General features: G+C 44.6%; 1 protein-coding gene across 1 annotated transcript; it reads left to right on the top strand.

Annotated features, from left to right (window-relative positions):
* Positions 1-77,393: 77,393 nt before the first annotated feature.
* cabp7a (calcium binding protein 7a) lies at positions 77,394-137,548 on the top strand. Its single transcript, XM_018740509.1, has 5 exons — positions 77,394-78,076; positions 111,548-111,691; positions 112,285-112,397; positions 130,255-130,405; positions 137,421-137,548. The coding sequence occupies exons 1-5, from the start codon at positions 77,968-77,970 to the stop codon at positions 137,546-137,548; spliced, it is 645 nt and encodes a 214-aa protein (XP_018596025.1). The 5' UTR covers positions 77,394-77,967.
* Positions 137,549-144,179: the final 6,631 nt, after the last annotated feature.

The following is a 144,179-nucleotide window of genomic DNA, read 5'->3' as shown; positions in this document are numbered from 1 at the left end:
CGTGTCGGCCCGGAGGTGTGGGCGTGGCAGAAGATGATAACCAAGTACCATGATGGACAAGATGTTCCATGCTGAGCTGGGGATTCAAGATACCATAAAGCAACAATATCATTATTACTTGTTAACTGGCTTAGAATTGTTACTAAATCTAGAATGCCCAGGAGGGGTGGGCAACCACTGGCCCTTGGACCCCCAGAGGTTTTTTCCTCCCTCAACTTTCAATTGGGAGTTTTTGTTCCTTTCCTCCATGGCCAGTAGGCATTCTTATAGCTCTACAAAAGTACTATATTATGGTAGTCATTAGTCAACTGTCTTCTTTGTTTCTTATCTGATGTATTTGTTTTTCTTGCCTTATGCCTGTGTTAAAGCGCTGTGTCACTGCGTGAGAAGAACACTCTGTAAAAATTAATTGAATGTATGAAAGGTCAATATACACATCTTCCTTTTTTATATTTATTAACTTAGCAGAAACTTTCATCCAAAGTGACTTTAAGTGAACTCTCTGTAGCATTATCAGCCCACACACCTAATTCACCAAGGTGACTTACACTACTAGATACACTACTTATAATAGGTCACTCATCCATACATCAGTGCAACACTCTCTCTCTGTCACTCACATACTATGGGTGACTTTTAGAGTCACTGATCCACCTGAACAACATGTCTTTGGACTGTAGGAAGAAACCCATGCATACATCAGGAGAACATACAAACTCCACACAGACTGAGTGGGGATCCAACCCACATCCTCTCATATCACCAATGCACTGTGAAACTGCAGTGCTACTGGCTGTGCCACCATGCCACCCCTTTTTATAAGCTAGATTTCAGTTTTGTACAAAGAAGAAATTCACCGAGCCACCTGAACAGTGGATGCCAGTGATGATTCCTCGAAAAAGTTATGAATACTTTGCAGTTATACAATTAAAGGCATATGTAAGCTGTGAAAAATGCCTTACGAACAGACAAAGAAAATAAGAAAAAATATTAAAGCCCTTTTGAATTTTTTTCTATTTTTTCTTGCTGAAACCATCAGTTTAGCATCGAGATGTATTGTAAAATTTTCAGATATGAATTCCGTGATATGGAACATGGACGGACACACACACACACACACACACACACACACACACACACACACACACATACACACACAAACACTGGCTGAAACTGCTTATCCCAAGCGGGGTTGCGGCAAACCGGAGCCAAACCTGGAAACATAGGGCACAAAGCTGGAGGGGGAGGGGACACACCCAAGATGGGATGCCAGTCGGAACATGGACAGTAAAGCAAATTAATAAAAGTTCCTTTCAGAGTATAGAGCAAGTTGAGCAGGAAGGAAACACATACAAATGTTCTAGGATATACAGCAGGGGAATGTTCCACAAAATACGAATTACAGCAAAACAACTTATGAAATGGTTTCTATAATTAATGCAAAAAGTTTAGTCACAGGGTAATGTGCTGTAAAGCAATACCAATGCAGGCAACATCCATACACACAAGAAGTAAACAAAATAAAGTCTGAAACACACTCTGATAAATCCATCTTATTTTTGCATCACTATGTTAAATAATTAGTTTGTAACTGTCATGGAATGGGTGATCTGCATGTGATGCATATGTATATCTGTTGCAATTTTACACAAATATCCAAAACTTTGATTATAGTGCTTTTAAAGTCCTTATTGTGCTTTAGTTATTGCTTGTTTTCTGTTAGACAGTTACTAAATAATACAACTCGTTAAAGCTCCCTGAAATGTAAATGTCATTTTGATTAAATTCTGTACTAAATGTCAAAATTGAGATCTGACCCATTAGTCAGAGTAATGTGATATTCTTCTGACATGACAGAATGAATGGTTGAATTCAACAGAAGAGTTTCAGTCTGCCGTCTCTTACACTCGCTATTCTAACAGCACAAGTTATTTTGATAGTAGTTCAGAAGACAATTTCAGTAAGCAGATACTTTAAAACTTATAATGGCAAAAGAAATAGTTAAAAACTAACACTATTAAACTTCCTCTGTGGGAAAAAAAAATCACTTTAAGGTGATATGCAAATGCCTCAGTGAATGTTACCAGCTGAGTTTCAAGGCTCTGAATATTCATGAATGTCTTTTAAATTCATGCTTGTTTGGGCAGACGTTCTGACAACGAAGCATTGCATTTCCCAATTTGATGATTAAACAGCTAAAACTTCAAAACAAAAACATGGCATGTGTTATACAAATAATCATGGAAATTAAACTTCAAAAAAACATGCTGAAAAGTTGAGTTCCCCTTGGCTACAGTGATTTCTTGGAATGGTGTTTAGAGATGATCCATCTTCATCAGCTGGTAATTCACCATTTGCAAGCTCTGTGCTTTTGGTCAGACACCATGCAGCTTTACAATTTAGTGTGAATTGGCCCACAGAGAAAAAGAAAAGTGTATCTACATAAAACAAGAGAGACAGACACATTTCTCTGAAACTCTGTCTAAGCACCATTCTGTAAATGTATTCTATATGGACTTAACTGTTTTCTATGAGACAGCTTAAGTTTTCTCACACTAAGACAATTACTTAAGATTTGCTTTTTTGTTTAAATTGAAAATATTTGGGATGTAGGTCTAGAGTGAGGGGGATGTGGTGGTGCGGTGGGTTTGGCCGGTACCCACAGTGTGGCGGGTCCGGGGTTTGAATCCTGCTTTGGGTATCTTGTGATGGACTGGCCTCCCGTCCTGGGTATATCACCTCCCCCTTAAGCTCAGCACCTGTGTTTCCAGGATAGACTCGCTGTGACCCCACTCGGGACAAGTGGTTGCTGATGTTGGTCTTTAGTGTCTCACTGACACCCTGCAGCTATTAATCAAAAATACCACAGCAATTTCCTTTAAAAGGTTTCTGTAGCAAAGAGAAACTTTCAAAATACCGCAAATTACTGTAATAATTTAATTATATAACAACACCCTCAGCCATGGTTTTTGTGTTTGCAAAGTGAAGCACTTGTGCCAGTTAATTAGTTAATTCTAAAACTGTGATTTTCTTTAAAGGGACCCCTCTTTTGGCCCTTAGCTATGGCACTACATCTCACTCCTTGTCCAAAAAAATTATATCAGATATAGCACTTGATAATGGCAATATTATGTAATTTTAAAGGATGTTAAAGTAATAATTTCAGGTGAATTACACAATAAAGGTAGATTTTTTTTCAAATTAGACATTTGTTATATACTGTGTGACTTGCTGTGATTTTTATACCTGCGACCCTTAAACCAACAAACAACAATGATTTTAGCTATTAGCCAAAAAAGGTTGGACTCTCCACACAGAGGTTGAAAATTTTGGATTGTTTGTAATACGCTTCAAGGTACCTATGTTATTGTATAATTTCTTGTTTACATGTTATTTCTGATACGTTGTTGTCACCATTTTAGAATTATTTCAGCTATTATTAATAAAACTTGTTGGACCTGAGTGTATTATTTTCATAGTTTCATTCCACTCGATGACGGACTCAAGTGCAGAGTTCTTCAAAGTGATGTTTATTATAGCAGACAGAGGTAATCCAAAAGAGGAGTTGGGGACAGGTGAAGGTCAGGCGATCAACAAACAGAATATACAGGGCAAGGCGAGAATCGCGGTCAAAGAATAAACAAGCAAAGGTCGAGGCAGGAAGGAGTTACAGGTAACACAGTCAGGTGTGCAAGAGAAGTCGCTGAACAAGGTTCCGCATTGTCTCCTCCTCGGCGTCCCTTTTTATCTTCTGTTCCATCAGGGAACAGCAGGTGTCGTCGACGTGCTGGTTGATGGAGACGTGACAGTACCCCCCACCGGGCGGCTCTGGACGGGAGTTTAGCCTTTTAGTGGTTTCAAGGTACTCGAGGTTTCGGTGATCCGTAAGGACAAGAAATGAGTGGACAGCCCCTTCCAACCAATGTCGTCACTCCTCGAGCCTGAGTTTGATGGCAAGGAGCTCCAGGTTCCCAATATCATAATTACATTCTGCCGAGGTCATCTTTCGGGAGAAGAAGGCACAGGGGTATAGCTTTGGCGGGTCCCTTTGCCTCTGGGACAGCATGGCTCCCACGCCAACCGAGGAGGCATCGACCTCCACCACGAAGGGTAAAGGAGGGTCTGGTTGTCTAAACACCGGGACAGATATGAACTGGGTCTTTAGCTCCTGAAACGCCCTCTCCGCTTCCTCTCCCCATGGGAGCTGACATTCCTTACTAGCAGTGAGTGCAGTAAGAGGAAACCTTGGATAAAATGATGGTAATTGGCGAAGCCAAGGAAGCATTGGAGCGCTCTTACTGTGGTTGGCCTGGGACAGGATGTCACCGCACAGACCTTCCGGGGGTCCATGGAGATCCCTTTCCGGCTCAAAATGTACCCCAGGAAGGAGATCTGGCGCTGGTGGAATTCACATTTCTCCCCTTGGACATATAGCTGGTGCTATAAGCGGTGCTTTAATACTGCACGTACTTGCCGGATGTGTTTGTCTTGGGTCCGGGAATAGATCAGGATATCGTCTAGGTATACAATAGCACAATCATTAATGAAATCCCCCAGCAAGTGGTTCAGAAATGCTTGGAAGACCGAGGGGGCGTTTATTAGGCCAAATGGAATAACCCGATACTCATAATGACCTAGAGTGGTGGAAAACACCGTCTTCCACTCATCCCCCTCGTGGATCCTGATCAAGTTGTACGTGCTTCGAAGGTCTAACTTGGTGAACCAGGTAGCACCTTGAATGCCTTCCAAGGCAGCCGTAATTAAGGGCAATGGATGGAAATATTTGACTGTGATTGCGTTTAACCCCCGATAGTCGATACACCGTACCGATTCCCCACCCCTCCTGGGCATTCTAGAAAATAACAATTTGTAAGCCAGTGTTTAACAAGTAATTATAATGTTGGTAGATGGCATCTTCGATCCCCGACTCGGCGTAGAACGTCTCAATCGTCACGGCAGATGGACATCATCCTCTGTCAGGATGGGATTCGTCTGTCACCACTGGCCAGCCTCCTCAGGTATTATGTAGCGAGGAAGTTCTCAACGAGAAGATAGGACAGAGTTAGTAATTTGTTACTTAAGTAAATTTAAAATGCATTTTTGTAAGGGTGATAAAATAAGTAACCAAGGCAGGTTGAATTACATTACGATGTGGAATGCCTGAGTGAACATATAAGTCTTAAGTTGGGATTTGAAAACAGAAACAGACGGGGCATTTCTGACAGTAACTGGTAGACTATTCCACAGTTTAGGTGCTCTATAACTAAAGGCGTGACCTCCTACTGAAGTCTTATTGATCACAGGTACTTTAAGGTAACCTTCATCTAATGAACGGAGATATCGTCCTGGGATATAAAAATGAATCATCTCACAAAGGTAAGCCGGAGCAATGCCATGTATTGCCTTATAGGTCAAGAGTAGGATTTTATAATCAACTCTATAAGAGACCGGGAGCCAATGAAAGGATTTAAGTAGCGGTGTTATATGGTCGTACTTCCTAGTTCTATTAACAATTCTCGCAGCAGCATTTTGTACCAACTGTAGCCTGAATACAGTCTGGTACAGACAACCCGACAATAAAGTATTACAGTAATCCAGCCTACTGGAAACAAAAGCATGAACCAGTTTCTCAGAATCCTGTCTGTAAAGGAATTGACGCATTTTAGCTATGCTTCTTAATTGAAGAAAGCACGACTTAGTCAAAGCATTTACATGCGATACAGATGACAGCTTTCCATCAAGCAGGACACCAAAATCCTTGACAGAATCGGTATGCTTGAAGGTAATACCATTTGTTGTAAAGATTGACGTGATTATGTTGAGAGTTTTAGCATCACGAAGGGGTGCGGTGGCGCAGTGGGTTGGACCGCAGTCCTACTCTCCGGTGGGTCTGGGGTTCAAGTCCCGTTTGGGGTGCCTTGCGACGGACTGGCGTCCCGTCCTGGGTGCGTCCCCTTCCCCCTCTGGCCTTACGCCCTGTGTTGCCGGGTAGGCTCCGGTTCCCTGTGACCCCGTAAGGGACAAGCGGTTCTGAAAATGTGTGTGTGTGTGTGTGTGTTTTAGCATCACCACCCACCACAAGTACCTCTGTTTTACTGTCATTTAGAGATAAAAAAATTATTACTCATCCATAATTTAATACTGGTAAAACAATTAGTTAACGACACCACATGTGATGGATCATCAGGCTTGAACGATACATAAAGCTGTGTGTCATCAGCATTAACATTGTGCTTGTGAATAATATCACCCAGTGGTAACATGTAAGTGAGAAGAGGAATGGACCCAACACGGAGCCCTGCAGGACACCATACTGAACCGTAGTAGAGATGGTCGGGGTTCTGTCGTCGGATTTCAATACAAATTATTCACGGTTAGCTAAATACGATTCAAACCACTTCAGAGCAGTACTTCTTAGTCCAACCAGGTTTCCAAGTCTACTCAGTAGGATACTATGGTCTACAGTATCAAATGCAGCACTCAAGTCCAGTAACATAAGAATAGAGATCTGACCAGCATCAGAAGAAATGAGAATATCATTAACAACACGTGTAAGTGCCGTTTCAGTGCTGTGACCAGTGCGGAAACCAGACTGAAATTTTTCAAACATATTATGGTGATTAAGATATTTTACAATTTGGGACGCTACGATTTTTTCTAGAATTTTGGATAAAAACGGTAGATTGGAGATCGGTCTATAATTAGATGGATTATTACAGTCCAGATCCGATTTCTTTAGTAGGGGTCTAATGATGATTTTAAGAGCTTTTGGAACACAGCCATTTAGTAACGACGTATTAATAATATTAACAATAGGTTCTGCAAGCACGGAAACTGCAGCTTTCAGTGATTTAGTGGGGATTGGGTCTAAAGGACAGGTAGTACTTTTCACAGAGCGAATTAGCACGGTAATTTCTTCTACAGTTATTACATCAAAGTTACTGAGATAGTGCGGACAACTAATATCATCATCAGAAGTGCTTATGTTTGCTAAAACTGAACTAGAAGGCACTATGGATTTGCGGATGTTCATTAATTTATTATTGAAAAATGACAAATTCATCATTAGTAATGGTAGCAGAAATACATTGTTTATCTTTATGTTTACCAGTTAAGTAAGTGATGGTATTAAACAGGAAGCGAGGGTTCTTGTGATTTTCATCAATTAACTTTGCGTAGTATTCGGATCTGGTATGAAAAAGTGCCTTTTTATATTTTTTTAGACAATTGGACCAGGCTACCTAATAAACGTTTAGTTTAGTTGAATACCATTTACGCTCTAATTTACGACATTCTAACTTTATTGCACAAGTTGATTCGTTGAACCATGGCGAGTTTCTTACATTTCGAATAAGTTTAGTTTTTGGTGGAGCAGCAGAATCTAGGGCGAATTTTACCACCGAATTATAATCTAGAGCCATCTGATCAATATCTACACTCGTTCCAAAATCCGAGCTACTAATATGATTAATAATTTTAGCAGTAGTAGTATCATCAATATGCCGCACGATTTTGGTCTTACTATTGTTCGACGGCACGGGCAGCTATAGATCAGAGGTTACCAAATGATGATCAGAAATAGCCTTGTTTAAAGGAATAATGTTTACATGATGAACATCTACGCCGTAGGTTATGACGAAATCAAGCGTATGTTTACGGGAATGAGTAGGACTGGTAATAACTTGGATAAAACCGATGGCGTTTAAGAGAGACAGAAAACTATTAGCGAGAGTATCCGACGAGACGTCTACATGAATATTGAAATCACCCATCAGGATTATTTTATCATGGTTAATGACTAAATCGGTTATGAAGTTGCTAAATTCCTCGAGAAAAGAGGAGTACGGTCCCGGTGGACAGTAGATAAGAAATATAAATATATTGGGGTTTGACGTGAAATCTAGCTGCAGAACTTCAAACGACGCAAAATTATCACGATTTCTCTGTGTTATTTGTAATCTATTATTAAAAAGAACGGTGATGTGACAGTAATTAAATTTATGCACTTTTAAGTAGCTCATATATTATTTTGAACTATCAAATGTTGACTATGTTGATACTCTGTTGCTCCATTTCATGTTCATTGTTGTCATGTCCCTCGCAGCCAGCACATTGGCGACACCTGTTGTTTCCTAATGGAAACAAGTAGAAAGAGGGATGCCGAGGAAGCCTGGATGTGAAACGTCGTTTTTTCACCCTTGTTTCCTCTCCGGTAGTGTTACAGTGAACCTTTCCCAATATCAACCTTTGCCTTTGCCTTTGTATTTCCTGACCACGCTCTTTGTCTAGTCCTCTGTACTACGTTTGCTGATCGCCTGACCTACGCCTGTCCCATGACTTTGTTTTTTGGATTACGTTTTGGTTATATTAAACATCTTTTCAAGAAACTCTGCACTTGAGTCCGACCTTGTTAAAGTGAAACAATGACAGAAGGTTCTGCCCCTAACCAGGACTCAGCAGAGTACATGCAAATGCGCACGGCATGCTCTTAGGAGCGCACGACCAGTCGCTGAAGCGCCTAGAAGAAACAATGGATTGACTGATACAGGCTCTACAAGCTGGGGGAATCATCCAAACCACCGCAGAGACGGCACTCGCGGCCCCCGCTGAACACGCCCCCCCCGCAACACCAGAAGCAGCCGATCCCGCTACGTTGATCGCCATTCCAGAGCAAGCAGTATGATGGCAACCCCGACCAATGTCAAGACTTCTTGATGCAATGTGAGTTGGTTTTCGAAAGCTCTCCTTGCATGTATCAGACTGACGAAGCGAAGATTGCCTTCGTACTGTCATTGCTGGTTGGTCCGGCCCGGTTTTGGGCTGCAACAGGGTGGCACACGCGTCAGAAAACCACCTACGCCATTTTTCGAGAAAAAGTTTGAGGTGATCTTTGATCACCCTCACGCGGAGCGCACTGTGGGTAACCATCTCATGTGCCTCAGCCAGGGGAATAGGACCGTGGCTGAGTACGCTCTTGAGTTCAGTCCCCTCGCGGCCAAGAGCGGGTGGAACTCCACTGCCCTCCTCACCTGTTTTTGCAAAGGGCTGAACCCCCGGATACAAGATGAGCTCACCTACAGGGGTGAGGATTGGGACTTCGACCGGTGGAGACCGCCATCACCATAGACAACCTTGACAGGACTCGACAGTCCCAGGGAGGCCAGACCATCCACCCTGTGTCCAGGTCTGAGGAGGAACCCAAGCCCATGCAGGTGGGGCCAAGTCAACTCGGAGCTGAGGAACAGAGAAGGCGCGTGGTGGAGAACCTGTGCCTCTATTGCGGGTCCCGGGAGCACCTCCGTGCTGCCTGCCCAGTTCGACCACCTCAAGGGAACTCCAAGGACACAAAGGTCAGTCCTGGGGAGCACCAGGGACAATTGAGAATACCCGTGGGTACTGCCTGGGAGGGACATTGCTTACAGGCAAGTGCCCTAATCGATTCGGGAGCAGCAGGCTGTTTTATGGACTGGGGCTTTGCCAGAGCACACAGTGTCCCTCTTAAGACATGTGAGATCACCCTGAGAGTGAAAGCACTTGATGGTCAGCCCTTGGAGTCCGGGGTAGTGGATACTTGAACCATCCCTCTCTTACTTGAAACAGGGGCCTGTCACCACGAGTAACTGACCTTCTTTTTGAGCCGAGCTCCAGACACCCCGATTATTCTAGGTTACCCATGGTTGACACACCACGATCCAGTCTTCAGATGGTGTACCAATGAACTGGTCTCATGGAGAGAATCCTGTTGCTCATCTTGCCTCACACTTCCTTGTCGGGCTACTTTGGTGGAAGGGGTAGAGGGTCTTCCCCAGCCGGAGATACCCCCTGACTACTAGGACCTGCAAGAGGTCTTCACTAAAGCCTGTGCAGGTGAACTACCACCGCACCAGCCCTGGGACTGCGCCATCAACCTCTTGCCAGGTACTACACCACCTCGGGGTCGGGTATATCCTCTGTCATTACCTGAACAACAGGCTATGCAGGAGTACATCAAGGAGGCCCTCGCGTCAGGCCTTATTCGGCCTTCTACTTCTCCTGCGGCGGCTGGGTTTTTCTTTATCAGTAAGAAAGACGGGGGACTAAGGCCGTGCATTGACTATCGGGAGGTTAAATGCTATAACGGTCAAATATCCACATCCGTTGCCATTGATCACTTCTGCCTTGGAAGGCATTCATGGTTCAACCTGGTTCACAAAATTAGACCTACGCAGTGCATATAACTTGATCCGGGTCCGTGAGGGAGATGAGTAGAAGAGGGCCTTCTCCACTCACTAGGCCATTATGAGTACCGGGTCATGCCATTTGGCCCAGTCAATGCTCCCTCAGTTTTCCAGGCATCTCTGAACCACATGTTGGGGGACTTCATTAACCGCTGTGTTATCGTCTATCTAGACAATATCCTGATTTACTCCTGGACCCAAGAGCAACGTATCCAGCAGGTACAGTCGGTCCTCTGGCGACTCTTACAGCACCGTCTGTATGTCAAGGGAGAAAAATGTGAATTCCACCAACGCCAGATCTCATTCCTGGGTTACATCCTGAGCTGGGAAGTAGTCTCCATGGACCCCAGGAAGGTCAGTGCGGTGACATCCTGGCCCCGACCCACCATGGCAAGAGAACTCCAACGCTTCCTTGGCTTCGCCAACTTTTACCATCGGTTTATCATAAATTTCAGCACTGTGGCCGCTCCCCTTACTGCATTAACCTCCAGCAAGGAACGGCGACTCCCTTGGGGGGAGGACGCAGAGAGGGCCTTCCAAGAATTAAAGACCCGGTTCACCTCTGCTCCAGTGCTGAAACAGCCTGATCCCTCTGTGCCATTCATGGTGGAGGTTGAGCCCTTCTCAGTAGGTGTGGGAGCTGTCTTGTCCCAGAGGCAAGGAGATCCGCCGAAGCTATACCCCTTTTCCAGAACCGGCCGAATGTAATTATGACATTGGAAATAGGGAACTCCTTGCCATTAAACTCGCGCTAGAAGAGTGGCGCCATTGGTTGGAAGGCGCTGTCCATCCCTTTTTAGTACTTACTGATCACAGAAACCTTGAATACCTTGAAACAGCTAAGAGGTTGAATTCCCGGAAGGCCCGTTGGGCGCCTGTTCTTTACCAGATTCAACTTTACTGTGTCCTATTGGCCAGATTCCAAGAATATGAAGGCCGATGCCCTATCCCGGATTCACGACCCAGAACTGACGCCCACCAATCCAGAGGGGATCTTACCCAAGGGATGTGTGGTGAGTCTGGTCCAATGGCAACTTCTCCAAGACCTACAAGAAGCCCAGGCTAGCGAGCCTGAACCTCCTGGGAAACCTGCAGGACAAGTTTATGTGCCCAGTTCCTTCCACGCGGCAGTGATGAAATGGACATGAGGCCCCGGAAGCAGGGCATCCCGGCATCTGGCGCACCCCTTCTCTGTTATAGGGACGATTCTGGTGGCCTTCGGTGTCCGATGATGTCTGGGACTTCGTCCAGGCCTGTGCTACCTGCACTCAGACCCGAACCCTGCCCGAGAAGGCAGCAGGTCTTCTGGAACCCCTGCCTACACCGACCAGACCCTGGACCCATGTTGTCCTTGACTTCCTAGTTGACCTGCCGGCCTCTGAGGGTAAGATGGTGATACTCTCTGTTATAGATCGCTTCTCCAAAGCCTGCAGACTGATGCCTCTTCCCGAAGTTGCCCACTGCTTTTGAGGTCACTGAGATCCTCTTCGAGCTGTACAGACTTCTCGAAGATATTGTTTCAGATTGGGGTCCCCAGTTCACCTCCCGAGTATGGAAGGCCCTTTGGAGGCGGCTCGGAGTAACAGTTAGTCTTACCTCTGGGTACCACCCGCAGGCCAACGGCCAAGTTGAATGCCTGCACCAGGATATAGCGAGGTATATCCGAGCCTACTGCTCCCAGCGGCCACACCAATGGGCTTGCTACCTGGCGTGGGCAGAGCAAAGTATGCCCACAACTCCGCACAGCATCCGTCCACCGGTATCTCACCCTTCCAATGTGTTTTAGGTTACCAGCCTGTTCTGTTCCCTAAAGAAACTCCATAGAGTCCCGTTCCGGCTGTGGAAACGTGGCACAGTGAGAGCGCCTGAGTGTGGAGGACGGTCTGCAACCACCTGCTCTGCAGTACAGAACGATAAAAACGTCAAGCCGACCGACACCGGCGTACCCTTTCTTTCGTACCAGGGCAAAGAGTATGGCTCTCCACCCGAGATTTTAACCTGAAGATACCGTCAAAGAAACTCTGGCCTTGTTACATAGGCCCCTTCAAAATAGTACGCCGAGTAACACCAGTTACTTACCGCCTTCAGTTGCCGCCTGACCTCCGAGTACACCCCACGTTCCATGTCTCCCTCCTGAAACCGGTAGGAGTGTCCCTACACCAGCCGCCGGGAAACACCTCACAAGCCCCTCCGTTGCCTCTAGATGGTGACAGAACCTACAAAGTCCGGGCCCTAGTGGACTCTCGCCGACGGAGGGGTCGGTTGAAATATCTGGTAGATTGGGAGGGGTACAGCCCAGAGGAACGCTCGTGGGTGGCTGCCTCGAATGTTCTTGACCCTGATCGAATCGTCGTCTTTCACAGGGACCATCCAGAGCGTCTGGTCCCGCGCCCCCGTGGGGCACCCTGTTTCTAGGCCCAGGGTGTCCGGGGCCGCCCGTCGGGGGGCGGGGGTACTGTCATGTCCCTCGCAGTCAGCACATTGGCGACACCTGCCATTTCCTAATAGAAACAAGTATAAAGAGGGACGCTGAGGAAGCCTAGATGCGGAACCTCGTTTTGCCACCCTTGTTTCCTCTCCGGTAGTGTTACAGTGAACCTTTCCTGATAGCGACCTTTGTCTTTGTATTTCCTGACCACGCACTTTGTCTAGCCCGCTGTACTACATTTGCTGATCGCCTGATCTATGCCTGTCCCACAACTTTGTTTTTTGGATTACGTTTTGGCTTTATTAAACATCTTTTCAAGAAATTCTGCACTTGAGTCCATCCTCGCTAAAGCAAAACCATGAGAATTGTCTTTGTTAAAAATGTAAAGATTTCATCCTGAAATGTCCTGCTATTAGGGCTGTCGCTTAGAGAGGTAAATGGTGGTAACGATTGTAGGGGCCACATGTGGAGAGGATCCTCAAGAGAAATATTTAATTATATTGCTGTGCTTTCCTACAAGGGGGCCCCAGCCCCTCGTCCCGGTCAGGAAGGTTTTCCAATTTGTAAAGTCAATTGTGAAAAGTTCACCAATTTATAGAATTAAACAGCTGTGATTTCCTTCAAGGGGGACTACCCTGGTCCTGGAGTTTTCATAGTCACATAAATCAGTTTGTCAAAGTTTTCATGTCTACCCAAGTTTATTTTATTTGGGGTTGCTGGGGCGGTCAGCAATATTTTTTCAAGGGACCAGAATTCCCCTGCTTGTCATCACTAGAAGTTGAGCCTGGCCTTGGTCACCTCTTTTCACTTTTTAAGAGAAGAATGTAGTTTGCAGGTTCTAACTTTTTTTATCAACTTTACTGATATGACCCTGCTGTTATTGGAATTTACTGTATGAATATAACTGGAACATAACTAAGTGAGTAGTACTATTCCCAGTTCTCAGAGGCTGTAGAGTCAATCCAAGGACTATTCCATTTGCACTCCTTTGTGGAAAATTAGTACTTTTCGTTTCAACTGCACCTCCTACAAAAGAAAAGGCCTCTTTCAGCATGTGTGGAAAAACCTGTGTGGTTAATTTCAGGCCAAGCGCTGAAGTGAGAATGCCATTAAAAATGATTGTACTGTATGGGACAAGCGGTTCAGAAAATGTGTGTGTGTGTACCTCACCCTTTAAAAGTGTGAAAGCAGTGGAGCTCTGGGAAGTGTATCAATGAATCCGTTTCAATGAATTTGTGTCTCATTTCAACAGAGAAGCGTTTAACCCACAATGTACCCTGCCTAAAACCAAACCTGCCAATTCACCTTCTCTTTAATATTGATTTTTATTGCCTTAAGTGTTGAGCAGTTCATTTTGGTACAAGGAGGAGATGGATGAAAGGAGAGCTCTGTTTCGTTCCCAAGAGGCAAATTAATGTAGCAGGGCACATTATTCTTGCCGCATAAAAATAATATCTATTCAGCCCCACTACACCATCTGACTGAAAGCAGTGACCATTATGGACTGTTGCTTCCATTCTTGGCCAAAGTAAGATTGCAGCCACATTTTGATCTGAAAAATTGCAGGATTGCATAATTACCCCAACAATTGCTCCATAGACAAGAAGATAAGGAACAGAAAGGAACAATGGAGATACAATTTGGTAATGCTGACCGTAGTCACAGTGCTGCATTTTACTGATAGTCATTGTCAGCTCTTGCTCCTTATCCACAGTTCCTGATGCTTGTATTTTGCTAGATGAGCTGGTACTCTAGCTGACTCTCAGCATGCTTGACATCATTGCAGTCCAGGAGCACTAATACTATTTCCAAAGAATCCATCTATCAGTTTTCACTAACTGTTTATCCACTAAATACTTTATGGATTAAAACTCTTTGCCCATAGGGTAGGGCATATAACCAGGGGGGTCATTCTGATCACTGGACTGAAGAATCTATATGATGTGAATGGCTAATGTGTAGTGTGCACTTTGTTAAAGGAATAGATATTGCCATAAATACTGAAAGCAATGCTGTTTTCCCATCCAAAGCCCTTGTTAGATGGAAACAGAGGTAAGGAGGTTGTCTCCAAAGTCTGCCATTTAACCCTACTTAATCAAATTCTCTCTTAAGTGGTCCTTAGAGATGTCCATCTCTAAATGATCTTGACTCTTTATAGCAGTGCTGTTATGTATTGTTTCCACCAGGCCTAATGTGTACTAAGTTAGATAAGACTTTCTGACAAGTATGGTGATTTATTCTCAGACCAGAGGCAGTGTCTATTAGGCAGTTGATGTCAGGGGAAATAACCATACAACCTGCTTGCATTCATTGTTTAGGTGGATCGGATAGTTAAAATAACATGACCAATGCAAAGAAAATCCTGTCTATATTCACAGTGTTATTCTGTTATCATAATGATGCCCTGTAAACAATAACAAATATCAGTGTAGATTAGATTAAAGCACATTTTTTTTAAATGACCACATTGCTTTATGGTGACATTGACACTTAATTATAGAATTTTATTTATAAAATTGTCCATGCAAATGCTTAAAAGGTACGTGGGACTCCCAGCCCCTCAGCACTTCTCAGCCACAATAATAAATGAATATAAAGAGGACTTCTTACCACAGAGGAGCAGCTCCACCTGAGTGGCTGTCATGACCTAACCTGTACCCCAACTGGCAGCTGGCTCCGATTAAGCACTTGGCTTCAATCGGAGCACTCAGCTACAAAAGACACTCCTCAGCCCCTTCTCAGATGTGGAATCTCATTGTTACAACTGGCCCCTCTGTGCTCATAGCACTCACCACAGTCCGTGTCCTGTTCTCCTTCATCCCCGACTCCTGTTCTCCTTCGTCCCCAGCTCCTGTTCTTTGTTCCCTGGCTCCTGACCATTTGTTTCGATTCTCGACTTCGTCCATGGATCTTCACTTTCACCCTGATTGCCTAACCATTCGCCCGTCCCCAACAACGAGAACAAGTCTATCCCCTTGGCCTTGAATGAACAGTCCTGCACTTGAGTCCTGCCTTCCCCGTGTTCTCTGCTCCACATGACAGTGGGTCAATCAATTCATCACCTGAGCAATTTAAGCAGAAGGTACCGATGCCATCTGAATGATTTTAACAACTTGTGTCACTTTGTGTTGTACTCCATCACTGGAGATCTGCAGCGCTGATTTGCATTTTATGCATTTACAGCATGTTGCTTCTCACAGAGACTAATGGTTAATGGAACTCTTGTATAAAGCATCGTGGTTATCTTTATCAATTCTGAAAAAAATGCTCACTGAGTCAACATGTTAGTAGGGTGAAAAATCCAAATTCACATTAAATATGTTACAGCTAAATAATTTATATTTCTTTGCCACATCTACAGCTAGTGTTTTATCCCCAAAACTCCCATGAATATTCATCAGAACCATTTCAAATTTGCCTCTTCTTACAAATCCCAAGGGAGTCCTATCTAGTTGAAAGATTTCCACTTGGGAAGGCATCACCAGGGGCAAAAAGGGCTCCTGAATATATTTTCTATATTTATTGTATTTTTTTTACTAGCAATCTAAATTGAGTACCCAAAACATTACCATGTAAACAAAACCATATACAAAAGAGCTTTTTACATAAGGAAAAGAAATTCTTAATTCTGTTTTGAAAAACAAAGACAGAGCTCAAGTTTTTTGAGAAGAATTGGAATCCCAGGTGTAACTATAGAAACATGACGCCGGTGCTTCTCCTCGCAGACTTGTTAGTTTAGTGTATATTATTTTGTTTGTGGAGGGGGTGCAGTGGCGCAGTGGGTTGGACCACAGTCCTGCTTTCCGGTGGGTCTGGGGTTCGAGTCCCGCTTGGGGTGCCTTGCGATGGACTGGCGTTCCGTCCTGGGTATGTCCCCTCCCCCTCCGGCCTTACGCCCTGTGTGTCACCGGGTAGGCTCCGGTTCCCCGTGACCCCGTATGGGACAAGCGGTTCTGAAAATGTGTGTGTGTGTATTTTGTTTGTGTCACTATCCCTCTATGACTGCGACCCACCTGGGACCACTCAGAAGACGCGAGCTCGTAAAGGGGGCTGCAGGGCTGGCGTACAGGTGAGAGCGAAACGCTGCGGGCTACAACCTCCAATGCCCAGCATTTTCCTGCCCAACGTTCAGTCTCTGGACAACAAACTGGACGATCACAGAGGGCGACTTAAATTCTGAAGAGACTTATGGAACTGCTGTGTATTCTGCTTTACAGAGACTTGGCTCACCGCCAGCACACCGGACCACGCGGTCCAGCCTGAGGGCTTCTCAATTTACCGCACAGATCGGACTGGTTCACCAGGGAAAAAGAGAGGAGGGGGCATATGCTTTCTTATTAACGATGCATGGTGTATGAATGTGGCAGCGATTGCACAGAACTGCACTCCAGACCTTGAATACCTACTGATCAAATGCCTACTGTTCTACCTGCCAACGGAGATCTTGGCTGTGCTCATGGCCAGAGTTTACATCCCACCCCAAGGGAACACACACAGTGCTCCGAACAAACCGTACCACGTCGTCACTAAGTACGAGAACAAGCACCCAGATGGACTGTTCATTATCTCTGGGGACTTTAACCAAGCTGATTTCAGGAATGTGTACCCAAAGTACCATCAGCACATCTCCTGCCCCACCAGAGGCTCAAACACCCTCGATCACTGCTACACTTCACACAAAGGTGCGTACAGCTCCCTGCTGCATCCACACCTTGGGCAGTCAGATCACGCCTCGATTCTGCTGCTCCCGGTCTACAAGCAGAAACTGAAGCGAGAGGAGCCTGTGACACATACTGTGCAGCGCTGGACACCAGAATTGGAGAAAAGGCTCCAGGACTGCTTCGACTCCGAGGACTGGGACATGTTCAGAAACTCATCCTCCAATCTGGACAAGTATGCCACAGTGGTCAAAGACTTCATTGGGTACTGTGTAAATGTCTGCATACCACAAAAAACAGTCCTCTCATTTCCCAACCAAAAACCATAGATAACCGCCGAAATCTGAAATAAGATTTGCGTCCACACTTGCGTGTTTCAGTCCGGAGACACGGACGCGTGCAAGAAGAACAAGTACGAGCTTCGCGAAGCCATCGCCAGCGCGAAATGGGAATACAGCAGGAAGGTGGAATCAGAGTTTAACTGCACTCAGGATGCACATAGGCTGTGGCAGGAAATCCAAACATTAACAGATTATAAACCACAGACACGGACATTGACAGGTGCCACTCCGTCTCTCCCTGACGAACTGAACGCGTTTTATGGCCACTTCGGGTTTGAGAATGAAGACCCCCCTGGTATGACTCCCCACAGCGCTGCATGATAACGCCAGTTTCACCGTCTCTGTAGCACAGGTGAGAAAAACCTTTAGCTGTGTCAACATCCGCAAAGCTGCTGGTCTGGATGGAATTTCAGGGTGAGTTTTAAAAACATGCAGTGAACAACTGGCTGCTGTGTTCATGGACATACGTATTTAACACCTCCTTAAAAAGCTCAACCGTACCCATCTGTTTCAAAAAGAACACCATTATCCCCGTTCCTAAGAAAAACAAAGTGAGCTGCCTTAATGACTATCGCCCAGTGGCACTGACCCCCATTGCAATGAAATGCTTTGAGAGGCTGGTGCTGGGACATATTAAGGACACCATCCCAAACACTTTGGATCCACTGCAGTTTGCCTACCGCCACAACAAATCCACTGAAGACACAATATCACGCACACACTTCACACCATTCTGTCTCACCTGGATAATAAAAACTGCTATGCAAGGCTATTATTTGTGGACTATAACTCGGCATTTAACACTGTCATCCCAACCAATGTTTTACTGTTTTTGTTAGTTTGCCCCGTCTTTAGTTATACTCTGACAATCAGTTTTACCAGGGAAGAACTGCTGAACATTCGGCAGTACACACCACCCGACATTTTACCGGTTTTCGACTATTCTGACGTTTTGCTGTACATTGTAGTTGGAGGTGCAGCGGCGCTGCTCAAGCGCTCCAAGACGCGCAAGCGTGGAAAGCGAGCGGGCGCGCTAGTCAAGCTCCGAAAGCGCGGCTTTAGAACAGCCCTGCCTAGTATCCATCTGGCAAACCGCCGCTCCTTACCCAACAAAATGGACGAACTTTTCCTCCTGTCCCAAAAAACAGGGACTTCTTAAACTCTGCTGCTCTGTGTTTCACAGAAACCTGGCTGAATGAAGCCATCCTGGAGAGCGCACTACATCTGCCGGGCTTCCAGCTGTTCAGAGCGGATTGCGACGCGGAATCAGCGGGGAAATCATGTGGCGGTAGGACATGCTTCTACATCAACGAAAGGCGGTGTACAAATGTAACAGCGTTGAAGAAGATGTGCTGTCCCGACCTAGAAGCGCTCTTCATCAACTGTAAGCCTTTCTACTCGCTGCGGGAGTTTTCCTCGTTCATTCTCGTAAGTGCTTACATTCCACCGCAAGCGTGTGTGAACGCAGCGCTGCAACAGCTGGGCGACCAGATCACAGACACAGAGCAACAACACCCGGACTCTGTTATAATCATTCTCGGGGACTTTAATAAAGCAAATCTCTCCCGTGAGCTGCCAAAATATAGACAACACGTTACATGTCCCACCAGAGACGGTAATACACTGGACCACTGTTACACCACAATAAAGGATGCATATCACTCTGTCCCATGGGCAGCTTTGGGGCTCTCTGATCACTGTCTGGTTCATCTTATACCGACCTACAGGCAGAAACTGAAATCAGCTAAACCTGTAATAAGGACTGTTAAAAGATGGACTGAGGAAGCAGAGCAGGACTTACAAGCCTGCTTCGAGTGCACCGATTGGAGTGTTTTTGAGGCTGCTGCTAGCGATCTAGATGAGCTCACAGACTCTGTAACATCATATGTCAGTTTCTGTGAGGATATGTGCATCCCTACCAGGACTCGTTTAACATACAACAACGACAAACTGTGGTTCACTGCAAAATTCAGACAGCTCCGTCAGGCCAAAGAAGACGCCTACAAGAATGGGGACAGAGACTTGTATAAACAAGCCAAAAACACACTGGCAAAGGAGATCAGAGTGGCTAAGAGAAACTACTCTGAAAAGCTGAAGAAACAGTTTTCAGCCAACGACCTAGAATCAGTGTGGAAAGGCCTGAAAGACATCACCAATTACAAGACACCATCCCCCGGCACCGTGTCAACTCAACAACTGGCCGGCGATTTGAATGAGTTTTATTGCAGGTTTGAAAAACCCTGCCTCACACCCCACACCCATTCAGACCCTCTCCCCACGCATCAATTAACACCTCCAGTAACCCCCACCTTCCTCCCTCCTGCACCTTTGATCTGTGAAGAGGAGATGTGTCGGGTCTTCCGCAAACAGAAGACAAGGAAAGCACCAGGCCCAGACGGTGTCTCACCGGCCTGCCTAAAAACCTGTGCTGACCAGCTGACCCCAATCTTCACAAAGATCTTCAACAGATCACTGGAGATGTGCGAAGTTCCTTCCTGCTTCAAACGCTCCACCATCATCCCCATTCCGAAGAAACCCAAAATCACAGGACTTAATGACTACAGACCTGTCGCCTTAACGTCTGTGGTCATGAAGTCACTTGAAAGACTGGTGTTGGCCTACCTGAAGGACATCACTGGACCCTTGCTGGACCCCCTGCAGTTTGCTTACCGAGCAAACAGGTCTGTGGATGATGCAGTCAACATGGGACTGCACTACATCCTGCAACATCTGGACAAACCAGAGACTTCTGCGAGAATTCTGTTCGTGGATTTCAGCTCAGCCTTCAACACCATCATCCCATACCTCCTCCTGTCCAAATTAACCCAACTCTCTGTGCCCACCTCCATCTGTCGGTGGATCACCAACTTCCTGACGGACAGGCAGCAGCTAGTGAGGCTAGGAAAATTCTCATCCAATACTCGCACGATCAGTACTGGAGCCCCCCAGGGATGTGTGCTCTCCCCACTGCTCTTCTCCCTGTATACCAACGACTGCACCGCAAAAGACCCCTCTGTCAAGCTCCTGAAGTTCGCAGATGACACCACACTCATCGGCCTCATCCAGGGTGGTGACGAGTCTGCTTACAGACAGGAGGTCCAAGAACTGGCTGTCTGGTGCAGTCATCACAACCTGGAGCTGAACACACTCAAAACAGTGGAGATGATTGTAGACTTTAGGAGAAACACCTCAGTACTATCCTTACTCACCATCATGAACAGCACTGTGGCAACAGTGGAGTCATTCAGGTTCCTAGGCACCACCATCTCACAGGACCTGAAGTGGGAGCCCCACATAGACTCCATTGTGAAGAAGGCCCAGCAGAGGTTGTACTTCCTTCGCCAGCTGAGGAAGTTCAACCTGCCACAGGAGCTACTGCTGCAATTCTACTCCGCAGTCATCCAGTCTGTCCTCTGCACCTCTATAACTGTCTGGTTCGGCTCAGCTACGAAATCAGACATCAGAAGACTACAGCAGATAGTTCGGACTGCTGGAAGAATCATCGGCACATCCCCCCTCAGCTCTCAGAGAACTGCACTCGTCCAGAGTCAGTAAAAGGGCTAGCAAAATCATTCTAGACCCCTCACATCCAGGCCACTTCCTCTTCGAACCTTTGCCATCTGGCTGGCGCTACAAGCACTGAGTACCAGGACAGCCAGGCACAAGAAAAGTTTCTTTCCTCAGGCCACCTACCTCATGAACAGCTGAATCCCCCCCCCCCCCCAGAGAATAAACCAGTGCAATACACAACGCTATTTATATTTATATTTATATTTAGAACTATTTATCATATCATATCTCTTACTCACACTCCCTTGCATTTGTATCTAGTGACTATTTTTGTATATTGGATACTTTATATTTTTCTATATATATTTTTTTTTTATTTTTTTTTATCACTTATTCACATACTCTATCTTCCCATCTGTCTTGTCACTGTCATTCTGTCTGTGCTGTGGAAGTTCCTGTTACCAAGACAAATTCCTTGTATGTGTGAACATACTTGGCAATAAAGCTCATTCTGATTCTGATATAGTTGATGCCCCATCAGTTACATTCACACACTCTGGTGGAATCATAGAAAAAACTTTCTGAGCTCTGCTGGACTGTGAAGGGTTACCTCAAATAGTCTTCAACTTAACTGATGTGCAGCGTAATCTTTAAAAGGGGGGAAGCAAGGGCTGAACTGCTTTTAAGGAATACACAGTGTAACATACTGTCATTCTACAATCGATTTGGTATTGGAATAGCAATGTGTTTAGATGCTTTGAGTAAGAGAGGGAATTCATTTCAATATGTCCAAATAAGTCCATTATAATACATACAAATTACAAGCGCTAGATATTTTGGTCAGAGTTACTTTATCAGTATTACAGTTATTGTTTTTAAAAAAAGGAAAAGCAAAATCATTTCATGGAAAGTGTTGATGGAGCACTGCAGGCCAGCTACAGGCATTCATCCATTTCTACTGGAAAGCATTATGGAGAAGTGATATACATACAGTATAGTGCCACCCAAGTGAGTTCTCTTCGACAGCTACAGTCACACTTTAAAGCTGAGAGAACTTAAAATTTTTGTGATCACCCATGCAGTGATGGGACAACCACCTGAGGAAGTTAGACAAAGTCAGTGATTTTACTATACAGTCATTCTTGTGGTTAATAGAGAATGCAGAAAATGGAAATAATCGTTAAACACATCCCTGACTACTCAAGTATTTCCGTTTATACAATGATGTAATTTAAGAAACAAAACTTGTTTAATCAATTCTGGAGATGACTGGACACTTTAACTTTTGAATAAATTAAATACCCAAAAAAATTCTGTCTCTGAACTTGGAAAAGACATGTCATATTGCCTGAAGGAAATGAGGTAGATAAGAGTTTACCGTTATCAGTTTTTGGCTTCAAGAGTTTAAATTTACCTCAGTAGAAGGGACTAAGAAGCATACATTTTATTCTTTATTCTTTTTATATTAAATATTTTATGCTCCTTAATGTGGGGGCGCGGTGGTGCAGTGGGTTGGACCAGGTCCTCCTCTCTCGTGGTTCTGGGGTTTGAGTCCCGCTTGGGGTGCCTTGCAGTGGACTGGCGTCCTGTCCTGGGTGTGTCCCCTCCCCCTTCGGCCTTACGCCCTGAGTTGCTGGGTAGGCTCTGGTTCCCTGTGACCCTGTATGGGACAAGCAGTTCTGAAAGTGTGTGTGTGTGTGTGTGTGTGTGTGTGTGTGTGTGTGTGTGTGTGCGCGCGTGCATGCTCCTTAATGTGAACTATCTGTCAAGGATACTGTGTTCAGGATATGTATCCTGAAGTTGAGGAATACTGGGAAAGGAGGACAATTTCTTTCCCCTGAAGGTACAGAAATGTTTCAACAGACTTGCTCTCAGGGAGCAGAAACAACACTTTCCTTACTACAACTAAGTCCAGCACTTATTATGTGCAGTATATGTACATCTGTCCTTCTTCCCCCCAGTTCTCCTAGGCTCAAGCAGGCTTGTGGTGAACTATACCAGGAGACTAGAAAGTTCTCTCCACTTGCATTGTTTAAACCACTGATCCACTAGCTGAGGATCACAGAGGAGTTTCCATATGACCAGTCGGTCTAATAAGCTTTGATCCTTCAGATGGTTATATTTGGCCTCTTTCAACCTTCAGGGTTTTTTATTTGTATTTTTTATACTTGAGCAGATCTCTCTCTATCACTGTTGTTAGTTACACGAGGCTCTAATTTATGTGTATCATAAGCGCTTTGAAAGTAGTGTATCTAACAGTGTAAGTCACCTTGGTGAATAAGGTGTGTGGGCCAGTAACACTACATAGTATCCACTGTAAGTCGCTTTGGAGAAAAGTGTCTGCTAAGTGAATAAACGTAAAACGTAAATGAAAGAGGCTGCTGGGCAGGATACTATATATAAAAATAAAATTATTCTAAAACTAATTGTAAAAATAGGATTCTTATTGCAATTCTAATGAAAATCGAAATGTTTATATATAGGACTTAAGAATTTCTCCTTCATTTCATTATTTTAAATCACATTTTCTATTTGATTTTTTTCTGTTGTGCAGTGAAAGTGGCCTTATTTCAACATCCAGCCATTAGTCGGCAATAAAACATACTTAAAAGGACTCGCAACAAGAGTGTTGGATCGGATTAATTTATATTCCCATTTATATTTATTAATTTAGGCACAAGACCTTTCAAAGACATTCTACTGTGATTATACAGTAGTTACATTTATTAATTTACATTTACATTTACATTTATTCATTCAGTAGCTGCTTTTCTCCCAGGTGATGTACATCTCAGAGAACAATACAAAAAGTACATTTCACCAGCAGAAAGAGAGATTTGGGTGCAGACGTGATTCTAGAGGAGAATCAAGTTGTCAAATTCCAACGTATGAACCAATGTAGATTAAATTTACATGGCCATGGTGAACTGCAGCAGCGATTCCCCATCATAATATAATGCACATACTGTATATTCTAATTCAACTCACTTCCACAGTGTTTACAGCTTGTCTGTGCTCAGTAACAAGATGAGAAATTGTTGTGCAAATTTAGAGTAATGGTAAACTGGTAGCAGCCATATTTAATAGGAATTATGGACAGCATACATTTTTATTTTCAGATATAAATTTGTCCATTTTAATGAGCTTGAAGTTAATAAATATGTTAAAATAAATAAATCGAAGTAAATCTGTATTATCAAGCTTCTATTTGTTTAGTAGATAATAAAGAAAGCTGAAAGTGGCTGGAAGCTGATGACTACAGCACATGCTTCTGCAATGTCAATAGTTAGATTTGAATACAGTGCTGTGGAGATGATGGATTGGTTGTTTTTCAGGCAGTTTAAAATGTTTTAATTTTATTATAGCTTAGTAAATACAACACAACATGTAAAGTAAAGAAAAAAAAATAAAGTGCCCCACAGTGTCACAGAATATGTTTCTGGGATAGGCTCTGGAACACCAAAACCTTGCAGAGGACAAGCAGATGGGTGTGTTACAGCATATTTTTAGCCTGTTTAAGCTTTTTCTCTAGTTTTTAATAGAACCACATGTGACTAAATGGAAGGAAATTTGTATTATGTAGCTGTGATTGTGTGTTTGTAGCAGAAATTACTTTGACTCCAGTTGTGTTTATTGAAAAGTCTGTGTTATTGATTAACACACCAGTTTATTCATTTATTTCACAGAGTGCCATTTTGTGGCACTCTAGCAAACTTGCTGATATACCATGAAACGTTTTGTTTGGCACATTTGGTGAGAAAACAGCCCATATGCTAACCACCACTGAGGAAGAAAACAACATCAGTGTACATCTCTCATGATGTAAGGGAAGCTCTACAGCCATGAATTATGCTTTAGATCATTAGTTGAAATTATACTTAAGAAGTTAAAATAAACCAAAAGGGAAACTCACCTGCCATGAATTTCATCATGGCAAACATGCAATGCAATCTCAAAATTGACTTGAAATGACTCCTAACTCATGGGGGCGCGGTGGCGCAGTGGGTTGGAGCGGGTCCTGCTCTCTAGTGGGTCTAGGGTTCAAGTCCCACTTGGGGTGCCTTGCAATGGACTGGTGTCCCATCCTGGGTGTGTCCTCTCCCCCTCCGGCCTTACGCCCTGTGTTGCCGGGTTGGCTCCGGTTCCCTGCGACCCCGTATGGGACAAGCGGTTCAGAAAATGTGTGTGTGTGTGACTCGTAACATTAACGTCAGGTTCTGTTTTCACAAAGCAGTCCTGAATGTAGGATGCATTCCAGCCACCGAATTCTAAATCAGGTGAAATCAAGTTGTATGTACACCTTAATACCTCATAATTGTATCACAGTGCCTTCTGCAATGCTACAATGAGAGGCAGGATGATAAATAGCAAGTGAACCATAAGGAACCTGGTTTATTGATATCTAAAGGCATCCCACCCATTAGATGGAAAACAGAAATTACTGATAGAAACATTTTTTCTTCTTCAACCACAGCCATAGACATTACATGACAATAGGCATTCGCCCTTAAATTGGAGATAGATGGAAAGGGGAAGGTGAAAATGAACATCAGTACGCCCCTAGGCTGGCACCATGCATGTAACAGCTGTTCTGGAGCCTCCAACAAATGGGCAATTTCTTGGTTTTATCTTCCCAGCCTGTTAATGGAAGTCTGTTTTGATTACTGTCAACTCCTGATGGATGCTCAGGTGGAACCCAAACCAGGCGCTACCCATTAAGATCAGGTGGACTCTATGTGCTAACAAAGTGAAAATAAAGCTCTATATAAATATAATGTGAAAACAGATTCATCCCCATGATACATTCCTCAATTCATTTTCAATGACTGTTGTTGCTGCAGTATACCAGAGCCTATTACAGCAAATGTGGAATACGTTGGGGTTCACAGTGTGACCGCAGACCCTCATGCATGCGCGCGCTCACACACACACACACACAGTAAGAGCCATTTACAGTCACACTTGGTTGCATTTCAATAACTACATGTTGATGGAAAGTGATGAAAAACCAGATTACCTGGAAGATAGTCAGATGAAATCCGCATTGAGAGATTTGGGGCTGTATTCAAACATCCTGATGGTGTGAAGCCACAACACAGATGGCAGTGCATGAGGAAGGTGAGGTAATTACACACACACACACACACACACACACACACACACACACATTTTCAGAACCGCTTGTCCCATACGGGGTCGCGGGGAACCGGAGCCTACCCGGTAACACAAGGCGTAAGGCCAGAGGGGGAGGGGACACATCCAGGACGGGACGCCAGTCCATCGCAAGGCACCCCAAGCGGGACTCGAACCCCAGACCCACTGGAGAGCAGGACTGTGGTCCAACCCACTGCGCCACCGCACCCCCTGGAGGTAATTACAGATTTGATTAATTAATTAGAATTCATAAACATGCTCAGTCACTTCTGTCTAGCATAAAATTCATAATGAAACATATGCAATGAACCCATACAAACTGTATACAAGTGTGCAGCCAGCTGATTTAAAAAAGTCCCAAGTCTTTTCCTCAGCAATTTCCTGCTCAAACTGCACTGAGCACTCTGTCACACTCCCCAGAGGTGGAACCGATCCTGAGACCAGGACTTCCAGACATACTTGCACTAGGGCACAAATAAAAGGAGCACCACCAGAAGGATAAGCTGCAGAACCAGTAGGTATACTTACAGTGCTATAATAAGTTTTTCATTATGGTAGCCATTAGTTGACCGTCTTCTTTGTTTGTATCTGTTTTTCTTGCCTTATGTGTGTGTTAAAACGCTCTGTGTCACTGCGTGAGAAGAGCACACAATAAAAAATAAAATAAATAAATAAATAAATAAAAACCTCTTCAAAACAGTATGCTTCTTCACGGTCCTTAAAGGTCTTACCCTAGCGCTTGTATACCACCTGTTATCCCATCTCCCCCCAGCTCTGTTCTGCCCCCGAAAGTGTCTTTCTTTTTACTTTGATCATTTATGCCCACACTTCTCCAGATTCACAAGTCACCTGATTTGCAGAAGAACACTAACAAACTCAGCTACTGTGCGCCACCTGTCTAAGACTTCAGAGTGGTTTGTGACAGAAAGTTCTGCCTTCAAAATGGACCCAACAGAGTTTGAAAAGATGCAATCCACAGTCGAAGACAACGGATGCTCTTTGAGAGTCATGAGTAAACCCTCCGAGAGCTTTCAGAATCCATGGTTGAGATGGAAGAGGGGGTGCCCTCGAGCAAGTGATCGAACATTCCCAAATTCAAGCCACCGCCACACTGACTGTGTTATTACCCAGTTAAGCCTGTATGGTATAACAGTTCCCTGAAAAAATGCAAGGGCTTCCTGGTTCAGTGTGAACTTTTGTTCTCCTCTATACCTCATCTGTACCAGTCCTTTCACCTACGTCATTTCACTCTTCACAGGTGTTGTACTAGAATGGACCACTGCAGCATGGGAACAGCTGAACATTTCAAGCCTGTCCAATGAGCAATTATAAAACCATTTTTAGCAGTATTCCACTTATCCATTAGCTGGACAAGCCGCAGATGACTGTTAAATGTCTATTAAGCAGGCGAACTGAACTGTCACTCAATGTGTCCTGCAGTTGTGCACAGTGGTACCCCTCAGCTGGTGCAACCATTTAGGATGAGATTTGATGCTGAGACATAAGATGCACATGCTTTGGTGGACTCTGGGGCTGCAGGGAAATTTGTGGATTCACACTTTCTAAAGGCATTCCAACTCGGAAAGGTAAGATTAGGTGTTGTTTTAGCGCACCGGATGGCCAACGGCTTGGTTTGGGTGTTGTTGACATGAGGGCATAGTTTATTACGGTGTGTGTTGTAAGGAACAGCTATTGATCTCATTAAATTGACAACACCATGTAATATTAGGTTTCCACTGGTTGGCAATGCATGATCCAATGTTCTCGCTGAATTCTGGGGATCTTACCTCTTGGTCCCCTGTTAACATTCCCTCTGAATATCAGTACTTATCAACTCCACCAGCAATTCTGCTGGCCTCACATAAATCAGAATGTAGCTACTACTTTCATTGCTACTTGTCAGTTTTGTGCAACACCCAAGATTCCCCAGAAAAGGCCTACTGTCCTCCGGTACCCGCATGTCCCTGGTCCTATGTTTCCTTAGAATTTGTCATGGACTTTCCCTGTTTGCATGATTCACATGATTTTGCAACTATTCTGGTGGCAGTGGATAGGTTTTCTAAAATTATTTGTCTCATCCTGCTCAAAGGCCTCCAAACAGCACTAGAAACTGCTGAGCTGATTTTTAACCACATGCTCTCTTTGTATGGGCTCCCAGAGGGTTTTATTTCCAACTGGGGCCCCCAGTCCACCTCCCATGTCTGGAATGCTTTCTGGTCTTGACTAATGGACCCTTTCCACTTGCCACCAGCACAAAGACACTGCGGAACCTCTTCAAAGAGTACACTTAGTCACAAATAAACTTTGCTACTGGACTCCACCTGACTAAAGCTTCAGAGTGGTTTATGACACACTCCAGTGTGTTTCCCCCTTTTCTAATAAAGGAGCAGAAATCGATAGAACCAAACTAAATTCCTCAGGTATATAGGCTCACGTTTAATCCAATTAGCTCTGTCTCACCACAGTGATGAGGGCCTCGTCAGCTATAGAGCAGACAATAACAAAAAAAAGTTTTAATAAAAACACTAGTGCTGAGATGATGCCTAATAGGTATACTTATAGCTCTATAATAAGTTCTTCATTATGGTAGTTGACTGACTGTTTGTATCAATTTTTCTTGCTGTATGCCTGTGTTAAAGCGTTCTGTGTCACTGTGTGAGAAGAGCGCTCTATAAAAATAAAAAAATAAATAATATGGCAGCCCTCCAATTTTTTGCAGAATTCCATGTTTAATGTATTAGTTATTTTTTTTATTTTTAAGCAAGCTTAATGTTCTTAGATATCTCAGTGCTGACATTGTGAACTTGACTATCACAAAACATATCACCATAACTCATTTGTCAATTTAATGTACTAAGAATATTTCTGGTTTAAAATTGCGTGATAATGATTTTTATGTAATATTCAACACTTATTCAACATTTTTCCCTTGTTATGTGGTCACTTTACTTCTTACACAGATATCTTGTTCATTCCCTACTACGTTTTTCACTTTGCAAAGCATGTTGATGACATGCTTCTTCCATAACAAAACCATCTACTTGGTTCTTTCAACTTCCTATCACACTATACCCTGGGTTTTTTTATTACTCGGTCTATGGTACCGTCTCATTTGTGCGCTTCTTGGAGCTCATTTGTCCACCGTGAAGAAATACTGTCGGTACTCACTGCTCCGTGTGATTCAGGAAACGGTCAGCAACCTGTCCTTACATCCTCTCTCTCCAGCGAGGGCGGGGCGATGGCAAATCCTGTTTGCGCTCTGTCCAAGGTCCGGTCATGCTGGGGCTCTGACAAACTGTAGCAAATCCCTGACACCTCCACTGCCACCACTAGGGTTGCAGCTCGGAAAACTCAGCGCAACGGTGTCTTGAACACACGCGCTCAACTCCTTCTCCTCCACTTAAGCTAATCGAAGCTAACTGACCACCGCACACTCAGTGGCTATTTTGCTCACGTAGCTTAGTGAAGTATACGAGTGAGAATGAACCCAAACACGGCTTGCTCTCCTTGAGTTCTTCTCTTTCCCAGAGTTACTTTCTACCCTCCTAGCCTGGTCTCTTAAATGAATAAAACCGCAGTCCTCTCCACATGTCCTGCAACCCTCTTCCCCTCACTCGACTCTTCTCACACTCTCTCTGGAACTCGCCTCCCCGGAGGATCACGAGCATTTTCCCCAATTAGCACTGATTGGATAATCTTTAAATGACACTTTCCTGTTAAATAAACACCAAAAAAACTTGCAATACGAGAACAAAAAAACATCAGCTTACAAAGCCATAATGCTCAGAGAGTCTGAGATGATTGCAGTGTCTTTCAGATCATTGTAATGTTTCCTCTCTACTAGATCCCCTGGTGGTAAACATCTGAAATGTTCTCTGAAAAGTGTTTTATCTGTCACTCAAATGCGGTGTTGCGTACTCTTAGCATACCCAACATCAAACTCGCTTTAGGAAAAAACCTTTCCTCTCCAGCATCTTCCGACACAGTCTATCCCTTCACTCAATAGGCACAGGACAATCATCAAAGTTAAACAAGGAGGGAGATAGTTGAGATGTATGTGGCATGGTTTTCTCCTTTCCCAGCCCTGTATTCATCACATCCACTGCGAATAGGTGCTCAATAAGCGTTCTGCGTTTTAATGTCACTGGCTAACAAGACAAATTCCTCAAAGTGACTGCGAGGTGACGGCAAAGGACAGTTGCTGGCTTCTCTACAACAAGCATTACCAGAAGCCCTTCCAGGAAGCACCCGGGGAGCTTTGGATTGCCAACCACTGCAGCAACGCCCCCTGGGGTCAGAGTGAAAGGCTTGCCCCTCGTGAACTAGACGGTCCCTCACCTTGCCTCAGTTATGCTGTCAGAAGCTTCCTGGAACTTCTCATATGCTCAAGTGCTTGAAATACTGATCATAAAAGGAGTGATCCAATAGAGTAACCTGGGATCTGCTATCAAGCAAAGCTTTAGCGTAAATGCCCTCAATTTGTACCAAGTGTCACATGCACCCAGCTTGCACCTGCCACGCCTGTCCCCGACTACTGCTTTTGTCTCGTGCTTTGGATTTGTTGCTCATTAAACAGAACCCCCATTTGGGTCCCACTTGCCTCTGCTCCGGCATCCCTTGTTCTGGCATGACAGAAGGTTCCGCCTCATCAAGGGACCCAGCGGTTCTGGAGCAGCTGCAGACAGCAGTCGCTGCCCAGGGCACACTGCTGGGCTCCCATGACCAGCCCCTGAAACAGCACTCTGAAACCCTATGGGAACTACTGCTGGCGCTCCAAGCAAAAGGCATTGTGGAAGCAGTAAGCGAGGAAGTCGCCTCTACCCCGCCCCCTGGAGCTCCGGTTCCTGTGTCAGCTCCCGCTCCACCGGTGCACACCGCGGACCCACGGCAGACCATGCCTGACAAGTATGACGGGAAACCAGATGCCTGCCAAGGCTTCCTGGCAGGCTATTTGCTAGCCTGCCACATATGTATCAGACTGATAATAGCAAAATTACCTACCTGCTTTCCCTGCTGACTGGTCCAGTGCTGAAATGGGCCACAGCCGTCTGGGGGAACCAGGCTCCCACCACGTATGAGCTGTTCAAACAACGCTTCAAAGCCGTGTTCGACCTTCAGTTCACAGGATGCACATGATCGGCTGATGCGGATCAAACAGTTCCATACCCTCGTGCAGCAGAGTGGGTGGAACGGGGCGGCTCTCATGACCAGCTTCAGGGATGGCTTCAATCCTCGACTCCAGGCCAAGCTAATCTACCAAGGGGAGGGCTGGACATTCGACCGGTTTGTGGAGGCCACTGTGAACATCGACAACCTGGGCCAGCAGCGGGTCCCCCAGTCCAGGAAGGCAGCCACTTTGTTTCTGGGACCTTCCAACGCGCAGGAAACAATGCAGCTGGGACAGAGTGGTTGTCCTTGGCCAAGAGGCAGTACCAGCTCCAGAGCAGACTGTGCCTGTATTGCGGAGACCCCGGACACCTCCATACCTCCTGCCCGGTTCGACCCCCACTACCGACAGGTTCCCACCAGGAACCCCAGGTCAGTGTCTGCTCTTGCCCTATCTCCCAGCTCACAGTACCCGTGGTTCTCTCCTGGGGAGGGGACCAGCTCAATGCTCGTGCGATGGTGGATTCAGGGGCTGCAGGCTGTTTCATGGACGCAGGGTTTGCACGCTCCCATGGCATACCAGTAAGGGGCTGTAACGTCACGCTACGGGTCAGCGTGCTAGACGGGGAGCCTTTGGGCTCCAGGGTAGCAGAGGCACGAACCGAACCAATCTGCTGGGGGGGGCGGTGGGTTTGCCATCAGGAAACGATTGTTTTTTTCTGATCCAGTCTCCAGACACCCCATTATCCTGGGGTTTACCTGGCTGATCTGTCACAACCTGGTGTTCACATGGAGCAAGGGTGAGTTGGTGCAGCGGGGGCTGCGATGCACTGACAGTTGTCTAGTTCTCCCTTGTTGGGCCACCTCCATTGAGAGCCCCGAGATGGCTAGGCTGGTGGTGATCCCGCAAGACTATAAAGACCTCGCGAAGGTCTTCAGCCCCTCACCAGCCCTGGGATTGTGCCATAGACCTTTTGCCAGACACCAGGTCCCCGTTCTTGGATTCTTGCTGAGTGCCGTGGGAGTGGCAATGGATCCAAAGAAGATCCAGGCCATGATGGACTGGCCCAGACCAGCAACCGTGAAAGCCCTGCAGTGGTTCCTGGGTTTCGCGAATTTCTACAGGCGCTTCATCAGGGGTTCAGAGCCATCACCTCTCCCCTCACTGCATTCACCTCAGGTAAGAGAGCCCGGCTGGCCCAGAACGATCAAGCAACATGTGCCTTCCAGGATCTCAAGGAGCGGTTCACAACCGCTTCTATCCTCTGACATCCCGACCCTGCATTGGCTTTTTTTGAGGAGGTGGATGCCTCTGTGGTAGGGGTTGGTGCAGTGCTGTTTCAGTGACAGGGGACACCCCCAAAGTTACACCCTTGAGCATACATGTCCCGTAAGCTGTCCCCAGCCGAACGCAATTATGACATAGGCAACAGGAAGTTGCTCGCTATCAAATTGGCGCTGGAGGAATGGCGCCACTGCCTTGAGGGAGAGGCACATCCATTCCTGGTGCTCATGGATCATCAAAACCTCGAGTATCTACAGGTAGCATGCAACTAAACCCTTGTCAGGCCAGGTGGGCGTTATTTTTGACCAGTTTTAGGTTTACCGTATTCTACAGGGCAGAAACACCAAAGCTGATGCCCTGTCATGCATACCTGAGAAAGACCAGCAGACAGCCCCACTAGAACCCATCCTCCCAGAGAGTTGTGTGGTCGCCCGCATGTGATGGCAGTTCCTCCAGGACCTCCAGGCTGTGCAAGAAGCAGAATCCAGACTGGCGGATAAACTGGTGGGTAAGGAGTATGTGCCTATTTGCATGCGGCTGACGCTGTTGCAATAGGCCCACAATTTCCCAGCAGCAGGACACCCTGGCATCCGCCAGACATTAGCCCTCCTCCAAGGCTGCTTCTGGTGGCCTTTGCTCTCGTCTGACGTACAGGAGTACGTGGAGGCCTGTGCCATATGTGCCCAGGCAAGAACCCCAATCTGAACCCCGCGGGCCTGCTGGAACCCCTCCCGGTTCCAACCTGGCCCTGGTCGCATGTGGCAGTGAACTTCCTGGTGGATCTGCCTCCATCTGAAGGTAACACCGTGGTCCTGACCATAATTGACCACTTTTCCAAAGCATGCCATCTGATCCCCGTATCCAGGCTCCCTACAGCGTTTGAGATGGCGGAGGCCCTGTTCCACCATGTCTTCAGGTTCTACGGTCTCCCCGAAAACATCGTTTCCGACAGGGGACCCCAGTTCTCTTTCCAGGACTGGAGGGTGTTCTGGCGTAAGTTAGGGGTGACGGTGAGTGTCACGTCGGGGTACCACCCTGAAGCAAATGGCCAGGTGGAGAGCTTACATCAGGACATCGGCTGATTCCTTAGGAGCTGTTGTTGCCACTAAGAACCTCAGTGGTCCCGGTTCCTACCCTGGGCCAAGTACGCTCATAACGCCTTATCCCATGCCTCTACGGGGGTCTCCCCCTTCCAGTGTGTTCTAGGGTATTAGCCCCCGTTGTTCTCCTGGCATTCTGGACCCAGCAAAGTAGCCGCGGTCGACACCTGGCATCGGAGCAGCAAACAGGCCTGGCGTGCCATTAGAGATTGCCAACAACAGAGCACGAAACTGATGAAACAACAGGCCAATCGGCACTGCTGCACCCTCTCCTTCCTTCCTGGCCAGAGAGTCTTGTCCGACATCAAATTGCGGCTCCCCTCCAAAACACTCAGCCCATGATACATCAACAACTTCAAGGTGCTCTGTTACAACTGCCACCGACGATGCGGATATGTCCCACGTTCCATGTCTCCCTCCTCAAGCTGTATTGCACCTCCCTCTTTCAGGCCCCACGGTTGGTCGCACCTCCTCTGGCTGTGCAGGTAGGAGATGCTCCTGCCTACTTGGTCTGGGCCCTTCTGGACTCTCAGCAGCAATGGGGGGGCTTACAGTACCTGGTGGATTGGGAGGGCTATGGTGCTGGGTACCCACTCGGGATGTTCTGGACCAAGGGTTGATCTCTGATTTTCACAGGGACCATTTGGACCAGCCTGCACTTCGGCCCCACGGCCACTCCAGGGGTGGGTGTCGAGCAGCTGGAGCTGCCGATAGGTGGGTGGTTACTATGACATGCACCCAGCCCGTATCTGCCCCTCATCAAGGTGGCAGCGTTTAAAAGGACCGGGAGTCCACACCTGATTGCAGAACCTCTCATGAGCAACCACAACCTCAGTCTCCCTTAGCGATTCCCGTCTGTTCTACGTTCTATGTTTTACGTTCTGCTCTCCTGGCTTCTGACCTTATTTTGTTTCATTGACTACGTTTCTTATCTGTGCTCGAAACCTTGAATGCACATCGCCTGACCCATGCCTGTCCCTGACTACTGCTTTTGTCTCGTGCTTTGGATTTGTTGCTCATTAAACAGAACCCGCGTTTGGGTCCCACTTGCCTTTGCTCCAGTGTCCCTTGTTCTGGCATGACACTGAGACAATAACACTGAGTCCAACTAAACCCTCTGGAAATTTAGCCTCCTTTTGTCATAGCGTGTCAACCCTTGTGGAACGTATCTTCTCCGGGGTGGCAGGCCTTTCCTTCACTGGGCCCCTGGGAAGTTTCCCGTCGGCTGCCTTAGTTTCAGTAGACGTTTAGTCACTTTTTGGAGGTTCTCTGGATTAGGACACTCTCGATGAAAGTGCCCATCTCCACCACACCTATAGTAAAAGACACCAGCCACGATACTGAGGTTTGGGAGCGCCCTCTCTTCTGCAGACATATGAGTTTCCTGTACTCTTCGGATTTAGATTCTGTGTGATCTATTGTGGTACACCATCGGAGGCAGCTACATTTACATTTACATTTATTCATTTAGCAGATGCTTTTATCCAAAGCAATGTACATATCAGCAAAAGTACAATTTATGCATTACATTAAGAGAAAGAGACATCGCTGCAGAGATGTGACTCAAGTAAACCTAGTTTGTTACCTACCACTTGCTGCACTAAGGTTCATCATTCAAGTAGGTGCATAAAACACAGAATAGACAAATCCTAATGCCCTCTGTAAGAGACGAGGCAGGAAACAAGAGATGCAGTCGCCCGTTGCCGTGGGCTTTTATTTGCCCTTAGACAGCGGAGAAGGAAGGAGACGGGAAAGGGGGACCAGGGAACAGGTAGGGAGAGGTTTCATGCTGGTCAGAGGGGCTGGGAGAGTCGGATCGGTCGGGACGTGGGCGTCGTCTCAAGGATTGGGTTCGCCTTGTTCTCTCCTCGGTCTCTTCTCCCTACTGCTGGGCACCAGGGGAAGAAATAGGGAGTGAAATCAGCCCCAGCTGTGTCTGCTTTGTCCCTGTCTCCGCCCCCTCCCCAGGCGGCCTCGGCGTACTACAGCCTCCTACCAAATTTTAATTTTTTTTTAAATATTATAAGATACACAAGTGGGGGTGCGGTGGCGCAGTGGGTTGGACCTGGTCCTGCTCTCTGGTGGGTGTGGGGTTCAAGTCCCGCTTGGGGTGCCTTGCGACGGACTGGCGTCCCGTCCTGGGTGTGTCCCCTCCCCCTCCAGCCTTACGCCCTGTGTTGCCGGGTTAGGCTCCAGCTCCCTGCGACCCTGTATGGGACAAGTGGTTCAGCCAATGTGTGTGTGTGTGTGTGTGTGTGTGTGTGTGTGTGTGTGTGTGTGTGTGTTTGTGTGAGATACACAAGCGAGCAAATACAATGCTGGAGCAGTGGCTGATTAAAGCCTTTATCTGGTGATGCTCATGAAGTTGCAGTGCATGAACATTTACATCGTACATGAGCTGGAGAGATCTTGGGTGAAGTGGGTCTGGAAAAGGTGAGTTTTCAGAACCTTCTTGAAGGTAGACAGAGTTTCCGCAGTTCTGATTGAGCGGGGAAGGTCGTTCCACCACAACTTAGCCAGAACCGAGAACCTCTGTGCTTTACGTTTCATGTGCGGGACCACCAAGCGCGCAGAAGTTGACGAGTGAAGGGGTCTAACTCTGATTGATCAAGACCTGTAAATAGCTGGGAGCAGTTCTACTGATGCATTTGTAGACAGTAACCAGGGTCTTGAATATGATTTGGGCAGCTATAGGAAGCCAGTCTCCTCCGTGAACCGCCACCTTACCGTGGTGGAGGGGTTTGAGTGCCTGAATGAGTCCAGGAGCTATGTTGTCTGGGGCTATATGCCCCTGGTAGGGTCTCCCATGGCAGACAGGTCCTGGATGACAGACGAGACAAAGCGCGGTTCAAAAACCCCTTATGAAGGAAAAATCAAGGCTTTCGTTTACCCCGCCTGGTATGGGGTCACCGGGGCCCCACCCTGGAGCCAGGCCTGGGGGGGGGGGGCTCGCATGCGAGCGCCTGGTGGCCAGGTCTATGCCCACGGGGCCTGGCCGGGCTCAGCCCGAAGCCACGACGTGGAGCCGCTCTTCGGTGGGCTCACCACCTGCCGGAGAAACCGTAAGGGGCCGGTGCATTGTGATTTGGGCGGTGGTCGGGGCCGAGTGCCCGGCCGACCCAAACCTCGGGCGCCAACTCTGGTTTTTGGGACTTGGAATGTCACCTCACTGGCGGGGAAGGAGCCTGAGCTGGTGCGGGAAGTTGAGAGATACTGTCTAGATATAGTCGGGCTCACTTCCACTCACAGCTTGGGTTCTGGAACCACTCTCCTCGATCGAGGGTGGACTCTCCACTATTCTGGCGTTGCCCAAGGTGAGAGGCGGCGGGCTGGTGTGGGCTTATTAATATCCCCCCAGTTCAGCCGCCATGTGTTGGAGTCTACCCCGGTGAATGAGAGGGTCGTCTCCCTACGCCTTCGGGTCAGGGAACGGTCTCTCACTGTCGTTTGTGCTTATGCGCCTAGTGGCAGTGTAGAGCACCCGGCCTTTTTAGAGTCCCTGGGGGGCGTGCTGGAAAGCGCTCCCACGGGGGACTCTGTCGTTCTACTGGGGGACTTTAACGCCCACGTGGGCAGCGACAGTGATACCTGGACGGGCGTGATTGGGAGGAACGGCCTCCCTGATCTGAACCCGAGCGGTGAGTTGTTATTGGATTTCTGTGCTAGTCGCGGTTTATCCATAACGAACACCATGTTCATGCATAAGGGTGTCCATCAGTGCACTTGGCACCAGGACACCCTAGGTCGGAGGTCGATGATCGACTTTGTAGTCGTTTCTTCTGACCTTCGGCCATATGTCTTGGACACTCGGGTGAAGAGAGGGGCTGAGCTGTCAACTGATCACCACCTGGTGGTGAGTTGGATTCGATGGCGGGGGAAAAAGCTGGACAGACCTGGCAGGCCCAAACGCATAGTGAGGGTCTGTTGGGAACGTTTGGCGGAGGCCCCTGTCAGAGAGGTCTTCAACTCCCACCTCCGACAGAGCTTCAACCAGGTCCCGAGGGAGGTGGGGGACATCGAGTCTGAATGGACTATGTTCCGCGCCTCCATTGTCGGGGCGGCGGTTCGGAGCTGCGGCCATAAGGTCTCCGGTGCCTGTCGCAGCGGCAATCCCCGAACACGGTGGTGGACACCGGAAGTAAGGGATGCCGTCAAGCTGAAGAAGGAGTTCTATTGGGCCTGGCTGGCTCATGGGACTCCTGAAGCAGCTGACAGGTACCGACGGGCCAAACGGAGCGCGGCTCTGGCAGTCGCCGCGGCAAAAACTCGGGCTTGGGAGGAGTTCGGTGAGGCCATGGAGGAAGACTTTCGGTCGGCCTCAAAGAGATTTTGGCAAACCGTCCGGCGACTCAGAGGGGGGAAGCGGTGTTCCACGAACACTGTTTACAGTGGAAGTGGTGCGCTGCTGACCTCAGCTGAGGATGTTCTCGGGCGGTGGAAGGAGTACTTTGAGGATCTCCTCAATCCCTCCGACACGCCTTCCGTAGAGGAAGCTGAGGCTGGGGACTTGGGGGGGGACTCGTCCATTACCCTGGCTGAAGTTGCTGAGGTAGTCAAAAAACTCCTCGGTGGCAAGGCTCCGGGGGTGGATGAGATCCGCCCCGAGTTTCTCAAGTCTCTGGATGTTGTGGGGCTGTCTTGGCTGACACGCCTCTGCAGCATCGCGTGGAGTTCAGGAACGGTGCCTCTGGACTGGCAGACCGGGGTGGTGGTCCCTCTTTTTAAGAAGGGGGACCGGAGATTGTGTTCCAACTACAGGGGGATCACACTCCTTAGCCTCCCTGGGAAAGTCTATGCCAGGGTACTGGAAAGGAGAATCCGACCGATAGTCGAACCTCGGATTCAGGAGGAGCAATGCGGTTTTTGCCCTGGCCGTGGAACACTGGACCAGCTCTATACCCTCACTAGGGTGCTGGAGGGTTCGTGGGAGTTTGCCCAACCAGTCCACATGTGTTTTGTGGACCTGGAGAAGGCATTCGACCGTGTCCCTCGTGGCATCCTGTGGGGGGTACTTCGGGATTATGGGGTTCGGGGCTCGTTGCTACGGGCTGTTCGTTCCCTGTATGACCGGAGCAGGAGCTTGGTTCGCATTGCCGGCAGTAAGTCAGACCTGTTCCCGGTGCATGTTGGACTCCGCCAGGGCTGCCCTTTGTCACCGATTCTGTTCATTATCTTTATGGACAGAATTTCTAGGCGCAGTCAGGGAACGGAGGGTGTCTGTTTTGGTGGCCGCGAGATCTTGTCTCTGCTTTTTGCGGACGATGTGGTCCTGTTGGCTTCATCAAGTCAAGACTTGCAGCGTGCACTGGGGAGGTTTGCAGCCGAGTGCGAAGCGGCGGGGATGAGAATCAGCACCTCCAAATCCGAGGCCATGGTTCTCAGTCGGAAAAAGGTGGATTGCCCCCTCCGGGTTAGGGGGGAGTTGCTCCCTCAAGTGGAGGAGTTTAAGTATCTCGGGGTCTTGTTCACGAGTGAGGGAAAAATGGAGCGGCAGGTTGACAGATGGATCGGTGCGGCGTCCGCAGTAATGCGGTCATTGTACCGGTCTGTTGTGGTGAAGAGGGAACTGAGTCGTATGGCGAAGCTCTCAATTTACCGGTCGATCTACGTTCCTACCCTCACCTATGGTCATGAACTCTGGATCATGACCGAAAGAATGAGATCGCGGATACAAGCGGCAGAAATGAGTTTCCTCCGCAGAGTGGCTGGGCGCACCCTTAGGGATAGGGTGAGGAGCTCGGTCACCCGGGAGGAGCTCGGAGTAGAGCCGCTGCTCCTCCGCATCGAAAGGAGCCAGTTGAGGTGGCTCGGGCATCTGTTCCGGATGCCTCCTGGACGCCTCCCTGGGGAGGTGTTCCGGGCTTGTCCCACTGGGAGGAGGCCTCGGGGCAGACCCAGGACACGTTGGAGAGACTATGTCTCCCGGCTGGCCTGGGAACGCCTTGGGGTTCCCCCAGAGGAACTGGAGGAGGTGTGCGGGGAGAGGGAAGTCTGGAGGACTCTGCTCGAACTGCTGCCCCCGCGACCCGGCCCCGGATAAAGCGGATGAAGATGGATGGATGGATGGATTCCATTCACAATATGCCGTGAACGTTGTTACGGATGAAGGTCTGATTACTTCTTCCTTTGCAAAGGTAGATGAGAAGAAGGCACAAGATACTTGATTAAAATATTCAGAAACTTTTTTACTTGTTTTTTGTATTGTTTTTAAACCGCTTGTTCATGTGGGGTCATGGCAAGCCGGAGCCTAACCCGGCAGCACAGGGCGCAAGGCTGGAGGGGGAGGGGACACACCCCGGATGTGACGCCAGTCCGCCGCAAGGCACCCCAAGCAGGACTTGAACCCCAGACCCGCCAGAGAGCGGGACCCGGCCAAGCCTCCTGCTTCACCGCATCCCCTCCATGTATTGTTTTCATGAACAGAAAAATTATTTAAAAAACAAATATATCATATCAGTGAATAAAATAGCAAACCACAAGATACACACAAAGATGCATACAAACAAATGGAAGTAAGAACGGTGGTGTAGCTGTCACGCAGACCTTTTGAATTACTTTCCAAAAGTAGTTATTCTCTGAAGGCTCTGGGGAAATCATCATTTTTTGAAGGGACTGTCGTTTTGGCGAGAAGCTCATTGCCATCGTATTAGCCTCATTGCCAGATCATTTTATCTGTGCACTCGCAGTGCTCAAAACCTTATCTCTCTGATGACTTCCCTGCACCACTTAGGAGGTCTGCAGTCTCAGATAGAAGAATTATGCAAGGTTCTGGGTGACAGAACTTCTACAAAAAAGTAATGTTGCAGCCATTGCAAAGGGCAACGACATGGGGGTATCCATCCACTATTAAATATGGCTTCTTCAGTATCATTCAGTCCTTTTTCCTTCTAATAAGAGGTATTTGAAATATATAGTAGAAAGACTCGCCTAAGGGAAAAACCAGTGACATCATTGTTGACATGCTGCAACAGTTTTTGTGAGGAACATGCCAGACTTTGACAAATCTAATATGAAGGCATCGATCCCTGTGCTCAGTCCCCAGAGCCTCTGTAGTTGCCTCTCTTGTACTTTTTCACCCTCCCTGTGCAGCATGAGTGGCTCACATCAAGGCATCAAGAAGAAGTGAACCAAGACATGTAGTTGAATTTCTGAAATGGAAAATGCATAACTAAATAATATATTATATATATCCCTAAATAATCACCCAAGGTCATACGCTGAAAAGATAAAGAATTAGGGAAGTACCAGACAGGGTTAAGTTGTAAGTGAAGCTGTTTGTGCAGTTATTTGGATTTTCCCACATTGGTTTGGCAACCTTTCCTACGGAGTAATGAATATAAAGTAGATTTTCACACCTTATTCTGTTTCTTTGTCATTTAGCTCGTAAGGTTCACAAGCAGCTGTGACCCTTTAGATTCAGAGCCGCTCTTGTTCTCATACAACACGACTGAATTCCCCAAACCCAAAACATTACTCCAGTCAGCAGTGAATGAAATAAAACATGTAAGCACAACCAAGCAACATCAACAACCGCTTGCCCTGAGCAGGGCCACGGTGAGCAGGAGTCTTACCCGGCAACACAGGATGTAAGGCCGAAGACGGAGGGGACACACCCAGGACAGGATGCCAGTACACCACAGGGCACCCCAAGCAGGCCTCAAAACCCAGACCCACCACCCAACAGGCACCAGCAAAGCCTGCCGAACCACGACGCCCCTGCTCATGTAAGCACAGGACTTACTTTTTCAGCTGTTTTCTGGATATAATATTATGAACATTTTGCAACCAAGTAAAGTGAATCCTTTTCACCACTAAAATATGATAAATATGGTAGCAACAGAATTCTGATGTTAAAAACCTCAGTGACACCAGGGATAGCAGATGTTATTGTGTTCCTGTTATTACACTGTCACAAAGGACAGTTCGGTTCTGTGTCCCAACACTGATTATGCTATTTCAGCTGTGATAGGACACTCACCTGTAGCCCCTACTAAATTTGTTCCCGTGTTGTATTCTGTGTATGGGGTGTAAATTCTCATTGGTGTAAAATAGTTTTGTATTAACATGGAGAGGGTTATGGCTTTGTAAGCTGATGTTCTTTTGTTCTCATATTGCAAGTTTTTTGGTGTTTATTTAACAGGAAAGTGTCATTTAAAGATTACCCAATTAGGGCTAATTGGGGAAAATGTTTGCGATCTTCCGGGGAGGGGAGTTCTGGAGAGAGTTCAAGAAGAGTTGAGTGAGAGGAAAAGGGTTGCAGAACATGTGAAGAGGACTGCGGTTTTATTAATTTAAGAGACCAGGCTAGGAGAGTAGAAAGTAATTCCAGGAAATAGAAGAACTCAAGGAGAGCAAGCCATGTTTGAGTTCGTTCTCGTTCGGATACTTCACTAAGCTTACGTGAGCGAAATAGCCACTGGGCATGCGGTGGTCAGTTAGCTTCGATTAGCTTAAGTGGAGAAGTAGGAATTGAGCGCGTGTGTTGAAGACACCATTGCACTGAGTTTTCCGAGTTGCAACTCTAGTGGTGGCAGTGGAGGTGTCAGGGATTTGCTGTGGTTTGTCAGACCCCAGCATGACGGAGGTTGCCTGGCTGTTTTCTGCCTCTGTAGCTTCTCATCCCTTCTGTGTCCCCCGCCACCTCCTCCTCCGTCTTCTCTCATTGCTGACGACTTTGTTTTGTTTTTCCCAAAGTCAAAACAATCACTGACAAGTTCTCAGCATCAACCCGCCCGGTTCACGCTGGACCTCCCTGCGAAGCTATCCTCTCCAAATTCAAGCCACTCTCCGAATCAGAAATCTCTGACCTCATGATTTTGCACAGAGCCACAACCTGCTTGCTTTACCCAATCCCATCATCAACTCGTTGCTCTCCTCTGGCTGTTTCCCAGCTACCTTCAAAACCGCCCTAATTTCACCCCTGTTAAAAAAACCTTCCCTGGGTCCCAATCTGGTTGAAAATTACAGACCAGTCTCTCTCCTCTCCTTCCTGTCTAAACTCTAGAGCGGGCAGCCTGTGATCAGCTGTCTGATTTCCTCACCAGGAACCATCTCCTCTATGGTTATCAGTCTGGTTTCAAAGTTGGTCACTCCACTGAGATGGCCCTTCTGGTGGTGTCTGATGCTCTCCAAGCCGCTAGAGCTGCCTCCCTCTCCTCGGTCCTCATCCTCCTCAATCTGTCTGTGGAATTCAACACAGCCAACCACCGGATTCTACTCTCCTCTCTTAACCAGCTTGGGGTCAAAGGTGCGGCACTAAGATAGTGTGAGTCCTACCTATTTGACAGATCCTATCAAGTGGTCTGGGGGAGCTCTCGTTCTTCTCCTCTGCCTCTCTCAACCGGTGTCTTGTAGGGCTTGGTATTGGGTCCTCTTCTTTTCTAGATCTACACCTCCTAACTCTGGTCCAGACATAGCCTCCCATGGATTCAAATACCACTGCTATGCTGATGATACCAAGCTATTCCCCTCCTTTCCACCTGGTGCGTCAGACATCTCCGCACGCATTGCTGCCTGCGTGTCGGACATGTCTTCATGGATGTCTGATCACCATCTCCAACTCAACCTCTCCAAAACAGAGATTCTTTACCTCCCAGCTGGCCAATCCTCCAGTCACGATCTATCGATCAAACTGGACAACTCACTCATCTCCCATAGATCTTTGGCTAAGACTCTGGGTGTAACGACTGACGCTAGTCTGTCTTTCTCTCAGCACATCAAAGCCACAACCTGGTCCTACAGATAAATCCTGCATAATATTCGTAGGACCTGTCCCTACCTCACAATTGACTCTGCCCAACTATTTGTCCAGGCCATGGTGACTTCCGGCCTGGAATACTGCAACTCTCTCCTGTGTGGCCTTCTTGCTACTGCCATCAAACCTCTGCAGCTTCTACAAAATGCTGCTGCATGAGTCCTGTTTGTTTTGCCAAAGTGTACCACGTATCTCCTCTACTCATTTCTTTACACTGGCTTCCTATCCATCCATCCATCCATCCATCTTCCTCCGCTTTTATCCGGGGCCGGGTCGCGGGGGCAGCAGTCCGAGCAGAGTCCTCCAGACTTCCCTCTCCCCGCACACCTCCTCCAGTTCCTCTGGGGGAACCCCAAGGCGTTCCCAGGCTAGCCGGGAGACATAGTCTCTCCAACGTGTCCTGGGTCTGCCCCGAGGCCTCCTCCCAGTGGGACAAGCCCGGAACACCTCCCCAGGGAGGCGTCCAGGAGGCATCCGGAACAGATGCCCGAGCCACCTCAACTGGCTCCTTTCGATGCGGAGGAGCAGCGGCTCTACTCCGAGCTCCTCCCGGGTGACCGAGCTCCTCACCCTATCCCTAAGGGTGCGCCCAGCCACTCTGTGGAGGAAACTCATTTCTGCCGCTTGTAAGGCCCCGTGGGCATAGACCTGGCCACCAGGCGCTCGCATGCGAGCCCCCCCCCCCAGGCCTGGCTCCAGGGTGGGGCCCCGGTGACCCCATACCGGGCGGGGTAAACGAAAGCCTTGATTTTTCCTTCATAAGGGGTTTTTGAACCGCGCTTTGTCTCGTCTGTCATCCAGGACCTGTCTGCCATGGGAGACCCTACCAGGGGCATATAGCCCCAGACAACATAGCTCCTGGACTCATTCAGGCACTCAAACCCCTCCACCACGGTAAGGTGGCGGTTCACGGAGGAGAAGGATCAAGTACAGAAATGTAAATGATTATGAGACGCCATTTATATATTGATACTTTTAATGATTAGTCAGTTAAGGAGAGACTTATGAATCATGTAGTATTACATATCAGTAGTATTAGTATACATATTGGCATACATAACAGTAATAGTATACTGTTGCATCTGTGGGATCGGTGAGCAGGGTGAAGAGGCTGACTGATTTTGTTTAGGTGAGAACAAGACCATTGTTCTAGGATGTAACAACAGAAGGAAAATTTCGGGGAGTGCTAGTGCATGACTGACAGTTCAGGATCAGGTTTTGGCGAAGTTCTGGGACACGAAGGCTGCAGGTTGAGGGTTGTTCTCATGATTTTTCTATTTACAAATGAAGAAGGTTAAAGTGCAGGTTAATTATTTATTTTTTGATCGTGAGTGGAGTTTTTATACTTTACTAGTGTGTTTGGGCAGTCCTGTTTCTCTCCCTTTCTACACCTGACCTCCCATGTCACAGACACATATATTAATAGTATGACATCATATTACTTACTGGACCACTGTAATGCGAGGACAGGCAATCAGACTGAAGCACTTAATTCCTTTAATTTTCAAAGGGCATCACTGTTTCAGAAATAATATATTCAATTGTATCATCTTCAAAAATCAAGAAAATCAAACACAAAATTGCATCAATATTTGGCTAGACAAAGATTAATATCAACACCATGAAATGAGTAAACTAAATTAATGAATTCCCTGTCAGTTTATCAGTGAATTGAGCCTAGATTAATGAAATCTCTAAATAAATTCACATTTCTCATGATTTGAATAAGGACTACAGTGGATAATAATAAATTCTACACTTATATAACACACACACACACACACACACACATCATCTGAACGCTTGCCCCATACGGGGTCGCGGGGAGCCGGAGCCTACCCGGCAACTCAGGGCGTAAGGCCAGAGGGGGAGGGGACACACCCAGGACAGGACGCCAGTCTGTCGCAAGGCACCCCAAGTGGGACTCAAACCCCAGACCCACCGGAGAGCAGGACCCGCTCCAACCCACTATGCCACTGCGCCCCCCCACACTTATGTCAATGTATTTAAAACTAAATGGCTGTTGTCAAGGTTCATTTAGAGGCACTAATTTACTTGCCAACAAATGAATTATTCCTTCAGTGCTGAAAGTTTAAATAAAAGAAATTTGATTTTTTCATGACCTCTGCATCTAATTAAAATCATTTAATTGGATGAAAGCACCACCACTCCCTACTGATAAGGCAACTGACTCTTGTTCGTATAACCAGATACACCCCAGAACACACACACACACACACACACACACACACACACACACACACTTTTTGAACCGCTTGTCCCATACGGGGTCGTGGGGAACCGGAGCCTAACCCAGCAACTCAGGGCGTAAGGCTGGAGGGGGAGGGGACACACCCAGGACGGGACACCAGTCCATCGCAAGGCACCCCAAGCGGGACTCAAACCCCAGACCCACCGGAAAGCAGGACCCGGTCCAACCCAATGCGCCCCCCCATCCCAGAACTGACAATCTCAAAAAATACAATTAAGGCCCTTCTTCAGGTGTGTGTGACATAAATACTCAAAGAGAGTTGGACAAGTGTATGCTACCTTTGGGGAGTAATGAGCTCTGATGCTGATGCTAAGTGACAAGCCAACAGATCCCAGCACTGAGCAACAAGGTATAATGAGACTGGCTGAGGCAGAGAGACTCCCAGTTAGGTAATGCTCTGCAGGTTCACTTTTTTTAAATGTCTGAGCTGCAATAAATATAGTGGACATGAATGTAAGCTAAATAAATGCATACAATTATTAGTTATTATTAACAATTATTACCTTCAGTATATATTGAATGTTTATCATACAAAACAAATATGCAATTTTTTACACTGTTATTGTTTAAATATTTTTTTTTTTTTTTTTATTTACTGCTATGGAAAGTGTAGTGTTCACTCAATACTTCAGTTGTTCATTGGCAACAAGCTCAGCCAGAAACTTTCTGTAACTGCTTCCTTAGATCTGCACAGCCCATAGGAGGTATTTTAGCCCATTCCTCTATAGAAAACTAGTTCAGTATATACAGTATATATTTTTGGCATGTTTTGCTTGACTGACCAATAAAGGAAGTTCCACTAGTGACTAAATAATAGTTCACATACTTTTTTCATCAATGACTTTGATTGTTTAAACAATTTGTTAAATACAGGTAGGCGAATGTGAAGTGTATGTGTTGTCTGTTACATAAGACTTTATCAGTTATATGAAGATCAGATCACATTTTACGAGCCATTCATGTAGAAATCAAAATAATTCTAAAAGGTTCAGAAACTTTCTGCTCACATTTATGTATTATGTGGTTTACAAGAAAGTGGAATCCTAATGTACCCGTTCAGACACTGAACTCCTGCTACAGTATCTTAGCTGCTCCTAGGACCGCGCTCTTCTGGACAGAGATCTCGGATGTTGTTCCCGGGATCTGCTGGAGCCACTCTCCCAGCTTAGGGGTCACAGCCCCAAGTGTTCCAATTACCACGTGGACCACTGTTGCCTTCACCTTCCACATCTTTTCTAGCTCCTCTCTCAGTTCTTGGTATTTCTCAAGCTTCTCATGTTCTTTCTTTTTGATGTTGCCATCCCAAGGGATGGCAACATCTATCACTACGGCTTTCTTCCTCTGTTTGTCCACCACTACTATGTCCGGTTGGTCAGCCATTACCAGTTTGTCACTCTGGATCTGGAAGTCCCACAGGATCTTAGCTTGGTCATTCTCAACCACCCTTGGGGGTGTATCCCACTTTGATCCTGGGACTTCCAGCCCATACTCGACACAGATGTTCCTGTACACTATGCCAGCCACTTGGTTATGGCGTTCCATGTATGCCTTGCCTGCTAGCATCTTACACCCTGCTGTTATGTGCTGGATTGTCTCAGGGGCATCTTTGCACAGCCTGCACCTGAGGTCCTGCCTGGTGTGGTAGACCCCGGCCTCTATTGATCTTGTACTTAGAGCTTGTTCCTGTGCTGCTATGATTAGTGCCTCTGTGCTGTCTTTCAGTCCAGCTTTGTCCAGCCACTGGTATGATTTTTCGATAGCCACTTCTTCAATCTGCCAGTGGTACATACCGTCTAGGGGTTTGTCCTTCCATGATGGTTCCTGTTCTTTCTCGCCCTCCTTCTCGGGTTTCTGCTGCCTGAGGTATTCGCTAAGCATCTCATCAGTCGGGGCCATCTTCCTGATGTAGTCAAGGATCTTTGTTGTTTCAACCTGGAGAGTGGCTCTGATGCTCACTAGTCCTCGGCCTCCTTCTTTCCACTTAGCGTACAGCCTCAGGGTGCTGGATTTGGGATTCCAAGGTACTTGTAGCTGTCCTCAGCATCTGCTATGTTGCCTTCTGGTAGTACAATCCCCTCAGTTCTGACTACCTTCCCTCTCTTTGTTACCATCCAACTACACTTATCCAATCCGAATGACATTCCGATGTCATTGCTATAGATCAGGGAATCGATGTCTTGTTCACATACAGCTTGATGTCATCCATGTAGAAGAGGTGACTGATGTTTATTCCATTCCGTAGTCGGTTTCCGTAGCCAGTCTTGGTGATGATCTGGCTGAGGGGGTTCAGGCCTATGCAGAACAGCAGTGGGGACAACGCATCTCCTTGGTAGATGCCACACTTGATGGTGACTTGCACAATTTGCTTGGAGTTAGCCTCTAGGGTTGTTTTCCACTGCCCCATTGAGTTCCTGATGAAGGCTCTTAGTGTCCTGTTGATCTTGTATAGTTCTAAGCATTCCAGGATCCATGAGCAAGGCATCGAGTCATAGGCTTTCTTGTAGTCAATCCAGGCGGTGCACAGGTTAGTCTGTCTGGTCTTGCAGTCTCGAGTGACTGTTCTGTCTACTAGTAGCTGGTGTTTTGCTCCTCTGGTGTTTCTACCAATTCCATTCTGGGCCCCGCTCATGTATTGAGCAATATGCCTGCACATCTTAGCTTCCATGTTGTGCAGAGGCAGGTTGCAGAGGGCAATAGTTGGACAGGACTACTCCTTTCTGGGGGTCCTTCAGGATCAGGGCTTTGCTGTTATGTGATGCATCCTTCTCCCATACTTGGTCATCAGCCACAGGTGTCCTTCTTAGCCATGATCTTATCTCTTAGGTCAGCTGCTCTTGCATTCAGCTTACAAGGGCTCATTGTTCTTGGGGCTTGGTACCCAATCTCAGCATGTGGGGATGATGATATCTCCCCCATGACCTGTCATCCTGTCTCCCCCTTGCCATAACATTTGTGTTGTACCTCCTCAGTCTCTAGTTGTGATAGCAGTTGTTTCTTGCAGATATTGTAACACTGAGCTACTAGCTGTTTAGGCATTAGTCTTGATGTTGGGTTTCAAAGTATCCATAGGTCCCACATCCTCTTCATGTAACCCATTTCACTGGGTTACTTGTGTAGTAGCATTCCAACAGTTCCCTATTCTCCTCTCTTGTCCATGCATGCCACCTTCTAGTTCCAGTAGCCCACTTATCAGCATGTCCCAGTTCACCAACATCTGGCACAGACCTTGTTAATCCAGACAACATCTGAGCCAGCATGACTCTGTTTGTTTGTTTCACTCTCATATCCAAGGAAGGCAGAGCCAAGCATGAGGACATCTTGCCTAAGGACCCCCTACTGGAGGGTAGGCCATGATCAGGATTCAAACCCCAGTTTCCCAGGTAAAAGGCAGCAATCTTACCACTACACTATCCAGCCACACATATACATATATATATTTTTTTTTAAATTGCATATGCAAAAGTATATGAACCACAACTCTTACAAACTCTGGAATAACCAAGTGCTGAAATTGCTAGGTAGTAGGTTAACCAATCAGAGACCCAATTACCAGAACCTAATTTTTGAGGTCCTTTGCTATGTTAATGTAAGACATTTCTTCAAGTTTGATTTAAGCAGTGGCACAATTTAACCTCACATGGCCTCACTAAGACTCTTGTAAGAGCTACCAGGGGCTTATATCATTGCAGTCTGTTCTGGAATTCATTTTGAGAAAAAAAGTATGCAAATGCTGAAGATTAAAGACCACATTAACCCTACCAAGATGTGAATCTACGTAGATGTAGTGGAATGAACTCTCACTCGGAACTGCTGAATCTCCCTCTACATTGAAGAAGGGTCTCAAAACAACGCTTTCGGACTCACTTTTCTCTGCTGATTTCTTAACCCCATGATAAACGTGTAAATGTTTGCTTAATAATTTTGTCATTGGAAATTGTTGAACTGTGGATAAACCTTTATTCAGCAACCTATTTGATGTATGTTTAGTTTTAATAATTCTATGCTTAGAATTGTAGAAATATGGAAAAACCTTTATGTAACCACTCATGTGATACATACTGGTTCATATGAGTGTGCCAAATTTGCTTCTTGTTAATTTGTTCCATCTGTTCATGTATTTTCCCTGAGATATATGTTGCTTTAGACAAAAGTCTGCTAAATGAATAAATGTAAACATATATGTAATGTGGAAATCTTTCAAAATGTTCCACATGAATAACAATCCCGTCTGTCCAAAAGAATTCTTGATGACATTCGAGGATCTGTAGGCTTCTTTTACTCCAGCTGATCAATTTCTATTCCAATGCATAGAAATTCCTGGAAAACATGCAGAAAGTCAAGACAGACATATAACTAACAATTTGTGGTCAATCACTTTTGGTAATAAAATAAAATCATGAAAAACACAGACACTGACCGAAACCACCTTTCCCAAGCAGGCACCTAACCCGACAACACAGAGTAGGGCTGGAGGAGGAGGGGACACACCCAGGATGGGACACCAGTCTGTCGCAAGGCACCCCAAGTGGTACTTCAACCCCAGACCCACCAGAGAGCAGACACAGGCCAAAACTGCTGCACCACCATGCCCCCTCTAATCATGAAACCAAATGTCCTATTTTGACCATTAAATTTAAACCCATAATTTAAAGCCAGCACTGCAAAAATCATATCGTTAATAAACGAGTGATTTGAACACATCATTATGACAACACTCATTTTCTCTTGATACCACAATTTTGTTGTAAGGCCACAATAAGCAGTGGTTTAAACTGCAGCCTTGAAGTCTGATGGTGTCTGGGTTTCCTCCTACAGTACGTGTACCATGATCAAGGTACTCACAAGGTTTTTACTTATGAGTAAGAGTTTGTAAGAATTAGTAGGTGCAGTAAGAATACCCTGCTGTATACTTGGGTAAGTAATTTTAAAGGTTCTTGTCTAAAACTGTATGTTGCTGAGGACAAAGCTAAATAAAGCTTAATCAAATACAGCTATGACACAAGCACAAGGTGTAGTCCCGGAAACAAGATAAGGGGACCTTCCCTTTCTTCCAATGTACTGCATTGCTGTGACAGGTAGGGTTGTTATGTCCTTGAAAGGCAATATTACTGTAAACCTCATCTAACAGACCGATGAAAGAACAGGAACATCAGAATAATGTAGTGCCAAGAGGCAAGCTTTGATTACTTGGGAGCATGCCGTGGCAATCTCTATGTTTTACATATAAATTAGGGAGCTTTCCTATAAAGACCTTTAGGGTTAAATAGTTATTTCCGTGCTAACATACTGCTTTCAGCCTTGGGTGGTATACATGAAGTGCATTAAAATTCATTGTTTTTCTTTTCAGGGGTGCGGTGGCGCAGTGGGTTGGACCGCAGTCCTGCTCTCCCGTGGGTCTGGGGTTCGAGTCCCGCTTGGGGTGCCTTGCGACGGACTGGCGTCCCGTCCTGGGTGTGTCCCCTCCCCCTCTGGCCTTACGCCCTGTGTTACCGGGTAGGCTCCGGTTCCCCGTGACCCCGTGTGGGACAAGCGGTTCTGAAAATGTGTGTGTGTGTGTGTGTGTGTGTGTGTGTGTGTGTGTGTGTGTTTTTCTTTTCCACCTCCCCACCTGAAAATATTATGGCATAAACAAAAATCAATTTTGTTGAGAACAAGCAAACTATGTGTCAGTGTTCATGTATCCTTCATGAGCAAGAAACTAACTTTTTTTTTTTTTAGAAATTTAAGCAGTCATTTCAGAAAATAGTTGCGTTTTTGGAAATAATGTGATGAGATGTGCTCTCAGTATGACCTCAGCATAACATTATTTACAAAACATACCTCACATATGGTTTTTTTTATCAGGAGTAACTGACTGGTTGCAGTAAAATTTCTTTGACATTTTTTTTATATGCAAGATGTTATTTAATTGTACAACCCCAATTACAAAAAAGTTGGGACACTAAAATGTAAATAAAAACAGAATGCAATGATTTGCAAATCACAAACTCATATGCTGTTCACAACAGAACATAGAAAACATTTCAAATGTTTAAACTGAGGAAATGTACCATTTTAAGAAAAAAATTAGGTAATTTTGAATTTGATGGCCGCATCACGTCTCAAAAAAATTGGGACGGTGGCAACAAAAGGCTGGATAAGTAAGTGTTACTAAAAAGAAACAGCTGGAAGAACATTTTGTAACTAACTAGGTTAATTGGCAACAGGTCAGTAACATGATTGGGTATAAAAAGAGTATTTTAGAAAGGCAGAGTCTCTCAGAAGTAAAGATGGGCAGAGGTTCACCACTCAGTGGAAAAACTGCATCTACAAATTGTGGAACAATTACAGAATAATGTTCCTCAATGTAAAATCGTGAAGACTTTGAATATCTCATCATCTACAGTACATAATATCATCAAAAGATTCTGAAAATCTGGAGAAATGTCTGTGCGCAAGGAACAAGGGCAAAAATCAATATTGGATGCCCGTGATCTTCGGGCCCTCAGGCACCACTGAATTAAAAACAGGCATGATTTTGTAATGGAAATCACTGCATGGGCTCAGAAACACCTCCAGAAATCATTGTCTGTGAACACAGTTTGCTGTGCCATCCACAAATGCAGGTTAAAGCTCTATCATGCAAAAAAGAAGCCATATGTGAACATGATCCAGAAACGCCGCCGTCTTCTCTGGGCCAAAGCTCATTTAAAATGGACTGAGGCAAGGTAGAAGACTGTTCTGTGGTCAGACAAATCGAAAAGAAACCATGGACGCTGCATCCTCCGGACTAAAGAGGAGAGGGACCATCTGGTTTATCAGCGCTCAATTCAAAAGGCTACATCTCTGATGGCACAGCGGTGCATTAGTGCCTATGGAATGGGCAGCTTGCACATCTGGAAAGGCACCATCAATGCTGAAAGGTATATACAGGTTTTAGAGCAACATATGCTTCCATCCGGATGACGTCATTTTTTTTTTTTTTTTAGGAAAGGCCTTGCATATTTCAGCAAGACAATGGTAAACCGCATTCTGCATCTATTACAACAGCATGGCTTCGTAGTAGAAGAGTACGGGTGCTGAACTGGCCTGCCTGTAGTCTAGACCTTTCACCAGTTCAAAACATTTGGCACATCATGAAACGAAAAATACGACAAAGAAGACCCAGGACTGTTGAGCAGCTGGAATCCTGTATCAGAGAAGAATGGGACAACATTCCTCTCCCAAAACTCCAGCAACTGGTCTCCTCAGTTGCCAGATGTATATGGACTGTTGTTAAAAGAAGAGGGGATGCTACACAGTGGTAAACATGGCCCTGTCCCAACTTTGAGACATGCTGTTGCCATCAAATTCAAAAATACCTTATTTTTTCCTTAAAATGGTACATTTCCTCAGTTTAAACATTTGATATGTTTTTATGTTCTATTGTGAATAAAATATGGGTTTATGAGATTTACAAATCATTGCATTCAGTTTTTTTTTTTTTTTTTTTTTTATATTTTACACAGTGTCCCAACTTTTTTGGAATTGGGGTTGTATAATAATAGCGCTGTGTAAACAGTCATGGAAAATATATCATTGTTATATAGTATATGAGCTGGATCACACACAAATTTGGACTCAAATTCCCAATTCACAAGAAATTAGATTATCAGACGTGTCACCAAACCTGTTAAAATTTTGACACTTGAATCACCACAGGAACTGTAGGTAGGTGTAATGCCAGCATGGTATTTTTTATAGAGTGAATATTTTGCTTCCTGAATCATGTTAATGATGTGCAAATTGGGGAAAGGTGATGCATGCTGTCAAAATCACTGGAATAAAGCATGTTGATGAATCTTAGAATAGCACTGTTAGATACTAGCTTCTATCACTGACAAAGAAAAAAAAAAAACAGGTGGCTCATTTTTATGAATATCTCTGTGTTTTAGTTTTAATTAAAAGCAGAAAAGGATGAGAGAAGTTGAAATGCAGCCAACAGGGGAAGGAGAGTGTTTAGTGTTTAACACTCATCACGATAACATTCATTGCAGTGAAAGATGCTCATTTAAAACTGAATGGTGAAATCCCAGGGGGCCTTGCCTGACTTTTGAATAAAGTATTTAAACATGTTTGCTGAAATAAAACAGTTTTTTTTTAATATCACTGAAAATAATTTGGGGGTGCGGTGGCGCAGTGGGTTGGACCACAGTCCTGCTCTCCAGTGGGTCTGGGGTTCAAGTCCTGCTTGGGGTGCCTTGCGACAGACTGGCATCCTGTCCTGGGTATGTCCCCTCCCCCTCTGGCCTTACGCCCTGTGTTACCAGGTAGGCTCTGGTTCCCCGCGACCCCGTATGGGACAAGCGGTTCTGAATGTGTGTGTGTGAGAAAATAATTTGAGGAAAACCATAAGCTATGTAGGAAATGAAATGAAACAAATTACAGAAATGGTAGCCGTTTCTGGTTTACTCATGTTTTATATGGTATGAACTGCTTTGCTTTGTGTTCCAAATAAAAGCTATGGTTTTTTTAAACCAATTTGTAAGAATTCTGCATATCATGTACATACACTTTTTTAAAATTAAGCGATAAGCAAGTGGCCCCAGAACCCCATAACTGGAAACTTTGCTAGTGTGGACACATTTTTTCTACAATGGACTCACAAAGATGACAGCATTACAGCAACAGGCCCAAACCAACTTGGAAAGCATCTAGGAATGGATCAAATGCTATCTTTTTCCTCTCAGAGAACGGCTGCTTCCTTCCCTGTGATGGTTCTCCCATGCGCCCCATGCTGCCATGTCAGAGCAGGATTACCACATGGAACACCGCCTGCAGCCTTACATTTTAGATGTATCACAAAGCAGCTTGCCTTTCAAAATATCTGTAAACAGGCTATGGCTCATGGAAAGGAAAATGAGACATATCCACCCTATCCTTTTTTCCAAATCTTTGTGTGCCAGAAGTTTATTCAACAATTTATTTATTTATTAACCTCCTTCACTTTCACATTTAGAGTGATGTGCAGATTTAGCAAAATATGACCTTCATATTTATATCACTACTGTACTATACTAATGTGTTTACTTTTAAAAACACTTTTTAGAACATACATTGGCCAGTGAAACTTGGTATCTACTTTGCAGCAGATACCATTTATTTTCTCCTGAAAATACTTTTGTATATGCTCACCACCTGCGCGTCCAGCTGTCAGATGCATATCAAATGGTCAGTCTAATACCTCCCTTGGCAGCATCCAGTGTCTCTAACAGCTTTTTAAAAGGTTTTGCTTTGTAAACTGTTATTTATCATTAATCCCAGAGAGGGGTGAGTCTTCACAGAAGAAAAAGAAACACTAATGGGTGCCGGTGAATTGACAAGGGAAGATACTGTGACAGAGAAGACAAGCAGTAAAAAGTATTTGTGGGTCATGTGGGGGGGATTTATACAGTGAATCACAGGACATCTACATCTTTCGTTCAGTATTGTATAAACCTTGACATCGGTCCTATGATATTACTACAGTATCAAATGCAGCACTCAAGTCCAGTAATATAAGAATAGAGATCTGACCAGAATCAGAAGAAATGAGTATATCATTATCACGTGTGAGTGCCATTTCAGTGTTGTGACCAGTGCAGAAACCAGACTGAAATTTTTCAAATATATGACCACTTAAAATTTTGGATAAAAATGGTGGATTGGAGATCGGTCTATAATAACATGGGTAATTGCAATCCAGATCTGATTTCTTCAGTAGGGGTCTAATAACGACAATTGTAAAAGCTTTTGGAACACAGCCGTTTAGTAACGACGTATTAACAATATTAACAATAGGTTCTGTAAGCACAGAAACTGTAGCTTTCAGTGTTTTAGTGGGGATTGGGTCTAAAGGAAAGGTAGTACCTTTCATTGAACGAATTAGCATGGTAATTTTCTCTACAGTTATTACGTCAAAGCTACTGAGATGGTGCATACAACTAATACAAACATTGTTAGAAGTGCTTAACCTAGCTAAAACCGAACTAGAGGGCACAATGGATTTGCGGATATTCTCTATTTTATTATTGAAAAACGACAAATTCATCATTAGTAATGGTAGTAGAAATACATTGTTTATCTTTGTGTTTACCAGTAAACTAAACGATGGTATTAAACAGGAAGTGAGGGTTCTTGTGATTTTCATCAATTAACTTTGCATGGTATTCGTGTGTGTGTGTGGTATTCGGATCTGGCATGAAAAAGTGTTTTTTTTTTTTTATATTTTTTTTAGAGAATCGGACCAGGCTACATAATAAACGTTTAGCTGAACGCCATTTACGCTCTAAATTACAACATTCTAATTTTACTACACGAGTTGGGTCGTTGAACCACGGCGAGTTTCTTACAGTTCGAATAAGTTTAATTTTTGGTGGAGCCACAAAATCAAGGGTGAATTTTACCACCGAATTGTAATTTAAAGCCATTTGATCAATATCTACACTCGTTCCAAAATCTGAGCTTCAATATGATCAACAATTTTAGCAGTAGTATTTTCATCATAAGCCACACGTTTTTGGTTTTACTATCGTCAGACGGCACCGGAAGGTATAGATCAAAGGTTAATAAATGATGATCAGAAATAGCCTTGTGTAAAGGAATAATATTAACATGATGAACATCTATGCCTTAGGTTATGACAAGATTGAGCATATAGTTACGGGAATGAGTAGGACCGGTAACAACTTGAGTAAAACCCACGGAGTTCCTTGAGAAAAGAGGAGTAGAGTCCAGGTGGACAGTAGATAAGGAATGTAATTATATTGCATTTTGAATTGAAATCTAGTTGTAGAACTTCAAATGAGGTAATATCACGATTTCTCTATCGAAAAGAATGCCTACTCCATCTCCACGATGTACACAACGAGATTTATGGAAATAATCATCCGTCCGGAGCTGCTTCTATTAGCGGATTGTAACAGACTCACTGAGCCAGGTTTCAGTAAGAAAGATTGGACTTGTAACTTAATTTTAAGTCATTTACTAGGACAGCTTTACTTGTTAGACAACGAATATTTAACAGACAGCATTTTATATTAGAGTTTGGCCTCGGTGGTAAGTTGAGAATGTTTGTTTTAATGTATTTTAGGTTTATCGTGCAAGTGCTCCTATTACTAAGCCTAGTTAGTTAAATGTCGTGCTCTTATAACAGTTTGTATGTTTTTGCTGCACTTAACGCTTTTATTTAAAGTTTTGAGGCCCACACTGGACACCGTACAAGAAACCCCATCACATGAGAAATGACCACTGATATCAGAATGAGTACCAGACCCCTCAATACACAGAGCTACTAAAGGAGATGACCCATGGCTGAGTCAGTCCTGCAACTTGCAGGCCAAGTTCTGGGACAGAACAAACGAACCCCTCCAGTTGAGGTGTACACCATCACGCGTGGAAAAACCTGGGCCTTTCCCAGAAAGCATCCCAGTTATTAACAAATGATATACATTTAGAGTGGCACCACGTCTCCAACCACGTGTTAAAGGACACCAGTCTACTGTACACTATGTCCCCCATGTAGAGTCTAGGTAAAGGTCCAGACAGTATTAGATTACAACATTTCCTTCTGGCCTTATTACAGATATAACTAAAGCAGATCTTTAATACCTCAGATTTTTGAAAACGAATATCATTACCACCAACATGCACCATCATAGTTGACACGGCATTATTGGCCATAGAATTGACACGAGCCTTCACGTTGGACACACCTGCATGTGGAAAACACTTTACCTTTACACTTCGATTCCCAGGCCCCCGAACCTTAACACTTCGGATAGCCGAATCCCCCAAAATTAGCACATAATTATTATTAATTAATATTATTGTTACTAGGTGAACTACTGAGATCCGAATATCTATTTTGGGTTTGGACGGGAGAATCCGCACCAGGAACCCGTGGCTTAGGCTTCGCTTTATTCGACTTCTTTCTCCGAACAGTAACCCAGTCACTGTGAGAGCACTCCGGGGTACCCGGCTTCTCATTAGCTGTACTGGGGCCTGTGAGTGTCGACGCCAAGTTGGACACTACGGAGGCATCAAGACACACCGCGTCCAACCAATTCTCCATTTCTCGGATAGAAATCAAATTCTCAATGCGTTCTTCTAAATCGCAGACCTTCCGCACCAAGTCATTATTTGTCACGCATTTTGAGCAAATGAAATGATCGACAATGTCAGCATGTGCAACTAAACAATAAATGTTACATGATACAGTAAATGGTTTGTAACTGTAACTAATAACTAACTGTAATAACCTTAACATTGTAAGTTGCTTTGGAGAAATGTGTCAGCTAAATGAATATATGTAGTTTTTTCCTAATATAAACTGCTATTTTTTGAAAAATGATCTGTGATACTGTAATAGCCCCACATATAAGAGGTTTAAATAAAAATAGAAAGCTTCTCAGTTTTGGTTCCAGTGTGATGGAATCGGGTCCCTGTGTTCCTCAAGACTGCTGAATTAATTTCAGTGTTTTGGAAGGGTTAATGTTTATATATTTTGGACCTACTTCTCTCCTGATCTCCTATTTTCTCCAAAAATTTGCGCTATATTATCTGTCAAAAAATTGTATTTCCCATTATCTCTACACACAGCTACTTATGTGTGCTGGCAAAAAACAGTGGTACTGAACTCAGTTACTGTACTTCAAGAATCGAGTATCTGAATTTTTTTTTCCTTTAGTCTATTAGCTCAATGCACTGTTGTTTACTCTGAGTTATGTCACATTGGAGAAAAGCATCTGCTAAATGAATAAATGTATATATAAACTTAAGTCAAGTGGGTTTTTACTTTTTATTATCATTCTTCTATATAGCTTGTATATATAGTGGCACTGGAACACAATGCCATTTCTCTAGGACCATGCATGGTGCAAACACAACAGTACTCAAGACTACATAACGTGCAATACACAACTGTGAGATGAGTGTAGGACAATAAATATACAGAACTGAATAGTAAGTATATACACATGTAGCACCTCCCTCCATTTCGCCTAATTATGAGGGTGGTGTCCTGGGTTCTATTCCAATATATAACCCAAACTCAGATATTTCAACAACAACAAATTTAATAAATTTTCCAAACCCCCATAAGACCCAAAGAATCAGAATCAGAATCAGAATCAGAACGAGCTTTATTGCCAAGTATGTTCGCACATACAAGGAATTTGTCTTGGTGACAGGAACTACCACAGCACAGACAGAATGACAGTGACAAGACACAGATGAGAAGATAGAGTATGTGAGCAAGGGATAAAAAATATTTAAAAAATATAAAGTACCCAATATACAAAAATAGTACAAAAATAGTCGCTAGATACAAATGCAAGGGAGTGTAAGAGAAATGTGATAAATAGTTATAAATATAAATAGCATTATGTATTGCACGGTTTACTCTCTAGGGGAGAGATTTAGGTGTTCATGAGGTAGATGGCCTGAGGAAAGAAACTTTTCTTATGCCTGGCTGTCCTGGTGCTCAGTGCTCTGTAGCGCCGGCCAGATGGCAAGGGTTCGAAGAGGAAGTGGCCTGGATGTGAGGGGTCTAGAATGATTTTGCTCGCCCTTTTACTGACTCTGGACGAGTGCAGTTCTTGGAGAGCTGGGGGGGATGTGCCGATGATTCTTCCAGCAGTCCAAACTATCCGCTGCAGTCTTCTGATGTCTGACTTCGTAGCTGAGCCGAACCAGACAGTTATAGAGGTGCAGAGGACGGACTCAATGACTGCAGAGTAGAATTGCAGCAGTAGCTCCTGTGGCAGGTTGAACTTCCTCAGCTGACGAAGGAAGAACAACCTCTGCTGGGCCTTCTTCACAATGGAGTCTATGTGGGGCTCCCACTTCAGGTCCTGTGAGATGGTGGTGCCCAGGAACCTGAATGACTCCACTGTTGCCACAGTGCTGTTCATGATGGTGAGTGGGGATAATGCTGAGGTGTTTCTCCTGAAGTCTACGATCATCTCCACTGTTTTGAGCGTGTTCAGCTCCAGGTTGTTATGACTGCACCAGACAGCCAGCTCTTGCACCTCCTGTCTATAGGCAGACTCGTCGCCATTCCGGATGAGGCCGATGAGTGTGGTGTCGTCTGCAAACTTCAGGAGTTTGACAGAGGGGTCCTTCGCGGTGCAGTCGTTGGTGTACAGGGAGAAGAGCAGTGGGGAGAGCACACATCCCTGGGGGGCTCCAGTACTGATCGTGCGAGTTTCGGAATATTCAAATAAATATAGATAAAAAAAATAAAGAAATATTCAAAGTTATTAACCCCAAAATTGAAAACCCCATCACAAACGAATACAAACATAAAACAACCAAACAGAACACACGTAGTGCGTACACTCAATATCTTACAAGCACGAATAACCTTGGACCAAGGCTTGGTGCTACACACTTCTTCGTACTCCGGAGTATTTAACACACGTAAAAACCCCCTCGTTGCAGGCCTGGACGCAGCTCGTGTGCGTTGAGACCCAAAATTATGGGTCACTTCACTCTTGCGAGCAAAAGAGAAAAAAAAAAACCGCAGTTTACCTTATCCCCGTCCACTCGCGTTCGGGGCGGATGAAAACTCCAGCGATGCCCGAGGAACTTCGCGCGTTACCGGTAGCACGAAGCGCTATCAGTTCTCCTCAGTCCTCCTCCGTCACACCGGCGTAGCAGTTCGACGAGACGGGCTGAGCCTGAAAACTTGTCGTTTTAACTGGACGTCTCGTCGGACCACGAGGACTCCACAGAAACTCAAACTCGCCAACACAATCCAGATGCAGAGAAGTGATATTTTCTCTCTGGTTACTCATCCAGCAACCAGAAAAATATCGCCTCCTAACACTCGGGAGCGCTCTTTCGAACACCTCCGTCTCACATGCTCCTCCGCACCCTCTCTTCTCTCTCCGACCCTTCTAGAAAAGTCTCGAAACTTTTCCTATTCGTTCCATCCCCCTGTTCTCTCATTGGTTCGGCACCAAACTGAACCCCCCAATCGACTCACAGTGCGTGCAAAACTAGCACAACGTGTAGGTTGCACCTGTCCCAACATGGTGGTAGGGCTTCAACCAAACTAGGACTCCAATTGATGAAGCTTTATTTAAACCTTCAAAATTAAACACGCAACCTAGTAGCGCTACAGGGCTACATTCTTCCCCTTCTAATAAGTTGATGCCCTCATCAACAATTATCACTTAAATGGACCACAACAAGAACACAGTGCCATAGGGTGACACCACACAGTGGCTGGAACAGCGTCTCGTTATCTCCGTAAGCTCTACAGCCAACAAGTACTCCTCTGTAGCTCAGAATATCCAGTGGTCGATCTGAAGGTTTTCCAAACTCATCGTAGGTAAACCGTACCACTGGTCTTCTCTCCCTTCTTGGTCGTTCAGCTAACACGTCATCCTGCAACGCCTCACAACCATCCTGGTCACCTGCTCCCCCTTCTAGATCGGTTTCCACCGCTGAACCTGAAGCAGGGGACTCCTCGATCTCGAGGGCATTTGCTGAACTGGCAGCTTCAACTTCTTACAATTCAACTTCATCTCCAGCCCCTGCTAATGAAGAACTGTGACTTTCATTTCCACAGTGGGCCTGGCTCACCCCAGATATTCCGGCTAATGGTAATACATTCTCCCAGTTCCGTCCATCGAACGTAAAGGGCTGAGTAACCACCTCGGAATCTGAGTCTGAGGAGGATGATACAGCTGTCCTCGTCCTGGAATCGCTCCTGTGATTGCACAGGACAATAAATTCACAGGACATTGGCTGTAAACTGTAAACTATTTTGTAGTGTAGCAGCAATAAGCATTAAGTAGCTGCAAAAACGAGTCCCATAATAAAAAGTGTCTGATGCAGCTTTGTAAAGCGCAAGTGTGCAGTGGTATTGAGTCATGCTGGGTTAGCTGTTTGACTTGCCAGGCAACAATCAGCCTCGGCAGAGATAGGTGAGGAGAACGTCTCTTAGTTGGAGGTTCCATGGCCAGGTGCGTCGGAGCGGGTGCTTTTATACTGCATCTCCGGGGTCGTCACTGGGGGGGGGTCGAGGTAGTCGTCAAGTACGCGGTTGTTAGATACGCAGTTGTCGGGCGTGTCATCGGGCGCGTCAAGAGTGACAGGAGTGACACTGACTGCTTCAGGGAAGAAACTGTTGTGGAGTCTGCTGGTAGTGGCACGGATGCTCCTCTACCTTCTGCTAGATGGCAAGAGGGTTAAGAGTCCAAGGGAGGGATCATATTCTATACTGGTGGCTTTGCGGATGCAGCGGTTGTTGTATGAGGAGTCAATGGTGGGTAGAGAGACTCCAATGATCTTTCCAACTTTTCTCACAATTCGCTGTGCAGTTCCCATACAGTGACACAGCTAGTCAGAACACTCTCTATCGTCCCTTTGTAGAAGGTGGTGAGGATGGGAGGGGAGAATTTGGTTCTCTTCAGCCTCAGTAGAAAGTGGAGGCACTGCGGGGCCTTCTTGGCTAGGCAAGTGGTGTTGAGATTCCAAGAGAGATTCTCCATCATGTGCACACCAAGAAACATGAAGCTTTTGACTCTCTCTACAGTTGTTCCATTGATGTGCAGTGGTGAGTGGTCTACTCGGGTCCTCTTGAAGCTGACAATCATCTCTTTAGTCTTATCAAGATTAAGAGATAGATTGTTGTCTATACAGCATCGACCTGGTTCTCCTCATCTCTCTATGCTGACTCACAACTGTAGTACCATCAGCAAACTTGATGATGTGATTTGAACTGTACTTTGCAGCACAGTCCTGAGTCAGCAGGGTAAACAGCAGTGGACTGAGCACACAGCCCTGGGGAGCGCCGGTGTTCAGTGTGGTGGTGCTGGAGGTAAAGTTGCTGATCCTGACGGACTGCGGTCTCCCAGTTACAAAGTCCAAGATCCAGTTGTAGAGGGAGGTGGTCAAACCCAGCAGGCTCAGCTTTGTTATCAGTTTCTGTGGGATGATTGTGTTGAATGCTGAACTGAAATCCATGAACAGCATCCTTACATAGTTGTCCTTTTTTGTCCAGATGGGTCAGAGAAAGGTGGATGGTAGCAGATGTAGCATCCTCTGTTGAGCGGTTGGGATGGGAGACGTACCGAAATGGGTCCAGTGTGGTGGGAAGACTCCTCTTTATGTGTTTCATGACTAGCCGCTCTAAGCACTTCATAATGGTAAGTGTGAGTCCAACTGGCCGGTAGTCATTCAGGAAGGAGAGAAATGATTTCTTCAGCACATGGATGATGGTGGCCATCTTGAAGCACACAGGGACAACTACTTGGCTCAGGAAAATATTGAATATGTCTGTAAGGACATCTGCAAGCTGAACAGTACTTTCCCTGAGCACACACGTTGTCAGGACCTGCAGCTTTCCTCAGGTTAACTCTGGACAGAGTCTTCCTGACGTCTACTCCAGACAGACGAAGTACCGTCAGTGGGAGTTGGGATGGTCTTCCTTGCTGGCATGTTATTCTGTGCTTTGAACTGTGTGTATAAATTGTTCAGTGCGTCTGGGAGCGAGGCATCACCATTACAGACAAGTGGTGTAGCTTTGTAGTCTGTGATGGCCTGAATGCCATGCCACATGTGCTTTTGGTATTTAGGAAGTGACGGTGGATTCTTTCTGCGCAGTTGTGCTTCACCTCTTTGATAGCCTGGGACAGATTGGCCCTTGCTGTGCGGAGGGTTGCCTTATTGTCAGACCTGAAGGCAGTGTCTCAGGTTTTCAGCAGTGAGCACACTTCATTGTTTCTGGTTTGCACATGTGGTGATGGTCTTGAAGGAAGCCACATCATCTATGCACTTGCTGATGTAGCCAGTCACTGATGCTGTGTACTCCTCCAAGTCTGTGGTGTTGTGGTATGTAGCAGCCTCTCTGAACATATTCCAGTCTCTGCGTTCAACGCAGTCCCGAAGTACTGACATGGTTCCCTCAGACCAGGTTCTCACCTGTTTCAGGGCCACTTTGGCATGTTTCAGGAGTGGTTTGTATGCTGGGATTAGCATAACAGTGGTGTAGTTCGAGCAGCCAAGGTGGGGGTGGGTTGCAGCCTTATAAGCACCGTAATTGTTTGTATAAACAAGGTCTAAAATGTTTGTAACACGAGTTGTGAAATCAACATGCTGGTGGAATTTTGGCAGCACTGATTTCAGATTCGTGTGGTTAAAGTCCCTGACAACAATGAAAAATCCGTTGGGATATGCTGTCTGTAAGTTACTGACAGCCCGTAGAGTTCACTTAGCGCTTCCCTTGCGTTAACGTCAGGTGGAATGTACACCGCGACAATGAGTACTGTTGTAAACTCTCTGGGCAGGTAGTATGCCCGGCACGTCACAGTTATAAACTCCACCAGCAACAAACAGTAGCTAGAGACCACAACAGCATTCCTGCACCATTCGCTGTTTGTGTAAAGACACAGACCACCGCTGCGAGTCTTACCACACAGTGCTGCTATTCTGCATGGTTGGCTGAATGGCTGCATTTGGAGTGATGTTATTGAGCCATGTTTCTGTAAAAATGAAAACACAGCAGCCCCAGACTTCACGCTGGGTAGTTAGCTGTAGTCTGAAGAAGTCCAGTTTCTTGTCAAGGAAGCGAACACTGGAGAGGAGAAGGGATGGTAGAGCCAGGTGGCTAGGGTTAGCCTTTAGCCTAGCACGGATGCCAGTTTGCTTACCGTACTTCCACTGCCTATCACACCATTTCTGGCTCCCTCTATCCCGGTCAGCGGCATCAGGCAATACTGTGGTCCCAGGGCTTGGTTCATGTATTAGCCTGAGGTTGCGTAGTTCTTCCCGCAGTCCATCGTTTATTTCTCTTGAGCTTTGTTTTCCGATGTTCAGCAGAAGTTGGCGATTATAGACATGTTGACTAGTGCTTCTGATGCACAACTCTGGTAAAAGTTTCCCAACTGGTGTAGACTACATGTAACATGCACCATATTTGATGACCCGAAGTGGCTGCTCTGCCACATGCTACCGCGCCGTTGTCTTGTGATTGATAGGTTTGATAGCATGTAAACAATTGTAATGAGGATAATATCACAGGATATATTCTAAAATGCACCACTGTATCCTATTAATACATACAAATTAGGCAGATTAGTATGTTATGGCTTGGCTTCGTAAACAAAGATTTAGGAAGGGGGCTGCTGCAATCTCGCTGGTGGCTGATGAGGCCAATGCAGGACAGTCAAGTCCGGCTGCAGTGGCTGCAAGGGAAAGCCTGTTCTGGGTTTGGTGCTGCAATGTCTCATTTTGCAGATGATGTTGCTCGTGACGTCGACCCTTCGAGCTTGCACAGAGTTTTTAGGTGGGGTGCAGTGTGCGCAGTTCTGGCCCTACCCTTTATACCTGGGGTTCATCTGCCATGGCCTAGCAAGTTGGGATGGTGACAGTGAGGTCCCCAGGTCGTAGGTGTTATACCGGCGTGTCCTTGTCCTAGATGGATGGCCTGGCAGGGCTAAGGAGCTTCATCTGCCTGGGTTTGAACTCAGGGGTGTCTTTCTCTTAGCCTGGCTGCCAGCCAAGGCTAACGAGTCCGGTCTACCCATCCAGATATACCGCCGACTGTCGCACCATAATGTAGCAAGTTCTGTGAAAACGGGCGGGATGGGGTTGGGGGGGAACCGATGAAAAGGTGTCACTATGGACGCAGAAGTGTAGGAGAGGCTAAGCCAGACAGTGGCCATGCAGCAATCACTACACCAGGAGGGAGAGGCGATGTATTGCATGTGTACTTTCCCTAGGTCAGTGAGATGTCAGGCCCACACCTCAAGGCAGGCTGATGGCTCTATTGTTCTACTTGCCTGGCTTTCTTCTATCTTAGTGTAACCAAAGATGACAGATGGCATGTCTCTATTTACCCATATGCACATTTTGTATTCAGTGATGAGTACATTACACTTCTCTCAGGCTGATCTCTACCTCATCCTTATGTGACTGGGTGCCCCTTTAAACAATGCCTAAAGAAACAGAATCAGCTGGCGATACACATCCTCCCTCAACCTCACCGTGGGACCCAAGAATCTGTTCAATTCTAAAACAGAGACCAAAAGAGGGAAATGTGGACTAACTATTCAGTTCAGTTCAATTCAATTCGATTTATTTTTATAGTATGCTCTTCTCACACAGTGACATAGAGTGCTCGAACACATGCATAAGGCAAAGAAACTAATACATCAGACAAGGAAACAAAGAAGACAGTTGACTACTGGCATAGATGACTACCGACTAGAGTAATACATTATCAAGTCTTTTATAAAACTGTAAGTATGACTACTGGACATGGAAGGAAGAAACAAAAAGCTCCCAACTTAAAGTCGAGGGAGAAAGAAAACCACTAGGGTCCAAATGCCAGTGGCTGCTCACCTCTCCTGGGCATTCTAGATTAAAAAAGACTTCTAAGTCAGTTTACAGATAACAATAGAATTGTTGTTATATGGTAACTTAGCTTCTCAGTTCAGCAAGGTACGTCTCATCCATCATGGGGGCTGGTCATCATCTTCAGTCAGCATGGAGTGCTTCTGTAATGGCCAACTTCCACAGGTCTTATTGTAGGGAAACAATGCTCAACAAAAAGAAATTGTCAGTAATTTATAACAAAGAAATAAGTTTAATACGTTTTGATACAGAGGTGGGAAAAACAGAAACACAGCCAAGTGGAATTAAATTTTGTGGCGATATGCCTGAGTGAGCATGCAAATCTTTAGTCTGGATTTGAAGACTGAGAAAGACGGACCATTTCTGACAGTAACTGGTAGACTATTCCACAGTTTAGGTGCTCTATAGCTAAAAGCACGACCTCCTACTGACGTCTAATAAGATCAGGTAGTTTAAAGTAAACCGCATCCAATGAACAAAAAAAATCATCCTGGGATATAAGAATCAATAATCTCACAAAGGTAAACCGGAGCAATACCATGTTCTGCCCTATAGGTCAAAATTAGGATTTTATAGTCAACTCTAAATGTCAGCGGGAGCCAATGCAGCAACTTCAGTGCCTGTGTTAAATGGTCGTAGTTCCTAGTTTTAGTGACAATTCTCGCAGGAGCATTTTATACCAGCTGTAGCCTGGATACAGTCTGCTATGGCCAAGCTGATAGTAAACAATAGTCCAGCCTGCTTGAAACAAAAGCACGAACCAGTTTCTCAGCATCCAGCCTACATAAGAATCACCTTAATTTAGCTATGTGTCTCAACTGAAGGAAGCACAACTTAATTAAAGCATTTACATGAGACACAAATGACATCTTTCCATCCAACAAGACACCCGAATCCTTAACACAATCTGTACATTTGAAGCATATACCATTTGTGGTAAAGATTAGCGTGATTGTATCAAGAGTTTTGGCATCACCACCAACAAGTACCTCTGTTTTAGCAGCATTTAGAGATAAAAAAAATTATTACTCATTCATAGTTTAATATTGGTAAAACAATTAGCTAATGACACCACATGCGATGGGTCATCAGGCTTCAACAAAACATAGAGCTGTATGTCATTGGCGTGTGAATAGAAACTTACACTGTGTTTGCGAATAATATCACCCAATGGTAACATAGAGTGAGAACAATAATCGACCTAACACAGAGGCCTGAGGCACACCATCGAACCATAATTGAGATGGAGGAGGTGCAGTTACACAAACACACACACACACACATTTTCTGAACCGCTTGTCCCATACAGGGTCACGGGGAATTGGAGCCTACCCGGCAACACAGGGCGTAAGGCCGGAGGGAGAGGGGACACACCCAGGATGGGACGCCAGTCCGTCGCAAGGCACCCCAAGTGGGACACGAACCCCAGACCCACCGGAGAGCAGGACCCAGTCCAACCCACTGCGCCACTGCGCCCCCCTGTTGGAAGTGCAGTCATCAGATTGCAAAACAAATTGTTCATGGTTAGCTAAATATGAGTCAAACCACTTCGGGACAGTACCGCTTAGTCCAACCAGGTCTTCAAGTCTATTCTGTAAGATACTATGGTCTACAGTATCAAACGCAGCACTCAAGCCCAGTAACATAACAACAGAGATCTGACAAGCATTAGAAGAAATGAGAATATCATTCACAACACGTGTGAGCGCTGTTTCAATGCTGTGACCAGTGGAGAAACCAGACTGAAATTTTCAAATATATTATGATGATTAAGATATTTTACAATTTGGGAAGCTACGATCTTTTCAAAAATTTTGGATAAAAATGGTAGATTGGAGATAGGTCTATAATTACTTGGGTTATAGTCCAGATCCGATTTCTTAGTAGGGGTCTAACGGTGAGTTTGAAAGCTTTCGGAACAGAGACGTTAAGTAACGACATATTAAGAATACTGAAAATACGTTCCGCGAGCACAGAAACTGCAGCTTTCAGTAATTTAGTGGGGATTGGGTCTAAAGGACAGGTAGTACCTTTCATAAAGTGAATTAGCATGGTAATTTCCTCTACAGTTATTACATCAAAGGTACTGAAATGGTGTGGACAACAACTAATATTATCATCGTCAGAACCCCCACGCTGGCTAAGACCGAACTAGAGGACACACACACACACACACACACTTTCAGAACCGCTTGTCCCTTACGGGGTCACGGGGAACCGGAGCCTACCCGGCAACACAGGGCGTAAGGCCAGAGGGGAAAGGGGACACACCCAGGACGGGACGCCAGTCCGCCGCAAGGCACCCCAAGCGGGACTTGAACCCCAGACCCACCGGAGAGCAGGACTGCGGTCCAACCCACTGCGCCACCACACCCTCCAGGACACTAGTATGGATTCCCACACACACACACACACACACACACACACACACACACACACACACACACACACACACACACCACACACACACACACACACACACACACACACACACACACACACACACACACACACACACACACACACACACACAGAACCGCTTGTCCCATACGGGGTCACGGGGAACCGGAGCCTAACCCGGCAACTCAGGGCGTGAGGGGGAGGGGACACACCCAGGACGGGACGCCAGTCCGTTGCAAGGCACCCCAAGCGGGACTCAAATCCCAGACCCACCGGAGAGCAGGACTGTGGTCCAACCCACTGCGCCACCGCACCCCCTGGATTCCCGGATATTCTTTTATTATCTAAAAATGACATAAATTCATCGTTAGTAATGGAAGCAGAAATACAGAGAAATACGTTGTTTATCTTTGTGTTTACCAGTTAAGTAAGCGGTGGTATTAAACAAGAAACAAGGGTTTTCCTGTTTTTCATCAATTCATTTTGCGTAGTATTTGGATCTTGAATGAAAAAGTGCTTTTCGAAATTTTTTAGACAATCGGAGCAGGCTACATAATAAACGTCCATTTACGCTTTAATTATGACGTTTTAACTTTGTGGGAGCTGATTCGTTTAACCACAGGGAGTTTATTACAGTTCGAGTTTTTTGTGGAGCCGCAGAATCTAAGGCAAATTTCATCACTAAATTATACTCAAACGCCAATTGATCTATCTATATATATATCTACGCTCGTTACAAAATCAGATTTGCTTATGTGAACGATAAATTTAACAGTTGTCTTTTCATCAGTAAGTTGCACGGTTTTGGTATTGTAACGACCCCGAGTTACTGTTTAAATGTAGATAGTTGCATTATGGGAAATAATGTTAAATGGTGTGTAACCGCTGGGGCCACTTCGGGGGGAAATGGTGGCTTGCCTGTGTCTGCCACTGTATTAGGAGAGTGCTATGGCAGGCTGGCAGGTTGGCGAGTCCGAGTCCGAGTCCGAGTCCGAGTCCGAGTCCGAGTCCGAGTCCGAGTCCGAGTCCGAGTCCGAGTCCGAGTCCGAGTCCGAGTCCGGGAGGAAAAGGGGTCTTCAGACCGAGAGCATTAGTTCCTTTATGCCGGTGTTCAAATAAACCGTTCGTTATGAACGCTGCCTCCGCGTCCTTCTTCGCCCCACCCAAACCCGCGGCGCTGCGCGCCACAGTATTATTATTGTCAACCGACACCGGCAGGTATAGATCAAAGGTTAGCAAGTGATGATCAGAAATAGTCTTGTTTAAAGGCATAACATTTATGTGATGAACATCTTCGCCGTAGGTTATGATGAGATCAAGCATGTGGTTACGGAAATGAGTAAAACCGACAGAATTTAAGAAAGACGTAAACCTGTTACAGCATCCGACACATCTATGTGAATATTAAAGTCACACTTCAAGATATTTCTATCATGAATAATGACTAAATCAGTTATATAGTTACTAAATTCCAGGTCCAGGTTGATGGTAGATAAGAAACATAATTGTATTGGGTTTCAACTTAAAATCTAGCAGTAGAACTTCAAACGAGGCAAAATTATCACAATTTTGAAATTATCAATATTATCTCATTTTTTTTTGCTGCTGCATTTCAGCAAAGGCAAGAGGATAGTGCTGGTTCTGGTGTAAATCTGTCTTTGTCTGAAGGGAAGTCTGCTGCTGGATGTAAGCTGGCAACTGCCACATGATCAGCAAAGGAACTTAGTAAGACTGAGCTGTGCCTGTGAAATCACCATCATCTAGTCAAATCAGCTCTGAAGGGAGTTAATTTAGGATGTGAAGGGATCCTTTAAAATGTCTCACAGGTAATTAAGCCCTGATGATTTCACATTGTGTAAGCAGACATGAGTGGAAGTGGCTATGACTGACTGAAGGAATCCTGAATGTGCAGATTTACCAGTGAAATCCATGATCAAAAATCGGTACATTAAGAATGTATGTGATTTCTGTCAATAAAATGTTCTGAAAGGATAATAGCCAGATTGTGAAAGTTTTTTAACTGACAGAAGCAGGTGGCATAGTACTTAAAGCTCCTGTCTTTGGGTTTAAAAGACCCCTGTTTGAATCCAACTTCTACTCTAGCACCGTTCAGCTAGATACTTACCCTGAACTGCTCCAGCAAAAATTTGCTGTGAAAATGTAAAATTATCTACATAAATTTGGGTGTATAAATGGGTAAATACTACCTTCCATTCCTGAAAACCCTTTGTAAGATGAAATCTCAAAAATTTAAGGTGTTACAATTCATTTCAATGGTTAAAATCTTTATGCTTTCGTGAGCCCCAAAACTGGCACCCATTTAGTGTCAAAATATTACCAAATCTCATTAAAATTGAAACAGATACTTCAATAGTTAACATTAGTTATATACAGTACGTTCAATATGGTTATACTGTATATGTATGTATAATACTCTGTGTACCTGTGTTTGTTCAGCTCTTTCATAGCTGTTGTATAATGTACACTTAAGACACATTCACAAAGAAAACATGCATTGCATTTGTGGTGTTTATGTATTAACCAACCAACATCAACAACCACTTGTTCCAAGCAGGGTCATGGAGAGCCAGAGCCCTTCCCAGAAGCACAGGGTGCAAGACTGAGGGGGGAGTGAAAACCCCCTGGATGGGACACCAGTCAATTGCAAGGCATCCCAAGCAGGACTGGAACCCTGGACCCTCCACACAGCAGGCACTAGCCAAGCCCACTGTGCCACCACACCCCCTTCTGTACTAAACTCAAATGAAAAAAAAAAGCTATAAAGAGAAAAATTAAACTAATAAAAATAATGAAAATGTCTTGTTCACCAAACAAGTCGACATTGTATGGACAGTAGAAAAGGGGGGAATAATTATATCAGGTGAAACTAGCAAACAAGGGCTAATGGAGGATGAGAGCTTAATGTAGCATGTATTAAACTATGAATGTGAAGAAGACTGAGTTGTTAGAGACATCACCATAGGGGTGAATGGTGATGACGATTCTAGGGGCACACATGTGGTGATGGCTCACAAGGGAATTATTAAAATAGCTGCAATTTTGTTCAAGGGGTGTCCCAAATGACCCTCTAGAACTGATCTGTTTAAATTTCAGAGTTTAATTATGTTTCTGCATTTTCTTGAATGGGACCCCCTGGGGCCTGAAGTTTTTCATACCTCCCCACACAAATTTGATTTTTCAAATTTGGGATGTCAGAAATTTATATTATTAATAAAGAGGTAGGGAGGGCTGGGCAATATTCTTTAAGGGGGTATGAAATTCCTAGCTACACCCGTGAGGATAGTGGTGGTGGTCTTGTGCCACTCAGCGGTTGGGGGTCGTATATCAAAAGGCCTTGTAACCTTGTAATCCAAAGTATGGGTATTAAATGAAATTCCTCATAAAGTCAACATTGTCATAACCCAAATGAGCACACTTTGATTCAAGATTCAAGAGTTTATTGTCATGTGTACAGTAAGCAGTTCGTTACACCATAAAATGAAATTCTTACTCTGTGAATCCTCTCAGCAGCCTATGACATAAATTGTAAGGACATAAAGAAAGAAAAACACAAGGCATAAATCACAAATTTACAAAAATTACTATTAGTGCAAAAATCCAAGAAACAAAGTTATATACATATATAAAGTGTGCAGTGCGCAATGTAAACATGGAAGACGTACATGTGCAAAGTCCTGCAGAGGTAGATTGGGTCTATTCGCAGTTGAAGGGGGGCGTGTATTTGCGTGTGCAAGGTATGCGAAGAAAATGTTTCCCTGTCATATATAATCAGTGCAGATACTATGTGTGCCTTTAAGCAGTTAAAAATAAGTAAACAAACAAAAATAAACGACATATAACGACGGCTGCAGAAGGAGTACACAGAGACAGCTGCCATGGTGGGTACCATCTTATAAACGCCTCTTTGGGAGTGACTGTAATTGTAAGGTAATTTGGAAAGAGCATTGGTGATACAAAAATTAGCCTAGACTGAAGGAATCTGACCACTGCTGTCGAACATGTTTTCTGTAGTAATTCCCTGAAATTATTTTGACCACACCAAGCAAGTTATAGAATTTGCTGTTATTTACTCAAATTCAGTTTTCTGGCTGCTATGTTGATATTTTTCAGCAAGCGTAAGTGGAGATCAACATTAGAGGAGAAATTTGATCTGTAGTGGCTGTCTTGCAGGGCCATTCATTGACTTCAGAAGTTAAAACAGCAATTTGAACATATTCCAAATATTCCCTCCCAGTCAGATGTTCCCTTCAAAGCTCAATCATATCCACAAGTATCCACAAATAAAGTCAGTCTTGTCAAACCAGGACAATGAGCCTGAAATACCCTGTGGGGGCATGACCATGGAAAAACTAAGAAGAATGAAATGCTTCAGTTTTTTTAATTGAATTTCCTCTGAAATATTTTAAACTGAGTGGGGGTGTGGTGGTGCAGTGGGTTGGACCGCAGTCCTGCTCTCCAGTGGGTCTGGGGTTCAAGTCCCGCTTGGGGTGCCTTGTGACGGACTGGCGTCCCGTCCTGGGTGTGTCCCCTCCTCCTCTGGCCTTACGCCCTGTGTTGCCGGGTAGGCTCCGGTTCCCCGTGACCCCGTAAGGGACAAGCGGTTCTGAAAATATATGTGTGTGTGTGTGTGTGTGTGTGTGTGTGTGTGTGTGTGTGTGTGTGTGTGTGTGTGTGTGTGTGTGTGTGTGTGTGTGTGTGTGTGTGTGTGTGTGTGTGTGTGTGTGTGTGTATTTTAAACTGAGTGGGGGTGTGGTGGTGCAGTGGGTTGGACCGCAGTCCTGCTCTCCAGTGGGTCTGGGGTTCAAGTCCCGCTTGGGGTGCCTTGTGACGGACTGGTGTCCTGTCCTGGGTGTGTCCCCTCCCCCTCTGGCCTTACACCCTGTGTTACCGGGTAGGCTCCAGTTCCACATGACCCTGTATGGGGCAGTGGGTTGGACCACAGTCCTGCTCTCTGGTGGGTCTGGGGTTCGAGCCCTGCTTGGGGTGCCTTGCGACGGACTGGTGTCCTGTCCTGGGTATGTCCCCTCCCCCTCCAGCCTTATGCCCTGTGTTACTGGGTTGGCTCTGGTTCCCTGTGACCCTGTATGGGATAAGTGGTTCTGAAAATGTGTGTGTATTTTAAAAAGATGTAGCAAAAGTGTCAAAGAGTTACTGTTACTTAGTTACTGTCATTTCATCATTGCAGTCCCTCACTTTAATGAATTTAAGACTATTGTAATTTGACTTGTGAAGTCTCTGGGAGAAATCTGGATTACTGTTCAGTACTTTGCCTTCTTCTCAACTCCATGACAGGTGTGAAGGCAGACTAAGCAGCTCCTTTGACAGTGTACTACTTAGTTATTAATTTAAGCACGCTTGCATGTATATTTTTTTAATGTTCTTCATTCTACTGTTCTGCTTAACAGCTGCTAACTATTTTACTGCCGTTGTTATTTCTCCTTTGTTGCCAGTGTCTATTTTGCTATAATTGTAAAATTTCAGTTTTAATTTCATGGTCATTATTCCCATTGCGGGGGTGTGGTGGCATGGCAGATTTGGCCGGGTCCTGATCCCGATCCTGCGGTGGGTCTGGGGTTTGAGTCCTACTTGGGCTGCCTTGTGACAGACTGGCGTCCCGTCCTGAATGTGTCCCTTCCCCCTTCAGCCTTGCACCCTGTGTTGCCAGGTTAGGTTCCGGTTCACCGCGACTGCACTCGAGACAAGCGGTTTCAGCCTCTGTGTGCATATTCCCATTGCTTTGGGTTTTATTTTCTCCTAGTTTATGGTCTCTGATGTATTTTTGATAATGCTTATCTGAGAGTTATAACTGGGCATCCACAGGGATGTCTGAAGTTCTGATAAATGAACGCTACACTGCTGTTTTAAAAACAGCGTTTGTCTGTCATGTGGAAATTTTGAGTCTCTCTTGGCTGCACTGACATGCCAAAGCGTTTTTGTAAAACTCCTGCATTGTGTCCAGCTCAACTTTACTGAATCTGGCACTACATGCTTCCGAGACAGGAAGCTGAAAAAATACGTACAAGCAAGCTTGCTTGTTTCCCAGGAGAGAAACCTGCTGCGTTTTGGGCTTCAAATCACTTACATTTAGCTGTTTGCAGACCAGTAGAGGGGGAGTCTTAGAAATCCATTGCTGTCTCCATCTACCCAACACTGCATAGCTGAAGTCCAGCCTCTACTACCAGTAAAGGTGGAGGACCAGGCTTGACAACGAATAGCTGCTACCTAGCAAGAACTGTTTGGTGTTCCGGATGACAGTGGACACTTTGTGTGGCACTGAACAGACTTGGATGTATTGATGGACACACCCACTGAGCTGCCAAGTTTTGTGTCATGGGGCTCGGTCACTACAGTTCTCCAGGAATAATGTAGTTGGGTTCCAGCATAAATGCCTGACCTTCAGGTTCCTCCTGTGAACTCCAGTACATGCTTGAATAGAGGGGAGAGGTTGATGTGGAACCCCTGTGTTGCCATTGGCCTCAGATCCATGGACTTTTTGTTTTACGTCATCCCTGTAGTGCCATGTCGGCATGGAAATCAATGGGTGTTTCGGAGAAAAGAGCACTTGTCCATCATGAACTGATATTTGTTTAAAATGAAAAAAACACCTTTGAATTTTTTCAGCCTCCAGCATATTGGTTTGTGTGGAGGAACCATTACTCTTAGTTTACTGACTTGACCCTAATTGGTTGAAAAAAATGATTGAAGTGTTGATACAGTTTTCCCTAGAAAAACAATCTAAATTTCCACCTGTCCTGTTAACATCAGGGTTTATTCCCCATTGTATTTATTCATTTAGCTGTTGCTTTCCTCCAAAGCCACTTGCACATTTAAGGTATTTAGCCATTTACACAGCTGGGTAATTTTACTGATGCAGTTTAGGGTAAGTATGTTGTTCAAGTGTACTACAGCTAGAGATGGGATTCAAACCTGCATCCTTTGGGTCCAAATGTAATATCGCTAATCACTACACTACCATTTGTACCCAATTATATGTAACATAATGATTAAAACCTGATACTGAAACAAGAAGCAGGGTCAGGATATGGGGGAAAGTGCAGTGCCCATGGTGAATGACATGAGGTGCAATAATAATCCCTCATTTCCACAGACCGTAAGCTATCATTTTAAAAAAAAAAAAGTGTTGCAATGCAAAAATACTCAAGCTTAAATTTTCTACAGGAAAAAGCCTTTATTTATTTTGCTGCCTGAGTTGGATATTAGTGCCCCCCTCCCCCACCTGTCAGATTCTGATGCCCCAGAGAATGACTGCTCTAGGCTGATGGAGAGGAGCTGACCTGCCAGGCTGTCATCATCCAGCCAGACATAAGCAACACTGGCAGAAGTGCCCGTCTCCAGTACGTCTCCAGTACGACCGAAGTCTGAGGGGAAAAAAAAAAACAAAAAATGTTCTGCTACATTTAAATAAGATGCAGAGAAGGTATGAAAAACAGATGGGATGAAAAACTTGGCATCACATTGCACACGGAGGTTCTGGTCCACTTCAACTTTCTATATCTGCATCCAATTCTTAATGCGGCACTGTAGAAATGAAAGTCTTTCCTGTTCTATAATGAACACATTAGAATATCTTCACTTACCACATACATTCATGATTTCCTCAATTATTCTACTAAGGAAAGACAGCATTGACAGCAAACTGATAAGACTCATAATTTTTGCCAGTTAAAATTAACTTTTTACAGACCCTCATTAATGAATTATTGACTAAAAAATAATGTTGTTTTAATGTCTGTGGTTTTATTTTATACAGTTGATCCAGAGCACCAGTGGCACTATTTCCATGTTAATATTGTACAGAACTATTGCACAGTCAAGGAAGAAAAAAAATCTGTAAGTAAGTATGTAACAAACAATTTATTAAATGTTTTTAACCAAATTTCTAAACACTGCAGATTGTCAGTGTCACAGCACTTGCAAGATCATTACGTGTCCCAGCGTCTTTGGCTGAGTTCACATAGAAGAGATAACAATTATATAATGAAATATCCTTAATATATATGCAATTACCATACACAACAGAAATATACAATGATTGTAGAGGGTAAAACGGCCGTGGTCAGTGGGTCCCACGACAGCTGCAGCTCACACTCAAGACATATATTTCGATGAAGAAATGCTCAGTGAGGATTTACTATATTTGTTATTATGAATTATAATATTTTTAATGTAAACAAGCACATAGAGCCCCTCTGAGTTGAATACCAAACCACTGACGGAGGGCATGTTCATTAGAAGCGCATCTAAGGTATTCATTTCAGGTAAGGGGGCGCCATGAGGGGGTGGGAGTCTTCCAGATGTACAGCACGAGTTTATCAATCACAGTATTTCGCCGCGTTGCTGTGGCACCGGAGAGGAGCAAGCACGAGCGAGATGGGAGCGCGCGGTTTAGCGCGCGGACCGAGTGGAACGAGAAGCGGGAGCGTGCAGCGAGAGAAGACACGCGGACTAGGTGCGTGGAGGAGACTTGATTCACCTCTAAGAAATGAAAGCCACGAAGACTGGAAAAAAACGGAAAACGCCTTCAGCCTGTCTCAACCTAGTGCGACTTTTTCTCATTAGCTGCCTGGAAAACGATACACACACACAGGCAGCAATAGAAACACGATTTTGCTTTTTTAAAAAAAGACAGCCAATGAAGTTACATTCCAGCATCGAACTCTGTTTTGTTTCGTTGTTAGGTCGAATGTTGCTTCTGAGAGAATATGGTAAAATAACAGTTTGCATAGCCTAGTAGTACAAGTGAGTATATGCGAACTGCACCACAGAACAAATCATATATTTTGCGGGATGTACTATATATATATGAGGCACGAGACGGCTGCCACAGTTAAAGAAAGCACGGTTCTTCCAAATTAACGGGAGTAAGAAGATTTTGCACTTCATGGCATATTAAGCAGCGCAACTGGGAGCGCGTATTTTTATGGATGTACCGCGTGATATAACGCTTTCGCCCCTGAGCACGAGAGGCATTTTCTCACGTCTCTTTCTTGCTGTGTCAGCTGACGGATTGCACCCATTTAACCATTTATGCAACTAATGTGAAAAGCATAACTGGCGCAAGAAGAAGGTAGAGCAAAGAAGGTGATGCAGAGCCGATGTGAGATGTAAGGTGTTACAACTGTGCTCGCGTGGAGGATCATCCGCTGCCTAAAATAAAACACCACAACTGCAGTCCTCCTAGTTGAAGACACTGTAGTGTTACTGCTCCTTCAGTGCCAGGAAAAAAAGAAACCTCGCGATTGGGAGCAGAAGAAGATCTGCCATCATTAGGATAAGTCTGTCAACTAAAAGGTCCTATGAAGATCGAGACCCCTGTCTTGGCTTTGGCTCGCAGAAATGCCTATGCACCCCGTTACCTCCACTTTCATGTACAGGGGAATTTGCACTATTCCAGATATCCTTTCCTACCGGACCCCCATTAACCTGCCGGAGGACGAGGTGGAGGGTAAGAGGGCACCTGTTAAACAGGCTGTTTGCTTATTTGGGTCGTCAGGATCCTGAAGGTGCGCTGATAAGCTGCACCTCTAATGTAATGATTTAATTGTGAGGCAACATTTATTGTGTCATATGTAACTTTAGCCCAGTGCAATGGGGAGTGATAGCATTGAGGCAAAGTTTGCCTGGCAGGCTGGCCCAGATGCAGTTGTTCATGGCAATGATACTTATGGGATGTTATTGTGTCATGTAGAGCATGCACGAGAAAGGCATATGTCTGCTTGGAAAATGTATTCATCCAGATGGAAAGAGGTGAACATGCAGATTTCCCTGCATGGTTTTCCTGGAAGCCTAAGCTCTACCCTACAGCAAAATCCCAGTGCATGTCTTCATATTTTGAACATTTCGAACCCTTTTATAAACTTTGGCAATGAGTGAATATACACAAATGTGACATTCAGAATGTGACAAGAAGTATGTGCAGACTAACAGCAATAATGTTTTTTGGAGCTGCATTTTTGTTGTTAGTTAAGATGTTGTTTAATTTGTAATTATTTAATGAGCAATGCATCTACTGGGCTATTTTGGAATTTTAATGATGTGTTGCATATCTTGACTCCGAAAAAGGGTGAAGTATGTGTTTGGGCATAGAAATTCATTATTGCAGTTCGAGGAAGGCAGAAAATGACCATGAAATAACTGGCAAAAATGATGGCTATATGAAAACAGATTAAAACAAAGAGCCCTTTGGAGTAGGACACTGGAGGCAGTGGAAAGGTTTTGTTGATGTTTATGGACTTATTGAACTTCAGTTTTTTTCTTCTTTTTTTTTAATCAGTTGGTGCATTTTAACAGAAATTACTTATTTATATTGCTTTCATGTCAGTCACTACAGTTTGTTATATTTAGGTGACAGGTGATTTTTAAATAAGTCTTATCAGCCAGAATTTGTGTTTGTGTGTGTGTGTGTGTGTGTGTGTGTGTGTGTGTGTGTGTGTGTGTGCCTGCTTACTTTATTGTTTAGCATAGGCTTTGTCCAAATATTTTAGTAATTTGACCAGCAAGATATTATCACTGCGGCAATTCAGCTTCAGAGGATCAGCTGGTTGGAGTTACTGCCTTTTTACCCAAAGGTCACAGGTTCAATTTCCACCTTTTGTTGTACCCTCTAGCAAGGTACTTACATTACTCTAGTAAAATTTTCTAGCTGCATAAATGTATAAATAACTAAATGCCTTAACATTCTAAGTCATTATGGAGAAAAGTGTCAGCTTAATAAAATAAATACAAATGTACTACCCAAAGATGTACCTGAGTGAGAATAAGGATGAGGCTATTTACTATTATCTACTAATTTACCACACAGGGGAGCTGACCTAGTACATGTGCTCCTGTAGCCTTGGACATTACATCACAAAGCCTGAACCAAATTCACAACAATTTGTCATAGGCAAGGTGGGTGAGAACAGGTTCAGTAGCTTGAAAGTTCTTAAGTAAACATGGACCTCTGGAGACAGTAACTAAAGGACTTTACTGGCTGGCTCCTCAGACTACACACAGTAATGTAAAAACATGTGTATGGCGATCGTTTTGTCTTTCATCTGTGTGACCCCAGAATCAGTGGGGAATGAAACACCGATTTAATCTCTTGTCCCTACGATGTGCTGCTGGTCACAACAACTCAGCAGCACATTTCAGGTGCATTTCTCTTGCTGCATTTTTCATTTTCCGTTTTCAAGTACTTATGACTGAATTCAGAATACTATGAATAGAGTCTGCTGAGAGCAAGAAAACAGGTTTGAGAAAGGAGAACCAGAGAATGTAGAAGCACGCACTGGCATCCAAAAATACCTTTGCCTAATATAACAGATTGCTGCAGTGATTCCCACAGAGTCCATTTTGTTGTCATCACTTGGCTTGAAAAAGAGAGTCTCCCAGTCTTCTTTACCTTCACTTTATTTATGCAGGCAGTGTCCTCCCTTGGTCTTTTCCTCTGTGTGTCTGAAGAACAGGTTCACTACTGAACATATGTATTGATACTGCCGGAGAAATTAATTTCCCTAAGTATGCGATAGCCATGGTATAAAAGTACATATTTAAAATGCACCCACCCACAGCACGGTTTGACTGATACAAAGAGGGACCTGGGGAGGTTGCTTGCTGTCATTTTACTTCAGTGAGGATGAAGCATCTCATGTTACACTCTCCTGGGTCACCAAAGCAAATAGAGTCAGATACTGAAGCAACTCAAAAAGTGAGACACTATGTAAACAAACTTTAAGGAGATGGTATGCAGCATATTGTTGCTATAAAATTAAACTGCAATGTTGCTAACAGATAGACTTTGTTAATTCTCTGTAATCCCATAAGAGCTATGAAGAGCTTTTTTTCTTTTTTCTGCCAAGAGGAATAACCATTGCTTTAATTTGAGTATCCAGCAAATATAGACCTACTTAATGGCTTCAATGGAGAACAACTTTCTTGAATTTACAAAAAAAGGTGCATTTTTATTTGTTTTGCATTATTGTGTTATAAGTTATTTCGTGGGGTGCAGTGGCGCAGTGGGTTGGACCACAGTCCTGCTCTCCAGTGGGTCTGCGGTTTGAGTCCCGCTTGGGGTGCCTTGTGATGGACTGGTGTCCTGTCCTGGGTGTGTTCCCTCCCCCTCCGGCCTTACGCCTTGTGTTGCTGGGTAGGCTCCGGTTCCCTGGGACAAGCGGTTCTGAAAGTGAAAAGTTATTTTGTTATGTTTTCACTTGAGTGCATGCTTCTGCTTGGTCAGTCTGATTACATTCTGTAAAATTGTAGAAGTATTGTAAGAGTACACAGCCATCAATCATCTCATCCCATGTTGATGGTGAAAACAAACTGTGCAAGTATATTCAGACTGACATAACATGAATGTTATTTTGGTGGGCAGATATGGGGGTTATGTGGTTTCTCTGTGGTATTTCCTGACAAGTTAGCAATGCTATTTTGCACCCATTATGCCACAGAGCACTCATTAATTGGTGTTTAAGTTGAAAAAAATGTTGGACACAAGGAAGCAATGACTAAGAAACCTGAGTTGTAGCCAAAAGGTTGCAGATTCAAAATCTACCAGAGGCGATGTGGTTCTTTGTGCCATAAAAGTGCTTGGTAACTAGGACAGAGAGAAATTTTACAAAGGAATGGGTTTCTGCTCCACTGCTCAAAACTTGATACGTTCTTCTGTTGTAGACCTGTACAAATAGTTATGACAGGGTGTCTTTCAATCCTTATATACAAGGCAAAAGACAAAGCAGTGAAAATCCTTGCATTTTAAATGAAGTCCTGTGGGCTCAGAAAGAAGGTTTTGCACTGATATTTTCCACTTCAGCCCTTTCAACATTTCAGGTGCTGAAGAATATTCCATTTGACCTGTTTCCTAAAATACCAGGTAGTGGTGGTATTTACTCTGTATTATGGTTTACATTTTTCTTCTACATCATACATGCCCTTCAGAAAAAAAACAAAATGATAAAATTTTGGAGAATTTTCACATGGAAGATTGAGAACTATGTTTCTTTCAGCATTGTTTGCCGGGAAATTGCAGAAGTTATTGAAGCTGGATCCTAATTTAGATTCTGCATCATCAAATGCCTTTAAGCATCTGTTAATAGCTTGCCAGAAATTAAATTCTAAGAAGGTCCTTGTCAAAACTGCTTTTGAAGTGAGACAGAATGGAAAATGATAGTGCAGTGTATTTGCCACCTGCAGAGCTCCCTGTGTTTATTTTGTAGAAATATGTCAAAGTTGGTTTGCTTTACATGCTCATTATTTACCAAAATAGATCTTTGAGTGAAAATTGTAATAATCTTGTAGTTGGAAAACTTTATTTGAAATTTTCTGATTAAAACATCCATATTGTACCCTTCAGCGGGTTTTTAATTGGAACTGTTCCAGCAAAAGCAAATCACACATCTCCAGCTATGTCTCTTTCTCCTAAGGTAATGCACAAATTATTTTTTATGAGATGTATGTCACTTTGGAGAAGAGTGTCCCCTAAATGAATAAATGTAAAAGATTTTACTGTATAAATGTCTGAAATTGTAAGTTGCTGCATACAAATTATGCGCATTTTATAAATATACTGTACTGTAGTATGTGAAAAATACCCAGAGATGTGTACAAATTTATGCAGAACAAATAAGCAAGAAAAATAAAAATTATCATCATTATCATCATCAGCCATGAGCACTAATGATAGTAACCACCAGAGGTCTGGGTCAAAATCAGCTGACAGAATGCAGTGTCGCTCTTCCCAATGATACAACTGTAGAAAAAACGATAAAAGCCAAATAAGTAGCCTACAGAGCTGTGGAGTGTGAGAATATCTAACAATCCTTGTCCCCTGTTTACTTGCTGATTTCTAAAGTCCTTGTCACATTGTGTTTCTGTTCCAGTTCTGAGTTTCTGCCTTGACTGTGCTTGTCCATGGTACCCCTGTCCTGGTGCACTGTTTTGGTGTGCTTGTTCTGGTCCGTTGATGATCCTTGTTTAAAATGCCCTTTGCTTCACTTTGCTTTGTTTCTCCTAACATACCTGCACTTTCATTCCTAATTCATTCTGTGCAATCATACTTTCACTCTGCATATGAGTTTCATAGCCCTAAAGCTGTGTCACCTCTAAATGTGATATTTCTCATGGTATCATGGAGATAGACGTGTGAGTTGAGAACAAACAAGCATATAAATGCTTTTCTCATGCAGGGTCTACATGACACAATAACACACAAGCATCACTTAGTTGGTGGAGAGATAAAATAAAGCTGAATGAAATCAGCTGGAAGCTGTTTGAGTGGGGAGGTCAAGGAGCACATTCTCCACAGCTTCTTCCTGTGATTTGCAGTGTCTAAATGTGCCCATTTATCATGATAAAATATTTTGATTAGTGGCAAAGTACTGCTGTAGTCTGCATTTTCTGCTCTGTGGTAACTGCTTTTCAGATGGATGTTTTATGCGAATGTAAAATATTCAATCTTTTTCTGTACCATTGTGCTGTTGCACAACAGACTTAATTTGTCTCCTCTGTTTACTGCACATTTACTAAAGTTACAACATCACAGGGAGCTTTTTTTTAAAAAACTTTCTTTTGGTGTTTTCTTGTTTGGGGGCAATACTATAGGGTTAAAATCTAGCCACCTGGGGACAGTTGACAGCATAGCGGTTAGAGCTGCTCAAGGATTCCCCATGAGCTCTTCTTCAAGCTGCAGCCAGAAAAAAAAGGGGCAATATATTATCTTGTTTTTTGGGGGCGATCGCCTTAAAACTGCGATTAAGATGCGATTTAAAAAAAAAAAACCTTAGTGCTAAAACACATGTCTTTCTGAAGCATTTGAAAGCCACATCCACAGTGCTGTTAATAAAGAGACTAATTCATGATGTCGTGCTGTATACCTGACAGGGTAAAGCAATTACATTTGAACCTGTGTTTCGGCAGTTTAATTTTTTTTGGAGGAGGGGCAGGAACAAACTGGAAAAGTCAAACACCATGTCGGGCTTTTTATCGTTTCCAGTTGTACTCGTTGGTACAGCTGAATACTTTACTGGAGCACAAAGACATCTGAACCTGAAGAGACTAAATAGTAAAATATTCTGTACTAAAACCTTGTGGAAAGACTTTCTTAGCTTGGATTGAAAGTTGAACCCTCTCTTCTTTACCTCCTTTTTCTAAGCAATGATTTACAACATACTTTATTTGCTTTTTTGCAAAACTTTGCTTTAATCCAATAGTGTATGTGAAAGAAGAATTAAGAAAAGCTATTAACCAGGGTGGGGGGCACGGGGGCACGGGGGCGTGGGGGCGTGGTGGTGCAGTGGGTTGGGCCACAGTCCTGCTCTCCTGTGGGTCTGGGGTTCGAGTCCCGCTTGGGGTGCCTTGCGGCGGACTGGCGTCTCGTCCTGGGTGTGTCCCCCTCCCCCTCCGGCCTTATGCCCTGTGTTACCGGGTTAGGCTCCGGTTCCCTGCAACCCTGTATGGGACAAGTGGTTCTGAAAATGTGTGTGTGTGTGTGTGTATTAACCAGGGTTATTAATTCTTCTGTGAAGACCAAAGAGTGCTGATCATGATGGCAGCCATTTAAGGATCAAAAACATCATTACTTGCAGCATTTTCTGTTACCTAGGATTTCTACGTGAGCAGAATAAGAAACTTTAGTCCCTTAAAGTGTAAAGATTCTTTTTAAAATATTTGATTATCACTGAACTGCAGAAAAGTAGCACATTACAAACAAACAATCTGCTGTGTGTGAATTTATTCATTATTGTCACAAACACAGAATGCTTGCTTTGATTCTGTTATAAGATGACGCTTGTTAGTCATGTAGTGCATTAAAAATGGATTAAACTAATAACTTTTTTGCATTTACAAGGTCATGTGATGTAGCCCTCTGTTTTCCTGACTATGAGGGTGGTGTCCTGGGTTCTATTCTACGAACTAAGATGTTATAACACAACTCAAGTAACTCAGTAACAGAACAAATAAATTTAAGTTCTCCAAACACAAACACTTCATATCATGTAAGTTGTAAACAGAAAACCCAGAAAAAGTATTCAAAGATATTGTCCAAATACACAATATACTAGCCCCAAAAATTTCATCAGATCATTAAAATAAATGCAAATGGGAACATGAAGAAAATACAAAAGTTTACAAGTGTACAAATATAAGCGAATAACTTCACAGTTACACACCTTGACACAAACAAACTCTTGAAGTTTAGAGAACCTCGCACAATTAGTGCCTCGAATATTCCAGAGTATTTAACCGTACGGAAAACACGTCCTCATTGCAGGCCTGATCGCAGCTGAGCTTGTGTACGTTGAGACCAAAGAACAGTGGTCGCTTCACTCTCGCGAAAAAACAAAATAACTACAGTTTACCTTGTCAGCCGTCCACTCGTGTTCGGGACCCCCTACCCGTTTCTAATCAATTTGTGATCGCACTCACTTGGAAGGTGTGTCAGTAAGCAGAGGTTTTTTTATGCTTGTAACGCTGATGGATTTAAAAAATAAAAAATAAAAAAACTCGCGTTCGGGAGCAGGTGAAAAATTCCTCAGGCATGATTATTGGAGTTCACGCATTACTAGTAGCACGAAGCGCTCTCCTCCTCCGTTACTGCCGGCGTGGCAGCTCAACGTGACGGGCTGAAAACTCGCCATTTCCTAGAATGTCTTGTTGGACATACGAGTACATCACGGAAACTTATCGCCAACACTCCACAATCAAAATGAAGTGATATTTCTTTGCCTTTGTTCTACGAGCATCCACAATATCACTTTCTCTCTGGAACACCTCCTTCTCTCACTCTCCCGTACCCTTCTAGAAGAGTCTTGAAACTTTCCATTCGTTCCATTCCTCTTTCCTCTCTTGGTTTTCCCCAAACCGAATCCTCATCAATTTGCAATAAAAACAAAACTGACATCACGTGTAGGGTGCACCTGTTCCAACACGTGTTGGCACGGCTTTAACTAAACTATATATCAAAATTATGAAATTTTATTTAAACCTTGAAAGAAATGAACACACAAACTAGCAAAATCATTCTAGACCCCTCACATCCAGGCCACTTCCTCTTCGAACCTTTGCCATCTGGCCGGTGCTACAGCGCACTGAGCACCAGGACAGCCAGGCACAAGAAAAGTTTCTTTCCTCAGGCCATCTACCTCATGAACAACTAAATCCCCCCCTAGAGAGTAAACCAGTGCAATACACAATGCTATTTATATTTGTATTTATAACTATTTATCACATCATATCTCCTCCTCACACTCCCTTGCATTTGTATCTAGTGACTATTTTTGTATATTGGGTACTTCATATTTTTATATATTTTTTATCCCTTATTCACATACTCTATCTTCTCATCTGTCTTGTCACTGTCATTCTGTCTGTGCTGTGGAAGTTCCTGTCACCAAGACAGATTCCTTGTATGTGTGAACATACTTGGCAATAAAGCTTGTTCTGATTCTGATTCTAGTAGCGCTACGCGGCTACAGTGAGATTATGTAAATACAAACTGACTTTATTCCACAGAGAGAAGAACAATTAATCAGATTACACTGAGCAAAAATATATTTATTTCCTCAGGAAAAAAGAAATATACTCTGCTGTGTGTATTCCACCTAGGCACTGCAGACATATTAATCTTTTTGTATTATTTTCTTGTGCTTTATCTGAATCATAATGTGAATTCCAGTGTATATTTCCAATTTCCTCTGTGCACGTCTCTAGTTAGTCTTTCTTTGAAAAGGTTTATCATCTCACAGGTACTCAGAAAGTTGAGGCCTTTGCTATGCTTACCCTTCTGATCACGAGAAGGGGCATTTAACTTAGCATTTTACTGGTTTGGTAAAATGAATGACATTACATTGAGAGTAGTGACTCTCCTGTCAATGTACTTTTGCCTTTGTAAAGAATAATCCCCACGCACACGCACGTCCTATACAGGGTCGCGGGGAACCGGAGCCTACCCGGTAACACAGGGCGTATGGCCAGAAGGGGAGGGGTCAGATCCAGGACAGGACGCCAGTCCACCGCAAAGCACCCCAAGCGAGACTTGAACCCCAGACCTACCAGAGAGCAGGACCCGGTCCAACCCACTGCACCACCGCACCCCTTTGTCAAAAAATAATGCATTAAAATGTATATGTCCGGTGGTGCTTGTTGGGTTGCTTGATAGCATTGCCATGGACAGCTCTACCTGTCCCTGCTTGTGCCCATTGGATACTCCAGGTTTATCCATAATCCATAAACTTAGTCTTCAATAGTTAAGGTCTGACTATTTCTGTCTGCGTGAGTGACTGAGTGCGTAAGCAAGCCAGCGAGACAGTGTGGAAATGACAGTTTAGGTGTGGATATGAATATGAGTAGGGCTGAGATAGTGAATGAGTGTGTGCTTGTGATAGTGCAAAAGGGTGTGAAAATTGGAGTGAGTGCTTAACAGTGAGCAAGCAAAGGAGCGCCCTAGATTTCATCCTTACCAGCATTGCCAGGATTCATATAATCAAAACCCTGAAACTATAGGTCGTTATTGAAAAGTGGAGAAGCACAGATGGCTGTATGCAGACACACACGTGCACATACACACCAATGTCGACAACTGCTTGTCACGAGCAGGGTTGCGGTGAACCAGAGCCGGACCCGGCAACACAGACATACAATATTATTACTATACTCATCCTACTCGGATGTTTTAAATTGCGGTCATTCACTCCATTTTTAAAACTTTCAAATCAAAAAATAGTTTACGAGTCAGTCAGTGGTTTAAAGGGGAACTGCATTTCTGCAGTTCAAGGTAACCTGTATAGGTTTATGAAAAATATAATGTTGAAATGGTAAAGGTGTTTCCAGCTCATTTTAACATAGATATAAAAAGAAAATAGATAAGAATTCACTTAATACATAACTAATACAAGAATGTCTTTGCTGAAAAATTAAGAAATGTCTAAAAAATTCATGTTCAATGAATCACTCATTTTTGGGGGGTGCGGTGGCGCAGTGGGTTGGACCAGGTCCTGCTCTCTGGTGGGTCTGGGGTTCGAGTCCCGCTTGGGGTGCCTTGCGACGGACTGGCGTCCCGTCCTGGGTGTGTCCCCTCCCTCTCTGGCCCTACGCCCTGTGTTGCCGGGTAGGCCCCGTGACCCCGTATGGGACAGGCGGTTCAGATGATGTGTGTGTGTGTGAATCACTCATGTTTAGCATTTAAATACAACAATGAAATGAAGAATCTCAGGGTAGTTTTGATTAACACTCATTTAAAGAAAAAAATGTGCCTTAATTGCCAGCAAGTTTCTCCTGCAAGGACGGAGCAAAGAAAGACACGTGGACAGCATTTGTTATGAACATTTATTGGAAGATGGTGGCACGGATGGCCGCCTCGGTGTGGAGCTCCATAGTTGTTTTACTGTTTTTGATAGTTTGTCCTGTCTTTAGTTACATTGCTACAATCAGTTTTACCAGGAAAGAACTGCTGAACATTTGGCAATACACACCACCCAATATTTTATCGGTTTTCAGTTATTCTGACATTTTGCTGGACTTTGTAGTTGGAGGTATTGCGGCGCTGCTCAAGTGCTCCAAGACGTGTAAGCGTGGAAAGTGAGTCGGCGCGCTAGTCAAACTCCGACAGTGCGGCTTGAGAACCATGCTGCTAAGTTAGCATCCATCTGGCGAATCTCCGCTCCTTACCCAACAAAATAGACAAACTTCTTCTCCTGTCCCAAAAAATAAGGACTTCTTAAACTCTGCTGCTCTGTGTTTCACGGAAACCTGGCGGAATGAAGCCATTCTGGACAGCGCGCGACGTCCGCCAGGCTTCCAACTGTTCAGAGCGGATCGCGACGCAGAATCAGCGGGAAAATCACGTGGCGGTGGGACATGCTTCTACATCAACGAAAGGTGGTATACAGATGTAACAGCGTTGAAGAAGATGTGCTGTCTCGACCTAGAAGCGCTCTTCATCAACTGTAAGCCTTTCTACTCGCCACGGGAGTTTTTCTTGTTCATTCTCGTGTTTACATTCCACTGCAAGCGTGTGTGAACGCAGCGCTGCAACAGCTGGCCGATCAGATCACAGACACAGAGCAACAACACCCAGACTCTGTTATAATCATACTCGAGGACTTTAATAAAGCAAATCTCTCCCGTGAACTGCCAAAATGCAGACAGCACATTGCATGTCCTATCAGAGATAGTAATATACTGGACCACTGTTACACCACAATAATAAAGGATGCATATCACTCTGTCCAATGGGCACCTTTGGGGCTCTCTGATCACTGTCTGGTTCATCTTATACCAACCTACAGGCAGAAACTGAAATCAGCTAAACCTGTAATAAGGACTGTTAAAAGATGGACTAGCAGCAGAGCGGGATTTACAAGCCTGCTTCGAGTGCACTGATTGGAGTGTTTTTGAGGCTGCTGCTACCGATCTGGATGAGCTCACAGACTCTGTAACATCATATATCAGTTTCTGTGAGGATATGTGCATCCCTACCAGGACTCGTTTAACATACAACAACGACAAACTGTGGTTCACTGCAAAACTCAGGCCAAAGAAGATGGCTACAAGAATGCGGACAGAGTCTTGTATAAACAGGCCAAAAACACACTGACAAAGGAGATCAGAGTGGCTAAGAGAAACTACTCTGAAAAGCTGAAAAAACAGTTTTCGGCCAGCGACCCTGCATCAGTGTGAAAAGGCCTGAAAGAGATCACCAATTACAAGACACCGTCCGCCAGCGCTGTGCCGAATCAACAACTGGCCGACAATTTCAATGAGTTTTATTGCAGATTTGAAAAACCCTGTCTCACACCCCACACCCATTCTGACCTTCTCTCCATGCATCCATCAACACCTCCAGCAACTCCACTCTTCCCCCCTCCTGCACTTTGGGTCTGTGAAGAGGATGTGTGTCGGGTCTTCCAGAAACAGAAGACAAGGAAGGCACCAAGCCCAGACAGTGTTTCACCAGCCTGTCTAAAAACCTGTGCTGACCAGCTGGCCCCTATCTTGACACAGATCTTCAACAGATCATTGGAGCTGTGCAAAGTTCCTTCCTGCTTCAAATGTTTGACCATCATCCCCATTCCAAAGAAACCCAAAATCACATCAATGACTACAGACCTGTTGCCTTAATGTCTGTGGTCATGAAGTCATTTGAAAGACTTGTGTTGGCCTACCTGAAGGACATTACTGGACCCTCGCTGAACCCCCTGCAGTTTGCTTATCGAGCAAACAGGTCTGTGGATGATGCAGTCAACATGGGAGTGCACTACAACCTGCAACATCTGGACAAACCAGGGACTTATGTGAGGATCCTGTTTGTGGACTTCAGCTCAGCCTTCAACACCATCATCCCAAACCTCCTCCTCTTCAAATTAACCCAGCTCTCTGTGCCCACCTCCATCTATCAGTGGATCACCAACTTCCTGACAGACAGGCAGCAGCTAGTGGGGCTGGGAAAATTCTCATCCAACACCCCCACGATCAGCACTGGCACCCCCCAGGGATGTGTGCTCTCCCCACTGCTCTTTTCCCTGTACACCAACGACTGCACTGCAAAAGACCGATCTGTCAAGCTCCTGAAGATCGCAGACTACACCACGCTCATCGGCCTCATCCGGGATGGTGACGAGTCTGCTTACAGACAGGAGGTTAAAGAGCTGGCTGTCTGGTGCAGTCACAATGACCTGGAGCTGAACGAACTCAAAACGGTGGAAATGATTGTGGATTTTAGGAGAAACACCCCAGCATTATCCCCACTCACCATCATTAACAGCACTGTGGCAACAGTGGAGTCATTCAGGTTCCTGGGCACCACCATCTCACAGGACCTGAAATGGGAGTTCCACATAGACTCCGTTGTGAAAAAGGCCCAGCAGAGGTTGTACTTCCTTTGCCAGCTGAGGAAGTTCAACCTGCCTTGCTGATGCAGTTCTATTCTGCAGTCATCCAGTCTGTCCTTTGCACTTCCATAACTCTCTGGTTCAGCTCAGCTACAAAATCAGACCTCAGAAGATTACAGCGGATAGTCCGGACTGTCTGGAAGAATCATCGGCACCCCCCCCCCCCCCCCCCACTCTCCAAGAGCTGTACTCATCCAGAGGGAGTAAAAAGGCTGGCAAAATCATTCACATCCAGGCCACTTCCTCTTTGAACCTTTGCCATCTGGCCGGCACTACAGAGCACTGAGCACCAGGACAGCCAGGCACAAGAAAAGTTTCTTTCCTCAGGCCATCTACCTCATGAACAGCTAAATGCCACCTAGAGAGTAAACTGGTGCAATACACAACTCTGTTTATACTTATATTTATTTATCACATCATATCTTTTATTTACATTCCCTTGCACTTCTATATAACATACCTGTACATACATATAATGTCTAGTGTCTAGTGTCTATTTTGTATGTGGTGTACTTTATATTTTAGATATTTTTTATCTTTTATTCACTTATTCTATTTTTTATTATCTGTGTCTTGTCACTGTCATTCTGTCTGTGCTGTGGAAGTTTTGGCACCAAAACAAATTCCTTGTATGTGTAAACATACTTGGCAATAAAGCTCATTCTGATTCTGATTCTGAACACCAGCACACAGCAGGTGGTTTCAGCACCGGCACCTCAAGACTGCCTTTGTCAAGCTTTTAATGTTTTCACACTGCCCAACAGGCACTCAGCCCCTTATAATCCCTGTTAGCCTCCACAGCAATTCAATAACTATTTTACATCTTTCCCAGAGTTCCCAACTATTTACAATAAATATTTGCTTCTAAGGGGGTGCGGTGGCGCAGTGGGTTGGACCGCAGTCCTACTCTCTGGTGGGTCTGGGGTTCGAGTCCCGCTGGGGGTGCCTTGCGGCGGACTGGCGTCCCGTCCTGGGTGTGTCCCCTTCCCCCTCCGGCCTTACGCCCTGTGTTGCCGGGTAGGCTCCGGTTCCCCGTGACCCCGTAAGGGACAAGCGGTTCTGAAAATGTGTGTGTGTGTGTATTTGCTTCTAGGGGTACGGTGGCGCAGTGGGTTGGACCACAGTCCTCCTTTCCGGTGGGTCTGTGGTTCGAGTCCTGCTTGGGGTGCCTTGCGACGGACTGGCGTCCCGTCCTGGGTGTGTCCCCTCCCCTTCTGGCCTTACGCCCTGTGTTGCCGGGTTGGCTCCGGTTCCCCTGTGACCCTGTATGGGACAAGCGGTTCTGAAAGTGTGTGTGTGTGTATCTGCTTCTACTGAAGCATGACACTCCTCAGTAATGTGGGTTGTTACAATACTACACATTCTGTCAGTTTAACATAAATTATTTAGGGATTAGTGTTTCACTTCTCTCAGGTACTTATATTTTTTTAAAATAAAATGTTTAATTTCAGGTGAAGGACAGTGGTCAGTCTAATTGCATTCAAGGGGGAACTCAGATGGGAGTTACTGTATTTGTACGGTATTACAATGTCTGAGATCAATAGAAATTTTAAAATACTATTCATCCTTAAAACAGAAAATGCTAATTTAAACGCATTCATTTAGCTGACAAAGCAACTCACATCCCTAAAATAGTTTAAACACTTATACAACAGGGAATTTTACTGGAGCAATTTATGGGTAGTAGCCTATCTTGATCAAGTGTACTATAGCTTGAATTCAAACTTGCAACTTTTGTGTCTGATGGCAGCAGCCCTAACAACTACACGACCAGCTGGAGGTTTCCTGATATAAGCAATGAATTAGGCAAATAAGTCAGAAAACGCAAACTGAAAAATAGTGGTTTTAAGTTGTGTGTCTTAATAAGTAAGAGAAAAAAATCATAGTAACAAGGTGAATAAAGCTTTTATTTATGGAAGATTTGATATTGATGACTTGCTTTACATCCTCAATTGCCAGAGAAACATTGACTTGTGAGCTTAATAGCATTTCAGTAGATGTGAATATACTGCTTGGCAGAGGTTGGAACAAGCTGATTCTGGTATACTACATCAAGAAGAGGCAAACATTTAACTTGTAAAAAATAAGTATTTTACTAAATGAGAATTATGTTTATGGCACATCATAAATTGCACACGACCAGAAATTCTTCCTGCAAGTTTTGGGATGTGAATATATGAAAAAAAACATGTATATGTAAATATATGAGCTTATAAATAAATATGAGTATAAATAAGTGTCAGGGTACTTTAAAAAATGAAGCACATTCATTAAGTTGCAGAGCTACAGAGTGCCTGAGACTTTCACTCGTTACAGTCAACATTTAAACCATATTCACAATATACAACATAATTTACATCTTGTAAATGTGTACCAGTTCAACAGTAATTGCAAATAGTCTGATGGTATTCAGGATGCTTAAAATATATATCACATGAACATATACTGATGACACAATTGAAAGTGTCTTTTGTTCATATATAAAATGTTGTCAAAATGTATTACAGAGCCAAATTATCAAATGAAACATCTTGATTTACCATTTGTAAGTGTTAAGACTGGGAAATACTGTATGATGACAGTCTGTAGAAAACCAGACAAAGGTTTGAATCCACCTGTGGGAAACTATATTTTTCCCAAAATATTGGGAACCTTTTACATCTTATATGTTTCTGTAAATCCTTAAAAATGAACCAAACAAAAAAATGCATAATTTTGGACACCTCAGAATAACAACCTTGTGTTGTTATAAGAGTCATCGGGTTAACAAGTTTCAACAGGTGTACTCAAAACTTTTCATTTGTAGTGTGTAATGATTAAAAATGACTTGTCCAGTTTTATGTCACGCCCCCGGCTGCGTGCTCAAAAACCACACCTGCGGAAATTAAGGAGGACAGGTATAAAGGCAGCAGTGTAGAAACACCTGATTGTGGAACCTCACCGTTAGGAAGACACAACTTGCTCCTTGACCCACGACCTGTCTCCCTTGTTTGCCCCCTGTTCCGCTCCTCTTGCCCCAGTACCCTTGTCTTGGGTGATCCTTGGCTTTTTGACCTACGGCTTCACTCCACCGACCACGGCTTTGTATTACTCCCCAAACAGCGCTTGCCGATCGCCTGATCCTTGCTCGTCCCCAACCACGCCTTCATCTTATCTGACTGGACACAGCACATGCAATTGAATCCGTCGAATCGGTCTCCCAGCATGACATTAACATCATCAATTTCAAAATGATATAACCTAATTTTGTTTTAGAACAAATTACAGTAACTTGGTAGTAAGGAAAAAAAATCATGAAAATATGTCAGTTTACAAACTGGCAAAGAATCAAGGTCAACAGAATATTTTCTGTTACAACTTAATGCTTCTGTGTACAGTATATAGAATATTGCATTGACTTGTTCCCTAAATATCTCAGCATGTATTCAATTTAAAAGTAATTTAATACAATTATAGTGGTCATTTAGCAAACAAATGAAAATATTGTTGAGACATTTTTCATATATCTTGTTCACACATTTAGGACAAAGCATGCCATTTCTACATGACAAATCTCAAATTCATGGGGCTTATTGATAAAATTATATAATATGATAAAATAGTTAAAAAATCAAGTAATCGCAAGAATCTCTGCAGATGAGAGCCAAAAAGTGAATTGGTAAAACTGCAAATTATGAAAAGAATTAAATGGTGATTAATCTCAGTTAAACTAGACACAAATGTGATGCAGTAGAGAGAAACTGAACTGGGATAATTCAATTCGCACACACACACACACACACACACACACACACACACACACACACTTTCAGAACCACTTGTCCCATACAGGGTCGCAGGGAACTGGAGCCTACCCAGCAACACAGGGCGTAAGGCTGGAGGGGGAGGGGACACACCCAGGACGGGACACCAGTCCGCTGCAAGGCACCCCAAGCAGGACTCAAACCCCAGACCCACCGGAGAGCAGGACCCAGTCCAACCCACTGCACCACCGTGCCCCCCATGCTAATTCAATTCAATTCACACACACACACACACATTTTCAGAACCGCTTGTCCCATACGGGGTCACGGGGAACCGGAGCCTACCCGGCAACACAGGGCGTAAGGCCGGAGGGGGAGGGGACACACCCAGGACGGGACGCCAGTCCATCGCAAGGCACCCCAAGCAGGACTCAAACCCCAGACCCACCGGAGAGCAGGACTGTGGTCCAACCCACTGCGCCACCGCACCCCCTTCAATTCAATTCAATTCAATTCAATTTATTTTTATAGAGCGCTCTTCTCACACAGTGACACAGAGCGCTTTAACACAGGCATAATGCAAGAAAAACAGATACAAACAAAGAAGACAGTCGACTAATGGCTACCATGATAAAGTACTTTTATAGAGCTATAAGTAGGCCTACTGGCCACCGGGAAAAGGAACAAAAACTCCCAACTGAAGGTTGAGGGAGAAAAAACCTCTACCGGTCCACAGGCCAGTGGTTGCCCACCCCTCCTGGACATTCTAGATTTAGTAACAAGTGTAAGCCAGTTTAACAAATAATAATGATATTGTTGCTAAATGGTATCTTGGATCCTCAGCTCAGCATGGAACATCTTGTTCATCATGGCAGTTGGTCATCATCCTCAGTCAGCATGGGATTCGTCTGTCACCACTGCCTAGCCTCCTCAAGACTTATGTAGCGAGGCAATGCTCAACAAGAAAAAAGAACAGAGTTAGTAACGTTACTTAAGGTCATTTATTATGCATTTATATAATGCTGGTAAAAAACAACCAAGGCATGGGGAATTACATTTCGAGGTGGAATGCCTGAGTGAACGTGAATAAGAAATATAATTTTTAATTTTTTAATGATTTTTAACAAACATGCAATTTTGTTAAATAATTAAAGCAATGAAAATAGTAGATCACAGTCTTGAAAAAGGTAATGTTAAACACTGGGTAAAAGTTGCTTGTATGATTGTGTGCCTGAATCTGAATTGCATTTTTGTTTACGCTTGAGTGTATGTCGTTTTGCGGAAAAAAATCTGTTGAATGTAACTCTAATCAACATGTAAAAAAATAAAGTGGACAATGGAGATGTGCTGAGTCAGTGGGAAGACTTTAAAGTGAAATTTGGTCTGACAAATCTTGGGGTGGTTAGAGGTCAACAAAACTTGAAGGAGGAAAATCTCACATGCGAGTCATCTAGATGTAAAATAGTCTTTACGAAACTTTGCAGAAAAGCATTCAGTGTGGATGGAAGTGAATGAGACAGCATGTATGATATTCTACATTATTGCACTAGGTATTATATACAGGTCTTAGTACAGTATGGAACTTTGTGCCTAATGATCTGTGTTATTTCTGATCTTTATATGCAGCACTCCCACAGGACAGGGAACTGCAGTGAATCTCAGGCTGCTTACATTATTATTATAATATTATATATATTATTGCATCTTTGAGCTCTCCAGAGTTTTGGCAAAATTTGATTCTTGCAACATTAAAAAGCTCTCAGCAGAGGCTAGTTTACCACATGGTGAACTGTTGGTCAGACAGATCTTTTGGAAAAATTAGGACTGTTAAACATGATGGCAAGGCCATTGAAATGTAAAATTAAGAGCTCAGACAGCCAGATGTGCAACATATTTTGTCCCGCTTCCTCCATTAATGGTTCGGATAAAACAAACAAATTCAAGGGTTGTTCCAAAAACTGCACCTCAAAAAGTTCTTTAATAGAATTACCTTTTTTATCCTCTGTTTACCTTTCTTGTTTGGTCCAGCATCATTTCAAATCCATTTTATTTTATAGTGCCCTTCCGAGCAAATTCATTCTGAGCCTTTAACAGGGGATTATCATAGAGTATGTAGATCATACATAGTACTCTACATTTATTGATTTCACTCAGGAGTTCTTAACCTGCGGTCAATGGACAGTAAAAAAAAAGAGGTGCATCTTTATTTTCACAAACCTATAACTGAAATTTAGCATATCTTTCAGTTATGAATGTAGGCTCTAATTTTGGAGAACTTTATTTCAATATAACTGGTTTCCCTTATAATCCTATGTATTTTATTTTATACATTTAAATACATTTTTTCTGAGAAGGGGTCCATAGGCTTCACCAGACTGCCAAAGGGCTCCAAGGTATTAAAAAGGTTAAGAACTCTTGATTTAGCTGATGCTTTCCTAAAGCTACAGTGATTTACCCATTTATGAAGCTGAGTAGTTGTTACTGTTTCAGGGTAAGTACCTTGCTAAGGGGTACTACAGTAGGGAGTAGGATTTGAACCTGGTCCCTTCAAGGGAGCAGCTCTATCCACAACACCACCTACTGCCCATGCTAGACCATCAAGATTAAAGTCGGTGTGCAAGGAGCCATTTCTGCAGTGATGATGCGGTGATCGTTTGGACATCACCTGTCTGGTCAACAGCAGATCTCCACTGAGTCAGGCAGTACAAAAGATTGGGTGAATTTGACCACAGCACCCATGGGAGTCAGACTGGGGCTGAGTGCCATAAACATCAGCACCATCATCTTTGCTGAGGGTGTGCTAAAAGAGAAGTGGGTTTTAAATCTAAACCTGTATGTATTGACTGAGGGGGCATCTTTGTCACTGACTGGTTGACCATTCAATGTTTTATAAACCATATATACAGTAACTAAAGGCTTTCCCACTGGCAGTTAATTAATTTATTCTACAATTTATAAGAAAGCATGTGTCCTGTGACTGCAGAGGGAATACTAATAAGTGTTGATCAATAAGGCTGTCCTGGGAAGTTTATATCTGTCATTTTAAATCAAACTTGAAACGTTTTAATAAGGCTAAACATTGCTCTGATAAGGTAAAATTTAATAGCACTATCCCATTAGAATTTTCATCAATATCTTTGAGCATCTTCAGCAATGCCAGTGAGCAACTGGTGCCATTCATGCTGTGATTTTGTCTTATTTGGGTGTTAACAAATTCAAAATTTAAAAAAAATCTAAGCCTTTACATGTTATAATCTCAGTGCTCTATAGAACTCTTAAAGTTATTACATCTTTGCAATTCCCCAACATATGACACCTTTAATCTGAAAAAAACCTGATGAAAATGAATCCATTTAAACTATTAAAAACACACATTCACCTGAGAAAACCCTCCACAAAAGCATATACAAGAAAGCACAAATGCCAAATAACCAGTTAGAAATTACCTTTAAAGACCTTTCCAACACTAAGAAAAGAAAAAAGGTATAAAAATAAAATACATTCAGTAAAAAGGATATTGCTAGCTATGATTGTTATCACTGCAGTGAAGATAACAGACTTTAAACCATTGCTTTGTGAGTTTTAGACAGTGAACCTTGTGGTCATGACCCAAGAGACACAAAGTCCCAGGGACAGGATTAATGAACCTTTTTTGAAGCAGAGTTCAAGCATACTTTGCATGCAAAGTCCTGTATCTTTATCTCCTAAGAGCTTTGCAGTGATGCTTGAAAATACTTGGCACCAAGTTGCTCACAAAGATGATAACTGAACAATTAAACCACAAAGGGGGGGGGGGGGGGGGGGGGGGGGGTGGTAAGGTTAATTATAGCCAAATGAATTAAATTTTGTGCTGCAGACTGACACAATACACAGTATTGCAGTTTGAAGTAAGGTCATAATCCTGGTTTTTGATAAATCTGGAACAAAAATTCCCCCAAATTTTTATTATGTGGTGTTTTGAGACAGTATTATTATTAATAATAGTCTATGAGCACATTGCAAACTATACTACTATGAGGTATTTTATTTTTTGAATTGCCAATACACAGTTCTGCCGTTTGATATATTTTAGCCTGATTATATTGGGCAATTTTGATTACAAGATTAAAAAAAAAGTGGGTTTTTAGTATCATAGGAATTGGGGTTATAACTGACTGGCTCTACAAATAGTTTCCTTAATTTTCTTAATTTTGTATTACCACAGCAAATTAGATGCATCACTAAATTCTTTCTATAAATTATATTAATTTTTTATTATTCTTTCAATAGCTTTAAATGTGCCTCTGTGTTGCTCAATTTTTGGAATATTTACAGCTGGCTTTATATTCTATATTAAATGTTGTAGCTAGTGAGTTTTCTGGTCTGGAAACAAATAACAACAACAAAACCATTTCATCTGTTAGAAGGTGCTCAGATTTAGCCAACATTCCTGTATTAACTTGTCTTCCCTACATTACACACACACACACACACACACACACACACATTTTCAGAACCGCTTGTCCCATACGGGGTCACGGGGAACCGGAGCCTAACCCGGCAACTCAGGGCGCAAGGCTGGAGGGGGAGGGGACACACCCAGGACGGGACGCCAGTCCGTCGCAAGGCACCCCAAGCGGGACTCGAACCCCAAACCCACCGGAGAGCAGGACTGTGGTCCAACCCACTGCGCCACCGCACCCCTCCCTACATTACAATTCTCACTATAAGGGGCATCAAAGTGCCCCTTACAGTGAAATAAATGAATAACATTTCAAAAGCTGACATCTGAATATAGTAGAACCCCTCCCCTTCTGGGTAAAAATGGCTAAAGGTCCAAAGGAACTGTTGTAGCTGGGATGAATGTGTTTTTGGCAAACTCCCAATATATCCGCACCTGTCACGCAGAGGGAAGGATCTGGGGAAGACTGGACCCAAGTGCAGGATCATTCAGTCAGAGATGAGGAATCAGACAATTTCTCATTGTCAGGGACAGGCGATGAAGCGGTTGATCAGTGGTCAGAGGGGGAGCGAAGATCTGTGGACGAAGTCAGGAGACAAGGCGAGGGGTCAGAATCCAGCGAATGAACACCCAGAGATTGGGATGAAGGGAACCAGGACATAGGTCGTTGTGAAAATCATAGGCACTGAAGGAACAGTTGTCTCATTGAGATTCCGTGAGTGAGAGCAGGCTGGGGAGTATCTGCTGCTGTTTGAGGCGTGGGCATGGACATGGCAGCACCTTAAATAAGTTTAAAAGATTGTTGCAACAAAAAAAAAAAAAACACACTGCAATCTTTTTTTTATTTAACATTAAATTTGGTACTTTTTAAAAACTGATTAACAGAGCCATGCAAGGTCAACACAGTTATGAACATTACAGTATTTCAAAGGTCTGATTACATTCTAGTATCTAAGGATCTGAGTGGGGTGCAGTGGCGCAGTGGTGCAGTGGGTTGGACCGCAGTCCTGTTCTCTGGTGGGTCTGGGGTTTGAGTCCTGCTTGGGGTGCCTTGCGACGGACTGGCGTCCTGTCCTGGGTGTGTCCTCTCCCCCTCCAGCCTTACGCCCCTGTGTTACCGGGTAGGCTCCGGTTCCCTGTGACCCCGTATGGGACAAGCGGTTCTGAAAGTGTGTGTGTGTGTGTGTGTGTGTGTGTGTGTCTAAGGATCTGAAAAGGTGTCCAAAGTTTTGCTGAATTGTGTCAAAAAAAGAAAGTTAAACACATTGTTCATCACATACTGCATTTATAGAGGGAACATCAGATGCAGATCATAACAATAACATATAAGATTCCATGTGAAGTATGCAAATACATGAAAAAAGGAGAAAAATTAAACACTACATTACACTATCACATTTCCAAAACAAATTCATGTAAGGAGGACAGCTGGTAAAGTAGTGGTTAGTGAAATTGCCTTTGGATCAAAAGGTTGCAGGATTGATCCCCCCTGTGGCTGTAGTACCCTTGAGCAAGGCAGTTACCCTAAATTGCACCAGTAAAATTACCCAGCTATATAAATGGGTAAGTAATTGTGAGTGTCATGCCCTCCACCTCAGCACAATGAGGAGCACCTGCAGCACATCAGGGGACAAGCAGATAAAAGGAAAGTGGGGAACACACACCATTACAGAACTTTGTTCACCTTCACCTTCACCTTCACCTTCACCTTCACCTTCACCTTCACCTTCACCTTCACCTTCACCTTCCTGTCCATTCCTTTTATCCACAATTTCCTGGTTTACCTTGACTTCTTGCCTGTTTTCTGGATTATGGCTCCTATTCGCTCTTTGGGTATCACTGGCACATTGGTGACTATTTGCCTGTTTCTTTGACCATCTCTTTCGGATTATCTTGTAAGAAATCTTCCAGTGCTCCGTACTTGGGTCTGACACTTCCACTGCGGGGGAACACCGTGACAGTAAGTAGCTTAACATTGTAAGTTGCTTTTGGGAAAAGTGTCAGCTAAATGAATAAACCTAATCTAAGTACTGTGAGTGGCCCTTGGGAATCACACTAAATTTAATTTGACCAGTGTCTCTTAATATGATCATGGCTAGCTACCACATTACCTAGTACTCTTGTCTGCCCCATTTGGGATAGGACACAAATGGTAACTTAGACAGCCCCAGCTGTCTCTTGAACCTGGTTCCCCCAGAGTGGCACATTACCCTACCACCCCATTCTAAACAAAATAACACAACTATGCTAACAGCCAAAGAACACAATTTCTGATAAAAGTATCAGAATCATCCAGACACTCAGAACTGATCCTTGGCAATAGTCCTACTATTGTGCAAATTTCTACATTCCAGATGGTGCTCTTAGCAATGGCTAAGAGCACCATCTGGAATGTAGGAATTTAGAAATCAAAACACAGTAAATGGTCTGGGTACCACAACTGGCTATGCATTTGGTCATGGTTTTGAATTGGGGTATTTTCTGGAGTTCCAAAGATGTGAATCAGAAACTCCAAATTGCCCTTTGTATGTATGTGTGTTAAGAGTATATTGCATTGCTGGATAGACGCCATCACAAGTCAATTACACCATAAGTTGAAAATTCCATGGAGTGTATTGAGGGGGCACAGTAGCACAGCGGGCCTGCTCTCCAGTGGGTCTGGGGTTCAAGTCCTGTTTGGGCCGCCTTGCGACGGCTGGTGTCCCATCCTGCGTGTGTTCCCCCAGCCTTGCGCCCTGTGTTGCTAGGTTAGGCTCCGGTTCGCCACAACCCTGCCTGGGACGAGTGGTTTCTGACTCTGTGTGTATTACATAATCCATAAGGATATACAGTACATAAACAGCTAAATTGCAAAAATGTTACTTTGCATAGCAAGCCTTTGTCATATTTGTCATGAATTGCACACATTAATTTTAAAGTAGTACAACTACAGAATAATATAAATACAATTCATTATTATATTTTCATTCTTCCTTTGACTTTCAGGGTACCACAGTGGTGCGGTAAGTAACACTCTTGCCTCACAGCACCTGGGCTGTTCAAGCAGAGGTTCAAATGCAGCTTAGTCTGTATGGAGTTTGCATGTTCATCCTCTCTGTGTGAGGTTGTTTCAGGAGCCCTGATTTTTGCCCACAGTCCACATGCATTTCAAGTTAATTGTACACTTTAAATTCCTCTTAGTGTATAAAGGGGGTAAGTGAGTGTGTATGGCTACTGTGAGATGGGCACATTTCCTGTCCATGGTGTACCTGTCTAGTAGTTCTTGCATAGGCTCCAGACCACTGCAACCCTGACCAGAATAAGGGGATATGGAAAGTTCCTGTGACTTATCACTTTCTTTTCTAAATCCATCTTTTTGTGTGTGTGTGTGTGTGTGTGTGTGTGTGTGTTTGTGGGGGGTTTTTTTTTTCCCCCCCTGCACCACCCCCATACTCATGTTGTCACTTGTAATCACCAGTAGTTAAAACTTACTTGAATGGAATCACAAATAAGTAAATAAACACATCCACTGATAGACACACTCATGGAATCAGTAAGAAATAGGCATAAGGTGGCAGTGCAGCTCTGACCGTGCTGGCGCGCCCCCCAGAGCTGAGGCGCGGGACGATTTGGGTGATCCCGGTGGAAGTCTGCAATCAGATCGGGGTCCAGGATGTCCCGAGCAGCCACCCAGCACTGCTCCTCCGGCCCACAGCCCTCCCAGTTGACCAAGTACTGCAGGATGCCACCCCGCTGACGGGACTCCAGTAGAGCCCGCACCCTGTAGGTGAGACAGTCCTTGTCCGGCAAGGGCAGCGGAGGTGGCGAGTCCAGTGGTGGCTGGTGAAGGGATGTGGCGCAGGGCCGGAGGAAGGATGCGTGGAAGGTTGGGTGGACCCTCAGATGCGGGGGCAACTGGAGGCGATAAGAGACGGGTAATGCGGCGGAGGATCTTGTACGGTCCTATGTATCGGGGGCTGAGCTTCTTGGAGAAGTAAGCCCCCCGAAGGCCCCTGGTGGACAGCCAGACTCGCTGTCCGGCCAAAAATGATAGCGAGTTCCTCCGACGATCAGCCTGTCATTTTGTCAAGGCCTGACTGTGTCGGAGGTGACGCTGGACGGTCTGCCAGACCGCGGTGCTGGTCTGGTGCCAGGTGTTCACCACCAGCACATCACTGGAGGCAGGTTGTCATAGGTACAAGGGAAGCTGGTAACCCAACACGCACTGAGGGAGAGCAGCGAGCGGATCCATGAGGCACAGTGTTATAAGCATATTCAGCTCAAGGAAAGTATCTTACTCGCTGCTGGTGCAGCTCCATACAGTAGCTGCGCAGGAACCGGCTGACGTCCTGCTAAAGCCGCTCCACTTGCCCATTCACCTACGGGTGATACCCCGACATCAAGCTAACAGATACGCCAAGTTTCTGCCAAAAGGCCTTCCACAAACGCCAGGTGAACTGGGGTCCCCGGTTCAACACTATGTCCTCTGGCAGGCCAAAGAACTGAAACACATGGAGGAACAGGAGCTTGGTGGTTTCTAGGGCGGTCGGGAGCTTGAGCAGGGGAACAAGATGGCAGGATTTGGAAAAATGATCTACGATGGTCATAATGAAGTCTTACCATCTGAGACAGGAAGTTCCACAAGGACATCCAAAACCACGTGGGACCAGGGGCGGTTGGGCACCGGTAGGGGCTCCAGGAGCCCTGCCGGCTTCTGGGTGGAGGACTTGATTTGAGTGCACACCCTGCAGGCCCAGACACAATCCTGCGTGTTTTCAGGAAGCGACAACCACCAGAATCGCTTCTGGAGTAGAGCTTGGGTCTTACTATACCCTGGGTGGCCAGAGGCGGGATGGTCGTGGGCCCACTGCAGTATCATCACCCGCAGTCTAGGAGGGACCTGCTGTTTGCTGGCAGGTTCCCCCGGTGGTTCGGGTTTAGCGGCCTGAGCACGGGCGAGGTCTTGGCCGAAATCCCATTGTATTGGGGCCATGAAGCAGGTCTGGGGCAGGATGTATGCTGGTTTTTGCTCAAAGGGGTCCCGTTCATACATGCGCGAGAGGGCGTCTGCCTTGCTGTTCTTACTGACGGGACGATGATAAACCGTGAAATTAAAACGGGTAAAAAAAGAGGGCCCACCTAGCATGTCGGGAGTTGAGGCGTCTCGCCGTCTGCAGGTACTCCAAGTTCTTGTGGTCTGGGAGAACAACGAAAGGGTACCTAGCCCTCTTTAGCCAGTGCCTCCATTCCTCCAATGCCAGTTTTATGGCTAGTAGCTCTCGATTTCCAATGTCATAGTTCCTCTCGACCTGGGACATCTTTTTAGAAAAAGACACAAGGGTACAGTTTAGGATGAGCCCCCTGGCGTTGGGACAAGACGGCCCCTACTGCTGTTTCGGAGATATTTACCTCCACCACGAAAGGAGCCTCAGGATCTGGGTGCCGGAGGATGGGTGCTGTGGTGAACCTCTCCTTCAGGGTATCGAAGGTGTGTTATGCCTTCTCTGTCCAGGGAAATCAGGCTGCCTTGGAAAAGGTCACGGATGAATCAGCGGTAGAAATTTGTGAAGTCTAGAAATCGCTGGAGAGCTTTTGCTGTGGTGGGTCGCGGCGATTGGAGAACTGCCACCTTATCAGGGTCCATGGCCAGTCCCCGTTTACTCAGAATGAACCCCAAGAACGAGACTTGCCTCTGGTGGAACTGGCACTTTCCCCTTTTACGGAGAGGCAATTCTGCAGTAACCGCCGAAGGACCTGATGAACAAGGGCCACATGCCCCTCCAGAGATAAGGAATAGATAAGAATGTCATCCAAGTAGACCAGAACTCCATGATTAATGAGGTCCCCAAGGATGTGATTAACAAAGGCCTGGAAAATACTAGGTGCGTTAGCAAGACCAAAGGGGGTGACCAAATATTCCTAGTGGCCGAGGGAGGTGCTAAAAGTAGTCTTCCACTCATCCCTCTCACGTATCCTTACCAGGTTGTACCCACTTCACAGGTCCAACTTAGTGTACCATTGTGTTTGGTGGACCTGTTCTAGGGCAGCAGTGATGAGTGGCAAGGGGTGCGGGTATTTGACCGTGACACAGATCAGACTCCGATAATCGATGCATGGACGGAGACCTCCGTTCTCCTTCTCCACAAAGAAGAACCCTGCGGCAGCAGGTGAGGTGGACGGACGGATGATCCCTGCTGCGAGGGTTTCCGAGATGTATTGTTGCATGGCCTGCTGCTTGGGTATGGAGAGCGGATATACCTGATCCCGGGGAGGTGTTGCTCCCGGGAGGAGGTCAATGGCATAATCCCACGGCTGATGTGGGGGGACCACAGCAGCCTGTTCTTTGCTGAAAACTTCAGCCAGGTCCTGATAGTCGAGGAGTATTTCCACCTGCGGAAGAGAATCAGCACCTCCCACAGACGTGGCCCTGCAGGGGAGCTGCAAACATGACCCCCCGCAGCACGGTCCCCAAGTCACCAGTTCTTCCGTACTCCACTTAAAGACCAGGTCGTGCCTGGAGAGTCATAGAAACCAGAGGATTATAGGGGTTCCGGGAGCAGTAATCAGGTAAAACTGTGCACTTTCTTTATGGCATGCCCCCACCCCCAGATGGAGGAGTATGGTCTGTGTGTCGACGAACCCCTGTCCCAAAAACTGTCCGTCCAGGGCACTTACCCTCACCTGAGTAGCGCACCGGCGAGTGGGTACCTGGTGTGTCTTCACGAATGTGGCATCCATGAAACACCCGGCCGCTCCGGAGTCCACCAAAACTTGAGCTTCCACAGAACACTCTCCCCAGGTGAGAACCATGGGTATAGTGAAATGATTGCTTGGGAGTGATCCGCTCGCCTGGTGCTCAGGACGGACTGGGCACTGTTTGTTTGTTTATTATTTATTGTATGATCAGAAACAAATCTTCAGCAACATAGGGCAAGCTTTAAGCTGTAAAATTGGCTTCATATAGCCAGAGTTTAATGTCTGTGTCATCGATATTCATCAGATCCACTGGCGTGGGTGTGTACGTGGGGCAGTGAGTCAGCAGATGTTCTGCAGTTTGTTGCTGCTCTCTGCATGGACATCCAGGGCTGTCTGCTAGTCCCATTTTGTACATGTGTGCCCTGAATCGGCAGTGCCCGGTGCTTAGTCGGTTTAGGCGCTCCCAGCAGCGTAGGTGTAGCTGGCTTCCAGGTGGTTTAGAAGACGGCACTGGGATAAATCTGTGTAGTCATGAGCCACTGTCCTTAGTCCATTGCTTTTGCCACTCAGCTTCTGCCCAGGCCTTTGGTGACAGGCCACTGCTGTTGTCAAGCAGCTGCACCACACACTGATGGAAAGGCCTTCAAGATTTCAGGCAGAGTTGTTTTTGTTGGGCAGGGGTAATAGCGGTTAGGTGACTGTAAAGCAATGAGCTTTTATCATTCAAGGAGTGTTTTGCTAGTGGTATGCACTGTGCATTTCTCCTGATATCAGGTGGAGGTATGCCACTTACAACAGGTAAGTAATTCGTTGGTGTGGAGCGGATGCAGCCAGATTCAATTCTCATTGTGGTGTTCAATGCACAGTCTACTTTGTTAATGTGGGTGCTTCTAGCCATACTGGTGCACAATATATGAGTGCTATTGATGTTGTTAGTAGGACTTTGAAGTTTGATCCCCATGAGAGGCCAGCTAGTCTTCCGAATAAGTTGTTCCTTGCATTTACTTTCTTTGACAGTTGGTCTAAATGATGTTTATAAGAGAGTGTTATGTCAAGTGTTATTCCAAGGTATTTTGGGAAATTGTTTGAAGGAATAGCATTCTCTTTCTTTGCATGTAACTTTCACTCTATAGTCTGCTAATGTATTAGTAAGGTGGAAGCAACTACATACAGACTTACTGGCATTGAACTTGAGTCTCCCTTTTTGAAAGTAGTCACTTTGTTTAAATCAGAACTTAATGACATTTCTATTTATTTGAAGTTTTTTGCTCCAGTTAATAGAGTGATGTCGTCACATAGATGAACTTCTTGGTTGCTGTTGTTGGTATATAAACAGTATATATGTTGAACAGCAGGGGAGCAAGAACCAATCCTTGTGGAACACTGTTTTTCAAGAATTTTTTTTTTTTTACTGCTATCCTTCCCTACTGTCATTGTGAAGCTTTGGTTGGTTGTCAGAGTAAGTATAAACTTAACTAACATCTTGTTTGGGATTATTTGGTGGAGTTTCAGTGCTAGAGCTTTGTGCCAAACTGTATCATATGCTGCTGACAAGCCAAAGAACACAGTGCTGCTTTTCAGGCCTTTCTGGAAGTTCTCCTCAATGTTTTCAGTTAGTAGCATGACTGGGTCAGTGGTGCATCTTCCCAGTCGGAAACCAGCTTGTTCATCCGGCAGCTGTGGGTCGACTATTAGCTGGATACGATTATAGACTAATCTCTCAAGTAGTTTGTATGTAATGCACAGCAGGCTGATGGGACGGTAGCTACTAGCTTCTTCTGGTGGTTTATTAGGCTTAAATATCCCAATCACTTTTGCATGTCGCCATATTTTTGGGATTTTGTTTTCTTTAAGACATATGTTATAGAAAATCCTAAGCCAATTGATGGTCTGTTTGCTAGCATTTCTGATGAATTCTGGGTGTATATTGTCTGGGCCTGGAGCTTTACCAGGTTTGAGATGTTTGATTGCAGTATCCATTTCTTGAGGTGAAAACTCTTGACATAGGCCCAAATCTGCTGAAAGTTTGTGTAACTCTTCTTTTAGTTCATTGAGCACTTTACGGGAAAACATTTTATCACGTTCTGCAAATCTGCCATTTTGGATAAAAAAATGTGGCCACATCTGTAGCTTTAACAGGTGTGTTATTAGTTATGTTTCTTCTTGTGCCAGTAAGTCTGTGGATGGCTGTCCATGCTTTCCTACCTGAATCTGAGAAATCTATGCTTTCCACTGCTTCCAGAGTTTGCAGATTCCAATGTTTAACTGGGTAGCTTGGTGTGGGCATAATCAGTGCAGGGTGTTGTATTATAGATGGTCTATGTTGTGATCTTGGGAATATGCCCAATACCATTCTTGTTGGGCTAATTGTTCGTGGGTTGTCGCATTTTGTTGCGAAAGCCAGGTCTGGATTTGTGCCATTGTTCCATCTTCCTGAATGAAAGCTGGGTAGTTGCTTGTTGTCATAAGGAAGTTGCAAGTCGGCATTTGATGCCCAGTTGACTAGTTGTTCTCCACAGGCTGAATTATTGCGGTAGCCTCAGTTGACGTGTTGAGTTAGTCGCCAGCATATATTGCTGGGTGGCTAGAAAACTGAGAGAGATGTAAAAACTGTTTGTACATGTTCACAAATTTGACTCCATCAATATCCGCAGCTATCCACTGAATATTATTTCTTGATGAAGACATCACGTCAGAAATTTGTACATCTGACCTCGCTAGCGTGGCCATACTGTGATGTTCTTCATTTACAGCTTTGACTAGGTTGAAGCCGGTATATTCGCCTGATCATCGGATTTGCTGTGCGTTTCTTAAAGTAAGACTGCAATCGCATTGTGTTCAGCGACCGGACACTGAATACGGAGATGGCCTGAGGTCCCACAGTTGTCGAGAGCGACTGCGGTCTCGATGAACCGGTCCAGCGTTCACTTCTCAGCCTGGAACGCGAGCTCATTTCACAACCTGGGGTGCAGTCCCTGCCAAAAACAGGCGAGCTGAGTGGTTGTGCCCCAGCCATTGCGCTCTGCCAGGGTTTGGAACTGTACTGCATATTCAGCAGCGGAGCGGTCGCCTTGTTCCAGGTCAAAAAAGCGTTCCGTGGCAGCCTGGTCAGCGTGGCGAAGTCCAAACACCGCCTGGGAGTAACCTTTAAAGTCCTCATATGAGTACTGGGAATAGTGCCCCCATGCAGCGGTGGCCCAGTCCAGAGCCTGCCCGGTCAGGAGGGACAATATGTAAGTTACACGACTCAGGTCTGTCTGATACACATGAGGCATACTGGCGAATATAAGCTCACACTGCAGCAGAAAGCTAGCGCAGTGAGACGGAGTGCCATCATACCTTGAAGGGGCTGCCAGGTGGAGGTCGTGTTCAAGATGTGGCTCTAACTGGTCCTTCCGGGATCAGAGCGGCCAGCGCGCTCAACCCCTCTCTCTGCAGCGTGTTTGTGATGTCCCGAAACGGGCCGATCAGGCGTCGGAGGGCTTGCGCATACACTCCCAGGGTAGCTTCTTGTGCAGCGAGAGCATGTCGATAACGTCCCTGCCCTGCTGGGTTTGTGTTTCTGGCGGAACCTTCTGTCATGATTCCATCCAGAAGTGGGTCATCAGACCCAAGTGCAGCGCAGAGATGCACAGTGTAACGATCTGGCTAATGAGTTAGCCCAGATCCTCACGTGGATTCCAAAGAAAGGTGTATAAACCCAGATGGACACGGAAAAATGGAAGCTCTTCTTTAATATCTTGTAGGCAACTATGGATGACTTATATTTCAAACAGCTGTCTTCAAGATAAAATAAACAACATTAATTTAAACTCCAAAACGTGCAAGGCACCAAATGTGTACACGATCAAGTATATCAGCCTGCCTGGGGGAGAGAGAGGGGACCGGGGGGTGCAACCCCTCGGTCTCCACCGTAATACGTCATCATTACAACAGACTGAGGAGAGGATCCGAGAGTTGTTGTCGAGAAACTAGCAAAGGTCACCGAGGAGCAGACGTTGTTACGAGGAGAATCTGAAAACCGTGAGTCGAAGAGCTGGCGATGGGTTGAGGGAGACGAAAGGGATGAGGAGGGACAAGGAAACAGGGACAAGGAGGTCAGGAAAGAGGTAAGCAAATCAATCTGAGAAGCGTGAGCGAAGAGTAAGGCTGAACAAGGTTCCGCATCTTCCTGCACTCCAGGCTGTCCTTTTACGCGCCTGGACCCTGATCAGTCGCAGGTGTTCCTGGTTACTGAGGTGGAGGGCGTGACACCATTCATGATGGAGTTTACTGTGAATTGCTGCTCTCTAATATCATTGTTTTTTCATGTTATCTGCAAATATTAATTGAACTAAAGTTACTGAACATCTTCTGAAGAGAATCAGCCCCAACGGTGAGAGAAATTCCTGCATGTGTCTGAAAGATCTTGGAAATGCAGAATGTTTTTTTAATATACTGTGTACATAAATATATATGAACAATTGTAATAGGAATGAATGAAAAACACCATCTTTTAAAACCATTTTTGTAACTGACCTTACACTATTCTGTGCATAACTGAAACTTGGCAGTGAAAGCCTTCTGCTAGCATCAGTACATATCTTAAGGGAAAAGGGCATTTGCTGAGAGATTAGTCACCAGAACCAATATTTTCTGTGCTGCATATTTTATTAAACATTAAATATTATAACTTGACAAGTGGAAAATTGCAGATGAATGAACATTTATCCAGAATGCATACAAATAATTTAATCTGTCCATCCACAAGGAACATGATTCAAAAGTCTTCTCAAGACAGAATGTTATATCAGACCACTTATTTTGAGGAAAAAATCATGTGGCAATTCATGAAATGTTAACTTTGCTGGCATTCAGAAAACAAATTATCCTCCAGTATTTAACAACAGTGTAGTAATAGACAGGAAGGAAAAAAAGGAATTTGGAATATATGTACAAAAATATAGTCATAGGAATAACAGTTAAAATAAAGACATCTTTTAAACAAGTTCAGACAAGTATAAAATATTGTAGCGCATGCCACTCGTAGGTTGGATGGGGTGAAGAAGGATGCACAGGCAGCGTTCATAACAAACATTTTATTAAACACTGGCACACAGGGAAATAATGCTCTCAGTTTCTTCAGGGACCTGCACTTCAAACCAGCCTTCCCAGCCTGCTTAGCACCTGCAGGATTTTTCTTTTTCCCCCCTGTCAAGCACGGTCACCCCTTTATTTTCCCCATAAGTCCCCCAGCGGTTGAACACTTACATTTCACATTTTACCAAGAATCCACCTATTTACAATAAACGTGGTCCCGCTCAAACACAGAGTAATGTGGGTCATTACAATATATATTATTCAATGCTGCAAAAATACAAGAAATCGCTCACATTCATTCAGCATGTTAGACCAGGGGCGAGTCCAGGATTCTTTAAATGAGGTGGCACGGGGGGGCGAAGAACCAGTCTGGGGGGACACACTTCACATTTTACAAAATCCCGCATTTTGGTGTTTCAAACTTTATTGTAGCCTATTTGGGAGAAGTGATTGTGCCTTTAATCTTTAAAACAACAGGAAGAAACAAAGTAATATTTGTCTATTTTCTATTTATGTGGTGATGAACCACTGCTGAATTACACAGGAAAGTCAGAGCTATTCACTAGTCTGCTGAAGTTATTTTAATTAAGCTATCTAACTAGCTATGTAATATCATAATGGGACTCTTGAGAGCTTTTGAAGCCATTATACTGCTTCAAGGGTCATCGTTACTAGGGCAATCAAGCATCGGTAGGCTACATCACTCACTAGTCTTGCTCTTATCTGGAGTTTACCTCTGCATATTATTGCAGTGGAGAAATACAATACCCCAGTCCACATATGTATTTCAAAATATATAACTGAGTGTGTTCATACCATTAACAGAGACGTGGTCTGTGGTCGAGTCGTGTCTTTCCTCCTGTTTGATAAACGTGGTACTGTGATACCGCATCGCAAATCAAGCAGCTATTGACAGTGCTCTGATCCAGTGAAGTTGGGCATTGTCAAATTGACAGTACTCTAGCTCAATGGCATTCAGGGTGCACTGGGGAGGCCAATCATATTTTAAGGGGGGCCAGTGCCACCTTGTTAAATATGCCCCTGTGTTAGATTGACATGATTATACATATGTTGACATTCTGTACCCATTTATGGGCCTCTCCCCCACACAGAGATTCGTGAGGCCTTCAAAGTGTTTGACCGCGATGGGAACGGTTTCATCTCCAAGCAGGAGCTGGGCATTGCCATGCGGTCCCTGGGCTACATGCCGAATGAGGTGGAGCTGGAGGTCATCATCCAAAGGCTGGACATGGACGGTAAGATAGGAATAAAATAGGAATTGAAAAAGAGGGGGAAAAAAAAAAAAAAACCTGTCCAGTTTATATAGAACATATGCTATGGAAATGAAACCAAACGTTGCTGTTATGGGTAATGAATAAGAAAACCAGGTTTTAAAATACTTATAAACCATATTCATACAAACATTCTGTTTTTTGTGAAAGTATTAGTGAACTAATATCCAATGCCATGATCTTCTTGTATGTATAGGTACTTTACCTTAGCATTACCTTAAAAAGATATTGTAAGAATAAAGCAAATTAAATATTTAAAAACCTCAATTCTATACCACAAAAAAAAAAAAAAACAAAATCCCACTTATGAAGGTATCTGTATAGCAAAATTTATATTTTGATATTATTTATTCAGTTAAAATGCAAGATATGTGAGATATATAAAACATAGACATTGTTCAGGATATCTGACATTTAATCTTTGCATAAACAACACAAATATTATATGACCGGTGACAGAACATTGCATGTGTCTGTGTGCATTTTTAAGTGTTGTTTCTGAAACACCTGGTCCAATTTAAGCATGAATGTTTACATTGATTTTCTTTTGGCTACAGGAGATGGTCAGGTGGACTTTGAGGAGTTTGTAACTCTACTTGGACCAAAGCTCTCGGCAGCTGGAATGCCCGACAAATTCCACGGAACAGACTTTGACTCCGTTTTCTGGAAGGTAACCATCATCAGTGTTTGTGCTGCTTTTTTATTCGCGATAGGAATTGCTTAGTCGAAAATGCTGTAGACTATCAAAAATGGAACAATTTTACTTGACCACTCTTGGTTTCATTGGCATAAATGGATGTAGTGTTGATAGCACACAGCAGCAACCTCAGCAAAATGGTTCATGTTGTCTCAATGTTGCATTACTCCATAGGAAAAGGTCTCCTGCTTTTCATCAGTGGTAATTTCGACTTACATTGGATATCACCATAATTTAAATCACTCTCTTCCCCTGGCAATACAACACCAATTTTGAGCAAAGTTTCAGATGGACCAGATGCCCCAGTGAAAAACTGTGGTAAACAAAGAAATCCAGGGGGCCACACAGTGCTCATTCTGAATGTAGATGGGATTCATGGGCCAGGCCAGAGTTTGAATTGTGTGGTGTTTTGTATTGGCATACTGCTAGTTGTTGTTTGAGGTTTAGCGATGCAATGAGAGAGATAGTAGGGAAGAAGAGAGAGGATGTGCACTTGGTGATGTTGACTTGGTGTGTTCAATGCTTGTTCATTTTCATTATTAAAATCTTTGAATAATAATTCTCCTGCTTACCTTGTCTACTGAAGACACAACAAAACTGGCGACAAGAATGGTTTTCTTTCTACAGGATTATTGAGGATGGCATCTGTAAGTGCTTCGTGTCCCACTCCTTTTTTGCCTTGTCCCAGTGACCCCGCCATACCGCTAGTATTGTGGTTGAAAATGTTTAACAACTACTTGCTAGGCATTGATGCAACTGGATGTTCCTGGTCAGAAGCAAGAAAACGGGCTTTGCTCCTTCACTGCCCCGGAACCGAAGGTCAGAGACTGTTTAAAACGTTGCCAAATACCGGTGATGATCTGGCTGCTGCGATTAAAGCTTTGGAAGACCACTTAAATCCAAAACGAAATGTGGTTGTGGAATGGCATGCTTGTGAGGGATGCTGTTTTTGCAGAACTTGACAGACGTCTGCATGCAGACATCATTGAAAGGATTAATTCTTCACAGTGAGTCTCTCCAATTGTAGTGGTCCAAAAGATAATGGGGGAAATTTGTATGTGTGTGGATTTGCCAGGGCCCAATAAGGCAATAATAGTGGATAGCTACCCATTGCCGTATACGGAAGAGATGATGACACTACTGTGAGGTGCGACTGTGTTTTTGACCACAAGCTTAGAAAGTGCATATTATCAGGTACCTCTCCATGAAGACAGCAGGGACCTCACAGCCTTCATTACACACGAGGGTCTTTTCAGGTTCTATAGGGTACCTTATGGCTTGGCTTCTGCTCCATCCACGTTTCAGAAGATGATGGCTGTCATTCTTAAGGGACTCCAGAATGTTGCAAACTATCTGGATGACATCATCGTGTGGGGACGCTAGCTAGAGGAGCATGATCAAACGCTGAAGGATGTGCTGCAACAACTCAAAGATGCTGGATTGCTGCTGAATGAGTGAAAGTGTCACTTCAGGAAGTTGAGCTTCAGATTTTTAGGGCACATAGCAACTGCACAGGGTATTCAGCCAGACCAGGAACACCTCTCTGCAATAATCAATGCACCTGCGCCAGCAGATGCTGTTCAGTTGCGTACTTTGCCGAGTCTTCTTTCTTGGTACAACGAATTCATTCCCAATTTTGCTTCTGTAGTGGCGACTTTGCGTGCATGCTTGCAGGATGACATCTGATTTTGCTAGTCTGAAGCAGCTGAAGACAGCTTGGCTGCAGTCAAACAGCTTCTTGTGAACAGTCCTGCTCTAACACTGTTTGACCCTGACCTGCCAACTGTCATCTCCACTGATGCGTCTGATTATGGCTTGGGTGCTGTCTTCTCACAGATACGTGCTGATGGTCATGAACGTACTGTTGGTTTTGCATCCAGAACACTAACCCCAGCTGAGTGAAAGTATTCCACTGTTGAGAAAGAGGCTTTGGCTTGCATTTGGGCTATCGAAAAGTGGAGGACATACTTTTGGGGTTGGAGATTTACCTTGCAGACTCACCATCAAGCGTTAACTATGCTGCTGACTACAAAAGGGACTGATGGAGCTGGCATGCGCATAGCAAAGTGGGCGGGCTCGGTTGCTTTGCTTTAACTACATTGTTCAATACCATGCTGGATCCGACAATCACACTGCAGATTGTTTGTCTCGCCTGCCTCTGCCTTGTCCTTCCACTGAGCAAGAGACTGAACCTGAGTTGGTGGCTTTGCTGTCCGCTGCTCTGACTGCCATTTCACAGGAAGACTTTGCTGCTGCTTCAGCTCGCTGTTCTGAACTCTATGCTCTACGTACACAAATTGTGCATGGTTGGCTGCCTTCTCCTACTGCTTTGAACTCGGTGTTACATCAGTACTACAAACTACAGCACGAGTTCAGTGTGCAAGATAACTTTGTGTTTAGAGGTTCGCAGCTGGTGGTACCTAAAGAACTCCATGACACGCTAGTTCGTATTGCACATAAAAGTCATCAGGGAACTGTGCAAAAGAAACAACGCCTACGTGAACTCTATTGGTGGCCTCAAATGGATGTGCTCATGACAGAGAAAATTGCCGCTTCCCAGTTGTATTTCTTTGGACAAGACAGCCAAACCTTCTGCTGCACCTCTCTAGCCTGTTCTTTTGCCTTCTGCACCTTGGGAAAAACTGGTGATAGACAATGTAGGTCCTTTTGAGACAGCTGTTTGGAATTGCCGATATGCCTTGACGCTCACAGATTATTATAGTAAGTGGCCTGAAGTAGCCTTTACTGCATCTGTGGCAGCAAAGCAAGTGACTGCTTTTTGTTTCTCTATTTTCAGTAGACATGGCAATCCGAGGACACTAGTGACTGACAATGGGCCTCAGTTCACTTTGCCTGAGTTAGCCGCGTACATTCAGTATGTTCATACATCGGTGTATCATCCTGCTGCAAATGGAGCTATTGAACGCTTCCATCGTGTGCTTAAAAGTACAATTCAGTCAGCCATCATACAATCAGCACCATGGCAAGAAACAGTAACTGACATCCTTCAGGTTTTCCGCGCTACACCGCATTCTATGACAGGTTGAATAATTTCATGGGCGGAAAATGTGCACTCATCTTATTGTTCTCCTGCCTCCACCTTCTGGTCATGAGCCTGCACCGATGCACCAGTGTGTTTCAGCACGGCAGGATGTCATGAAAGCTCGATTTGATCGCAAACATTGCGTGTGTCATTCTTCTTTTCAAGAAGGGGATAAAGTGCGCATAAAAAACCCAGTACATGTGCCAAAGGCTCATCCCAAATTCACTCCTCCAGTTGAGGTTAAGAAACAAGTTGTCCCTTATACACACCTCTTGGATGACGGAAGGAAATGGTATGCTTCATGCTTCGCACCAGTACCGATGAATGCGCTGGATACTGGACAAACAGCCACTGCTGGAAACTTGCTTTCATCTCACATATCCTGGTCTGAAAATCCCGTGCCTTCGGATGCTTGTTTGCGTGAGAAACGCCAAAGGCACAAGCCGGTTTGGCTGAAGGACTATGTACACTAGTTACAGAATTAACATGGACATTTAAGTACTGTTGAAATGTTCTGTGCTGTTGAAAAGTGCTATTAAAAATTTTGTTACGAGCTAATGACATTCTTTCAATGTGTTGTATAGTGTATTTTTATATGCATGTGAAGTGGTTGCTTGATAGGTAATGTACTGTTTGCCTTTCCAATTGCATGTACTGTTTGTGATTACAGGAAGAATTCCTTAGGTAAGAGGGGGATATGTGGTGTTTTGCATTGGCATACTGCTAGTTGGTGTTCAAGGTTTTGCAATGTAATTAGAGAGATAGTAGAGAAGAAGAAGAGAGAGGTTGTGCACTTGGTGATGTTGACTTGGTGTGTTCGATGCTTGTTCATTTTCATTATTAAAATCTTTGAATAATAATTCTCCTGCTTCCCTTGTCTACTGAAGAAACAAGAAATTTGGTCTATGGCATTAGCTCCTTCTAAGTGGGATTCCCAAAGTGATGGCATGTTATTATCTTTTTTATTTCATTACACTTTTTTGTTTTTTTTTTATTATTGTTTTTCAAAGTCACACTAATGGTTATCAAAAATCAACTATCAATCAAAATTATAAATGAACAGATAAGCAAAAGTGCTTAAGTGTCATGCCCTCACCCATTAGCTTGTCAGTGACACCTGGAACCACACATGCACTTTCTGAACCGCTTGTCCCATACGGGGTCGCGGGGAGCCCGAGCCTAACCCAGCAACACAGGGCGTAAGGCTGGAGGGGGAGGAGACACACCCAGGACGGGACGCCAGTCCATCGCAAGGCACCCCAAGCAGGACTTGAACCCCAGACCCACAGGAGAGCAGGACCTGGTTCAACCCACTGCGCTACCGCGCCCCCCTCCACCTGGAACCAATCACAGGGAAATGATATAAGAAGGCGTGCCAAACTCCATTCAAACGTGGAACTTCCCCAGAACAACCGCAGTGGCTTACCTGTGCTTATTGATGACATGGGTGCTTTTCCTGGCTGTTACATGTGCTTCACGTTTTCTTCGATTACGATTCTGGTGTTCTCCCCAATGATGTTTGCCGTGCGATCAGCCCGTGCCTCTCCCTGGATTTCCCTGGTTGCTTTTGACTGTTGGCTAGTCTTCGAAAACGAGTGCGCAATTGAGTCTGTTGCTCAATTCCGTCCGGGCGGCAATGACGGACATGACATTAAGAAAGTCCATTCATCCATCCATCCATCTTCCTCCGCTTTTATCCGGGGCCGGGTCGCGGGGGCAGCAGTCCGAGCAGAGTACTCCAGACCTCCCTCTCCCCGCACACCTCCTCCAGTTCCTCTGGGGGAACCCCAAGGCATTCCCAGGCCAGCCGGGAGACATAGTCTCTCCAACGTGTCCTGGGTCTGCCCCGAGGCCTCCTCCCAGTGGGACAAGCCCGGAGCACCTCCCCAGGGAGGCGTCCAGGAGGCATCCGGAACAGATGCCCGAGCCACCTCAACTGGCTCCTCTCGATGCGGAGGAGCAGCGGCTCTACTCCGAGCTCCTCCCGGGTGACTGAGCTCCTCACCCTATCCCTAAGGGTGCGCCCAACCACTCTGCGGAGGAAACTCATTTCTGCCGCTTGTATCCGCGATCTCATTCTTTCGGTCATGATCCAGAGTTCATGACCATAGGTGAGGGTAGGAACGTAGATCGACCGGTAAATTGAGAGCTTCGCCTTACGACTCAGCTCCCTCTTCACCACAACAGACCGGTACAATGACCGCATTACTGCAGACGCCGCACCGATCCGTCTGTCGACCTGCCGCTCCATTTTTCCCTCACTCGTGAACAAGACCCCAAGATACTTAAACTCCTCCACTTGAGGGAGCAACTCCCCCCTAACCCGAATGGAAAGTCCATTCAAGTTCCAGTAATATGCGGTAAATAGTTAAAAAGCAAGACAAAATTATTTTTGTTTTATATGACAAATTTCATATGTCTTAAAACTTTGCACTTTCCAGCTTAACTCTTAGCAAGACTTTTCACAACAAAAATGTGACACAAAGGAAAATTATTTTCATGAAGTTTTTTATATTTGGATTATAATTGATAAATTTGAAGAATCACCTGTAAAACTGTGGAGGTGATCATTATAACTATAAACAGCAACAAACATGGGTGTGACATTAACAATTTTAAACTATGGGACTAACTAATGTTAATGTTCCAACAGAAAAACCCATTTTTATGAATGGATCAACTACTGTAAGTTACTTTAAATAAAACATAAATTACTGTCATGCCCACAACCACACTCCAAACACAAGCACCTAGCCATAATCAGCAGGGTATAAAGGGTGACACTCCACCATTTCCTGGTTGCGGAATCTCGTAAGAGACAACTGCCCTACCTGCGTTCCTGAACTTCACCTTGCCTGACCTTCGCCTAGTGTCCCCATCCTTACTCCCTTGTCCACCTCCTCATGCCTGCGCCCTACTTCCCACACTTCTCTTCAAGATGACAGCACGCACAGATACAGCGGCCTCTCATCAACCCAAGATAAAGTTTCCATTATCGTCTTGTGCATCTAAAAAGGCTAGCAGGAGTGTTCATTCAATAAGATGGATTTCATTTGACTGTGAATAACAACCCAGCGTGAAATAGAGGACTGTTGTGTTTATATTTTCACATAAACGTTGTTAAATGACAACTTTCCGGATGTAGCTATTCAGCTGGATGGGCTAACCTCCTTTAGAGCAGACAGAGAGGCTTCACTCTCCTGTAAGAAACATGGAGGAGGCTTCTGTATTTACATCAACAGAAATGGTGTATGAATGCTATGGTAGTCCTCAAACACACACACACACACACACACACACACACACACACACACACATTTTCAGAACCGCTTGTCCCATACGGGGTCGCGGGGAACCTGAGCCTAACCCGGCAACACAGGGCGCAAGGCCGGAGGGGGAAGGGGACACACCCAGGACGGGACGCCAGTCTGCCGCAAGGCACCCCAAGCGGGACTCGAACCCCAGACCCACTGGAGAGCAGGACTGTGGACCAACCCACTGCGTCACCGCACCCCCTTAGTCCTCAAACACACACACACACACACACATCTTCAGAACCGCTTGTCCCATACGGGGTCACGGGGGAACCGGAGCCTACCCGGCAACACAGGGCGTAAGGCCGGAGGGGGAGGGGACACACCCAGGACGGGACGCCAGTCTGCCGCAAGGCACCCCAAGCGGGACTCGAACCCCAGACCCACTGGAGAGCAGGACTGTGGACCAACCCACTGCGTCACCACACCCCCTTAGTCCTCAAACAGTGCTCATTAATGGTAGAGTTTGTCATTGTAAAGTACTGGCCTTATTATCTGCCGAGGGTGATTACTGTGGTTGTTATTGTAGCTGTAAACTTGCTTGTGAGCACTAATGTATGCTAATTTATTAAGCAAACTGTACAATGCTATTAACGAGTAGCAAACAGCATACACTAACAGTTTTTTCATCATCACTGGGGATTTCAGTTGTGCCAATTTAAAAACTGTGCTACTGAAATTCCACCAGCATGTAAACTTTGCAATCACAGGGGAAAATGCACTATATTTGGTTTACAAAGAGAGAAAAAACACATACAAGGCCGCAGTCAGTCCAAATTGGCAGACACACCTCCAGCACTGCTATACCGAACACAGATAACCCACAGGGCCATGTGCTCAGCCCTCTACTGTTCACACTGCTGACTTATGACTGCACTGCAACACAACCTTCCAACTGCATCATCAAGTGTGCTGACGACACGACAGTGGTGGGTCTCATCAGCAACAACGATGAGATGGCATACACAGAGGAAGTGACCCAACTGACTACCCAGTGTAAAAATTTTCAGCGCCTTCAGAAAGGCTGATGCTGCCCACCCTCCATTTACCATCAACAGCACCACTGTAGAGTGAGCAGCTTGAAGTTCCAGGGAGTGCACAATGCTGAGGATCTCACCTGGTCCTCACACACATCAGCACTCATCAAAAGAGCTCAGCAGTGCCTCCATTTCCTGCAGCGAATGAAGAAGGCAAGGCTTCCCCCACCCATCCTCACTACATTGTATAGAGGTACCATAGAGAGTGTACTGTCCAACTGCATCACTGTCTGGTATGGGAACTGCAATGTTTCTAGGGACCTGCAAGTCCCTCCAAAGGATAGTGAACATTGCAGGAAGGATCATCGGTGCTGCTCTTCCCTTCATACAGGACATGTACCACATACGGTGCACCCACAAAGCTGTCAGCATCAGGTCCCCCTCCCCACAGTCTCTTCGCCATTCTGCCATCTGGAAGGAGATACCAAAGTATCCAGACCTCCTCCTAAAGACTGTGCAATGGCTTCTTCCCTCAGGAATCCTCAACAGCACAAAGCCCTGGACCATCCACACACCCATCTCCTGACACAGCTGGTTGTTTTTTCCCGCACATATAAAAGATGTCTGCCCTAGTCCTGAACAAAGCACATGTTACTTTACACAAGGCACATGTCACTTTAAACAAATACCATACTGAAACCAGTTATTTAACTTATTACTGCTCCTGTTACTCACTAGCTGTCTAGTGTCTCATTGTTCTACACACACACACACACACACACACACACACACACACACACACACACGCTGAAACCACTTGTCCCAAGAGGGGTCGCTGCAAGCCGGAGCCTAACCTGGCAACACAGGGTGGAAGGCTGGAGGGGGAGGGGACACACCCAGGACAGGATGCTAGTCCATCACAAGGCACCCCAAGCAGGACTCGAACCCCAGACCCACCAGGGAACAGGACCCAGCCAAATCCGCTGTGCCACTGCACCCCCCCAATTGTTCTAGTTTACAGTTAAATTACATGACCAAATATAGCCTTTTTTGATTTTTATTATATTTACATTTTTACAGAAATCTTTTTTTTAATCATTGTGCACATTGTCTGTCTATATTATATATTAAGTACATTGTTGCCACACTCTAGCCTGTGTACTGCACTGTCTTGTCTTGTTTCTGCACTTGTCTGTTGTATTTATCTTTTTACAAAGTTCACCGTATGTTTTGTGTGGCATGGAGGTCCAAAGAGAAACGGAATTTCGTTCTCCTGTACGTGTAACTCACATATAGGGAGAATGAGAATCAAGTTGACTTTGATACTTTCGACCTTTGCCTTGCCTCATTGACCACGACCTTGGCTCATCCCCCAGAACAACATTCATATCTCGATTCTGGATACACGCCAGTCCCTGACTACAAGTATTACATTGCCCACCTCTCGTGTCCAGCCCCTGTGTGCTATAGAAGATTCTGCCACAACATGGACCCAGCAAAGATCGAGAAACTCTGACCCGCCGTCTTGGCAGGAGATTTGGCTAGGCACTCGTGAGCAGACCCTACAGCAGATGTCCAAATTTGTCTGGCAGGTCCTGCGGTCTCGACAGCAGCGAAGAACACCGGAGATAGAGGGCACAGCTGCGGCCACAGCTCCACCTCCAGCATCATTTCCCATAGCTGCTGCGACAGTCCCTGCAACAGACTCACAATTGATCACTCCCATGAGGTACAACATGGCCCCAGAGAAATGCCAGGAATTTCTCCTGCAGTGCGAGAAGGTGTTCTCCAGCCTGCCCCATTTGTATCAAACCAATGAAAGCCGAGTAACGTACTTGGTCTCGCTACTGACCGGGCCCATTTTGGACTGGGCAATTGCATTTTGGAAGACGCTTGCCGCCACCACCTATGCCCATTTCAAGAAACAGTTTAAAGCTGTGTTTGATCACCTGGTAACCAGGAAGACTGCAGGGGCTCGACTGATGAACATCCAGCAAGGTAATCAGATGATCGGCTCCTAGTTCCACACGCTGATGGCTGAAAGCCGGGGGAACGCTGCTGTCCTGCTGACTAGCTTCCGGAATAGCTTTAACCCTTGTGTCCAAGTCCAGTTTGCCTACTGGGGCGAGGACTGAACCATTGACCAGTTTGTGGAGAATGCTATTCTGACTGACAACCTGGTATGGGAGCGTATGCAGCACTCCTGGCAGGTGCCATCCTTGTCAGGACCACTGTTGGAGCACCCTGAGTCTATACAATTAGGCAGAGGGTGTCTGACCCCTGAAAAACAACAACGTCAGGAAAGGCTTTGCCTGTACTGTGGGAGTCCGGACCACTTTGTAGCCACCTGTCCCGAACGACTATCCCCTGGAGCCACTCATCAGAAATGAGAGGAGAGGGACCTCGTCTGGGTTCCCATTACTTTATCTCAGGAGGCAAACTGGTTGTTAGTTCAGGCATTTTTGGACTCTGGGGCTACTAGCAGTTTTATGGATGTTGCCTTTGCCGAGGTGCAGGGAATCCCCACTCATGATTGTGACATTACGTTACAGGTAAAGGCACTGGATGAGCAACCACTAGGAATAGGAACAATAGAATCCAGAACAGACCCACTCTGGCTCCAGGTCGGGGCTTGCCATGACATTTTACATTTACATTTACATTTACATTTATTCATTCAGCAGATGCCTTTGTCCAAAGCAACGTATATCTCAGCAAAAATACAATTTGTGCATTACATTAAGAGAAAGAGACATGGCTGAAGATATGTGACTCTTAAGCAAACCTAGTTTGTTACCTTCCACTTGATGCATTGATGTTCATCGCTCAAGTAGTTGCATAAAACACAGGATAGATGAATCCTGATAACCTCCTACCAATCTATTTTTTTATGATAATAAGATACACAAAATCACATACAATGCCGGAATAGCAGCTGTATAAAGGCTTATCTGGGGATGCTCATAAAGTTACAGTGCATGAACATTTACACCATACATGAGCTGGAGAGATCTTGGGCGAAATGGGTCCGAAAAAGCTGAGTTTTCAGACCCTTCTTGAATGTAGAGAGTTTCCGTAGTTCTGAGTGAGAGGGGAAGGTCATTCCACCACAACAGAGCCAGAACCGAGAACCTCCGTGCTTTACCTTTTGTGTGCGGGACCACCAAGCCAGCAGAAGTATATGGGCGAAGGGGTCTGGCTGGGGTTTAGCGGTTGATCAAGTCCTGTAAATAGCTGGGAGCAGTTCTACTGATGCATTAGTAGACAATAACCAAGATCTACCCAGCAGTTCAAACAACAGGTGGACAAGTGACTCTACTCTTCCAGGCAAATGGTCTGGCTGTCCATTCGATTGAAACTCTCCTCCAAGAAACTCAGTCCACGGTTCATAGGACCCTTCAAGATCATCTGACAGATCATACCAGTCACGTATAGGTTACAACTGGCCCCACCTTTCCGCATCTGTTCAACCTTTCTTGTGTCTCTGCTGAAGCCTTGTAAGACCTCTCTCCTCTATGCATCACAAGGCACGGCAGCACACTCTCCACTGCAGGAGGGTGGAGGTACAGTCATTCCCATGACCACACCCCAAAAACAAGCACACTGCCGTAATCAGCAAGACAGGGTATAAAAGGTGCCAACCCACCGCTCCCTGGTCACAGAACTTCATGAGAGATAACAGCCTAGTGTCTCCCTTCCTTGCTCCCTTGTCCACCTGCTTGTCCCCAAGCCCAATCTCCCACAGTTTTGACCTTCACCTTGCCTCATTGACTACGACCTTGTATTATCTCTGGGAACAACATTCACACCATGATTCTGGATCCACACCTGCCCCCAATCACGAGTATTGCTTTGCCCCTTTTATCCATCCATCTATCTTCCTCCGCTTATCTGGGGCCGGGTCACGGGGGCAGCAGTCCAAGCAGAGTCCTCCAGACTTCCCTCTCCCCACACACCTCCTCCAGTTCCTCTGGGGAAACCCCAAGGCGTTCCCAGGCCAGCCAGAAGACATAGTCTCTCTAACGTGTCCTGGGTCTGCCCCAAGGCCTCCTCCCAGTGGGACATGCCCAGAGCACCTCACCAGGGAGGCGTCCAGGAGGCATCCGGAACAGATGCCCAAGCCATCTCAACTGGCTCCTCTCGATGCGGGAGGAGCAGCGGCTCTATTCCGAGCTCCTCCCGGGTGACTGAGCTCCTCACCCTATCCCTAAGGGTGTGCCCAGCCACTCTGCGGAGGAAACTCATTTCTGCCGCTTGTATCCGCGATCTCATTCTTTCGGTCATGATCCAGAGTTCATGACCATAGGTGAGGGTAGGAACGTAGATTGACCAGTAAATTGAGAGCTTCGCCTTACAACTCAGCTCAGCTCGGCTGCAAACCTCTCCAGTGCACGCTGTAAGTCTTGATTCAATGAAGCCAACAGGACCACATCGTCCGCAAAAAGCAGAGACGAGATCCTGCGGCCACCAAAACAGACACCCTCCGTTCCCTGACTGCGCCCAGAAATTCTGTCCATGAAGATAATGAACAGAATCGGTGACAAAGGGCAGCCCTGGCGGAGTCCAACATGCACCGGGAACAGGTCTGACTTACTGCCGGCAATGCGAACCAAGCTCCTGCTCCGGTCATACAGGGAACGAACAGCCCGTAGCAGCGAGCCCTGAACCCCATAATCCCGAAATATAATACCCGTCAGCTGCTTCAGGAATCCCATGAGCCAGCCAGGCCCGATAGAACTCCTTCTTCAGCTTGACGGCATCCCTTACTTCCGGTGTCCACCACCATGTTCGGGGATTGCCGCCGCGACAGGCGCCGGAGACTTTATGGCCGCAGCTCCGAACCGCTGCCCTGACAATGGAGGTGTGGAACATAGTCCATTCAGACTCAATGTCCCCCACCTCCCTCGGGACCTGGTTGAAGCTCTGTCGGAGGTGGGAGTTGAAGACCTCTCTGACAGGGGCCTCCGCCAAACGTTCCCAACAGACCCTCACTATGCGTTTGGGCCTGCCAGGTCTGTCCAGCTTTTTCCCCCGCCATCGAAACCAACTCACCACCAGGTGGTGATCAGTTGACAGCTCAGCCCCTCTCTTCACCCAAGTGTCCAAGACATATGGCCGAAGATCAGAAGAAACGACTACAAAGTCGATCATCGACCTCCGACCTAGGGTGTCCTGGTGCCAAGTGCACTGATGGACACCCTTATGCATGAACATGGTGTTCGTTATGGATAAACCGCGACTAGCACAGAAATCCAATAACAACTCACCACACGGGTTCAGATCCAGGAGGCTGTTCCTCCCAATCACGCCCCTCCAGGTATCACTGTCGCTGCCACGTGGGCGTTAAAGTCCCCCAGTAGAACGACAGAGTCCCCAGTGGGAGCGCTTTCCAGCACGCCCCCCAGGGACTCTAAAAAGGCCGGGTAGTCTACACTGCCACTAGGCGCATAAGCACAAACGACAGTGAGAGACCGTTCCCTGACCCGAAGGCGCAGGGAGATGACCCTCTCATTCACCGGGGTAGACTCCAACACATGGCGGCTGAACTGGGGGGCTATAAATAAGCCCACACCTGCCCGCTGCCTCTCACCCTGGGCAACGCCACAATAGTGGAGAGTCCACCCCTTGTCGAGATGAGTGGTTCCAGAACCCAAGCTGTGAGTGGAAGTGAGCCCGACTATATCTAGACGGTATCTTTCAACCTCCTGCACCAGCTCAGGCTCCTTGCCCGCCAGTGAGGTGACATTCCAAGTCCCAAAAACCACAGTTGGCGCCCGAGGTTTAGGTCGGCCGGACACTCGGCCCCAACCACCGCCCAAATCACAATGCACCGGCCCCTTACGGTCTCTCTGGCAGGTGGTGAGCCCACCGAAGAGCGGCTCCACGTTATGGCTTCAGGCTGAGCCCGGCCAGGCCCCGTGGGCATAGACCTGGTCACCAGGCGCTCCCATGCGAGCCCCCCCCCCAGGCCTGGCTCCAGGGTGGGGCCCCAGTGGCCCCATACTGTGTGGGATAAATGAAAGCCTTGGTTTAATTGTCATCATAAGGGGCTTTTGAACCGCACTTTGTCTTGTCTGTCATCCAGGACCTGTTTGCCATGAGAGACCCTACCAGGGGCATATAGCCCCAGGCAACATAGCTCCTGAAATCATTCAGGCACTCAAACCCCTCCACCACGGTAAGGTGGCGGTTCAAGGAGGGGTGCCCCTTTTATGCTTCAGCATAATAGATCCCGTGCTTGGGCCCACCTTTGGTGTCCGACCCCTGTGCCTGTGTTATTGCCAAGGTAAGGGATGCTCAAGCATCAGTACATCTTCTTTAAACAAATGCAGCCACACTTTTAGGAAAAACATCCATTTCTCCACTAACAATAATAGCTTGTACAGTGGAAGACCAGTGCTTCAGAGTCTATACTGGAAGCATAAGATGTAAGGCTAAACACCCAGGTTGGGACACCACTTCAGTCAAACACTTATTCACTTATACCTGCAGACAATAAGAGCAATTCAGAGTCACAACGTCCCTTGAAACACATTCCACTGGACTTTGAATATACACACACACACACACACACACACACACACACACACACACACACACACACACAGAGTCTGAAACTGCTTGTCCCAAGCGGGGTTGTGGCAAACCAGAGTCTCACCTGGCAACACAGGGTGCAAGGCTGGAGGGGGACGGGACACATGCAGGACGGGATGCCAGTCCGTCACAAGGCACCCCAAGCAGGACTCGAACCCCAGACCTGTCAGAGAGCAGACCATATACACAAATATAAAAAATTAAAATCAACTTAAAGAAAAATTGGAGATCCATAGAACTAAACTTGTCAACGTTGTCTGTGTCAACTGTACTAAGTAACATCACCATCATTTGATACCCAAATGCTCCCACTTCTACAACAACCTGGTGTATCCTTGTCCATCAAACTCTCCATCCTGTTTCAGCCTTTCCATGGGACTCTGGAATTGCCAGTTTGCTATGAGGAAGTCACATCTGTCACTGGACCTCCTGGCCCTGACAGAAACTCATGAAAATACAGCTACACCTACAGCCCTCTCCACCAACTACTCCTTCTCCAACACCCCTCGTCCCACTTGTAAGGATGGAGGCACAGGTCTACTCTTCTCTCCCCAGTGGAAATATTTTGTGTTGATCCTACCTCATGGGCAGGTGATCAGGCAGGATTGCCGATCATTCCCTAAGCCTGTCTCAACTGGTGTTCCACTTGGTTCAGCATTGGGTCCCCTACTCTTCTCAACCTACACCTCTTCCCTCAACCTCGTCATTGTCTCCCACATATTCTCTTACCAGCGCTGCACTGATGATAGCCAGTTCTTCCTCTCCTTTCCACCCAGAGATAGACATGTCCTTTCACAATGTCACCTGCCTCTTGGACATCTCTGCCTAGATGTCTAATCACCACCAACAGCCCAATCTATCCAAAACAGAGCTCCTCCATCTCTCAGCTGATCCTATCTGCTCCTGAGAATGCTTTGCTTAACTAGACAACTCGCTCATTCTGTGTACCTCATCAGCTAAGAGGCCGGGAGTAACGACTGACTCAAGTCTGTCCTTCTCTCAACATATCAAAGTCATAGCCTGTTCTTACGGATACATTCTACATCCTTGATATCCCATCTGGAATACTGCGACTTCCTCCTGTCTGTCCTTTCAGGCTCTGACATGAAACCTGTACAGATGGTATAGAACGCTGCTGCACAAGTCATGCTTGACCTACAAAAGTGTTCCCATGTATCCCCCCATCTTCATTTCTCTGCTATTGCATCCTATAGCTGCCAGGATGAAATTCAAGACTGGTTAGGGGCTGCAAAGTCATCAATGGATCTGCTCTCAAATATCCCCAAGACCTGATCACTTGCTATACTCCAACCCAACTGCTCCTCCATCTCTGCCCTGTTGGTGGTCCCACACACAAGAGGTCCAAAATCAAAAGGTTTTGACTCCGATACGATGGAATGAACTCCCCCTTTCATTCAGAACTGTTGAATCTCTCTCTGCATTTAAGGAGGGTCTCAGAACTCTTTTTTGGATTTACTTCTCCCCTGACCTTGTAAGTTTTCCATAAACAGGAACACATTTGCTTTGTTTAATAAATTTAATAACCATTTGTTTAATAATGGGGGGTGCGGTGGCACAGTGGGTTGGACCACCGTCCTGCTTTCCGGTGGGTCTGGGGTTCGAGTCCCGCTTGGGGTGCCTTGCAACGGACTGGCGTCCCGTCCTGGGTGTGTCCCCTCCCCCTCCGGCCTTGTGCCCTGTGTTGCCGGGTTGGCTCTGGTTCCCCGCGACCCTGTATGGGACAAGCGGTTCTGAAAATGTGTGTGTATGTGTGTGTGTGTGTGTGTGTATTTCAATAAAATGCCAAACTATACAACATTGTTTTAAAGGGCTTTTCAAATGAGAACTTAGGGTTAGAGCAAAATCAAAGAATAGAACAGAGAAGGTGTCTGCCATACATTTGGTACAGTGTTAGTTAATTCAGAGTTTTGCAAAATGCAAATGCAAAAGCGCGGACAGCAGGTTCCGCCTTTTTTTTTTTTTTTTTAAATTTATTTGCTTTGCTTTTTCTCTTAAAGAAAACCAGCAGTGGGTGATTTAAGAAGTCTCCTTAGGAACACTGTAAATAAGAACATCCAAGTCTATCAAATACTTTAAAAACAAGGACAGCTGATTCTAGATGAAGTGTAGAGGCAGTCCAATGTAGCCACTGGATGTGTAACATATTCCTTTTTTCAGATACTTTGGCTGCAGCATTTTATACAAGTTCTTCAAGCCCATAAAAGCACAATATATTAGTCTAGACAACTAAAAAGGGAAGTATGTGTCAGTTCTTCAGCTTCCGGCTTTATAAAGAAGTATGTAACCTGCACAATATGCCTGAAATGAAAGAGAGCAATCTTATGGGCAAGTTTTTATAAGAAGCATTTCTTTTTGTTTATAGAACAAAATCAGCTGAATTTCTATATGTTATCCTCATTCTGCTTATGGACACATTTGTCCATTCAGCTGATAATATTGTAAAAAAAGACTGGATTCAGAGCATTGACATAAAGCTGTGCTATAACTGTGTATCATCTGCATATCGGTGGAAATTTTTACGCAATTTTACAGCAACGGGGACAATTTTGCATACCGTGTTGCATGCAGAAAGAGAAGTTGACAGAAGTGGATTTCAATATTGTAACCACGTGACAAAAGAACCAAATTAATTTAGTGATGTGCCAGCTTAACCCTGAGGTCTCGGGGTACACAGGATGCCCTTTCGTCTGAGTTGAATTACTGGACATATGCTGAGACTATGAGCAGAATTCAATTTACTCTAAACCAATTGCACACCCTGAGAATTTGCTATTGGTATTCCATTGAAATAAACTGAAAATGCAAGAAAATCCTTAAAATTTTAACTTCTGCTTAAAAAAAGTGTTTTGTACTTCTTATATAAAAGTATAATAAATTAGTATTCAGTTTGACGTGGTCAAAAAAACTACAGGTGTCATGCAGAGCAGGAGATGCGGGGAAGGCTGGACTCAAGTGCAGGATCAATTATCTTGAACTGAGGGATCAGGCGAGTTCTCATTGTCGGGGATGGGCAAAGAGTCGGTCAATCGGCAGTCACAGTGGGAGCGAGGATCCGTAGACAAAGTCAGGGGGCGAGGCAAATGGTCAGAAGCCAGAGACCAAAGAACAGGAACCAAGAATGAAGGAGACCAAGTCATTGGCACAAAGGGGACCAATTGTCTCAATGAGATTTGTCTCAAGTGAGATCAGGCTGGGGAGTGTCTTTTGAGGGTGAGTGGCCTAATTGCTGCCAGGTGCTTTAATCTGAGTCAGGTGCTGCTTTTTGAGGGGTGGGCATGGACGTGACAACGGGGATTTCTCACTAAATGTAATCAGTGTAATTTGAGTTGAAATCTACAGTGTTTTCAGTCAAAATCCCAATAAAGAATGAGTTCACATGAAAACTAGAATTGGCTCAGAATTGTCTATGGAGTTCTTTGAAAAGCTCTGATCTGATGTTTTGAAGGCAGGGCACGAGGCACCGTAAGAATCTCCACGTAGTCTTAGGATGTTTTTCACTTTTTGTACTCTTTCTCTTGAATTTCCTGCTCTTGTTTATTATTATTATCGTTATTATTGTGCAAAGGGCAAGGTTCCAGTTTTACTGTGGATCTTTCTTGTTACAAAAATTCTTTAGCTCTCAAATAGTGCACTTTCTCCCTAGCCATGCAACCACCTCCATTTTATAGGTGGTCTCACATACAAATGTGAATTCATTGAAAATTATATAAACTAATCGTGGGCTAATTAGACACTTTTTCTGACAAGTTCAACTGACTGTGTCCTATTATTGCTTTTAAGGATAATCAGTCCACATCTAGAGTACGCTTGCTTTCTATGACAGTTATTTCTCATCCACACTGATGTGCCCTGCTGACCCGTGTGTCCCTGTGTGTCTCCAGTGCGACATGCAGAAGCTGACAGTAGAGGAGCTGAAGAGGCTGCTATATGACACCTTTTGCGACCACCTGTCCATGAAGGACATTGAGAACATTATCATGACCGAGGAGAACCACATAGAGAACCCAGAGGAGTGTCAGGTGGATATCGACAGTAAGGGGCCGCAGTTTTAACATGGATTTCAACAAATTCTTCCCTTTTTATTTTTTTTTAAATTAAGCCTTTATTTTGTTTGCTTGTTAAAAAATGGACACACTGTATTTAAACTAGGGGGGTATGGAGGTGCAGTGAGCTTGGCCAGGTCCCACTCTCTGGCAAGTCTGGGGTTTGAGTTCTGCTTTGAGTGCATTGAGACAGCTGGGCATCCCATCCTGGGTGTGTCCCCTCCCCCGCTAGCCATGTGCCCTCTGTTGCTGGGTTAGGTTCCAATTTGCCACGACTCTGGACAAGCAGTCTCAAACAGTGTGTGTGTGTGTGTACTTTCTTTAAGCACATACAAAACCTTTACTGTAATACTGGCTTGGAAATCTAAAATATGCCCCGCTCGGGACAAGCGGTTTCAGCCAGTGTGTGTATTTAAACCCTAAACATCTTTTTTTTTTTAACATGAAAGTGCTTTTTTTTATTAAAAATATTCTTATACATTATAACTGTGAATTCTGAATTTTCTCAGTATTTCTATTGTCATAGTAAGATATACATAAATGTCATGTATATGACATTCATGATGTCAAAAATATAACTTCAGTGATCATTCTTAAGATCAGTGATAAAAGATCAGGTATACTGACTGGTACACTGATATAGTACCTGATGAGGTATAATAGCTGTTAAGGAAAACCATATCCTGTGAACAGAACTGTTTAGAAAGATGATCATGTTGAATTAAATTATCTTCACTTGCTGAAGAGGTATATTAACACTTGAAATACACTGAAAGTAAAAGGTAGTTACAGTAAAAATTATAGACATAAATAATATTTTCTGGATGATCGTTCAGCATCATTCAACACTTTTATCAATAAAAAGATTAATCAAAATTTTAAAACTACCACATATGATGTGCTTTGTCACATAATAGGATATAATTGGACATCTCACAATTCTGAGTGTAAAACACGGTGTATTTCAGAAAACTGTTATAAAGTCAATTACAATAAAACAATATGTTTCATTTAGCAAAACACAGAAATAAATCAGTATTATTATTAGTGTTATTACAGTTTTACTTAGGTTTTCCAGTCTTTTGGTATTTATTCGGGGGCTAAGAATCTTAAGTGCTGATTAATAGAAATGATTAATATTCATTTTAGGTCTAAAAATGGAAAGCTTTCAGAAAGATTTTTTCCTATGATTAATCAGTTCCCTGATTAACACTAATTCGGTTAAACAGAATTGGTGGAAAAAAAGAAAAGAAGTTCTCAACCAACCCACTGTAACATAATTTTAATTTTGAAAATCCCAATAAAGGCTGCATAAATTAATTAAAGAGCTCAGCTGAAACAAAAATCTGCATGTCGCACGGCCCACAGAGGCCAGGACTGGCAACCACTCATGGAAAGTGAATTTTACAGACTTTATAACCAAACCACCTCTGAGAGAAAATGTACAGAATAATAGCTGAGCTACAAGCATTTTTAAATTGCATTACTTCATTAATTTGATTTTGTGACAATTTCTGTTTTAATCGATGATAACAGATATGGTACATGAAGAATATGCTACAATCACTTTATCTTCAGTGAAAGGTATTTAAAAAAATTTATATGTAAATCTCCCTCTCACCCCCACATGGGGTGGTGTGTGGGTCTTCCTCCAAGTTCAGGTCCTCTATTAGAGGCCTTGGAGTTTGAGGGTTCTAAAGAGTATCTTAACCGTTCCTAGGACTGCAGTCTTCTCGAGAGAAACTTCAGATGCTGCTCCCGGAATCTGCTGGAGATACTCTCCAGTTTGGGGGTCACAGCCCCAAGTGCTCCTATTACCACTGCAACCACCCTGGACTTCACCTTCCATATCTGTTCCAATTCTTCTTTCTTTCTGATATTGCTATCACTTGGGATTGTCACATCTATCATGATTGCCCTCTTCTCCTCCTTGTCGACCACCACTGTCTGTGGTTGATCAGCAAGCAACTGCTTGTCAATCTGGAACTTAAAGTCCCACAGGACTCTTCTGTTTTCAACCACCTTTGGTGGTGTCTCCCATTTGGACTTGGGGACTTTCAGTCCGTATTCTGCACAGATGTTCCAGTACACTATCCCAGCCACTTGGTCATGCCTCTCAGTGTACGCTGTCCCAGCTTGCATCTTACACACTGCTACTATGTGCTAGACTGTTTCAGGGACATTTTTACACAGCCTGCATCTTAGGTCCTGTATGCTATGGTAGACCCCAGCTTCTATGAATCCGGCGCCTAGAGCCTGTTCTTGTGCTGCCATGGTCTGAGCCTCTTTGCTGTCCTTCAGACCAGCCTTTTCCAGCCACTGGTAGGATTTCTTGGTGTCAGCCACTCCCTCTATCTGTTGATGGTAGAGCCCGTGGAGCGGTTTGGTCTTCCATGATGTCTCCTCTTTTTCTTCATTACCCTGTCTTCTACTGCCCGAGGTACTCACTTAGCAGTTTGTCCTGGGGGGCCATCTTCCTGATGTTCTTTTGGATGCTCCTTGTTTCATCCTGGATAGTGGCTCTGACACTCACTAACCCTCGACCCCCTCTTTTCGCTTATCGTACAGTCTCAGGGTGCTGGATATCGGGTGAAACCCTACATGCACTGTGAGGAGTTTTCATGACTTTACATCTATAGCATCTATCTCCTCCTGTGGTGAACTTATTCCAACTGGGTAGCTGATGACTGGTTGGGCGTACATGTTGATGGCTTAGATCTTATTCCTACCATTGAGCTGACTTCTCAAGACCTGCCTTACTCTCTGGAGGTATTGGGTGTGGCTGACCTCCTTGCTGCCTCGTCATGGTACCCATTGACCTGTGGGATACCCAGGTACTTGTAGCTGTCCTGTATGTCTGCAATTCTGCCTTCTGCTAACTCCACTCCTTCAGTCCTGATTACCCTCCCTCTTCTTGCTACCATTCGACCACACTTACCCAGTCCAAATGACATCCCAATGTAATTGCTATATATCCTGTTGCAGTGAATCAGTGAATCAATGTCTCATTCACTTCTGGGATACTGGCATTCCTGAAGTTCATTTCTGGGTTCAAAAATGGCCAAATGAAACAGCTTTCTTAAGAAACACATCAATTCAATTCAATTCAATTTATTTTTATAGAGTGCTCTTCTTACGGAGTGACACAGAGCACTTTAACACAGACATAAGGCAAGAAAAACAGATACATACAAAGAAGACAGTCGATTAATGGCTACCATAATGAAGTACTTTTATAGAGCAATAAGTATGCCTACTGGCCACCAGGGAAAGGAACAAAAATTCCCAACTGAAGGTTGAGGGAGAAAAAAACCTCTGGGGGTCCACGGGCCAGTGGTTGCCCACCCCTCCTGAGCATTCTAGAAAGTAACAATTGTAAGACAGTGTAACAAGTAATAATGATTATGTTGCTAAATGGCATCTTGGATCCCCAGCTCAGCATGGAACGTCTCGTTCGTCATGGCAAATGGACATCATCCAAGATAGAACAGAGTTAGTAATTTGTTACTTAAGTAAATTTAATATGCATTTTTATAAAGGTGATAAAAAAACAACCAAGGCAGATGGAATTACATTTTGAGGTGGAATGCCTGAGTGAACATGTAAGTCTTTAGTGGGGATTTCAAACCAGAAACAGACGGGGCATTTCTAACAGTAACTGGTAGACTATTCCACAGTTTAGGTGCTCTGTAACTAAAGGTGCGACCTCCTACTGAGGTCTTATTGATCACAGGTACTTTAAGGTAACCTGCAGCTAATGAACGGAGATATCGTCCTGGGATATAAGAATTAATGATCTCACAAAGGTAAGCTGGAGCAATGCCATGTACTGCCTCAAAAAGTCAAAAGTAGGATTTTATAATCAACTCTAAAAGCGACCGGAAGCCAATGCAATGATTTAAATACCGGTGTTATATGGTCAAACTTGCTAGTTCTAGTGATAATTCTCGCAGCAGCATTTTGTACCAACTGTAGCCTGGATACAGTCTGGTATGGACAACCTGACAATAAAGCATTACAGTAATCCAGCCTGCTGGAAACAAAAGCATGAACCAGTTTCTCAGAATCCCATCTACATAGGAATCAGCGCAATTTAGCTATGTTTCTTAACTGAAGGAAGCACAACTTAGTCAAAGCATTTACATGCTGCGCGTATGGGACATTGGTGCCGACGTTTCGCTTCTCTTGCTGGAAGCATCATCAGGGTGTGACCACATCTTGTGGAGGTTAAATGTGAAATGTGAAACGTCAGCACTAATGTCCCATAAGCGGTGTAATCCAGAGAAACAAAACCTCCAGTCAGTTGACTGTAACCACGGAAGCCTACGGATTTTGATACATTTACATGCAATACAAATGACAACTTTCCATCCAGCAGGACACCCAAATCCTTGACACAATCCATACGCTTGAAGCTAATACCATTTGGTGTAAAGATTGACGTGATTGTGTCGAGAGTTTTAGCATCACCACCCACCACAAGTACGTCTGTTTTACTGTCATTTAGAGATAAAAAATTTTTACTCATCCATAATTTTATACTGGTAAAACAATTAGCTAACAACACCACATGTGATGGATCATCAGGCTTAAACGATACATAAAACTGTGTGTCATCGGCATACGAATGGAAATTAACACTGTGTTTGCGAAAAATGCCACCCAATGGTGACATTATAGAGTGAGAACAGTAATGGTCCCAACACAGAGCCCTGTGGCACACCATACTTAACCGTAGTTGAGATGGAGGGGGTGCAGTCATCAGATTTCAATACAAATTGTTCACGGTTAGCTAAATACAATTCAAACCACTTCAGAACGGTACCTCTTAGTCCAACCAGGTTTCCAAGTCTACTCAGTAGGATACTATGTCTGCAGTATCGAATGCAGCGCTCAAATCCAGTAACAAGAACTGAGATCTGACCAGCATCAGAAGAGGTGAGAATATCATTAACAACACGTGTGAGCGCCATTTCAGTGCTGTGACCAGTGCGGAAACCAGACTAAAATTTTTCAAATATATTATGATGATTAAGATCTTTTACAATTTGGGAAGCTACGATTTCTTCTAGAATTTTGGATAAAAATGGTAGATTGGAGATCGGTCTATAATTACCTGGGTTATTGCAATCCAGATCCGAGTTCTTTAGTAGGGGTCTAATAACGGCAATTTTAAAAGCTTTTGGAACACAGCCATTTAGTAACGATGTATTAACAATAGGTTCTGCAAGCATGGAAACTGCGGCTTTTAGTAATTTAGTGGGGATTGGGTCTAAAGGACAGGTAGTACTTTTCATAGAGCGAATTAGCACGGTAATTTCCTCTACGTTGAAGCTACTGAGGTGGTGCGGACAACTGTTTATCTTTGTTTACCAGTTAAGTAAACGATGGTATTAAACAGGAAGCGAGGGTTCTTGTGATTTTCATCAATTAACTTTGCGTAGTATTCGGATCTGGTGTGAAAAAGTGTTTTTTTATATTTTTTTAGACAATCGGACCAGGCTACATAATAAACATTTTGTTTAGTTGAACGCCATTTACGCTCTAATTTACAACATTCTAACTTTATTACACAAGTTGTTTCGTTGAACTATGGTGAGTTTCTTACAGTTCGAATAAGTTTAGCTTTTGATGGAGCTGCAGAGTCTAGGGCGAATTTTACCACCAAATTATAATCTAAAACCATTTGATCAATATCTACGCTCGTTCCAAAATCTGAGCTTCTAATATGATCAACAATTTTAGCAGTAGTATTTTCATCAATATGTCACATGATTTTGGTCTTACTATTGTCAGATGGCACCGGCAGGTATAGATCAGAGGTTAATAAATGATGACCAGAATTAACCTCATTTAAAGGGATAATATTAACATGATGGACATCTACGCTGTAGGTTATGACAAGATCGAGGTATGGTTATGGGAGTGAGTAGGACCGTTAACAACTTGAGTATAACCGACAGAGTTTAAGAGAGATGTAAAACTATTAGCGAGAGTATCCGACGACACATCTATATGAATATTTAAATCACCCATCAGGATAATTTTACATTTACTCACTTAGCAAATGCTTTCTCCAAAGAGACTTATAATGGATACTATATAGCATTACTAGCCCACACACCTTTTTACCAAGGTGGCTACATGCTAGATACACCACTTACAAGAGATTACTCATCCATGCATCAGTGAAACACACTCCCTCCATGACACCCATACACTACAGGGGAACCTGAACAGCACACTTTTGGACTGTGGGAGGAAACCCACACAAACTCCACACAGAATGAGTGGGGATTAAACCCATGTTTTCTCACACCACCCAGGTGCTGTGAGACAGCAGCACTACTCACTGTGCCACCCTGCCACCGCAATTTTCTTCTGATTAATTATTAATGATTAAATCGGTTATGAAGTTGTTAAATTCCTCGAGAAAAGAGGAGTACGGTCTATCCAGGTGGATGGTAGATAAGGAATATAATTATATTGGGTTTTGAGTTGAAGTCTAGTTGTAGAACTTGAGGTGATATCACGATTTATAATAGTTTGTATGTTTTGTCTGCACTTAACGCTTTTATTCAAAGTTTTAAGGCCCACACTGGACACAAGAAACCCCAATCTTCATATATATCATGTTTTTAATGTTTTTTATGAGCTGTCTTCAGAAGCTTATTTCACAAGCATCTCTTAAACATGATTTTTTCCATCTGTATTATACCTCAAACAGACATCTACTCATTGCAGCATATTTTTGAATGAGTACTGTATTCACAAATCTGTCACCAAACATTCTTCTTGTATTCCAGGCATAGAGAACATATAGTGTGACTTTGATTGTAATGAAACTCAACATGAATTTCTACACATACCGCGAGTGTGGAGTGCATGCTTTTTTTCCCTTTTTTACTTACTGAGCTGGGCTGAGTGCTTTATGATTGCTGTAATTTCATTCCACTGTTTGAAAGCAGTCTCCCTTCTGTTCCTGTCTCTCTCTCTGTCTACAGCTAGCCCCACGCAGCAGGTCAAGCAGACATGTGTGCGCAAGAGCTTGATCTGCGCTTTTGCAATAGCATTCATCATCAGCGTCATGCTCATCGCAGCAAATCAGGTGTTGCGGAGCGGCATGAAGTAAACGTGTCACTCGGATTTGCTTCATTCCACTGGACTGAAACGGACCACACCCCCCTTCCTTGGCCAACGAAGGAAAACTGCCTTTTACTGGACACCATCGAAGGGGTTGGCGGCATGAGAAATCCAGTAGAGATCACTATGCTCGGTGCATGAAGTGCATGTATTTATGGTCATTCCTTCCATTTGTAGGAATTATTATCAGAGCACATATGTAAGACTGTGTAACACAGGTCTATAACCAGTTCATGACCAACTGTTATCAATGGCTTTCAGAGTGAGGTGGATGGGTAAGAGTTATTGGTTAATGGGAGTTTAGGCTGCAAAAAATGTTGGTTTAAAAACAAGCCATGCTGGGTTCACATGGGATAGAACACATACTGATAAATAAAACCAGCTTACCGTGTTTTTCAGACAACTCAGCGTGACAAGTTATGTTGTTAAACAATACAATGAATCATAAAATATACAATAAATTTGTATAGCGCAGTTGTGAAATATCCTGTAAAAATTGCACAGGGAATGATCAAAGTGGAAAAAATACTTAATGATAGTAACTTGAAACCAAGCAATTGAGACATAAACACCCATGCATATGTTCCATTCCTCATTGACCATACTATTTTGCTATTAATCCAGCATTTTTTTTTTAAAGTTTAGGATCTCTGGTAATTGAGTTCTAGATATCAGAAAAAATAAAACTATAAATTTCATGGATTTTCTTTAAGGGCTGTGTAAGACAAAACTACCATCTTGTAATTACAGTGTTAGAAGAAAAACATCCCTGTCGATAGTTTACTTACCACACTTGGCACCCCATAATAATAATAATAATAATAATAATAATAATAATAATATTCTGCAGCACTGTCAAGAAATACATTTACTGCTCATTAATGATTCATTAAAAATAGCTGCAAAACATAAACAATCATTTTCATACTTTGTGTCACTGCTTTGGAAGTATCAGCTATTAAGAACCACCAACAATAAAATACAATATTCCCAATATCTAATAAAGAAACTGATTTTTGCTTGTCAGGATATAGTAACTCTGTTAGTTTAATAGATAGAGGATAAGAATGCAGTCAACGCTTACTTCCCCTAACTGTATTTCAGACATGGTAAAAGAGGTACACTAAAGCAAGGTGTCTGCTTATGAAAATCAATGCCATCAGCATTAGCTTTGGCCTTGTGTAGTTCTTGAAAAGTGGTGGTGTTTGTATGTCCAGTTAAATGTGGTACATCTGTTAATCACTACATACAGCACATCTTACAGATCTTAAAAATGACTGATTTAGAAAAATAAAAATGGAAAAAAAGCAGTACATGTTTTAAGACACTCTGAATAAAACAAATATGTGCAACATATCAAATACTGTTACTCCAAAGAAAAAGGAAAAAAATGAAAAAAAGTTGCAGAAATATAGAAAAATGTAGAGTCCTTAATTCAACCTGCTTCTGCAATTTATTGTTAAGGCAACTTCCATTAGGCAGATAGACCATGAAGGACTGGGGGAAGATGTACAGTTAAGATCTTCATTTTATATCTGTAAATGAGGAGTCCATGTTTGCAGAATATACAGTAATGCTGAGGTCTCCCGGGAATCGGTCCTCAGCCAACTCACTTTGCATCTATTTCACTAGGACTCTGTGCACATGTATGCATTATGGATGCACCACTGAGCTGTTGTAGCACAACACCAGTGCTAGTATTTGGTAAACCCCCTCGTCACTGCAAGCTGCATTGGCATGCTGTGTGGGAGAATGTCATTCTTGCTGAATGACAACCCTCATTACTGAGCCGAAGGCAAATCTTGTCTGGTTTGATTGTAGATTATTGGAGCAAATGAGAAAGACAGAACATATCCTACAAGGAACGGATGTGATACAAGTGGCGCTGTGCTGGGACTGTATCCTGCATTGCTGTGATTTCACTTTGTCCACATGGGCCCCTGTAGGGTGTTTCACTTTCCTCTGACGTCACTGATAAGAGATTTTAAATAGTGTCATGTTGTATGGTGGGATTTGTCCTCTGGCAGACATACCATATCCTTTGCGAATAGAGAGTGCCTCTCGTTGGGCACTCCTTTCAAAGTATTCCAAAATAACGTTCAGTGATTTTTCTGAGAACAAAAACAGAAGAAGTTAAGAATCTAAAATAGTCATTGTGATACATGTGCTAGCAGCTTTGCAGCAGAGAGGCATAGCATTACACATTTACAATATTCACCATTCTACAAATATACTATGAAAATAGCATATGCTTAATATAATGTGGTGTTAAATGTAACTTTGACATTAATCTATTGTATTTTCTGAACTTAAGGCAGAATGTATCCAAACATTTTCCCATATGTTCTTACAAGAAAATAGAAATACATCACTAGATGGGTCTTTGCAATGAAACTTGAAATAATTGTAGATTTTGTCAAAAACGGCATTGTTTAATCATTGCACCAGCCACCTATAATGTGTGGTGCACAATGTAGATACTTTTACCAGGTTCTTTACACATCACTGTTAAACTGTTTCTCCTTTCAAGGATACATAATCTGTATCATAATATTTTTGAGTATGATTTTAATATAAATTATATATTTTACATATATACTTTTATAATCACAACTGTTCAAACTGGTCAAAAAAGGTAATAACAGAATTTATATTATGAAATAAGAGTTTTGGTTCCGGCAGAGAAATGCCTGAGATGGAATATTTGATCAAGAAGGCTCTGGAATGTTGCTTTGATCTGTCACTTGGCCTTAAATAGTTCACTTTAATGCAGTGCAGTGTTATATATTTAACACAGATTATTCTTCCATGATATATTATTTGTTTGAGAAGGAAATTTAATATGCTGATCAATGAAAACATAGAAATTACCTTTTTTTTCTTACCGAGCCATTTTCTGTACCTTGTTTGTGTCTTAACTTTTTGATTCAAAGCAAATGTATCATGTAGTTAAACTTGTTCAAAATGGCTCTGTAAACCATAAAGAAGTGAATGCAGAATCTCACAGAGTGTCTGGGAATCAACGCAAACATTAATAATACACATACACAATATGTGTAGAATAACACATACAAACAACAGTTCCCTCTTCAGAAAAAAACTGAATGTACTCTAACACTTGTCCACTGCCAAGACGCATTTCATAAAGGCCTATACTTTAAGAATTTATTTTAAATCAGGTATGCATCTTTAATCCTTGACTAAATTCCATGCTGAGTACCTGGGTCATTTTTTTCAATGTGTCCTATTGCATGCATTCTGTTGCAAATGAAGGTTTGTCTTTAGCCCTAAATCTTCCTGGGGTAGAAGGTTAAGAATTGGTTAAGGCAAGCACTTCATTTCCTTCTAAGTGGCAACCGTTGAATATGCACATTCTTACTCTTAGCATGACCTTTGTCCTGTATTACTACTATTACTATAGCTTTACTCAGCTGTTCCCAAGTGCTCTCCATCCAACTCCTTTCCCCTCTACACCTCCGCCACCACCTTATCTCAGAGCCCTCTAGATCTCTTTTGGTGTGACAGGGTTTCTTCTACGGCCAGTGTTTCAGTCTTAAAAGAGGACTCATGATTTACGTTGAACTTTGAACAGACATTATTAGTGTGCACTGAATTCTAAGCAAATATAGTATGCCTAGAAGGGAGACACTCCACAATGGCCCATCATTTATGATTCACAAGCAGTCCAGAACTATGTGACACAACCTGATAGAAATACATACATACACACACACACACACACACACACACACACACACACACACACACACACACACACACACTCTCTCAGAACCGCTTGTCCCATACGGGGTCACGGGGAACCGGAGCCTAACCCAGCAACACAGGGTGCAAGGCTGGAGGGGGAGGGGACACACCCAGGACAAGACACCAGTCCGTCACAAAGCACCCCAAGCGGGACTTGAACCCCAGACCCACCGGAGAACAGGACTGTGGTCCAACCCACTGTGCCACCGCACCCCCCACTGATGGAAATAATGAACTGTTTTATGCCACCTCCCATCAGTTCTACTTTGTATCAAACTTTTAAAGGCTCTCATGCTGGCACCTTAGTCTGTACAGATTCTTAACACCAGTATACAAATGGTAGGTGAACACCAAGCTTGGCATTATTTGAGCAAGCATTTCACTACAAGGTCAGGTAAACATCAGCACATTGAACAATAAGAAGTGAGAGTAATGTATATCAATGATCAAGTGGACAGTCACGACCTGTGGTTCAGTTAAATGAATTGACATTTGTTTGGAAGAATTATCCATCTTGCTGTCAAGCTACATTAACTGGCTACTAAGCACAACCAATCTATTTTTTATCACAAAGGATAAGAGAGATTGCAGAAAAGTGATCAAGCTCCATTAAAGGGCATAGAGGATCAGCCTCACAAGCCAAACTCAAGGTACTTCACTTGAAATTTAATATAAAACACAATAACTTTAAAGGGGAGAGTGAGCAACCCATGGGTTCAAACCTAAGGTTTCTGAAAACTGTAGAACCTCCAATGAGTGCAAAATGTGTATCACAATGGACAGGTATGTAATTAGATGAGCAAGTAGTGAGATTCAGAAGTGGCCAGGTCAGGAGACAGACCAGAGCATCCACAACCTCACTATATCACAAATACAGACCCAAACAGAATAAAAAAAGGTGTCTTTAGGTATCAAGAATAAAGGGTTGTCAGGAATGAGGACAAGAGACTAAGGAATAGGTGAGGACCCAATCGTGGGTTTGTTTATGATGGGAGGATTGGACAAGGAACAGGCAAGAGCATAGTTGGGGACAGGCAAAGGTCATTTGAGGTGCAGGCATTGTTCTTTGGATGAGATGGGAATTGAAGTTTATCAGACGAAGCAAAAGATCAGGAATGGAGAAGACGGGGACCAGGGAACGAAGGGCAAAGGACAGAGAGGGACTGTAAGGACGAGGAGGTAAATGGGTTTTGCTGATTGTCGCAGGAGAAGTGGTGGGCTCAATGACATTCCACAACCTTTTGAGGGTGAGTGCTCTAATGGCTTCCTTTATCTCTGGACACTCTGATGCTCAACAGGTGCAGTCATTTGGCTTGATGGTGTGGGCATGACAATACCCCCTCTCCTACGGCCTGCCACTGCTGCCCTACCGACTCTGGGCCTGGGCACCGGCCAGTCCAGATGGTCCCTGTGGAACTCTAAAATCAGGTTCTGGTTCAGGATGTCCCATGCAGGCACCCAGCATCTCTCCTCTGGGCCATACCCTTCCCGGTCTACCAGGTATTGCATGTTTCCTTGCTGCTGTCGGAAATCCAGTAGTGCCTGAGCTGCGTAGGCCGGGGCCACCATCCACCTGCATCGGTGGGGGAGGCGTGGTATCTCAGAGACCTTGGAACTGGGATTTCCTGTATGGCTTGAGGACAGACACATGGAACAAGGGACAAACAGACAGGTGCAGAGGCAGCTGTAAGCGGTGGGTTACCGGAGTGACCTGACGAATAATTCTGTAGGGACTGATGTTGCACGAACTGAGCTTCTTCATTGGAAGTCACAGCCAAAGGTCCTGGGTGGAGAGCCAAACCCATTGTCCTGGATGGAAGAAGAGGTGGCGGTGGTGGCTATCCACCTGTTGTTTATACCTGCAGACACTACGCTGGAGATGGTCCTTCACTGCATGCCACATCTCCTCACTGCCCTGGAGCACCTGGAGCATTGACCACCGGCACATCACTGAATCCTGGATGCCATGGGAACAGAGGAGCTTGATAGCAAAAGACACAATGAAAGGGAGAGATACTCTTGGAGGAGAATGACAGGGTGTTGTGGGCGTACTCCGGTCATGGCAAAAACCAAGTCTACTAATTTTGCTTCAGGCCACAGTAGCTGCGCAAGAACCGGCCAATGTTTTGGTGTAGTTTCTCCACCTGGATGTTTGCCTGTGAGTGGTATCCGGAGGTCAGGCTCACTGACACCCCTAAGCTATGTGAGAATGCCTTCCACACTCGGGAGGTGAACTATGGACCTGTCATGCGAAACTGAGGACATGGGGATGGCTGGACCCAAGTGCAGAATTGTTGATAAGGAGCCAAGGGGTCAGGCGAGTTACCTTTGTTGGGGACGGGCAAGTAGTCAGTCGATCGACAGTCAGAGTGGGAGCGAAGATCCAGGGACATAGTCAGGAGATGAGACAAATGGTCAGAAGCCGGAGAATGAAGAATGGGGATGAAGCCTGAAGGAGATTGGGACATAAGCACAAAAAGGGACAGTTGCCTCAGTGAGATTCCGCAAGTGGAAAACGAGCTGAAGAGGGTCTTTTAAAGGTGAGTGTTCTGATCGGCATCAGGTGCCATTGATTGTGTTGCGGGTGTGGGCGTGACAGGACCCTGATCTGACACGATGTGCTCTGGGAGGCCATAAATACAAAAAACGTGCTGGAACAAAGCCTCTGCAGTTTCCAGTGCGGTGGGGAGTCAAGGCAGGGGGATCAGACAGCATGCCTTCGAGAAACAGTCTAGGATGGTCAGGACGATGGCGTTACCTTCAGACAAGGGGAGATCCACCAGGAAGCTGACAGCCACGTGGGAACAGAGCCATGCAGGGACCAGCAGGGGCTTGAATAAATCTCCGGGTTTCTG

The sequence above is a fragment of the Scleropages formosus genome, chromosome 12 (genome assembly GCF_900964775.1).
Source record: "Scleropages formosus chromosome 12, fSclFor1.1, whole genome shotgun sequence".
NCBI lineage: Eukaryota > Metazoa > Chordata > Actinopteri > Osteoglossiformes > Osteoglossidae > Scleropages > Scleropages formosus.
The sequence above is the reverse complement of the archived record's forward strand: the minus strand, read 5'-3'. Positions and strand labels throughout refer to the sequence as shown.

Coding starts and splice junctions, on each gene's coding strand:
- cabp7a (XM_018740509.1), top strand. CDS start 77,968: ATGCCTATGCACCCCGTTACCTCCACTTTCATGTACAGGGGAATTTGC. Junction 78,077..111,547: donor GCCGGAGGACGAGGTGGAGG/GTAAGAGGGCAC, acceptor TCCCCCACACAG/AGATTCGTGAGGCCTTCAAA. Junction 112,398..130,254: donor TTGACTCCGTTTTCTGGAAG/GTAACCATCATC, acceptor GTGTGTCTCCAG/TGCGACATGCAGAAGCTGAC.